At 45.1% G+C, this 144,179-nt stretch overlaps 2 protein-coding genes across 8 annotated transcripts in view; both read left to right on the top strand.

Annotated features, from left to right (window-relative positions):
- GPR20 (G protein-coupled receptor 20) overlaps positions 1 to 8,693 on the top strand; it is a 23,490-nt gene extending 14,797 nt beyond the window's left edge. For both annotated transcript variants that reach the window (XM_063178567.1, XM_063178558.1), the window contains exon 2: positions 7,343 to 8,693. In XM_063178567.1, coding sequence (XP_063034637.1) covers positions 7,363 to 8,424 — 1,062 coding nt within the window. In that variant the 5' untranslated portion in view covers positions 7,343 to 7,362 and the 3' untranslated portion in view covers positions 8,425 to 8,693. The remainder of the gene's footprint in view (positions 1 to 7,342) is intronic.
- Positions 8,694 to 51,527: 42,834 nt separating this feature from the next.
- SLC45A4 (solute carrier family 45 member 4) lies at positions 51,528 to 133,051 on the top strand. 6 transcript variants are annotated; one of them, XM_063174839.1, is made up of 9 exons: positions 51,535 to 51,672; positions 55,598 to 55,740; positions 100,013 to 100,631; positions 124,488 to 124,676; positions 127,051 to 127,230; positions 127,341 to 128,416; positions 128,514 to 128,613; positions 129,606 to 129,817; positions 130,660 to 133,051. In XM_063174839.1, the coding sequence occupies exons 3-9, from the start codon at positions 100,388 to 100,390 to the stop codon at positions 131,008 to 131,010; spliced, it is 2,352 nt and encodes a 783-aa protein (XP_063030909.1). In that variant the 5' UTR covers positions 51,535 to 51,672; positions 55,598 to 55,740; positions 100,013 to 100,387; the 3' UTR covers positions 131,011 to 133,051. The 6 variants fall into 6 exon arrangements, with proteins under 6 accessions (XP_063030884.1, XP_063030909.1, XP_063030901.1 ...); XM_063174831.1 differs by lacking the exon at positions 51,535 to 51,672 and adding an exon at positions 52,009 to 52,243; XM_063174814.1 differs by lacking the exon at positions 55,598 to 55,740 and having other exon boundaries at positions 51,528 to 51,672.
- The last annotated feature ends 11,128 nt before the right edge of the window (positions 133,052 to 144,179 follow it).

The following is a 144,179-nucleotide window of genomic DNA, read 5'->3' as shown; positions in this document are numbered from 1 at the left end:
TATTATTACCTTTCTTATAGGTGACCAGTACTAGCAAGCCTCATCAGAGATGTGTTGGGGGACCTCTAGGTGCCTTCCACTGCCGGGTGGATATTTGTAGGTCTGGAAGGGCAAAGTATGTACTATCCCACTTCTCCTTTTGCTTGCATGTGCACATCAGGGCTCGTTCTTTCAAAGATTGAGTCATTTCTGCTGCAAATGGCCATAGAGGAGGTATAAACTCATAAGAAACTCTGCCAGTATGTGAATTTCCTCCTCTGTGTATCTCTGGGAGCTTCATTTCACTGTTTTCATGCACACTCAGGACAAGGGCTGAGAGAAAACCATGCAGACCTTTCCAAGTTTTAAATGGATTGTCTCTGGGGTGCCCAGGACTGTGATCTGTCACCTGGTTTTCAGCAGCAGGTTCAAGCCTGGATGCAGAGAGTTGGTATTTGGTCCAAGCCAAGTGGCTTCAGTCCCATCTGGGTCACTTTGCTCTGTGGAGAAGAGGAATGCACTTTGGAGAGCTGTGCTCTCCCTCATCTAACTGGCAGTGATTCCTCATGGCCTAGGGTGACCTGCTGGACTAAATCATTGCTTGGGCACTCACAGACTATTTCTTGTCACAAAACGAGCTAGGGATGAGTGTGCCTCGCCTTCCAAGGATGTGATTTTGGGCTTGGGCCCATGGAGAGCACAGGATCCACCCATGTGTACACACAGCATTGAACTGGGTGTGGAGGGTGGAGCTCAGATCACAGCACAGGGCAATATCCATTGCCCATCCACACCAGGGCCTTGGAGATGGAGGAGCACACACAGGCAAACTGGGCATCTCAGGCAGGAGGCAAACAGCTCAACAGCACATCAGCAACCCAACAACCAGCACTGCATCAGCCTCCACACATCCTCAGTCTGTGATTGCTTACAGGCCTTGAAGGATTACCCCTATGCCTGAGACTGGAGATAGATGTTTTCCCCCTTGCCAGATGGGAAATCTGATTTTCATGGCCAACATTAGAGATTCAAAAGTCAATTTTTGGGGGTTAATCTCTCTTAGCCTTGAGAACAAGCTGTATGAGGAGCAGGTGAGCTGACTTGGTCTCTTCAGCCTGGAGGAGACTGAGGGGAGACCTCACTGAAGTTAAAACTTCTTTGTGAGAGGAGGGGCAGGCACTGCTCTTTTCTCTGTGGTGAGCAGTGACAGGACCTGAGGTAATGGCCTGAACTGGTGTCCAGGTAGGCTTATATTGGATGTTAGGAAAATGTTCTTCACCCAGAGGGTGGTTGGGCACTGCAACAGGCTCCCCAAGGAACTGGTCACAACACCAAGCCTGACAGAGCTCAAGGAGCTTTTGGACAACTCTCTTGGGCACATGGTGTGATTCTTGGTCCTGTGCAGGGGCAGGAGTTGGACTCTGTGATCTTTGTGGGTCCCCTCCAACTGGGGATATTGTGTGATTCCAGACAAAAGCTGTAATTCAGCACATGACCATTCAAACCACCAGACAAAGTAGGACTTGCTGGGGATCACACTCTTTATGACACATGGGCAAGCAGACCATGGCTGAATTGTGCCAACACCCAGCAATTAGCTATCATCTGTCCCAGTCAGGCCAGTTCTCCCATGCATTGGCATAAATCTGAAATTATTTCTCTTCAGGAAAACAACAAGAAGCAGGCAATACTCTGTTTCACAGAAACCATCCAGCCCTGTTTGCTGTGTTTCAATGCCAAAGCAATTGTGAATTTGCAGGGAATAAGACCTAAATGAAAGGATGTGTAGTGGAGAGTGTTAACAAATGACCTGCAGGTTCACATTAGAGGAAACAAGGATCACTCTCAGTGCCTGTTTGTGTGGTTGTCAGCTCCTATTTCCTCTGTCCTCCTAATGTTTTTCAATCTGCTGCCTAATTTCAACTAGAATCTGGCACGAGGGAAAGATCACCTCAATTTTCAGGAAATTAGGCAGCAAAGAAAGGAGAAAGTCAAACAAGTGTTGGAGCCAAGGGAAGAGCTGGAATGTGAGTGCTCATTAAGGCAGCCAAGTGTCCACATGGGAAAAAGTTATAATAAGCATCTCAAGCAGGGCAAAGCATTCCCCCAGCCCTGCAAGCCACTGTGAGACATGAGACTGCAAGAAATCAGGTGTCATTTAATCTGACACTCAGAAAACTATGTGTTTTGTGTCTCCAAAATCCCTTTTATGTCCATGGCATTGGAGGAAAAGGAATAATCCAGCTCTGCTCTGGATTTGGCAATTTCTAACTGCAATTCCTCAGAAGGTGGGTGTTTCACACACTTGCTCCAGCCACCCTCGGACCTGGAGGTTTAAAGGAGACCTCGGTGCCCAGGAATCAAGTGAGAGCAGAGATCTGATGCCCACGAAAATGGGATCTTACCTGCCCTTAGAACAGTCCCATTTCTGCTTTGGAGTAGAATCTGTCTCCCCCAGAATTATCTTTCTTCTCACAGCCCAAGGGTCAGATGGGCACCAGCTTTTTCCTTTCAGCAGCTGGATTCATTCCCTTTCTCTCCCTTTTTTCCTCTGTTCCCCCTGTCAGCAAACCCACCCTCCCCAGACTGAGCGCAAGACACATAGAGCAAACTCTACCACATATAGAGCAAGGCCGACATGCACAAAAACACCATATTTGGCCAGTGTGATCCAGAGTTGAGTGAGAGCTTGCCAGAAAGAGAATCATACAATTTAAATTGAAAGAGAGTGAGTTTAACCCTTCATTTATAAATATGATGATAAATCACCCAGGGAACTTTAAACACCGGAAGGCTGAAAAGCTAAACACACACTGCTGCCACCCCAGGCAGCAGAATATCACCAGCAGGCAGGACAGGGTGAGGGGAACAGGGAGGATGATAGAGGAGCCAGGTTGCCATATCAGATGTTCCAGTTCAGGACAGGGAGATGAGAAAAGCTGGAGCTGTTTATACTAAATTACACTCGTGCTTGTTAACGTCCTTTTCAACTTTCCGATCCCAGTGTGTGGCTCTGGTCTTCTCTGGGTCTGCACGCAGAGATCCTTTCTGCACACCAATAAATAATCCTTTTGGCATGCAGTTAGGGAAAAACTCAGTTGTCTGACCTGCCTTTTCTTCTGTATCATATTACTTGAATTGCTGAGCCAGATCCAAAAGTCCCCTGGGCTAAGGAAGTGAACCCCGTTAATTTCAGGAAGGTCAGGGTGAGCCTTAAGGCTGTCACCAGGCACAAGGTTGGGTGAAATGGAATATGGGATGGTCAAGGATCTCCTCCTGGAGCAGACACAGCACTGGGCTGCCCATGCTAAGTTAACAAGTGTGATGCCAAGCAGTGAGTGAGTGAGGGAAGAGGCTGCAGGACCTGTTTTCAGCACAGTGACCATCTGTTTCCTATTTGGCCCAAGAACGATGGAACTGGTTGTGTCACACAACAATGAGAAAGTATTTCAGAGCAAGTCCCCCTCTCCCAATGCTGAGCTGGGACCTTTATCAGAACGAGGGAAAGCAGGTCAACCTCCATTCTCTGTCCCTCCCTTTATCCCATTTCTACCCAGATTCCTGCTGTACTTTTAAGGAAATGCTACCCACAGTTTCCCAGACAGACAGACAAAATCCAGCCTGAGAGGTGTAATATAACAGCCCAGGCCAACCGGCACGGTCAGACAGCACTCAAAAGGATGCATGTTTACCCATCTTGGGCTTTGCAGACTGCCAGCTCCAAGAAACAGGGTTTGCATGGAAATCTGTGGGGCTGAGAGATCAGGAAGGTATGAAGTAGACTAAGCTCCAAGCTCTTTAAGGGTTTTAGGAAGGAGGTTAACCCAAAATCTATTTGCTCTGTAAATAAAGGTGGTTCTTGCAGCTCTGCATGAGTTCATGCCATAGTCACGAGTAATAAATAGTGCAAAACACAGCAAAATAAAGGTTTGCAGAGGCTGCAAAGTTTCTCATTAATTTAGCCTTGCCCCTCACTGACTTCCATATGCCACCACGTCATGGTGATGAGTAGCTGAAATGACTCACTTTAACACCTGTGTGAGTATGTCTGATGGTAGGGAAAGAGACTTGGTTGAGAGAGTATTTGGACTCCATGAGAGGAAGAATTCAAAATCTTTGGAAATGTTTAGCTTTGCTCAGACACAAGGTCAAGCTGCCTTTCTGTGTTGCAAATAGGGGCAATGTACCTTTCTCACAGGCTTGGAGTCCCACAATGGAAAAATCCTTAGCAGCTGTAAACTGGGGGTTTGGTCCAGCTCCATCTCATTAAAAACATTCAGAGGAATTCTGTTGCTTTGCTAGTGCAGTTCTCCATCCTTTCTGCTTATGAGCCATGAGATGAGAGCAGTCCCACAAAGAAAGGAAGAGGCCATTCACCCAAACATCCATCAGTAACAATTTGATTAGATGAAGATTTTTCCCACCACAGCCCAAGAGGCAGCTTTTCCACAGACTGTCAGGGAGGAAATCTTCAGGATTAATTAAATTTGCTGGGACTTCTTTCATGTAGTTGTTTGGATTTTGAGTTCAGATAGGGCAGCAATGGACTGGGAAAGCTCTAATGCAGCACTTCTTTGCATATTTAATTTGGCAAACACAATGTTACCTGTGGTTTTTCAGCAGTTTACAATATCTGGAGTTTATTTCCTTGCACATGGGGCTCAGTAGAAAAGGTGGCTATGTAAGCCAAGACATTGTATATGCTGATTATTTTAATTTTCTATTTGTCTGTAACACATCCTACATCCCTCAAAGGTATTGTGAGGATGAAGAACATTTGAATGTATTTGGAATTGCTGATTTCATTGAAAGAAAGGCAAAATAAGATGAATATCAGGTGTTTGTGATAAGGGATCTCAGACTGAACAAAAATCTCCCAGAGGAGGCAAGCTACTAACAAGAGGCAAAATCAGAGCAAACAGCCAGTGCCATGGAATTACAATGAGAAGACAAATGCATGTGCAATTCTATAGAGTTTAGTGCAAGCTCAGGGATGGGATGGGTGATTTTGTCTTCTCCCCTTGCTCAGGTATGTGTCTGAACACAGACATACACTCTCACAATGCACTCCAGGGGCACCAAAGTCTTTCTTTATTCCTTGGCTTCCACAATGCTCCTCTTGATAGCATCTGCAAAGAGAAAGCTGGGAGCAGATCCAGGCATCTGCTCATTTCAGTTTGTTTTCATAATTAACAAAGCGAAACAAACAAACAGAGGAGATGGTGAGAATTTTAGGAAATCAGTAGAAAATGAGCCAGGATTTTGCATCATCCCCATGCTTCTTTCTCAGGTGCCAGACTTTGCAACTCCACTACCTTCAGCCTACTTTGGGGCCAGTTTTTCCTGGTTTTCTCTGACAGTGTGCTTGGCACAAAATGTGAAGAGACAAGACTCTCTCTCAGGAGCCTGCAGGCTCAGTCAGACCCAGACAAAACGCCATGAACATGCGTGCCACTTTGGCTGCCACCAGAGCTCAGTGCAGGGGGAGGTAACCTGGCCACTCCCAAAACACATGATGTTCCAATGTCTGGTTTCTGCTGGGGATGGCCTGGAGGGAAAAGGAGACAGAAACTAGCATTGCTCCTCTCTGCCCAGTAGTTCTTTGGGGCATTACAGGTGGTCTGACCCCAGATTTCAGGATTTTGGTCCTGCAGTGTATTCTGGCACTAAGTCGGATCTCAGGAAGACTCTATGTTTCAGCATCAGCCATTCCAATGGTCAATTCAACTCCTTGGGCTTCAGTGTCTACCTAAATAAAATAAATTTACATTTGATTAGAAATATCCTTCTGAGCTCAAGGACATTAAAAACCAGCTTTTTCCTTCAAACCAGTTCCACAGACTGAGAGGCAAGAAGAAACTAGAGCAATCCCCAGATTCCAGGCCAACAAACCCAAGATCCATCATGATGGCAAAGTCACTTCTCCAAGAATTTTCACACCTGGTCTTCTAAATTCTCAGTCCTAATCTCTGCTTTTTCTCAACAAATGTTCTGCTTCACTCTCACCTGGCTTGAATGAACCAAGCAGAGTAATCACAACTAGGCTGTAGCATTCCATGAGGACTGTTGATCTTGAATGTTGCCAAACACTGGTGAGACACATCAGGAGTGTTGTATGCAGGAAATGCAGAGAGACATGAGGGGCAGGCAGAAGAAGGCTTTGGCACTCATGAGGCAGGCTCAGAGCTGCTGTGGTGTTCTCTGGACTCAGTTAGTACTGTCCCTGCAGAACATTTTCTTTTGGGCAGCAGGAACTCTCCTTAGGACCTACTTTTCACTTTTGTCCTAAGTAGCTTCCTCCTCCACTTTGTACACAGCCACCAACAGCTTGAAGCACCTCACAGGTGATACAGCACCTTTGGTCCATCCTCCTGATCCCCATAAGCACAAAAGGATTGAAGGAAGGGAAAAAAATCTGCCAGAGGATGGGGTATGCTTGGGGGAACTGGATGGACATCCTGACTCCCTCAGCAATTCCAGACTTCCACACTGAGACACCCAGCCCAGGCACACTGCAGTTCTGTGAGCACTCGGAGATGTGTTTGCAGCTCCTTGTCTCCCAGTCCTTCTGCATTTGGCTCATTAGCAGGGATTTCAAACCCTCATAAATCAACTCTTTCAGCATCATTCTCTGCTGATCCAAGCTGATTTTTTTAACCTCAAAGCCCTGCCCAGCCACTTTGAGATATTCCAGACATTTTTCAACCATTTATTTTTATTGAAACCAGCCAAGTCTCTGTATATATTGGGTCTTTTTTTTTATCTTTTAATATACAAATCAGTTTAAAATAGTGTATAAGTCAGGAATGATTTGCAAATTAAACTGTCAAACCCTGGCAGGACCAGTGGCTTAAAACCTTAGCTTGAAATCTTCTGGCTGCTGTTGCTGTGAACACAGATCTGTAGAAGATGCCACACAACCTTCTTCTGCTTTCTCAGATAATTCAGCCTTTCTTTGATTCCAGAGAAATCTTACAGCTCCTGAAAACACTGCTGCATGTAACTCTCTAATGGGATCACCTGCCCAAGGCAAGGGATATGATATTTTAGGAAACAAATGCTGGGGTTATGGTTATGCAAAGGTCTTCTGGCCTTAAAATCATTTTTGTACAAGTAAGAGGAAGAGAAACTTGAAGTGGGGTGTGTGTCTCTTCCCTAAAACATGCATCTGGAACCACTGCAAGGCACTAATTATAAGTCCAGGTATTTCCTTGCAATTATTGGTAATCCCATATTGGTAGATGGGGATCTACTACTCAGGATGTGCAAATATGTTGGTTAAAATGTTTTTAAGTGACAAGATTTTTGAGCCCTAAGGAATGCTGACATATTTATCACTATACCTCCATTTCTTTTCTTCCAGATTGCTGAAAGTCAGTGACCATGCCGACCTCCTCCACCCAAATGCCACCCCTTGACTCTATCAACTCCACCGAGGAACCTAACTCCAACATCAACTTGTTCTCCAAGTTCCTCAACTCAGACAAACAACTGTTCACAGATTTTTATAACCTGTGGATTGTCCTGATGGTAGTCAATGCCATAATTTTCCTGGTGGGTGTTGTGCTGAACAGCTTGGCGCTGTATGTCTTCTGCTTCCGTACCAAGACAAAAACCACCTCTGTTATTTACACCATCAACTTGATCGTAACTGATCTCCTGGTGGGCTTTTCCTTGCCTGTCCGGATCATCATGTTCTACAGTTCAGGGGATTGCAAGAATTGTTCCTTGGTTCACATCTTTGGTTACTTTGTCAACATGTACTGCAGCATCCTCTTCCTGACATGCATCTGCGTTGACCGCTACCTGGCAATAGTGCAGGTGGAAGCTTCACGTAAATGGAGGAACCCCACCTGTGCCAAGGGCATCTGCATCTTCATTTGGATCTTTGCCACCGTGGTGACTTTCTCCATCCTGACCATGGCGATACGGTTTGCTGAGTGCTGCCTCTCCAAGATCCTGGTCCTGATGGTCTGCGAGTACTTCTTCCCCCTCATCATAATCATCTTCTTCACCACCAGGATTATGTGTGCCCTGTCCAAGCCCAGCCTCATGCACCAGAGTAGGGAGAGGAGAATGAGGGCTGTGCAGCTCCTTATCACCGTCCTCATCATCTTCATGATCTGCTTCACTCCTTTCCACGTGCTACAGGTCGCAATCTCCATCAACCCAGACATGCCCCACAACGTCAGCCTCGTCGTTTACCACGTGACAGTGACTCTGAGTAGCCTCAATAGCTGCATGGACCCCATTGTCTATTGCTTTGTCACCAATAACTTCCAGTCAACCATGAAAAGCATCTTCAGGAAAGCCGAACCAGAGCATACTAATGCAGACATCCTGGGTATGAACAAGAACTCCAAGGGTTCCAACGCAAACATTGCCTTCTCAAACACAATAGGAAGCCCTCTGAGCTTGCCATCACCAAGCAGTGTTCAGATATAACCCACATGTGATGGGACATGTTGCAGTAAGCCAGTGCCATGGTGCTGGAATATTGATAGGATGCACAGTACTATAGTTTTTGAACTCTTTGTGTTTTAGGCTGAGGTTCAGACCAACAGTGGTGGAATTTATTCCTCAAGAACATTGTGGTCTGTTTGGAAATGGAACCTACAATGCTGTTAGTATCATACAAAAGAGAGTCCATAATTACTGTTCCCAGCAGGGAAGTTTTCTTTGTATTTTAATACAGACATTTTGCTAGCAACAAACTCTTTACTGTGGTTTTCTTTGTCTGTTTGTCATCATAATGCAACACTTCTAGGATGGCTTAGAAAGCAGGATAGCTGTGGTTTGTAATGAAAGATTTTGTGCCTATATACTTAAGAATAAAGGACAAGAAGGATGTTTCCAGAGCTATCCACAACAAAGATTTTAGATGCCAATGAAATGGGAAAGAAATATTCTAGCCCACATGTCACTAGCGACAACTCATTCATTCCTGAAAAAGTCTGAACCTTCTCAGGGAAGAGATTAAATCAAGCAGTGAAATCTCTTGGCTATAAGAAAAAATGCATGTCAATGTATATATTTTCATACACATTGTCTGTGTTGGGGAGAGGTTAAGGATATATTCCACCTGTATTTGGATCACTAAATCCCCTGAATTGCAGATGAGTACACAAAAATCTGTGAAAATGAACACGAATCCCAGCAAACTCTGCTGTTTTGCTCTGTCTCCCTGAGGAACAGCCAAGATGAAAACCAGAACCAGACTGTGATGCTATACTACTCTGGTTTGGTTTTTCTTCCTGGCATGTTGTAACATCAGGGCTTGATGTCCTAATTCCCCCAGCAGTCCATCCACTCAGTCACTCAAAAGTCAATACTTCCAAGCACAGAAAAAGAATGCATCTCAGGCATCTATGTTGAAATCATTCACCCCAGGACAAACTCACTAGGATGTTTTAAAGAGCCATGTTTAAAGTCTCCTAAAAGCCTAAAGAGGCTAAGGATGCTGCAAAATTCTAGCCCCCGTGGTGGGGAAATGTTTTTGATGACATTATATCAATGAAACAATGCAAATGCAAAAAAAAAAGAAAAATTATCCTAGGAAAACTGCAAAACCTGTGGCATGAACAGCAATAACTGCTGTTGTTGCTCTACATTTCCTCACTCATATCTATGGCCACTCCATCTGGAGGGCTATTATGAAATCATCAAGTCTAGTGATCAGCTTTTCCTAGCACTCACTGGTGTTACCTGTCAGAAGAGCAGGCATTGGTCCAAGCTAGAGCATCCTGGAGTAGTACTCTGCTTCCCTGACATCTGACTGTGGTACAGCCATCTCCATTTCACAGAAACACAATATAAACAATGCCTCAAACTGCCTCTTGCAACAGGGTTTGCAAGAGTTTGCTTCTTGCAACACATATATGTTTAAACTAACCCATTTCCCTGACCAACCCAATGGGTATAAAACTTGAACCATCAATATCACTACAATACAGGGAACTGGGTGTTCCAGTACCTGTTCCAGTGGAGTCTGTAATTCCCAAGCAATGCAGCTGAGTCAGCGCCCTTCTGCTGGGACCTCTATTCCTTTGAAGAGGATTTCTCCTCCAGGGGTGGTGATGAGAGCCACCAACACTTTGGCACAATCCCTTGGGAGGTAAAACTGTTGTTCTGGTCATGGTTTTACTTCCCAAGGCCCAACTGTACCATGGCTTCCTTCTGCCTCATATATTTCCTTATTTCTGTAAATCGTTGATACAGGCACCTCACAGCCAACATCTGTCAAATGATGCATCAGCACACATGGATCAGGCTCTGACTTCTCAGCCAGGCTGGCCACTTCACATTTCTGACACCATTTTCCACCAGTCCCTCTGCTGGAAAAAGCAATTTTTGGCCTCAGAGATCTGCACTTCCCTGCAAACTCCTGAAAACTCAAGCCTACCAACCCACCACACATGCTCAGATCTTTCCATGCCTCCCAAGATGCTTGTAATGAAAATGTGTGTTACATACACAGAGTTGTTAACAGCACTGTTTTGCCAAGTCTACTCAGAGAAACAGTAGAAAATGTGCAGGCCCTGTGCATAGCTTATTTTAGCTTCTTTGTTCCAACAACCCACAGATTCACACCTCCCATTCTCTTGCTACCAACAGTATTTTTGCCATATACAGAAATGTCTTAACATCTTTCTCAGTTCAGTTGTTCATTTGATGTCAGTATAAAATCTCTAAGATGATTTGCTTAGATTTTTTTAAAGTTCCTAAACAATGTCTCAGTCAAAGCTCTGTCTGTCTGCTGTAAACTTCACTTGTGGTAGTCTGAATTCTCCTTACTGTCAGTGTATTATTCACTTCCCATAAAAGCCTCCTGAGACTGGATAATTCTCTTTATTTTTAATGCCTATTGCCTTATCCAGAGCTTTCAGAAGTTCTTCTTCATTTTATAGCAGCTCCAAAAACAGGGTCTGGTTCCTTATCAAAAACACAGTCTCTGAAAATTGGAAAGATATCAATTTTTTAAAAAAATTAACCTATTTTTTTTGTGACCTTTTGAGCTTTCTATTTAATGTATAGTGCTTAACATTGTGCTTTTCCTCAGGATGCAGTACTTGCTAAACTTCTCCCCTATTTAAAGTCACCCATTTGTCCTCAGGGCACGAAGTTGAAAACCAGAACCAAAAACACAGCTATCATTATATTTCTATCATATTTCCTAAATATTTCCCCAAATGGCACAGTTTTGGGGGGCACCTTCCACCTGCCAGTTCCTATTGCTGCTGAAGCATCCCTCTGTGTTTCTGGAGACTGGGGCAAGGTCTCTCACTCCCTGATCTGCACTGTCCCTCTGCTCAGGGTATCTCCTTGGGTTGCCTCTTATTAATCACCAAAAGGGATTAGAATTGTCCTGTTCCTACTCCAGACTGCCCTTTCTCTAATGAGAACAGCCAGACATGACAAAATAGGGACACTTCCAAGGACAATGTGTGTGATTCCATGCATCACTGAATACATGCAGAGACTGCCAAGGTAAAGCACACACACACAAGTCAGCTTTTGCAGGGCAGCCCTTTATGCAGAATATTTAAAGACTGAGATGCCAAATTATCGATGATTTCAAATTCAATCCAGTACTTAGCAGTCTTTGAGGATCTGGATCATTCCCTAGAGGCTGAAATAGTAATCAGGATGGATGGGCATTGCATGTCAAACTACCACCACTGAGTCTGTGGTAGACAGAAATGCGTTCCCTAAAGAGCTTAACAGCAATAAAGAGCTCTGTAAAAAGCCCCAACCTTTCAGGGAATTACAGCATTCATTCCTCTTTGATGTGCTGTGCTTCTCTTGTGCATGTAAAATCCTATAAAGTGAATTAGAAATATCCTCTTCTACCAGCTGCCCAGGGGCCAGCAAAGAAAGATGGTGAAAAATCTCTCACGTATTTCTTGGGAATCTCAGTCATTCCTGGGACACAAAATCTCTGACCAAGAGCCTGAGTCACAGCACACAGATATCTGGAATATGTTGACTTGCTAGGGGAAGGGTATCCAGAAATTATTATCTTTCTCTCCCTGTTGTGTGTCTCACCTGCATTGTATCCAGCACTTGGATACAATACAGACTTCTGTCTTTGCAAGGTTTTTCCTGTTACAGCCCAGAAACCAGTAGCAAGGCAAAACTGTACAATAGCCAACCCTCAGTCATACTGCAAACATATCAGGGCCCAGCAAGGCTGAAGATCTCCAATTCTGCACCAGAAAATGAGCCCCTGAGCCCACACATTGGGTTATCTGCCAGCCCAGCTTCCTCCTGGGCTCTGAGCAAGCTCTGCCTTCCCTCCACAACCTCTTGGTAACTGCCAAGAGGAAACAACACAGCCACGTGTGAGGGCAATTTCTTCCTTCCTTGTCCCTCTGGGGTTTGGTCTCTCTGAGATGTGTGCACAAGAGTCTCATTAGTCAGGCTAATCAACATTATTAAGCACTGCTAGCAGGTGTGGGATCTGTGGACAGAAAGGCTGAGGAAAATGGAATTGCCATGTTAGGAATATGAGCCCAGGTCACTCTGCTCTTCTGTACCTGTCTGCCAGGTGTAAGGGCAGGAATGGCTCTGGGCAAGGATTTGGGAGAAGACAGGTCTGATCTCCACAGCTATTCTAGGACAGAGGAAAATGAGGAAGACACTGCAGAGGAACCCAAGCCACAAAGTAATAAAGGAGGAAGGAGAGGAGAGGGACCCAGCAGGTTAAACAAAAAGTTGAGTTCCATGAAGGGCAGGGCTAGTAAGAACAAGGATGAGGAAAGTAGAACAAGGGAAAACAGACAGGGAATGCAGGGACATGATACCCTCCAAAGGATGACATAAGAAAACAAATGTGAGCTGGCTTGCTTTTCCCCTTCTGGACACAATTAGTCCCAAAACAGGAGCTCTGGGGAGGGTGCCAGTGCTTGGATCAGAGCTGGAAGACTCCCGTTTTAGGAAGAAAAAGCTTTTAAAGCAGGGCACTTTATCGCCTTCCCATGGTGAGGCCCAGGAAAGGGACAAGTGTGATCTCCCCACATTTGTCTGAGCTTTTGTGGTTGTGCAGCGGAAAATAGGAAGGCCTCCAGTGTGCTGAGAAAGAGGAAGAGGGTCTTTATCCCTACACCCTTGAGAAGAGGGTGCTGGGGATGCAGGAGGGGATCTGGTGTGGTGTGGGTGCCCCTGGATTCGTATCAGCATCCATTGTAAATGCTGGCTACATGACGAGCAGGACTGTCACAGGAAGTTCTGAGTGAGGTTTATGACAGGTGGTGCCACCTGAAATGTCATCACATCACAGCACATGTCCCCTGCTCTGCAAGGCATCCCAGGCAGGGCAGACTGGGATTGCAGCATGTCCCCTAACACAAGAAATAATCAATCACTTCACTGTAGTATTTCAGTGCTTTGTGGTGGGCCCTGTTTGGCTATTGGAGCTTAATGGGGATGCCAGGGAGAATATCCACTGCAACCACAGAATTGCAGGATCACTTGGTTGGAAAGGATGTATAAGATCATCAAGTCCAACCCTTCTCTCAGCTATGTCAAGGCCACCACTATGTCCCTAAGTGTCACACCTACATACCTTTCAAATATATCATAGGATGATGACTAACACACTTCCCATCTTTCTGATTCCTTCTTCTTCAAATGCATCAAAAAGCACCCAAACTTCCCTGGCAGAGATGTGAGTTTCTCTAAGTGTTCTTCTAAGCAGCCAATGCTGGCAGGATATCAAGGTCTTAGTTCCTGAAACTGTCCTTCTTCATGATTCTTGTCAAGAGTGTCAGAGATCAGATTAATTTAGGTATGGGGGTATGGGTCTGAGTTCTAACACAAGGGATTTTGCTTTTCCTTCATGGCTGTATGCAGAGCTAACAGCCCAGCTCAGGACTGAAGTTCTTCTTTCCAGCTGCTATGCAACAAGAAAGAGCCTGTCAGATGAAATAAAGCTGAATTTAAATGCAGGAGAAAGTCCTGGTTCACCTCACAGCAATCTCAGCGAAAGCTCACAGAGAGGAGCTTCTGCCATCCCAGTATCCCAGTGAAAAGGTAATGGAATCATAAAATACCCTGAGTTGGAAGTCACCCACATGGATCACTGAACCCAACTCCTGGCCCGGCACAGGACCATCCCCAAGAGTCACACACCATGTGGAAAAGTCAAAGAGCAAGGACTAGTCTGAACTCTTGGGAATGTCTTCAAGGCCTTGCAGGATACCCCTAGGCTTCTCTTTGATCCCTCAGTATACCTTGATATGACCTCACTAACATGACCTTAAAGCAACCAAACAAATTTCCCTCTAGGGGGTTCAAGTACCCAGAAGCAAAATAGTGGTGAAGGTTTTGTTTAGAGCAGTTTTACTTCCGTCTCCTCCAAAAGAGGACTCTAAAAAAGGCCTAGAAGTGCTTGTTTGTCTCTACAGATGTAGAGAAATGGAAATTGCTGCAGATCAGTTAAACAGATTCCCCCAAGAGACTTGCCTAGGGGAAGTCCACATGGGAGTAGGGCATGGCATGAAAGCCTTGGGCCAGAGCCCAGCTGTTGGCTCATCCGTCCTTTGAACCCACAGTCAGCATCTCTCCAGAGAAGGATCCTTATAAATTCATTCCTGAAGTTCATTAGACAGGAGCTTAGACCAAAGCCCAGTATCCAACCCCTTGATGTTTTGGATAGCTTGGAGACTGCCCAAATCCTGTCTTCCCAAGGAAGGCCTCTCTTGATTGATAGTATTTAGAGCTGGAAATGCCACCCTGCCCACATTGCTTGGAAAACACGGTGCGCTCAAGACGCCGGTTCAGACGGACTCCTCTGTACAGCTGCCCATTTGCAGAGCATGTGGTGGGAATCTGTTGATAGGTTCTTGACAGAAGTTATGGCTTGTTTATCTGGTAGCTTTACTTTGTGCCTCCTACCCAACCCGGAAACCCTTCCTCTTCTAACCTCTTGGCCTGCTATTATACACAGAATTGTCTACACGATAATTTTGGTAACCATGATTCATCTTACGACAAACACTGCGTAAAGCAAGCAGATTTGTATTGTCATAATTAAAGCAAATGATTGGATGGTTTATCCATACAATCCCAACAGTTCTGCCACTGCTAGTATTGTACCTGACCCGCAGAGGTTTCAGTAAGTCACTGCAGGATGTATTAACCCATGGAATATTTAAACACAGTACAACCCTCCTGTTTCTCAAGGCTGGAAGGACTTGAAAGACAGCAGGACTTCTTTCTAAGGTTATTGATTGCCTAATGGAGGTGAGAAAGTCTCTCCCAGTCATCCCAGCATCCACCCATTTAAACTGGAGCCCCTTTTCCTGAAAGCCTCCAGTTCTGCTCTGATTTCTCTGGGGTTTAGAGAAGATACATCTCCTTCTTTGTCTTTGCAGTGTTACATTCCAAAGCCACAGATATTTGCTCTTTGTCTAACAGATAACTACACCCTGAGATGCCAGACCTTTTTTCCCCAGCAAAGGTATTTGTAAACAACCCTCTATTCCTGCATTCCAAAAAAATTAAATTACTCTGTCTCTTCCTAAGAGACGTGTTTGCAGGGTCAGTCTTTCTGGTGGTTATTTGCTGAGCTTCTTCAGATGTTTCAGCTGCCTTTTCCAGGTTAAGGCATGAGAGAACGATGGGAATGGGGAACAGAGGGGAGTTAATCCACCAGTTGATTTAAAATAGGTTAAACCCCTTCTTTACACTGGGGCAGAAGTGGAGTGATACAAATGAACCAAGGAACACAGTTGATGTTCCAAGACACAGGAGCACGGTGCTTCCATATCCACTACCCAGAGCTCCAGATCTGACAGCCTCAAAGACCATCCTAAACATTTTTTGCTTCCTTTCAGCCACCATGCTATCTGTCTAGACCTGCCCAGCAAAGCCCACATGCTCTGCACTTACACAGTCACATGTGAAGCCTTCCCAAGCCCAGATGGATTGGAGGAATGGGTGGGAGGGTGTTCTCTGTAGGTTTTCTCTACAGCTGCCGTGTCTAATACCAACAGCAGCAGCTGCCACTGCAAGGGACGTGGATGTGCCATTTGTAACTTAACTCTCACAAACAATAGCACAGCTGTTTGTGCTGCAAGATGCTGGGAGGCAAGAAAAATCAATTGGTTCTGCCATGAGCATCCTGGAGGGTTATTTGTCAGCAATGCTGAGCAAGGCAGCAGCAGAATCCCAAGGAAGGGATGCACAGAGGAGGGTAGGACACCTGCAGAGAACATAGCTGTGCAGGTAAGGGTGGCAAATATGGAGCGCGTGTTTGCAGTAGCACCTGTGTGATGGACAAACAGGGCAAGGAGCTGGCAGAGGCAGCTGCAGGCAGGGAAGTCCTCTGCTCTGTGGTAGGCAGCAGTAGCTTGCAGGTTGTTTAATATAATACCCTCAAATTCTGCTATGTGATGCAGATAAGACATCGCCCAGATCCCAACCCAGCACTCACTTGCAGTCATGGAGGATTTCAGAGGAGTGTCTGGTGTCTGTTCTGGTCTATTTCTGCAAGCCCTTCTCACCTGCACTTAAGTGGCATTGTGCAGTTGGGGACTTTGCAATATCTCCTGCCCAAGGACCCCAGCACGTGGCTGAACACTTGCAAATGGAAACACGTAAAAATCAGGGGGAAAATGTACTATAAATCCAAAGGAAAAAGTTTGTGCAACAACATGCTTGAGTGTGCCTGTGGTGAGAGAAAGAAATGCCTAGATGTGACTGGGGAGAGGATTTACAGATATGAATTAATTCACCATGAAGGCACAAAGAGACCAGAGAGATGAGAGGCAGGACACAGGTACAGTGAGGAGATGTGGGGTGAAGGCAAGAAGGAAATTGAAGCACAGTGTCTGCATTCAGGTTCTAGTAAAACATGTCAGGAGTTTATCTGCACCACATAAAGGGTGTCCCTAAGGGGTCTGGGAAGTTTCCTCTTTGCCAGGAATGTTTGTGGTGGGAGAGCAGACAGCAGCATGGGCACCAGCAGATGACATGAGCAGATCAAAACCACAAGATAACTTTTGTGGGGGAGGGAACTTTTTAACAACCTCAGTGGGGAAGGAGAGCCCTTCATTCTCCCTCCAGTTCCCCTCAATGACAAAATTTCTTTCCCATACATGGCAAGGTACAATTTTTTCCCTGCCATCAGCAAAAATCTTTCAGATTAAATATGTTCTAACAGCTGTCCAGGGCATCCTCTTTGTCCAGCTGTCAGTGCATAAAATCACAGGAAACAGCCTGTCTTGGGACTTTCCTCAGCAACTGGAGAAAAGATAAAGCTGCTGGGACACAGGTGTAAATATCCCATCAGTTCTTTTTAGACTTGGGCTTCATGCTGTGAGGTCTCATCCCTTTTGCCTGCAGCAGGACCAGAGGATGCTCAGCACCAGGCAGAATTGGTGTGACAACTGTCCTGGGTATTGTAGATGCTCCATTTGGCCCAGGTCCTTTCATCTTTCAATGTTTTCACAGCCCTTTCCATATGGAACCTACAGAATATATTGATTTTGATTAACATGTATAGTTAATTTTTCCTGAACAAGATTTTTACCTAGGTTTCACTTTTAAAAGCCCCATACCTGTGTGGGGAGGAGCACAGACCTATGGCAGGCACACAGAAGGATAACGGGCTCCAGGTGGGCAGGCAAATCATGGCAAAATGCTTGATTTAATTTTTGAACTTCACTTCCAGTGCTTCCAGTCTCCAATTCCTCACAAGCTCTGCTCTGCACTTATTCCCCTGTTACAGTCATTCTCCTTCTCTTCTCACCCATCCTCACTCACACCAGTGCATCCAGGAACCCAGCTCTTCCTGCACAGAGGTGGAATCCTAAACCTGGACTACTCCAGCAACCCCAAGGCTGTTCTGCAGCATCACGTTCAATGTCAGGTCAGCTGCCACCAGCCCTGGACACAGCAACTGGCCAGGAATCCCCAGCCTTGGCTTCCCTCCCACAGCAGCATCTGCCATGCCAGCATCCACAGGGAAACCATCACAGGAGTTGTCCCCCTTCCCTGGCTTTCTGGAGCACCTCCAGAAGAATTTTGCTGTTTTTAAGTAACTTTCCCAGGACAACTTAGGACACATTGCTTGGTCCAGGTGGCTGGAATCCCTGTGTTGAAGGAATCTCTCCTTTTTTCCACATCTCTTCCCTTCCCACGGGAACAGGATGCCCCAATGACAAGACACTGTATTGTATCCTTCACTCATATGAGCATTACTGGTTACAATTACTGTTTAGGGAAATTTTATAAACACATACAACAGGTTTAAGCTTTCTTTTTATTTATTTTCATTAAGTACTTGTGGATAACAAAATGCCAAACTTCTCAAAAAACAGCAGTAAATCTGAAGATCTAAACAAGGTCAAGGAATCATTATCTTTTTCCTTGGAAAGTCTATATTTGTAAACTCACACAGGATGGGAAGAGGGAAGTTTGCTGAATTTCCCCAAGAGACTTCAGTGACCCACCATTACCTCTGCATTACACTGATGCAAGGCAGGGAGGATTTGCTTGCACCATCCTTTTCTACGGCTTTTTGGTATATTCTGCAGCAGAATGATTTCAGCAAATAGCATGGCAGTGTTTTAAGAGGCCTGACACTGCCAGCCAAGCAGTGACCAAACCAACCACTGCCCTCTGCTGAACACAGCCCAGAATCCCCACGGAGCTCCCAGTGATCCAGAAAATTATGGTCAAAACCCTATTTTGCTGTCAGGATGGAAAAACTCAAACTATTCCCTTAGATCATGAGTCTTCCCTTCAGATCAGCTGCCAAAATCTTATATTTCATGGCTTCCATGTCGTATTCCTGCTGCAGTGATGCATCTTTGCAGCTCATTTAAGTATCTCCTTCAACCTCAGAATATTAATCACTCTGTTAACTAATGCAGTTTGGGTTCAGTTTCCCTCACTACAAGAGCTCAGGGAGCCCTGGGTGTTTCCTCATGCACACCTTGGTGTGCTGGACCCTGCAGAAATCCCTGGTAGGGTCCCCAGTTCACTGCTGACAACAGACAGCATTGTTTGTTCATGGACCTGGACAGTAAGCACTGGGGAGACTGTACCCCAAATTCTGTGCTCAGTTTTGTGCCCCTAATGACATGAAAGACATTTAGATGCTGGAGTAAGTCCAAAGAAGGGCAATGGAGCTGAGGAAGGAGCTGGAGCACAAGTCCTGTGAGGAGTGGCTATGGGAGCTGTGGGGCTCAGCCTGGAGAAAAGGAGATTCAGAGGGACCTTATCACTCACTACAACAAGAAGATTGTAGCCAGGTAGGGGTCAACATCTTCTCCCAAGTAACAAGAGACTGAACAAGAAGAAATGGACTCAAGTTGTGCCAGCATAGGTTTAGGTTGGCTATTCGGAAAAATGTCTTCATGAAAAGGATGGCAAAACTGCCCGGGAAAACGAAGGATTCACAAACTTGGAGGCACTTAAAAGACATGTAAATGTGGCACTTAGGTACATGGTTTAATGGGGGACTTGGCAGTGCTGGGTTAATGGCTGAACTTAATGATCTTAAAGGTCTTTTTCCACCTAAATGATTCTATGATTCTGTGGTTTCTTGTCCCACTCAGAGCTTGTCCCCAAGTACCCGAGGGTAAGTCACCACTACCCCAGGGCAGTCCCTGCTTCAGGACCTCTGGCATGGCTGGAAATGGTCGCCAGAGCTGCATTTAGGCAAAGACAGAGGGTGGGGAGGCCGTGGCATAGATTGCCCAGAGAATCTCTGGCTGCCCCATCCGTGGAAGTGTTCCAGGCCAGGCTGGACAGGGCTTGGGGCAGCCTGGTGTTGGACAAAGCATCCTTCGGGCACAGCAGTGGGACGGGGTTGATGCTCAGCCTCGTCACGGAGGGGGAGCTGCAGGGCACATCCCCCCTGGGGCCCCTCAACATGGGCTGGGCCGTGCCCGCTCCTCGCTCTCCCCCGCCCCAGCCCCGGCCGGAGCCCGGCGCTGGTTCCCGGGGCCCGGCCGGGCCGAGGGGAGCGGAGCGGGACCGGCCCCTCAGCAGGTTCCCCACAGGGGCAGGGCCGTGCCTGCTCCTCGTTCTCCTTAGCCCCAGCCCCAGCTCCAGCCCCAGCCGGAGCCCGGCGCTGGTTCCCGGGGCCCGGCCGGGCCGAGGGGAGCGGAGCGGGACGGGCAGCGTGGCCGCCGCGAGATGGCGCTGAGGGAGAGGCCGAGGCGGGAGGGCAGCGGCCCCTCAGGGACGGGACCGTGGCCCCTCCAGGGCGGGCTCAGACCTCGTCCTCCAGAGACAGCATCTCCTCTATCCTGTCCCCTCTCTAGCAAGACCCCCGGTGCCTTGATGTCGGGCACAGCGTCCCCTCAGTGACCGCATCCTCATTCCCTCAGTGGTGGGGCTCAGACCTCGTCCCCTCAGTGGTCGGACGCCCATCCCCTCAGTTCAGGACTCCCCTTCTTTGCAGCAGGGGCTCTGACTACTCTGAGTTCTGCCTCGTCTAAGGCAGAATTCTCACTCTGTCCCTTGGCTGGGGAGGACTCAGATCATGTCCCCTCAGAGACAGGATACCCCGGCCTTGCTGTGAGGCTCAAGGCACACATGAGGCAGGACCTCTGTGGTGGGGCTCAGTCCTTGACCCCTCAAAGCCAGAACCTGCAGACCCTCCATGGAGTGCTGTGTCCCCCAAGAGGCAGGAGCACCCTGCCCTGCACTGGAGCTCAGATCACATCTCCTCAGGGGCAGGACTTCTGCTCCATCCTTCAGTGGAATGCTCAGACTTCTTCCCCCAAAAGGCAGGGCCCCAACTCTGTCCCCTCGATGACCAGACCCAGGGTGTTGGAACTCTCTGGACACTCCTCCAGCCACCTGCAGTCAGAAGCAGGACCCAGACCAAATTTTGACAGTTGTGGCCAAGGCAAAAACCACTGTGACGATGGCCATAGTAAGAAGCACAGCTTCAGCAATAAAGGAAGCCCACAGATGCGCTGTGCAGCTCTGCTTCCCTCAGCCTGTGATGCAGAAAAGAGGGCATTCTCCTCTCTTTGCCCACCCCCACACATAACATAGCTGAGTTGTGGCCCCATTGCTCACCTGCTCTGGGCATTGAACAGCCTACGTGCTCCCAAAACCAGCAGCAGTCAGGCATGGGACATGGTCAGGGCTGGGAATTGTCTTTGGGCATGGTCACAGCTGGGAGTTGGCTTTGGGTGATGCTGCGTAGGGGTAGCTCCTCCAGCTACTGGAAGGGATGTCAGCCTGCTACAGGTCCTTCTCCTGTATGGCAACTGTACAAGAAGGGTTGCCCTGTTCTTACCTTCACACATGCTTGTGTAAATGCCATGGGATAGCCCTGGGGATAACCTTTCCCACTACAAATCCTTCCTCTGTATTTGATAAAGCCCTGGTTCAGTCTAAATGGCCCCTTCCATCCTGTAGCCACATGAGGAGGTCACTGTCTCTGTCTTGACTTGTTTGCTGAGCCATGTTCAGTGTCCCAGAAACACTTGGCCAGAGCTGCTGTCATGGTGTGGAACACATCCACTCCAGGACACCTGGTCCAAGCCCAGGCCTTCATGAGAACTGTGGTTATCCAGCATGAGTGCACTGCTGGATCCATGACTGAGAAATGCTCTGGGTCAGTCACATCACTGAAGCATGTATGGGAATATTTTTTCATCTCCAATACAAACCTGCACAGTTACACACTGCACTAGACTCTGACAGTTTCCTGTCTGAAACTGTTTCATTTGTCATATTCTTGAGTTGCTAGCAAATCAGAGGGGGAAAAAATGCTATGACTTATCTCTTCCACCCTGACATACAAAGTGGTCCTGGTTAGGTAATGCCTGCATTAGGAATTTCCTTTGCGTAACCAAGTCACTGCAGAAGGAAAAGGTTCTCATAAGTCACCACACACAGTCCTGGGAACTGCTTACCTTGGAGCACAGAGCTCCAAAACAGATCACCATGGTCACCTTATGCATTGTCACCAGGCAGTAACTGCATGTCTGAAAAAGCTTCCCAAAAGCTCTGTTCAGAGTCTTGCACAAATACAGCCCTTCATGGGCATCTCCAGCAGTTCACAGTGAAGAAAAGACTTGAAATGTAAAGAACTTTAAAGCCTCCAAGTACAATGTGCCATTGCAAAAAGGCAAGAGACAGCAAGTGTGTTGCCAAGGTCATGGATCCATGTCAAATGATGTCACCCACCCTCTGCATTATACAGAAGGAAGGACCCAGCCCAGTTCCTCTCTGACGTTAGGTCTGACTCTAGGACAATTTTTGGGTATGAAAATGAGCTGGGCACTTGAAACATTTCTTTCTTCTTCTAAAAGCATAAGTGGAGTACTCAACCTTGCCTCAAGCTAATTTTGATGTGGGTCCATCCAATGCTAACTGGTAAAGGGGAGAAAAAGATCCCAGGAACAAACTGAACTTGAGGCAAAGTTCTGCATTCCTCCTGGCAGAAACCCTGAAACATGGGAATAATTAAACCCAGTCAAAATGATATGTAACAAACTTAGAACAGCAATGATCATCTCCTTCCAGTACCTCCCTCATGGTATTGATGAATTCCACACCCTCACTCCCTGTGCAGTTCTTTCCTCAACTTTACCTCTTGTACACTGAAGGAGGCTTGATGCCTTTCTTCAGAAAGGTTTCCCAAAAAGTCTCAGAGGCTTAGAAACACTATTCTCCTTCTCAAGCTGAATCTGTCCGTGTCCAATTTATTCCCACTTGGTCCTCCACTGCTTCTACCTTTTAACAGAAATACTTCTTTTACCACAATATATTTAATATAAATACTTCTTTTTCACCCAGACTTCTTTTGCTTTGCTTACAAACAGCACCTTTCAGCTTTGGTTGACTAAGTGATTTGGATGCTTTTAACAAAAAATACATCTTGCTTTCTCTGATCCAAGCATAGTCTGAATTTCCTGAGGCTGTGCTGCACTCTGTGGACCTGTTTGTAACTCTGTGTGATTAATTCCTCCTTGATTTTCCTTAGGAGCAGAAACTTCTATGGTTCAAAATGCATCAAGGGAGGCAATATTTCCCTTCTCCCACTTCTATCTCTCATTGCACATAGCTCTGTCAGTGACACAGCCTTGCTGCAAAGCCACAAGGCATCCATATGCTGGGAACATTTTTTGACGTTCCTTTCCTAATCCATTTGAACCCCTTACAATTTGACAGGTCAGGCAGACCTAACAGGTTTTTCTCCCAGCTGGCAGAGCAGAACAGAAGAGCTCATCCCGCTTAAAGCAGGACCCAAACGACCACAGGTGGCCACAACAGCCTCCAGCCCTGTGAAATTAGTGATTCGGTGAGGTGCTCAGGGAGACAATTACCAGTAATCCCGGAGCCTTTCCGGCTAATTCACACTCACAAGGACAGGGCATGTAACCTGCCTGTGACTCATCTCGTTCTCAGGCAAAGTGCCACAAAGGAAGAACACTCAAAATGGTTCCAAGTAAAACAGGAGAAGGAGAGGCAGCTGCAGAGTTGTTTCCAAACAGATCTACAGTGAAATGGTGACACAGCAATTCACACAAGTCCAAAACAGAGGACAGATCTGACATAAGCAGCCTCTTTTACAACCCAGCCTAGGGAGGGGGGCAGCTCACCAGGCTGGGGATTTGATCTGTTTCTGAGTGACAAGTCGATGCAGAAAAAACGTGGTGATGCATCAGTCAGAAAGAATTGTGTGCAGCAGCCAGACAACTCCAAAAGCTGCCCCTTCCCCTCTTCTCTGCAGAGTTGTGTCCCATAGGTCAACATAGACTGTTGTTTCAGAGGCAGAGGAGTCTCCATCCTTGCAGATGAAATGTAGACTCCATGGACGAAGTGCAGTGAGTGGCTACATCTGGATAAATTTCCACGTGGAGAAATGTCATCATTACCTCCTCAGCACTGCTGTCCATCAGAGCTCTGGGGTTTCCTATATCCTCTCTCCTAAAACATTAACCTACCCTGGTAGATATTATGGTTTTCTCAGTATACTGACATCTTGCTTTGACCACATTAAGTTTTTATGTCTCCACTGTGAGAACTAAAGTAACTTTATTTCTAAGCAGTTTCATTCACTTTGTCCTGGTTTAACGCACAGTCTTTCAATTCACCCCTTGGGTAGTCAATTTAAAATGCAACTTCTCTGCAGAGATGAGCTCCCACCGAACTGCTCTGTGCCTTGGCACTCATCACAGCTTTCTTTCTCTGCACTTTAGTTTAGCCTGCTTCTAGAAGTGGAAGCTCTGGAAACTCCAGCAGGAAGGACTAACCTGGCTAGTATTTGTAGGGTGCTGTCTACATCCTAGCTGAGACAATTTCAACATAAATGTTGACTGTACTTATTCTCCATTGCATTTGCTCACACAAGACCCACCTAATCCTCTTCCCACTCACATCCATCTGGTGAGCTGAGCCCAACCCTTCAGATCTGAGTTGATACCAAAGCTGCAGTGTGAGAAGGCAGAGAGACATGGGGAGAAGGGCAAATACAGCTACAGCCATCCAGGGAGAGGAGCTGGCATAAGCCAGCAGGAGCAGAATGAATGGGGCAGGTGTCCCTCTGAGACTGTGGGGTTGCTGTCAAGTCTGGAGCCATGGTGGTTGAAGGGAAGAGGAGAGTTCTAACAGCTCAGAGAGCAAAAGATAGAGTGTTCTGGTCAGACTTACTCAAAACTCTGAATCCATCCTTTGCATATAGGGAAATTTGGTGGGAGAGGCTCCTCCTTCCATCCCTGAGGAGACAACCTCATCAGCAGAGGGTGGTCCCAGCCAAAGACAAGGAAGAAGAAAAAGCATTAGTGACTTTCATGAAGAGGCCCTGCTGCATCCCAAATAATCTTCCTTGCTGAGAGTACAGGAGCCAGCAAAGCTTAGAATCACAGAATCATAGAACACTTGAGTTGGCTTTGTGTAATTCCCTTGGGTGCTGTAACTGGTCACCAGAAGAAAGACACTGATGCTGCCCCTCTGCTTCCCCTTTTGAGAAAGCTGTAGTTTGTCATAAGGACTATCCTCAGTCTCCTTTTCTCCAAGCTGAATAAGCCAAGTGACTTCAACTAGTCCTAATATGACTTCCCCTACAGATGCTTCACCATCCTTTGGATGCTCTCTAACAGCTTAATATCTTTCTTGAATTGTGGTGCCCAAAAAAAGTGCACACAATAATCAACATGAGGCCACCCCACTGCAGAGCAGAGTAGAACAATCCTCTCCCTTGCCCAGCTGATGATGCTGTACCTGATGGCCCCAGGACAGGGTTGGCCCTCTTGGCTGCCAGGGTGCTGCTGACCCACATTCAGCTTTCCATCGACCAGGACCCACAGGTCCCTTTCTGCAGCACTGATCCCAGGCTGTCCACATACCCAAGGTCCTCCCATCCCATGTGCAGAACCCATCAGTTGCCATTGTTGAACTCCATATGGTTGGTGTTTGTCCAGCCCTCTATTTCATCAAAATCTCTCTGTCTTTGAGGGAATCAACAGCTCCTCCCAGTTTAGTTACCAGGGTCGTTCCTCTTGCCCTTCTAAAAAACTGAGACATTTGCCAGCTTCCAGCTGGCAAATATATGTAGATCCTACCAAGGCAGAGAACATGATGAATGTCTTCAGGAAGGCTATTAAGCATGCAGAGGGAAGCTCACTGAAATGAGGTACTGTATATGTAAAAGTGTAAATAATGCCTCTGCTTGTACATCATATTTCCCACAGATTGGAAACTGCATTCTCAGGAATGTCCTAGCTGATCTGTATCTCTGTAAAAGCTTAGTCTTCATTAATCCAAGGAAATGCATCATTTGAAGGAAGCCTTTGTGCACTCCAGACACAAACTTCTCCAAAATCACCCCCAGCTGAGGCAAACTGCTCCAAGACTTCACTCTTCTGCTGCAGTACAGACAGCCACAGTGTTTCAGCTGACATTCTGGTTCTGGGAGAAGGTTCAAGTCTGCCCAGGGTTATAACCAATAAGTGAAATTAGCAGTGGCTTCATCTCAGTTAGCCTCAAATTGCCTCTGTCTACACAGACGTGCCTTGAAGCAATTGAACTCAAGCTTTCCCTTGGCACTGGATCAAGCACCATGGATTTGCATTTGAGTTTTAGCTCATACTTCACATAACATTTATGCAGACAACAGGCATATATGAGCACTTGCCATCAGCTTCCCTTCCTTCTTCCTATTTCCACAGCAAATTGGCAAGGAGTGTTTCTGACAGGCTTTTACAGCCTAAATGGTCAAAATAAATAGGTATGGTATTTACAGTCTGAGGCTATAGGAATAAAAATAAGAGCTGTAAAGCTCAGATTCAGCCTACATTAAAGCATGACCTTTAGAGGTCCCTTCTGACCCAAACTATTCTATGATTTTATGCAAGCCCCTCCACACAGCACAAGATTTTACTGTGCATAGAGATTGTATTTACATGTGACACATGGTTACTACAGGTGAAGAATGTTTTAAAATTGTTCCCTTCAACCCACCATTCCCAGCATTCTATGGCACAGAGGTCACTGGGACTGCCTTCAGAGATGCAGTTTCATCCACTGAGTCCCACTGCCTTCCCCACTGAGAGACACAGGCAGTTGGAAAAGTCAGTGGTGCTCTGGAGAGCCTGGGAATTTGCTTCATTGCAGCCAGGATCAGGAGCTGGTGATGCAGTTTGTTTATAGCAATGCCAACAATTCTTCATTCTTGCAGAATAAGGTATGGGTGTATCATGGCCACACCTCTAAGGCTGCCCCAAAGCTGGCAGCAATACCTTGCTCAGGTGTGCAGATGTAAGAAAACAGAGAAAATTACTTGATGCAGACAAGGACAGAGTTGTGCCCTGTGCTTTCCCAGATCTCCAGGATGTTATTCAGCACAACACCCTGTGCTTCAGCACACCAAGATCTGCAGAACATCCTTGCTATCACCAGTGATGTGCTACAAAACTTCAGCTAGTGACAAGGTTCTTTGGGATCTGACTAAAGAAATTCAGACACAGGCCAAAAGTGGAAGGTGGCCCATGTGGAAAACAAGTTCTGCTGAGAGACACCAGCCTTCATTCTCCTCTTTTGGGGATAACACCCACTCACAAAATTTGAGCAGTCCATAAAAGTGAAGCAAACTGAATGATGGCTGGAGGAGGTGGCAGAAATCTGTCTCAGAGGTGAGCACAGGCTGAGCTACAGCAGATGTCTGCTTAGACACCAGTTAGACAAAATTCTCTTTTGCCTCTTTCCTTACAAAACCACAGTCAGATAAACATCAAGATCTTTTGATGTTCCTGAAATATTGTGGGGTCTTGGCAAAAGACACAGTGAGATGTCTGGGACTTGTTTACCTGGTGCATTCATGTGGTAGTTCAACAGCATTTCTCATATCAAAAGGAGAGGCTAGGCCTTTTATATTCCAAGTGCACAAAGTCTGAAACCCCCAGATCCCTTCATTTCTGTTTATTTAGCACTTCCTTTGTGCTGATTTTTCATTTCCATCTGAAAACCTTCACTTTTGGATTCAGGTGCTGTGATGCGAATCAGATGCTGTCAAGGAATAACAATCTGTCCTCTTAAAATGACAATGTATCCTTTGCTCTTAAAACAAGAATCGCTGGCATTGATATACTTCACAGTTACAATATTACTGCCTGCTGATCCCATTCCCCTTTAAACTGTCTCCTTTCCCACTGTCCTTCTGGACAAATGAACACTTGCAGAATATAATTCTGTTTTCCTGTCTTTTGATAAATTCTCCCAGAGTCAACCAGGTAGCCACATGTATCATTGCAAGGAATGTTTCCTACCTCTTCTTTCCTTTCACACCATTATGCCCTGGAAAAATATCTCCATCCATCACTGCTGTTAAATTTCAGACCATCTTTCTCAGTTCTCTCTAGAGACTGCAGGTTCCCACCAGCCCTTAGCCTGCCCTATGGCTCCACAGCCATAAGAGTGGCAGCTCCTGTTGTTTCAAAGATGCTTTTACAGCAGAGGCAAAACAGGAGGAAGGAAGATGCTCACAGAAACTTCCAGAGACTCCTTTCCCTAACAGCTTCCAAGCCCTTAGGATCAAGCAGAGGCATCTGGAAGACACCTGTGCCTCCAAGCCCTTCAGAAACCCTGTGGAATATCTTGGCTGAGCATTCTCACCACACCATGGGCACTGAGGGGCTGAATGGATGCACTGCTCCTCTAGCAGACATAAAGCACACATTGCACAGCTCCAGATCCTTTTGCCTTGGCCTGTTTATAAGAAAGGATGTCAGTGGCAGGCACTGCTCACTCAGCTGCGCTGTTCAGCACAGGGAAGGTGCTGGATCAGAGGCTGCTTGTTTTTCCCCTCCTAAACCCCTGGTACTACCCCTCATGGAAACTTCAGCCCAGACTCTGAGCTGTTACAAATGGCTATAGCACCATCAAAGGTGTTTAAGCTGCTGTAAATCAGGAAGGATCTGGATCCCTTGCCTCTGGTGCATCCCTGCATGTGTCGTGACTTTCTAAGCAATAACTAAGAATAACATTTAGCCTCCCAGCCTGAATGCTGTGCAGAATATCAAAGTAATTCACCAGGAGTGCAACAACACGACTTTCTTCTGTCCTTCACGATCATAAAAATGTCCTCGCCTCCCACATCCAGGGAAACAGTGAAGTCACTTATCCCCTAAATTATACAGAAATCAACAGAAGCAGCGGAGTCCTTGTTTTACCTGATGTTCCACTTGAGAAGGAGCAGCGTGAGAGGCTCTGTCATGGCAACTGCTCGTCCCTTGCAGACGAGCTGTCTCCAGGCCTCTCCGATTACATCTTTGCCGTTATAATTCACATCCTGCACTTATTAGTGATAAGGTCAATGGGAGCAATTACAATGGGAGCTGCTGAAAACTCTGTTGTTGCACATGCTCCCAATGACACTCACTGTGCTACAGAAACCAAAAATAACTTCCTGGTCTCCCAGAGCAGCATGGAAAATATTTCCCTGTATTTTCTAGGTTATGGATAACTTCCCTTCTTTAGGTTTGCAGTGGCTATTTCTCCAGGAGAGCCAAATACATATCTCCCTTGGGGCATGTACCATTTTCCTCTGCTTTCTCCCTGGAGATCTCCGTGTCCTCCTTATGAGGGCAAGAAGTCTCTCTCCCTCACTTGTCTGACTCCTATTTACATGTACACAGCTTTAGCTCAGTATTTTTCCCTTTTTCCCAGCATCCTCAGAGTTATCTCAGAGTTATCCTCTTACTTTAAGGCTTTTAATACTTGTATGAAGGTGTGAGCTCTCAGTGCACACCCATGGCAGAGAGCAGTGACATCATTTGTGCCCTCTGTTGTTCCTCTAAATGAAACACATGAAACCCCTGAAAGTCCCAGAGGCTCTTTTTTACTTCCCTTCTAAAGAGAAGGAAGTGTTCCAGGAGCTGCATTTCTTCCCTAAGAGAAAACACATCTGCACTGCCTAGACAGCATGACAGCAATGGACCAGGAAAATTACTTCTGCTCAAGAGATCTAAATTTTCTGCTTCTTCCTACCACTTTCCCATTTCTTCCCATGCTGTCTGTCACTGTCTTCACCTGGGTCTGTCTGTAAGTGGCAAATGCAGAGACTGCTTCTCTGCACTGGCTTAAAAGCTCATAAATTATTTCTGATAGTCTATAAATGTTATTTGTTTTTGAGAAACAGTTGTAAATTACAGAACCACAGTGGATATTAGAGGAGACAGGAATGGAATATGAGAATCCAGCTGTGTTGAGAGTGAGAAAGAGGTGTATCCAGGGACCTTTGTGAAGGTCAGGTCCTGCAGATAAGTCACCGTGCCATAAAAGCCATTAGCACAAATTGTTTTTCTAGGAAGAATCCGAGTCCCTTTTCCCCATGTGTTTGAAAATACAACTCACACACACATGGGGTGACCCTAGAACTGCCATTGCAGTGACACCTGGAAACCTTAGAGGCCAGCAAGGCCCTGCTGTACTGTCCTATGGAGATGAGGTGAATTCCTGATCAAAGTAGGATAAACTGGCAGGGCAGAGAGGGCAGAGCAGGCACAGGCAGTGCTGGGCAGGGGAAGAAGGGATTCAAAGCCTCTTCACTCTAAATTTATTATTGTACTAGTCACAGAGAAAGATTCCTTTGCTGGGGCTGACCTGTCTGGCTGTTCCAGTCTCCCAAAGAAGCACATGAACTTCTGCAGTTTGAAGTATGCTAAAGGCTGTGACTTTCCCCGATCCAGATGCAAAAACCAGCTTTCTTGACAGCTACAGCTGTGGTAAATGACTTGTTGTCAGAGCAAGCATCTGTGTCTCATCTAACACATGGGGCAGCACAAAAAGGGATCGAGTTATTCTATAAAGAAACTTTATGGTCAGGCCAAGACAAGGAAGGCTTTAAGCTGGTCTGCACTGTCTGCAGTCTCCAGAATATTATTAAATGTGTGAGGATGTGCAAGGCCTGGAACAGGGATCCCATGGCCTTTCCTGACCTCACATGCTGCATCCAGTTAAGATACCAAGCATCACCCTGTGTAAGCAGGCAGTTGCTCAGGAGGACAGCCTGGATTATGTAGGAAGGGTTGAATCCTGCAGGAGTAGGGTCTCTTCTGAGTGGTGAAATTCCCAGCAACCATTCAGATCCCCTCCAAGCCTATGGCCTCTCACCTTCTTCTTCTTGATCACCTGAAACCAAGATCCCAAAACTTGGACTCTACTCTCCACCTCTTTGACCCTGTTCTCCCTGATTCCTGGTCCTTTTCAAGAACAGACTTCCATCCATCCATCCATCCATCCATCCATCCATCCATCCATCCATCCATCCATCCATCCATCCATCCATCCATCCATCCATCCCATAAACCTCACCAGTCTTCTTCTTCTTCCATGCCTTCTACATATTCCAAGGCCCAAACCTTAGGTGTTTCAGAGCCAGCCAACATAGGGAACAATTTGGTTTGCTCCTGTGTCTTATGGGATCAGATGTGACAGCAGTGAACACAACAGAAAAGCTCTTCACTGGAGGAAATACAGGGAGACTGGAGTTCAGATCTGATGACTGGGAACCATTTCAAGTATTAATCATTCTTTGTTGTTCTTTATCCAAGTTGAAGCTAAATCTTAATCTCCTTAATCCCACTATTTCCATGTGAAAGGTCTGCAGGCAATGTGGGAGATAAACTCATTTATTTCTCTTAGAAATTATGTCAAGGATGGGAAGATCTGCATAGGCAGGAATTTTTAGGTACAGTCCCCCAGGGTGTGAGAGCAGTGTTCTTTTTTCAAACCTGATTAATTCTGCATCAGCTGGGCACATTATAGACACCATTTTCCTGAAGTCTACAGTGTATTCCCTGGGCCACAGCTGCTGCTTCTGCCACTACTTGCTATTTGTGGAGTGATTGCATCTGACAAATAGCAATGGGGAGACATTCAGCGATGACTCAGAGGCAAAGGCAATTTCACATCCAATTTTATATCCAAGGACAGCTCTTCACTGGTTACAGAAATATGAATGGATGAGGCTTACTCCCACTGCAGCACACTCTTGGTATCTGTCACATCCTAAGCCATGAGTATCCATCATCCTTCAGCACTTCTCTGCTCCAGGCACTGGGGGCAATGACTATCAAGCCCTCAGCACATTTCTTGGGTTTTTCCCAGGCTGGTGACAGTGTGCTGGGTTTGGATGTACCTATTTATTCCTGAAGGAGCTGCCAGTGATTGATCTCTCCAAGCTGAACTACCTTTGCAGGTTATCAGGATTCACTAACTGGCTTTTCTTTCCCAGTCTGGTGTCCTGAGACATTGCACATAGCTGTGCTGGGATCTTGCTGATTTGCTCATCTAGTGGCCATCTACACCTGCCATTTTTGCAGCCCTCTGCTGTTTGTCCCTTCTGGTGCTCCTACACCAATCTTCATCCAATTTCCATTCTTGCCAGTCCCAGCATTTCTATTATAATTCCCCAACACACACAAAATCCCTTCTCCTGCTGACAGCATAACAACACCTTCAAGATGGGACAAGATGCTGCCACACAGGAATCTGCCCACACAGACCTCATCATCTGAGACATTTCAAACACAGTCCCAAGTTCCTGTGGGAAATACTGCACAATCAACAAATTCAGGCTGCTGCTCTTCAAATCCCTCTGCTAGAAACAACTGTAAACTTTTAACCACTCTGGTGTAATCAGCCAAGAAACACCCTGAGCCAAGGGTTGCGTGCTCACACCGAGCTGTCCCTAGAGGAACATTTATCTTTGGTGGCAGAGATTGGTGTGACTTTATCCCAGAGAGGGCTAAGACAACAGCAACCTGCCTTCCTCCCTTTCAGCACCATTCCACAGAGCAGAAGCTCTCTCTGTCCCATCCTAGGGATGTCTGTAACATGCTCCATGTCCACCAGCTTCACAGCACATGGCACTGCTGGGCAATTTGTGGAGTAGGAGCCTGGTTAAGGGCATCCTTATGCTGTAGTGATGAATTATCCATAGGGAACAACCAGCCTGGCAGTACTGAGTGCTCAAGCTCCATCAGGGCAGTGAGAATTGAGGCTATTTCCCTTCACATCCAGTCCTTTCTGCAGCACTGTCAAAAGCCCATTCAGGAAACCAAGCAGCAAGCGGCAGATGTCAGTAGTGCAGCTTGCAAGCTGCAACATTGTTGAGCTTCAGATACAATCCCAGAGCTGGCATAATCCCCTAACAATTAAAAATTGATCTGCAGTTCTCAGTTTCCAAAGCACCCACGATATGATGACAGAACATCAGTCAGGGTGGGATATGGCCACAGAGGTGACTGTCCTGCACCTGCAGGACCCACCTGAGAGAAGCCCTGTCCTCCTCTGTAGGAAAAGCTGCCACTGTTTCCACATCCCTGCTACCCCTGCACAGAGAATCATCAAATCACAGAATCATTTGGGTTGAATATTACACCTAAGATCATTTACAGGCATTAACCCAGCACTGCCAAGCCCATCACTAAACCATGTCCCTAAATGCCACATCTACACATCTTTTAAATACTTCCAGGTATGATGACTTCATGACTTCCATGGGCAGCCTGTTCTGATGCCTGACCACCCTGGTCAAACCACACTGTTCAAAACCCCATCCAGCCTTGAACACTTCCAGGGATGGGGCAGCCACAGCTTCTCTGAATGACCTGTGCCAGGGCCTCACCATCCTCACAGTAAAAAATTCCTACCTAAGATATAATCTTTCATCTTAAAGACATTTCTTCTTGTCCTATCACTGCCTTTGACAAAAGTCCCTCTCCAGCTCCCTTGTAGCCCCTTTGGGTACTGGCAGGCTGCTGTATGGTCACCCTGGAGCCTTCTCCAGGCTGAAAAACCCCAATTCTCTCAGCCTGTCTTCATATGAGAGGTACTCCAGTCCTCTAAGCATCTTCATGGCCTCCTCTGGACTCACCACAACAGGTCCATACATTTCTAATGTTGGGGACACCAGGGATGGATGCAGCACTCCAGGTGGAATCTCACCAGAGCAGAGCACAGGACAGAATCCCCTCCCTCACCTGCTGCCCTCACTGCTTTTGTAGCTGCCTAGGACACAATTGGATTTCTGGGCTGCCAGTGCATATTGACAGCTCAAATCCAGCCTCTCATGCACCACCAAGGCTACCAAGGCTGCTCTCAATCCATCCTATGTCCGGTTTGTTTGGGAATGCCCCAATGGAAGTGCAGAACTGTGCACTTGGCCTTGTTGAACTTCATGAGTTCTCACAGTAATGGTAATTAACAGTAGACATTAACACCTCATTTTACTTCCATTGTTATTAATATTAATGATAGCAATTGTTGTTATTCCTCTGTCAATTAGAAGAATAGTAGAGTTATTGCAGATACATGCGGTTGTCATTGACCTCTAACCCTGAAGCACCTCAGAGTGCTCATCATGGGAGAGAACACCCTGTGCCAGGGTCCTCTGAGCCAGCCATGGTGGCCTGAGCCTCAAAGCACAAGAGGCTGCTTGGGGAGATGCTGGAGGGAGGTGAAGAAGTGGGGACATGAGACATGTCAGCACCCTGGCATGGTGAAAGGGTGCAAGTCGAGGAGTTGAGAGATCCAGAAGCATTCCCCATCTCCATCACAACCTTCCTGCCTGACCTCCAAGGAGGTATTTGGAAAGCCACCAGAGACAGGAGGCAGATGCAGCTTACAATGCTTAATTGCAGGTGTCTCCTTGTGTGTTAATGCCTGGTCTCACATTACAGCCACCAAGGAGCTCATCAGCACTGTCAGCACAGACTAATTAGCAATTTAACTGAGTGAATGTACAGCTAACCCATTTGCCTAAACATAAGCACCACATGTTATTTGAGATGCTGGAATATATCTCTGACTGAAACCTGCTGAATCTCTTCATGGTGCAGCTCCCCACCAGTTACACAGAGATATTACAGCTTGCTCCTCTACAGCTTGCTCCTCTACAGCTGAGTGTCCTGACATCCCACTCCTTGTGATAAGAGGAGCACAGAGCTCTGTTCTCAACTGAGAGACATCAGTTACATCAGTAACAACACAAGAGTTTTGCTTTGTGGCAATGCCACAAGGCTCAGCACCTGATTAACTCAGTTTTGGGCTTCTATATGAATCTCACATCTGCATGGAAATCTCAAGCCAAACACTACATCTATATTTTGAATATATTTACATATTTCACCCCATCCTGGAAGTTCATAACATCTGTGAATGAGAAGACAAGCCCAGCTGCCTATGCTGACCACATCATTAACAGGGATTCACTGTTCCAGTGAGGAACATTGCAGAAACCAGCATTGGTCCTGCTGGCCACCCTCTGCTCCCCAGGAGTGACACATGACAAATGAAATTCCTTGTCCTTCCCCCACGTGTGCCACAGCTTGTACCAGAGACCTTCCCCTGTCCATTCCAACCTGAATTATCCTGCAATCACAGGCTCTTGCAACAAAGCATGGATGCATGATGTGAATGTTGTGCCCACCAGTGTGGCCTCATGTCAGGAAGGGCTCTTTAAGGGGCAGGTTTTTGTTGATTCTGGAATAACATCACTTGTGCCATTTGTCCTTCTCTCATATTTCCTCTGTGCCAGGAGGCCTGGGGGGCTCTGCCTTGACAGCAGACCCCAGGTTACCCTGGACAGACCTGGCTGTGGAAAGCCTGCCAAGGCAGCGTGGCTGGGGCACCCCTCTGCCTCCATCCAGCTCTGAGCAGCAGCACAGCAGGGCCAGAGCATTGGTTTTGGCCCCCCTCCAGCAGGTCATTGACCTTCCTGCTTCTGAGCAGGGGTTTTGGCAACAAAACCCATGATCAGTATTTATTTGTGAGTCAGACAGATAAACAGCAGTTAAGCCATGTCCAGAGAAGGGCAACAGAACTGGGGAAGGGTGTGGAGCATAAGTCTGGTGAAGAAAAGCCGAGGGACCTGGTGGGGCGGGGCTCAGTCTGGAGAAAAGGAGCTTCAGGGATGATCTTCTAGGTCTCTACAACTCACTGAAAGGAGGATGTAGCCGGGTGGGAGTGGGTCTCTTGCCCCAAGTAACATGTGACAGGACAATAGGAAATGGCCTCAAGATGCCCCAGGGCAGATTTCAGTTGGATATTATGCAAAATTTCCCCATGGAAGCAGTAGTCAGGCATTGGAACAGGCCACTCAGGGAAGTGATGGAGTCACCTTTCCTGAAGGAATTCAAAGGAGGTGTAGATGTGGCACTTGGGGAGGTGATTTAGTGGTGGAGTTGGCAGTGCTGAGTGAATGGTTGGACTCAGTGATTTTAGAGGTATTTTCCTACATGACTCTATGGATTCTATTTCAGCTGCCTTTCCTTACGTCCTTCTTTATGCTGGTGACTTGGAGCCTTGGGCTATGGCTGCACAGCCAGCCTGGATCCCCATGCCAGGAATTAACACTGGTGAGGGTTGTTGGATGCAGTTTGTGATTTCCTCCTCCTGGCCCAGGGCCATGGGAAGGACTCTTTGTTACTCAGCACCCTGTTTAATCATTTACAGCAGGGCAAAGGTGGGGCAGGCACGGTGTCCCTGTGCTCTCAGGCCTCGGGAGGTGTCACACTGGAGAGCATCCCAGCCTGCCCATCCTGCTCCTGCAACCCCACACCACGCTGACCCAGGGACTCCTCCCCTGCTGTGGCACAGCTCTCTGGGAAGATGACTTATTTCAAAGGGGTTTCAAAACAGTGTTTACTCCACATCCAGTCACAGATCTCCCAGGTAATGCCATTCTTTTGCTTCACACTATGTGCCTACTTGACCCACACCCAGTTCTTTGCCCTCCCCACCCAAGAAGAAATTAACTCCTTCCCACCCACGGCAAGATTCCCTTTCACCCCTAGGGAACCCTGGCCATTCCTGGTGACACAATCTCTGTCCACAATGCTGACACTCTCTCTGAGCCCCAAAAAGTGCCAGTGGGCATCCCAGTACCTCCCTTGGGGTCAGGAGCACCTCTGCAGTTCCCCTCCCCACTGCCATGCTTTGGGGTGAGTGCCTTGCTCAAGGATCTCTGTGTGTGTCAATCCCTGAATCCTCCACTCACAGCCCCAGAGCCCCAGGTACTGAAAACAATGTGGGAACAAGAACATTGGTAAGACATAAACAAGCAGACTGTAAGAAGCCTGTGTGTCACTGATGGGAGGGCCCTGTTTCCAGAGAAACTGGGTGGATCTTTAAACCACTGGGAGTGGGATTGGGAAGGACATGAGGAGCTGACCTTGTCCTTCCCTCTGCCCCAAGGCAAGATCAAACGTGCCTGAGCCAGTCCTGAGAGCTCTCAGTTTAACCTGCCTTTGGAACATCCAGGCCCACAACATTTGTTGCCTCCAGCTCTCTCAGTTTCCCTACCTGTAAAAGGAGGAATGGGCAGAACTAGTGGACCCATTGCTGTGTTACTGGAGAGGAAAGAAGTGGGGAGGGAAACTTTTGGCTGGTGACTGATGATTCACAAGCATCTGGTAAAAAGCAGTAAATAAGCCTGGACTATTGTGTACCTATGGGCAGGAACTGTGACCAGATTTCCAGAGGATAACAGGTATCTCCTTTTAACTTGTAGCAAGCCTTGTTTTTTTTATTTTTTGGGTGTGGAGAAGTGTGGGAATCACAGAGCTGGACTTCCTAAGGTCAACATTTGCTAGATTAGGCCAGCCTGCAACTGCAGTCAGCAGAGTGGCAAAAGGAGGATAATTTGTGTCCAACAGTGCATGTACCTGACACTTGTGCGAGCAGATGATTCCAAGTACACCCAAAAGGGTGTTTTTAAAAGGGCAGCATTTTTATGGCACTTACAACCTCAAGATTTGAACTCTACTGCCCTGAAAGACATCTTGAGCTTCCAAAACTGGTTATTGTGGGTCCAGGTCTCTGGTCAAGAAGAGTCTGGATACAGGAGATGACAAAGGCTCCAACATAGGCTGTGGGTATCAAAGTAATTTGGGTGCTGGGGCTCATGCAGAGGCACAAACTTATTTCTACTGTCTGAAACCATGGATGGGCTGCACCTCTGCTGGAAAACATTAACACAAGGAGGCTGAACACCAGGCTTTTAACCCCAGATGCTTTCCTGCACTATAAGCCCATATAATGCATTGTAACAGCATTACAACATACATCCCAGAAACCTCCAATATGACAAAGGAGCAGGAAGAAAAAAATTAAACCAAAAAGGATTTTTTTCTCAAATTTGAACAATAGTTTTGGCACATGCCAGAGAAAACAGCTGAAGTTGATTTGGTGTCCTATATCTTATTATGTTCCTAATTTAGCTCTCAAGTCACTGCTTCAGCCAGTGACTTGATACACTAAACCTGTGTCATTAAATCATCTCACAGCTCTCTGGGGAGCAGATAAGATTCAGGATGGCCTCTCAGCATTACTGTGCAATTTAGGCCTCTGTAATTCCCTTTAGCCAAGAAATATTATGAAAATGTATCTAGGAGACCAGTAATCAGCCATACAGCTTCTATTCTTGACAGATGCACAAGCCCAGCTTTCCACTGATAGTAATTGCTGAGATCCAGGACTTCATGATTTATCCAAGGCTCTTAAGAGCTTGATATCTGCTGTTCTACCAGCAAGGAAATGCAAAGTTTAAATATAAAACCTGCCTTGAAAAGTGCAATCCAATCAGCCAGTATATTTCTTGCAGATGATAGCACACTGATCCTGGCGTAATCCAATGTTTCATAAATGTTTTAGAAGATTAAGGCGTCATTTTCTGCCCAAATGACAGAGGAGATTCACATGTCTGCAGAGTAAACACTGGCAACACTCTTGCATAAGAGCCAGCAATATTGTTAAAATTCTCCTTTGTGCTTCCTTACAAGGGCAATTACATAACCAGAAGCCTTCCATCTATCAAAATAAATCCTTTTCATTAAACAAGATGCTGTAGTGTAAGTGCACAAACACACATCCATGGGAAGGAAGGGAAGGTGGCTGCATTGAATTGCATGACTGACCTGGAAAGAGGATTTTAACCCTGCAGTGACTCACCCCTGCTGGCTATTCTCTTTGGTTGATTTCTAGCTCTGACTCATGAATCACAGACCCCAACACTGTGCTTACAATCACACGTCCCATTATTTTTAACAGACAAGGGTTGTGGCTGCAAAGGGGAATGGGTCTGGCTGAAAGACCTGCAGGTGCAGAACTGCCAAAGAAACCTCACCAGCTGCTTGCCAAAAAGGATCCTGCTCAGCCAAGCTCCCTTAGGGACTTATAGTTCTGCTGCTCCCTCTGCCAGAGGCTCTCTTAGTTCCCAGTTTATCCTAAACTGCTGCAAGATCTGCAAGTTACCACAATTCCTGTCTGAATCCTAAGGTGACAGCAGACAGGAGCAGGTGTCAGCACGTGGCCTTTCATCCAGATTCCACAGCATCCATGAGGAGAGACATTCCCAGGATGAGATGTCCTAGTCAAGCCTGTTTCCCTCTGACTATGGAGGGTGAATCTGTCACAATCTGCAGCACCTCTGCATCAGTTCTACAAACAGATACAGCAATGGGCAGCTTTGTCCCCACCTCCTCTGGTACTACATGTAGCAGCTGGCCCAGGAAAAATCACATCAAGGGCCATATATGTGTCGTGACTAACCATGTCCAGTTATAGAACCAGCAAATGTGCCAACTAACCTGGAATGAAAGATCCCTGCTGTCTGCTCCCCAGCAAGAGATCCTGGGCTTGCTCCCTCACAGGAAAACTGTGGGATCTCTTGCCCTCAGTGGAGCTTCACCTTGAGCTGGCTGCTCAGATTAGGACATATATATTCTCCTCAAGGGACAGAAGGCCAGGTTGTGCAGGGCCTCTGAGGATGCCCCTCAGGAATTGAGATGAGCCTCATGTCTCTTCTTCTTATTGCCATCCATGGTGCAGCTACAAGGGGAAAATTAGGAACAGAAAGGACTGGATTTAATACACAGTATCTGCTCTGAGTCAGCTGAGGAGGGATGTAATTCACTGAAGTGCCTTTCCTCAGAGGCAGAAACTTGCCCGACTACTGATAATGAAATAGCAGGAAACTGTATTTTCCTGCTCAGACCTGACAAGCACACAGCACAGAGGGAAGATTTTTGACAGAGGTCCTCTCAGAGAGCAGATAGTAACATGATAATTGGATGAAGGCAAATGGGAAGCAAGGAGAAGGAGGCCATGATGGCAAGGTCAAAGTCTGCAAGACAGGAGTCTTCCTTGCCTGGAAAGGAAGGGAAACAAGCACAAGGAAAAAGAGATTAAACAAGGAATTAACTGGGACAGGGAGCTAGGGGCAGGACATGGGTGTCCCCAGAGAGTCCCCACCAGCAGCAGACACACAACAGACATAGAGCATAGCTGTGACCTGCTGGTGTGTCTGGGCCTCCTAAAGGCTTTTCCCTACAGAGCAAAAACAGGAAACCAGACGAGTTTATTTCTGAAAAGATCCCACCTCATATTTAGGCTCATCCACTTGTGATCTAAAAGTCCCACATTATCTTTCACTGCCATTTCTCTGGCTTCAATTCAGGCCCCTTGGGTTTCAAGGCTAAAACAATGAAGTGCCATAAACTACAGAATGGTTCAGTTGAAAAGGAAAATGAATCTCTGCTTTTGAGGCTGCAGGTGGATCTCATGAGTGGCAAAAGGAGTTGATTTAATGAGCACAGTGATCAAGGCTGGAGGATACTTCTGCGGTTCTCCCTTCCATCACCAGCATGACCCAGACGACAAAGCCACCCTCCTGCAGTGGCACTTTTTGTGGTCTCTCAGCTCAAGTCCAGGTCCCAAACTGGGAAACTACAAAGGCAACAAGGTAAGGGAGACAACTTGACAAACCTCTGCTAATAATTCGCTGCAATGAACAAGCTGTCCTTGGAGAAGTGGACCAATGAAACTTGCTTTGAAGAGACTGGAATGTTTTTTAGAGAGATTTTGGAGATTTTTAGAAACTTCTGCTCTGGGGTAATATGTAGTGTCCTCATAGCATTATATTTCCATTAGTGAAAGCACTGAAAGAGACTTTTCCTTTATCCAGCGATTAATATTTGCAAAAGTGATGGGAATTTTGATATCTACCATCATTGGCACTTCACCAGACTTGGCTGAAAAGGGAAAGGATTCAAAGGTATGGAAGATGAAGCAGGAAAGGCACATCAAGAGAAAGCAAGGCAGTATTAGCTTCCTATCTCCAGTATATCAGAAATCAACATCCTTAGCTACTTATTGCAGGAACTAGCCCCTGAAAGGTATGAAAAGATGGCTCAGTAATTTCAGAGGTTCAGGATGATTTTGCCACTTCCCATTAGCATTTTCAGGAAAAGCTGGGCAGCCAGTGGGAGGAGGAGAGCAAACACAAGGCGATTGTCTGAGTAACTTTCACATACGTTCACGCAGGCGGCTGTGCACTGAATGCTCCCATTGAAAGCGTTTCAAAGCCAGGCACGAGATTGGTCGTAGGAAAAAAAGTTTTTGTTGGAAAGTATTAGCACTGGAACTAAATACCTGTTGTGCTCTGCTCATGGCAAGGTTGCAGCTTATCTCCCCAGCAGCAAGAAAGCAACACAAGCCCTCCAGCAAAACAGCAAGACAGCAAACAGCAGCAGGATTAATTAATAACACCCAAAAAGGAGAAAGTGCAGCAACAAGCCATTACTACTGCACTCAGAGGCCAGACCTGCTCTAGGAAGCCACTTTCAACCATTTGAGGATGAGACAAAAAAAGGCTTATAAGATCAATTATTCTTTGCAAAAGACCCCCTGTGATGGAGTTTCCGTGGGTCCAGGCAAGGTCACACATAGGTTGTGGTGAGAACCAGGGCCACCATTCAACCTCTGAGTCCCAGCAAGGTAAACACAATGCTTGGGACAGTAGAAATGTCAGAGCCTGCACCAGGCAGAAGAAAAAAATACAAGGAAAATTGCTGATACTGCAGCTGAGGGGATTGAAAAGCTGAACTGACTTAGAGCAGGTCACTTCCACAGTGCTTGGAACTGCCTTCAAATTATCCAGTCAAATGAGTGTTAGATAAGCAGAGTCCTTCTGGGCCTGCAGGGGAATTCAGACAAGAGGGTTATTCAGCAGCTGGGTGATGACTAAAACTTTCTGAGGCAGGTGGGGGATAAATCCCTTCTGTGACCAGAGACTCAGCTGGTGCTGGAGGGCAGGCTGAGAGGGTGCCCAAGGGAACCCGGGTGGCTGAGCTGGGGCAAGGTCAGGGCCCTTGTCTGTGTCTGTCCTGCCCAGTTACCACATCCCTGAGCTCTTTGAGGAACCTTATCTCAAGAAGGGAGTTTTTTTCCTCAGATTTGTATTTCTGTCAGGTTTCCTGAGTTGCCAGGAAATCCCCTTATGCAATTGCTGTGCATGACTGTAACTCTGCTCCTGACCAACAGTTGTTTACCTCACCAATGCAGGGCTCTCAGAAGTCCAAAGAAAGGTTTTTTCAACACATGATGTGAAAATGGTGAATGAGGAGAGCAAGGTGTTTGGGATCAAAGGGTTTAAGCAAAGCATGGGATCACAGTCTCTCTGTCCCCTCCATAACACCAGAGGTGAGGACAAATCCCTGTAGAAAAGCCAGAGGATGCCCACCCTCAGACACACCTCAGGTTGTAGAGATGGACAGGAGATGGAGAGTGTTCCCATCTGGTGGGGATCATCTCTGCCTGCCTGCAGCCAGGGCTGGGCCTGCTCTGGGACCCTGGTGAGCACACTTTGTGCAGAGGAGGGACCTGGAGAGAACCATATCTGCAGTCTGGCACAGGGATATCCTTGGAGATAGCCTGGCTGGAGAAGGAGAGGGCTGAGATTGGAGTCTGGCTGCTGCCAGTGTGTCACTGCAGAGCTGGGCAAGCTGCCTGTTCCCTAATGCCTCCACTCCTGGCAGAAACTGGGATACAGCTCTGTCCCCACACTGGGCTCTGAAATCAGCTGAAGGAGGCAGGGGTTGTTCATTAGCCATCCCAGGCCTGTCCCTGTGAGCCTTGGGAAGGGAAAGGGCACAGTTTCTCTGCAGCCAGCAGGGTCACATACACAGCTGATGATTCAAAGTGTATCAGTAAGGTCAGTGAAGGGCACTGAAGTTATTGCTCCCCCTTCTCTTTCCTCTCCTGTTGTCTAAACAAAGATCTTCTCTTTTGTATGCTATCTGATGAGAATGGAATAATTTTGGTCAGAAAGGTCCTCTGGGTGTCTCCAGTCCAATCTCCTGCTCTGAGAAGAATCATCTCCAAACTTTGGTCAGGATCTTACCCAGGTGACTTGTGGTTATTTCCAGGTGTGGAGATAGCACAGTGTCCTGTGTACCTGTCCCCTCTCCAAGTGAAAAAGATTTCCTTTGCCATGCAGGGCTCCATAACAGAAATGTTCAGCCTGGAGGGAAGGTGGATGCTCTGTGTGGGTGCACCAGAAAGAACAAATGGCAGGGAAGGGCTGCACAAGCAGCACATTCTGGTGGCACCTGGCCGAACAGGCCAGCAAGATCCCAGCACATCTCCATACACCACCTCAGGACACTCAGGATAGGACACAAAGGCCAGTGAGTAGATCCTGGTGACTTTCAGACATGGGACAGGATGGAGAGGTTCAGCTGGTGACATCCCTTGTCCTCCATGGTTTGTAGAGAACCCTGGACAGATGACTTAGCCTTGAGTGTTTTGCTGCCAGACTGGTGGGTACACACAGCTGCTGTGGGCATGAAAGTCTGGATGCTGTAAGTGAAAACTTTTGTTTTGATTTGGGTTTAAAATGTAATCAACTCCCAACAAATTCCTCCTGTTATTTGTCAAATATCTGCATGAGCAGCAAGAAAAAGCTCCTGCACCTTTGGCAGCAAATCTTTAAGTATTTGCTGATAACTAACTTTCTCCACTCCATTTCATGTGTCTCCTCTGCTCTGCCTGATAAATTGGCTCCCACATCTCCATCTCTGCTGAGCAAAAACTGATTAGGAGCAAACATAAGAGAAACAAAAAATAGAAGGTTCCTGCCAGTTTGGAGATGAAAGGGTGCCTTTAAATCATTAAGAAAATAATTGAGGGGAGTTTTCTTCCTCCAAAGCAGGAGCCTAGATCAGCTTTTAATTATTTCCTCACCCCTACAGCCCCCTTGGGAAGTTATTTCTCCAGCTGGTTGAGCTCATTGAGGCCCAGAAGCAAGAGCAGGAGCTGCAAGACAGGATGTCTGGGCTCCCCTCTGGTTCTGTCCCTGACCTGCTGTGGGAATCACAGCTCAGCCCTGCTCCTGATGGGCTGAGCCTGCCTGAGGGGTGGGTTTGTGCAGCATTTGTCATTTGCCACTGCAGCTGTGGTTTCACTGCCTGACCACTATGGTGCTCTAGTGCTTCCCTGTCTTCTGCGAGTGTCAGGAAGATCAGCTGGTGTTTGCTCAGCACTGGACAGATGCAAGGGGAGGGGGAAGTTTCTCTGCCAGCTCTTCCTTCTCACTGAGCAGATGCAATTCTCTCTCTTGTTTTCAAGGCCTGCCAGGATCCCTGTGCTTGCCTTTGCCTCCTCCTCTCCTGTGGCCCTTGCAGACCAAGGTCCCAGAGCAGAGCCTCTCCACCCAGCATGACAGGAGCCTTGCATGGGAAAAATCAAGGCTCTTAAAAGGCTTTTATTCTCTTTCACATCTTATTTTTGTGTCATCATAGAATGGTTTAGGTTGGAAGAGACCTTCAACATCATCTTGCCCTAAACCTCCTGCCATAGGCAGTGATACCTTCCACTAGACCAGGCTGCTCAGGGCTCCATCCAGCCTGGCCTTGAACACCTCCAGGGATGGGGAAGTCACAGCTTCTCTGGGAAACCTCTGCAAGTGCCTCACCATCCCCACAGTAAAGAATTTTTTTCCTAACATCTAATCTAAATCTGCCCTCTATCAGTTTGAAGCCATTTCCCCTTGTCCTATCACTTGAGGGCCCTTGTCAGAACTCCCTCTGCAGCTCTCCTGTAGCCCTTTTAGGTCCTGGTAGGGGCTCTAAGGTTTCCTCAGAGCCCCAGTTTGTCTTCTCCAGGTGGAACAACCCCAGCACTGACAGCCTCCCTCCATAGCAGAGGTTCTCCATCCCTCAGAGTATGGCTCAAGCTCCACTCTGGACAAGCTGAGAAACATCTACAAAGCTGACTTGGCCATCAGCTCTGGGGTATATAAAGTTCCCCTGCCAGTTCTTCCCTCTGTGCCTTCCTCAGCTCTCCATGCTAATGCACAATTCGCTTTGTCTGAGGGAATAGCAGCACAATTCCCTTTGTCTGAGACACTTTCAGGAGGAACTGAAAGTGGTGTCACAGCCCCACAGGTGACACACACCCCAGTGCCACCACACCAGGGTGCAGAGCAGCCTGGCTGCCTGGCTCTGAGCACACTCTGCAATGCAGGTGCCTTTCTCCCAAGGCTGACCAGCCAAGAGCTGCACCAGCTCAACAGCACAAAGCCAAGGCACGACCTGCCTCTGGCAGGGACATCCCATTTGTCTCATCTGTGGTCCTGCTGGCTTGTCATCCCCATGCTGAGCACTGCCTGCAGTCATTGGGCATCTCCTGATGCCTGCAGGTCTGCTCTGAGCTGGCAGAGAGGGTGCACCAGGGCTGCTGTGTCCCACAGATCCCTTCTGCTGTGTGGGCACAGGTCAGGGTGTAGGAAGGACAGACAGACCATGTGCAGCCAGGCTGGTCAATCCCACAGCCCCTGGGGTATGTCAGGAGCTCTGGTTTTGGGGCCATGGCCCATTCTTGGCAGACCTTCCCCTCCCAGCACCTCCTGATCTTCCCAGCTGATGGCCTTCCATGTTTTCTTTGCTCCACCCTTTCTCCAGCCCCAGAACTGATGTAAGCTCATGTGCTCTGCTCTGCTCCACTCTGCAGAGAGCTGTGGCCATTTCTCCAAGCCATGGGGACAAACCCTGTGCTTTTAATGAGCCCCATGGGGAATAACCACAGAGAGTGCAGGAAAACAGCAGCCAAGCAGCACCACAGCCCTGCACAACTGAACTACTGTTTGAGGAATGAAAAAATCCCATTTTCTGTGACCCTGCATTTGCCCTGCTCCACTCCCTCTTTGCTGCCTGAAGCTTAGACACTGCCATGATTCATCCCCAGGAATAAGAGGCAGGTTAGCTCTGAGTTCCTTCCGATCCCTCACACAGCCTGGTGCCTGCAAAATCCCACATTGCCACCAGCTGAACCAGCTGCTGCTGAGTGCTGAGCCAGGCTCTGAGGCTCCTCTGTGTTGCAGATCAGCAGGGATACAAAACCAGCAGCATTGCTTCAGAAGAGCAACAGATATCTGGCTGCAGTGGGGAAAGGGGGATGAATAACTGGACTTGCTTCCAGCTAAAGGCTGACTTCACTGAAGAGCATTTGATTTTATGCCAACCCCAGAGCCAGTGGATCTTGAGGGGGAAAGAAAGAAATCCAACAAAAAAAGTTCAAAGTGAAGCATTCCTGTACTTGGAGGGAGGTTTCATGAGGCCTTGACTCACAGGATTTTTTTAAACCTTATCTTTACCATAACCAAAAGGAGGGCAGGAATCTCAGCAGCTGAGGGGACCTTCCTGTGGCCAAGCAATTCTGAAAGCTTTCTGTCAAGGAGGATTCTCAGGTGACCCAGCCATGAGCAATCTCTTCCCACGCTGGAGCCTCTGCTGGGGCAAGGCTCTGGCTGCTGCCAAACTTCCCAACTTCAACAGAGGACAGCAGTCTGAGGCATCAAGGAGAATTTATGCATCCATCTCCTTGCCCTCCACTTTCTGGTCATGCTTCTGATTAAGCATTGTCTCCTTAAAGCCCAGGTTTTCCTCACCAAGCACCTCTCTGGTGCTCCACTCTGCATGTGCACATCCCAGTGCCAAGGGAGCATCTTGGGAAGGAGGGCAGCAAACACGGGGGTGGGCAGGAGCCCTGCATGCATTTCTTACAGGGACACAGGTGTGTTGCAGGCAGAGACATTGCACATCCACATGTTTCACTCATTTCAGGCACCTCTTTCACTGTGTGAGGTCAGTGCAAAGACAAGGCATGAGGATGGCTCCCTCAAAGTCAAAGTCTCCCCAAATTTGTGTGCACAGGAAGCAGAGATTTTGTAAGCAATGCTGCAGAGCACCTCCTGGCCATGTAACACTCACAAAGCTTCTCATGACTCTGGTTAAGAGGGACCAGTGACCAGCATCTGGTTCAGAGTCACAGGGTTTAAGGCACATGGAATGAACAGTGCTCAGCAATCTGCCCTCTTGCAAAACCAGCACTGACCACTTCTGCCAAGCCCACAATTTCCTTTTGAGCAATCATTTTTCTGTGTTGATTTGGAGATTTCCAGCAATAGAGAACCTACTGAGCACCAGCTACCACAGGTGGCTGTTCACAGTGGTCTGCAGCCCCCACCAGTCGAAGCCAGCAGGGGATCAGACTGGCTGAACACATCTGGCCCCTGCTCCACATCATTGGATGTGGTTTGGTTTTCCCAGTGGGGCTGAAGTGTTGTTCACCCCTTGGAAAGTCTTTGCATCCACCTCATCCAGGTCAGCTCCTTCTTTTCTGAACTTCGTTGCTGCTTGGGGCACAGCTGTGTCTCATCATCCACAGTGGCCAAGGACAGCTGTGCTCTGTTCCCTGCTCTGATTCCCCTGATTCCCCTCAGGGCCACGTTACATGAGATCTTCTCGGATGTTTAAAAACCAAGAGCCACATCAGGGCAAGGAAAGGCCAAATCAACATCTGCTGAACAAATTTCTCTCAAAGAAATAACAGAGAGGGTGCAGGACAGACACACAGGATCTGTGGATGTTATTGTCTGGTTGTACTTTTATTAAGACTCCATATCATGTGCTCTCATAGTCTCCACTGACCCCCAGCACATTTTTGGTGATCCTGGCAGTGCCAGCAGCCTGGGATCTCAGTTCCAGTTATTCTGCCTTCCTGCAGGCCCATGGGTAGAGGCAGGTAATCTGTCCCCAGATCATCCTTTCAGCCAGAGGCTGCTTTAAGCCTGGGGACAGCCACTTTTATGGCATTTGTGTCCAGTGTGCAACTCGTTCTCCTTGTTCTCCCCGGGAGCATCAGATCCCTGGAGACACTCTGGGCAAGGGAGGTGCCCCATGGTGGAGATGTAGGGGGTGTGGAAAGCCAGGATATGCCTTGTCCTCAAGTCAAACCCCAGACAAGCAGGTTACTGAATCCCTGTGGAAACCCACCACAAGCACCGAGAAACCCAAACCCCTTGTATGATCTCAATGACCAACAAACTGCTGAGCTCACCCCCATCCCCATCTCGGACATCCTGTGCCCACTCCATCTCTGCTCTGGTTTTCTGACTGAAGTAAAACCTCCTCCCCAGCATTCTGTGCCAGCAGAGAAGTCATTCTGTGCCTTTCAGCAGCTGATTTCACAGGAATCTTTGATTTGCCAGCACCTGCAGGTGGGACACGGCAGGATCCCCGAGCAGCGCAGGAGCCGCAGGGATGATCCGCGCGACGCCTGAGCTGCAGCCGGATCTGGAGGGAGAGTGCTCGCCTGTGAGATCTGACACGCTCACAACAATCCCAGCTGGCTGGCACACACACCGAGCCCAAAACACCCCAGGCCACCCCCCTCCCACCCTTCTGATACCATCACACCCCTCAGCAGTTAATTAAAAAAGGATTAAAGCGAGGCGGTAAGGATGTGGGCGATGCTGAGGTCAAGGGGTGCCTTGCAAAGCTACGCCAAGCCCCGCAGCTGGTGCTGGGACAGGGGCTGCCTGCTGGTGACTTCAGCTTCTCCAAGAATAAGGCAGGTCTAATCCAAGACCCAGGCAACCTATCTGGGCTGCTTGCCTGTGGCAGTGCTGCTCTGTGCAGAGAGCTGCAGGGCAAGGATTGGGATCAGGGATGTGGGAGCCTGCAGGGTAAGACAGCAAGCAGTTATGGCTTGTTTGCCAATGCTTCCACACTGTCCTGCTGGCCCTTCCAGAGCTCATACCTTTATCCCACATGAGCCACGTGTACCCATCCCAACCCTGGCAGTGAGGTTCATCTCGTGCAAGCAGCTCTGTCACAACAGTACAGGCTGTTCCTACCTGCTCCCTGTTTCCGAAAATATTAATGTTTCACCAGGGCAGCGCTCAGAGGCTTTTTCCAGCCACGGTGATGCCAGGTACATAGGTCCTTCCCACATCCAGCCTCACTGAAAGCCCTGGGAATATGTGTGTGGATGAGGCACAGTGCCAAAGAGTCCCTCAGCTTACCTGGCTGAGATGCCATGATCATGGATGGCTGGAAGTCACCTCTGCACGGGGATTAACCCTGGGGTTAAAGCTTCAGTATCAGTGAGTTACACCTTCAAGGGGGGACCTTTTTTTCATAAGGAGGTGGAAAACAGGCTGGCTGACTCTGAGGACACTCCTACCCTGTTCAAAGGTCTTTGGGAGCAGACTCCATGACATACCTGGGAAGCTCCCACATGGAGAGAAGCAGAGGGCAAAGCTCAGCAAGGTAGGGGCAAATAGAGAGACTGTGGAAAATGCTATTTGCTGGCACAGAAACAAGACAACAGATCCAGGTCTGAAACTCAGCCCTGAGTGACAGGACATGCTGTATGGTGGCAGCAGAAGAGATGTCTCAGGCTGGTGATGGACTGCACCAACATTGCTGATTGGAACCCTCTCAGCTTGTAATCCCTGCATGGAGAACTGTCCCTGCAGGACACAAGTTGGCTCCTCAGCAGCAGATCCATGTCCTAACCAAGCCTATAACATGGGGCCAGTCCCTGCAGGGAGGTCAGGTGAGTCCATGGCACATTTAGTGCTCCCCATTTCACCCAAACCACTCTCACATCCCCCAATGCATTTTGGTTCAGCCTCAAACCCACCTCTTTCAGAGTGAGTTGGCCAAAACAAGCCTGAAGAGCTCAATAAATTTCTTCATAGTCTTTTTACCTCTTTCTTCTATGAAATCATTGCCTTTCCCTCCATCACCTAAGGGACTCCTGCTCCTTAGAACCAGCTGCTCCATGCAGAACCTGACCTTTTTTTTACATCCTAAGTGCTCCCAGTCATAGAATCACAGAATGGTTTGGGTTGGAAGGGACCTTCAAGATTGTCTCACTCCAACCCCCTGCCATGGGCAGGGGCACCTTCCACCAGACCAGGTCGCTCATGGCTCCACCAGTCAGGCCTGGAACACTTCCAGGGCTGGGGCAGCAGCCACAGCTTCTCTGGACAACCTGTGTGAGTCCCAGTGACCTCAGCAATTGCTGCTGTCCCCTAACCAACCCATCCTACTGTCACCCAGCCTTGAAAATTTCCTCCCTCATTACCTTGCACTTGCCAGAGAAGGCTGATTCATCCACTCTCTGCCTCAGGCATCCCACTCAGCCACTGATGATTGAGTTACTTAACAATTAAGCAGAGCCTTAAATCTTTGCAGCACTTAACATGTATTGACTAATTAATCCAAGCCTTATCTGAGGTAGGTTAGTTCAGTCTTGTGTGTAGTTTCCAAACATGCCCACGGCCGCCTCACTGGTCAAAGGCAGAAGCTGCTCTGCAGAGATGATGGGAGGTCCATCATCCCCACTGCCCACCCTGCAAAGAGGGACCCATGTAGCACTGCCCTTCTGTGCTGTGACTTCAGAGATCACTGGGCCCAGGGGACCGGGTCTCCAGGACTCCTGCCAAGCTTGTCCTCAAATGTCCTTTTCTCCTGCACCTTCTCTGGCCCTCCATGATTGCTTCATTGCCTGCTCTCCTACCCAGTGGGCCCTGAGCACATCCACCAGCTGAAGCCAGCTTGCTTGGACAAGCACCAATTTGCCTGAGGCTCTGCCAGACCTGGAGTGCAGGTGGGACAAACCTTCCTCTGGGGTCTGGCTGGCAGTCATCCATGAGTTCTGCTGATGCAGGAGAACAAACCTGGCCTTGGGAGGTGACAGGTGAGCACAGCACACTGCCCTGCTGCCTGAAGGGACCCCAGGGCAGCCAGGCTTCCCCTCAGCCTGTTCACAGGGACTGCCTCAGGCACATCAAACCCCACATGCCAGCCCTAGGCCAGGTGTGGGAGGCAGGGAACCCATTCCCTGCATGGATGAGCTGCACAGGAACTTTGTGCAGATGAGTGGGATGGGAGGTGCAGGGACACACCCAGGGTTATGCAGAGAGTCCGTGGCACAGGTCAGTGCCTCAGTGGCTCCTGGCCCTGGACTTTGGGAGAGGGAAGGGGATGGGGGTTGGCAATAGCTAAAGCCAGGGAGTTGGGGACCTGAGCTGAGTTCCCAGCCACACAAGCCTTGGGGCCTGATCCTGACTAAATCATCTCATTTTCTTCCACTGCAGTCACTCTAGTTCCAAGATTAAAGGAAAATGCCATGTTCCTTGTGCGCCACAGAATCCCAAACATTAGCTAAGACCAAGGCAGGCATCAAAACTCTTGCCATGCCACAAGCCTCTTGCACTGGAGCACAGGATCCCCCCAGCACAAGTCAACAGAGACCCAGAGATACAAGATTGTCTTTGACATAACACTGACACCAAAATGTTTCAGCCCACCTGAGTCCTCTGAGCACCTCTTGCCCTTTCCCTGCCTCCCTGTCACCCCAGGATTTCAGCTCAGTGATATCCACAGCCTGACAGGCAGGTGATGAGCCTTGAGAGATGCTTGATGTGAAGGACATGGCAGAAGAAAGGGACTTTGTCAACCTGGGGAGTCATGGAGCAGCCAGGTGGAAGAGATTTTAATCCAAACAACCTCACTCAGGAAAGCCAGGACCAGCAGAGTCTGGATCTGCACAGCTCATGTGGAGCTGTAGCAGCAAGGTGCTGGTTTGAGTCAAAAGGCATCAGCCTTGCAGGTTATAAAGGCATCTCTGCTGCTTGTAAGGGTGCCCTTCACATGCCCTCCACCTCCTGTGGCTAAGAATGGGTCCTTGCCTACCCCATGGATATCACCACCATTTGCTTGCTTTTTAACACATCTAACACCAAATGCAGAGGAGAAACTCCTCTTCCTATGAAATTCACCCCAGAAAATCCTGAGTAGTAAAGCAGAGCAACTTGTGGACCAACACTTTTCCTCTGGGTCTTAAACCATCACATATATTTATTTTTTTTTTCCTTGACTGAATATGTGCTGATCTCATTCATCCTGGGAAAAGCACGGGGTGTTCTCATCCCGGCTATACCTGGCAAGCTGCACACACTGTGACAGAGGGAGAGAACTTCTGATCAGGCTCTGCAGTGGCTGCTGCCCAGCTTCTTGTGTCTCTTTCCTGGAGCGAGAGGCCGGCTTCTTCACCTGGCATTCCTGGGAGAGATGAAGGGTAAGTCAGCAAATCAGCTTCATGCACTGCAGACATCCTCAGCTTTCAGCCATAGCAGAATTAGCTCAGGTCGGGATTTGCTGGTAACTGGGCAGAAAAACATCAACAGGGCTTTTTCCCCCTCTCCCCACCTCCTTTGGAGGGAAAAGGCAAGAAAATATTTTTAACGTGCTGGGTACAGGCAGATTGCAGGAGCCGTTGTCCCCGGCATAGCTCAGCAAGCCCTGCCGGGGAAATCAACAGGGAACGTTGCTGATGCTATTTTAGACACCGGCAGAAAACGCCAGATAGCAACACCGAGTTCGACGGGGCTGCGCGAACCCGGAGCGGCGGCGGCGGCGGCGGCACGGAGCGCAGGGACCCGCTCCGCCGCCGTGGGGGCTGCCAGCCGGTTCGGTGATGAGCTCGCTAACCACGACGCTGCTTTGACATGTCAGCTGGCGAGCCGGGATGCCTCGGTGTCATGCAGGCAGCTCGGTGTGAGCCCTGCGGAGAGCAGCTCGGATCCGCCGGCCGGGGTTAGCAATGAGCCGCAGTTAAGCTGCTGCAAGGGATCCGCGCTGCCGCCAACGTGAGTGCTCCGCGCCCGCCCGCGCAGGTGGAAGATGCATGCCGGGCTCCAAGGGGGGATGCAGCTCGGGCCGGGGCACTGCCGGCTCCATCGGGAGCCTCCTGGCTTGCTTGCCTGGGAGACGATGGAAAGAGGGCATCTTAAGGGATTGCTGCAGCCAGAGGTGCTGCTGAAGGCAGAGTGTGAGATTAACGGCGGTATCTGAGCATAAAGATACCACAACCTGATTTAGGAATAATGAATATAGCAAGGCTGGTTATGTCCCCTTTGTAAATCGGGCTGTTTGGAGCAGAAAAGAGCAATTATGTGGATTCTGCTGCAGCTCATTGTGGTTGGGTAATTTGGGAAAAGGATGCTTGCTGGCAGCCTGGCAGAGGGGTTAAAATGCACAATTATCAGACCATAAATGGTACAATAATCCCAAGGCAGGGGAACATCGTTTGGTATGATTTATCTTCTGAGATAGTCAGGAGCAGGAAGACCTTAGCTTAGTGGGCTACTCTTAATAACATTTTTTAAAAAATATTTTCAAAGACTGACCCTGTTTTGCGAAGCCCTGACACCACAATGACAGGCACTGCTGATACCAGCTGTCCTGCCTGACATCTGAATGCCAGGCCTTCCCAGAAATGCTGCTTGTGAAAGATCCATCACAGGGAAGTTTTTACCACTCTGGTTTTGTGTGTGGGTGTGAAAGCACATCTGTGTTTGGGGAGATGCTCCCTGTGCCCCAAACCTGGCTGTGCAGCCAAGGAATTTCTGTAGCTCTGATGATGAGTGTTAGGCAGGGCTGTGCTTTTAAAAGGACGGCCTGGCTGGGTTTAACATGGGGATCCCTCCTGGAGCTTTCAGCACTCATGGTCTTGGGCATCTCATGGATAAAACTGGTGCCTGTTCCTCAAAAGCTGGTGTCAAATGCCTGGTGCTCCCATAGGATCTCCTGCATGGACACAGCAAGGACACAAGGTCCAAGCTGATTCACAGCTCCAGCTGGGGTGGCATAGTGAAAATGCCATGGAGGGCAACTTGGCAGGGTTGATTTGGACAGGATGGGGATTGGAAAGGCAGGCAAATAGCAGTGAATCTTCCCGGGGAGAAGGTGACCAGGGATCAAAAGAGAGAGGTGGCATTGGTGTGTGCTGGGACAGGTCTGGGATGTGAAGGGGACAAGGGTTTGTGATGTCAGGGAGTGCTCTCTGTACTAACCCATCACTGTCTGCACTTGTCAGCAAAGCACAAAGCCACAATTGAGAGATATTGTGTGTTTGCAAGAAAAGGGGAATTTGCTCCTTCCTCATTTCTCTACTAAACTTTGCATTGCAAACTGTGCCTCAGCTCTCCTTCCAGAGGGAAAAGAGCAGTTGCTGTGAAGGCTTGTTTTTTTAAAAGCAGTAGCACAAGGAACCTAAAGCACAACCTTCCTCTGACACAACCTTACTCTAATCTCATTCCCAGTGGCTGCTTCAGGACTGACCAGAAGCAAATCATTCAGCAGTGTGGGAGCACATCCTCTGCAGAAGCAACAGCCTACCCTCAAGGGCTACTTAATTTTCATTCATTAAATTTACTATTTGTATTATTTCGTTTAATGCTGTTGAGGGAAAAGGACCCTCTCTACTGAGCAATCCTATTAAAACATGCCTGTTAAACCTCACCCCATGAAATCACAGGGGCTAGAGGCAGTCCTGCTGATTCTTCTAGTCCTGAAGGGTACAGGAACCAAGCACAGACCAGCGCTGCTGTTGTCAAAGGCCAGGAGTCTGCTGGTATGAGAGCAAGAACAATGAGGGAAGGAGGGCTTACAGCTCTCTAGCTGGCAGGAGACCTTCCAGATGTCTTCTTCTTTCCCCTTCCATCTAAGGTGAAAAAGGAGATGGAGTGAAGGCTGCCCCTTTGTGCCTTGTTGACAGCTTGCTAGGCAGAGGTTGGGAGGAACCAGTTAACACCTGGGCATTCCTGTAATTTAGTTTTTCCAGCAACTAATGCTGGTTCATGATCTGTGTTTTCAGAAACTTCTCCATCCACTTCTGAAGCACAGTCACTGTTTTGCTCAGCAGGGATCAGAATCCTGGCTATCACTTGCTATTGGCATGAGCATAGCATTTTATCCTTCACACCTTCCCACCATGAAAAATGAAGCCCCACCAGCAAACTGATCCAGACTGCTCTGTTCTATGGGGTGATATCCACAGGCAGCCTTTCTCTGCCATGGAGCCCTGTGCCAGTGCAAGCTGCTCTGAGAAAGGACCCAGACCCAAAACTGGGTGAGGGCAAGGGCCTCCAACACCCCAGAGCAAAGGGAATTGTATCACATGCACAGCAAACACCTTGCCAGAGGCTGCACCATATACTGAAGCAACCCCACAGCCTGGAGCCCTGATACAAAACCACTGACCTGAACAGCAGCCAGATCATTTTTCTTATGAGGATGCACCATTCTTGAGCAATTTTTCCAGCACATCCCACGCAAACAGGTTTTCTGTGAACACTGCATGGCAGCATTTACCATCTCATGCCAGCTCTTGTTTTTCCCTAATGGCAGGCAGGGGTTGGGAGGGCTCTCACGTAGCACCAGTGTGTCTGTGCTGGTGGGCACGGAGTCTGAGGGGTATTCTCATGGAAAATTGAGCATTAAACCATTTCAAGTCACCAGTTCTGCTGAAGACAGAATTACAGGATGGTTTCTGTTGGAAGGGATCTTAAAGATTACCTATTTCCAAACTTAAGTTAGACAAGGTCACACCTTTCTGCAGAAATCTGAGATCCTGGACCTTGCATATACATACTAGTCTAATAACACATCCTTCATCTTCTTGTCACTGCAACAGCTTTCCCATGAAGGGCACATTGACTCTGCCCAGCTGGCATGCAGGGGGTTGCAGGAGCAGTGTTGATCCTTCAACACTGACACTAACTCCTATTGTTTGGGATGTTATGCTAAATTAGCTGAATTCTTGGTGGTAAAAAGCAAACATGGAGGGAAATGGATAATGTCTATAGAGTCTCATTTATGGCCCAGTGTATTTTGAGGTCACTCTGACCTGGAGTTTAAGCTACTGTGGAAGCAAGGAGATTTTAAAGCATTTTTTTGGCCCAATTTATCAACTTCCATTGCACAACAGCACCTCAGGGCAGCCAGGGTGTATCACCAGATACATTAACTGGGCTTCTTAGTGGTGAGTGATGGCCATGTGCTATTTGCTCATAACTTGGAAAAAGAAATGGCCAAAATCCCTCTCTTCCCACATAGCAGAGATGGAGGGATGTTTCCACAGGAGCAGCTCTGCTCCTTGGCAGCCACTAGTTTTTGATCCAAGCTTGCAATCTTCTCATGTCCCTCATTTCTGTATGCAGGAGGGAGGAGGAAGCAAAAGCAGCTGTGCTTCTCCTACTTGTCTGGCCCTGGTACTCCATACACTGATCTGATGGGAAGAGCAGGACAAAAAGGGTATTTATTCAAGATGATCTAATGAACATTTCCCATGTTGTCTCATTTGGTAAGACTGATACTCTATTTCTCCCTTGATTGCCCTGAAAAGTCCATTAATTTTAACCTGCCAAAAAAGGATTGGGGGATATAAAATTTGACCCTCAAGCAAACAAAAAAAGAGCAGAAATTGAGTGTTTTCCTTTATTTGTAATGCAATGCACTAAATAATGTTAAGAAGCAGAAAATGCCCAGGGAAAAGCATTTCATCATATAATTTTACAAGGGAGAGAAGAAGCAAACCCAATAGTCATGGATTCAGTGGAGAGTGGACTGAGCCCTGTCCCTGTGCAGTACTGGAGTCAGTCTGATCAACCTCCCATGCCTCCTGCACTTGTCCTGTCAGACCTATCTGAGGGTATTTGAGGTAATTCTTACCTAATTGTCAGGCACAGAACCAACTTCTGTCTGGAATCACGACTGTGCCGTGAGCTGGGAACTTCTGGGTTTGGTTCCTGTGTTCACAAACTTCAAGCAAATGCCTGTTGGGAAGGGAGAGAATGAGCTGGGTGGTAAGCCAGGTCTTCTTGCCATGGTCAGAGGATTCATTATGCTTCGGAAGAGAGGCAAGAGACTTTAGGAAAACAATTCTCATATACACAAGTCTACAGAGAAAGCAATGATCAGCATATAAAGAAAAACACAGCTTAACTTTAACAACCTACAAAATTCACAGCAGTGGTGCTGCACAGGTTGGGCTTGGCATGATATGTGAAAAAGTTAAGTGGCCCCAAAAGTGAAAAGACAAGGACAGCTGCCAATATATTATGCAGTCCTCATCAGAGCATCCGAATTCCCCCTCAGTGAGCTGTGCTAGGCTGCAGAGCAGTCTGTAATCAGGAAGGTTGGCAGTGATGACAGAGATGTTCCTGGCATCCATTTTGACCAGTCTGTTGTGCAGCCGGGTCTGCAGAGCCTCTCTGGGTACCAGAGAGAACAGAGGCCTCTCCTACAATTGGGCAAGAGCTGTGGCTCTCCACACTTTGGACAGGATCCACCTCAGCCTCCGGCACAAAGCCCTGGGACCAATGGAGCCGGGGCCACGTTGCCTCTTTGTACCGAGTCTGGGCAGACACATCCAGGTCACTCACTCCAGACAGCATTCATGACCTGTGTCTTTGCTGTTTTTCAGTCACCCAGAGGGGAGCTCAGAGCCTTGGCAGCAGCCCTGTCACAGTCCCCAGAGTCCCTGGGCTGTCCTGCCTGCTGAAGCACGGCGGCGGAGCGTGTGGCAGCTCAGGAACTTGGGAAGAGGCCACCACGTCCAGCTTGGATGTGATGTGCCTCACCCCATGGTGCCTTTTGGGTTCATTTAGGCACTCAGCTCATTCTTCAATGGCTGAAGGGAGATCCAAGAACAGGATTTAGCTGTGGCTCACCCTCCCTTTCTCCTCCTCAATCCTCTAGAAAGAATAACTGCTAAAGAGAGTGAAGGTCATCCACGGCCAAGGCAAGTCCATGCTAATCCCTCGCTGGAGTCTTGGCCTTTAAGTCCTGGGAAGTATTAGGAAATGGATAATAGAACAGGAAATGCCAGATTTTGGTAGCTGTGAAAAGGAGAGACACACATTAGCCATGACATAGAGATAAAGGGGAGGGTTTCCCTCTCCTCTCAGGCTAAGGACGCTAGAACTGAATGAACACGGCGTCCAGACTGGGTGAAAAAAGACTGTGGCACTCTTCTTGTGGGGCTTACAGGGAGGGCCACACTGGGAAAAGCCAATGGCTTGAGGATGACTTTCATACTTGCTGCCTAACCCCTCCTGTACTTGCCCCCATGGAATTTTTAGTAGGCACCCTTGCATGTATTTCAGAGGGAAATAAAACCTGTCTGACAGCCCATTGCTCTAGCAGATCTTCCCTTTCATTTCTGAGCCCAGCTCAAAAAGGACTTTTCTCTGCCATCCTGGAGAAAGAAGTGAAAGTGCATGATCAGCTGAAAAAGGAAGCTCAAGCAGCTGCAAGCAAACCTGATACCTTCTGCAACATCCAAGAGATCAGAAACTTTATTTGCTTTGTTTCTACACAACTGATCAATTGAAACCAATCGATGAAACACTGGGGACCGGCACATTCCTGCCTCCACCCCGTGGGCTCTGCCTGATCCCAACAGAGCCCAGAGCTGGCTCCCATGCTAATGCAGGCTCAAGCACAGATCCTCCAGTGACATCTGACCCTCCAGGATATCTCATGGGTGTCTAATTATTATCTAAAGCCCAGCCTGGGTAAAACAGAGTTTTTGATATCCCTTTTCTGCCAAACCTTCTCCCTAAATCTTCTCAAAACACAGTGGGCAACATGATGGTTTATCTGCCACGGAGGCAACTGCTCTTGATGCCACTTCATACCTCTCCTTTAAAGCCCATTAATTTAGGCTGCAGTTTAACCTTGCAGAAGTTTTCAAGCTCAGCTTCTTCAGCCCTGCAGGTAAATCTCCTGCGTATCTCTTCCTTCATCTGTTACTGAAGCACTTCTCGTGGGCCCTGATCACACTTCACTCTTACCATTCACAATACCACCATGGAGATTTTTCTCCTAACCCTTCTCTTTTGTCCTCTTTCTCAGGCTGCATCCCTTCACTGGTTCATCCCATCCCATAACACCAAATTCAGGTCTTTGCTCTCAACACCCTGTGACTTTTCTGTCCATAGCCCTTCCCACCAACAACCAACCCACAATGGTGGCCAACCTCCTTTCTATCATGTCTTTGGAAATGCTCCTCAAAAAACCTCCAAAAATCAGTCTCTGGTAGAAACCCATCTTTGCTCCCAGTATCTGCATACTGGTCATGTTGCCACACAACACACTGGCAAATATCACTTTGCTTGTCCATGTTCCCATTTGTCTGAGCCACCCATTTTCCTACGTCTTAATCTTGGAATGAGCGTGAGGATTTGTTGCATAGCACAGCTCAGCCCAGCTGCAGCTTCTTGTCCTATGGCAACAGGAACCAGGAATAATAACAGCAAGGTGGTGACTCATTAAAACCAATAACCTCAATAATTAGACTTACTTAACTTTTCCAATTGTATAAACAGTTGATAAAAAAAAATTAGAATCTTATACTTTTCCAATATTTTTCCCTCTTCCAGTTTCTCACACAGAAATTGTCAGTATTGGGCACTTGTCACAGTCAAATTTCCTCTCTCTCCACACAACAGTAAATTCATGGAGTGAACTGAAATGTTTGCTTTGTCCATATTCTGTGAGTGCTGAAGACTCTCCAGCATCTCTTTGCTCTGAGCAAGGAGGGGAACAGCTGCAGCTCTGCCTTGGTGCCAACATTGTTCCAGCTGCTGTTGCTATAGGAAAAAGGCAGAACTGTCCAAGTTTCAAGTTCCTGAAAAAATCTGTTTAAGTCAGCAGGGATAGAATCTGGATGCAAATTTCTCTCCACATCTGATGATCAGTGGGTGCCATCCACCACTTCATTCAGCTGCTGCTGGTTGAAGCTGCATCCTGGTACAGCCTCTTTGCTCCCCATCTGACCTGCCCCTCCTAACACTTCCCTGCCCACTGCCTCTGTCAGAGGCAGAGAAAGAGGCTTGGACCAAGGAAAAAGCTGCCCATGGGATTAACAGAGGGTGTCTGTGGGACAAGGAGCCATCACAAGTAGGACAGAACTCAGTGCTGGAGGGAAAGGTAGCCTGGGGGCAAAACACTGGGACAAGCTAGCTGGTGAGATAAGGAGCAATCAGGCTGGCAGGGGGTGGGAGAGAGGAGGCAAGGAACCAGGGAGGTTCCTGAAAGGACTGAGATGAAAAGGCAATGAAGTGACCAAACTGGTAAGAGAGATTGGTGTCATCCCTGAGCAGTCCACTCCTCTTTCTCAGTCCTTATCCTTGCATTTTGGGCACACCAGGACCTCGTGTTTAACTTTGTCCTTCTTTAATTTCAAAGGATCTCAGTCCCCTGTAGTTGATGTGGCTGCAGAACCAGCACTGCCCTGGAAATGGCTGCTCTGACCCCAGCAGGGCAACTTTCCTGCTGCCAGCGTTGAGGGAACCTTAGTATGGATCAGACCTCAGGAACCTGACTGCCAAACCTGCCCCACAGACCTCGCCCCCTCCCAAAAGAAGCACACCAGTGAGTACAATAATATGGAGTTAAAAATGGAAAGTGCTTTTGGAGAGAGATCAGCTGCTTTGTGAGGCAGCTGTATGTTCTGGAGCTCCTTTTGATGTAAATGTGTGAAATTACACATTTATTGCAGGATTCAAATGTAGCCATGGCAACATGATTATCAAACAGTTTCATATGGAAGTGTAAATCCATACAGGTTTCTGGCTGGTGAGATTAAACTGCCCAGAGACAGAGCTCAGTATATTCCAAGCCCAGACCCTCTGTGCCCAAAAGGATTCATCTCTGGCTTCTGTGCCTGGGAAAAAATTCCATTTCTTTGCAAGCAAATTGGCTCCATTCAAGTGGGCCAGCCACCAAACAGATGGAGAAGAGCACTAAACAAGCAGTACCCTCAGCAGAGAGAACTCACTGCTGCACAGGGTGACCCTGTCCTGAAGGCTGGTTTGGACAAACTCCTCTGCTCAGCCTTGCCAGGGTCAGGGACAGTTCAGGCAGGAGCTGTGTCTGCAGAGCAGGTTTCAGTTACACCTCGAGCATCATCAGGCTAAATTCATAGAGTCCCTGGGCATGAAAACAGGCTGGGCAGCCAAAGTCACCCCCTCACCCACGATGTCCTCATGTGACAGCGATCTGGTGACATGGTGACATCTGAAGAGGGGACAGCAAAGCTGGCATGTGTACTGGCTGCAAGTGGGAAAGGGCTGTGCCCTTATAGCCTCAAAACAGTGACCTTGACGGTCATTCCTTGGAAACAGGGCCCATCCATTAATTTTCCACAGCTGTCAGTTCCAGGCTGAGCCACAGTGTCACAGCCAAGGAAAGTCAGGCACAGTCTCCTTCCCTGGATATGCAGCAGGCTCTGACACCTCATGTAACAGTGTCTGCACACAGACTGGGCTCAGCTCAGGGACTTCGAGTGTCTGGAGTGATGAGTATCATCAGGTGGACTGTGAAACAACAAGGGGAAAAAAAGGAGGAAAAAGAAAAAGAAAAAGAAAAAGAAAAAGAAAAAGAAAAAGAAAAAGAAAAAGAAAAAGAAAAAGAAAAAGAAAAAGAAAAAGAAAAAGAAAAAGAAAAAGAAAAAGAAAAAGAAAAAGAAAAAGAAAAAGAAAAAGAAAGAAAAAAGGAACATGCACCCCAGTACGGAAACAGACTGGTGGGAAGGAAATAGAGGTTTAAAATAGGCACTAAAAGATTGGCAGAATTTGGCTGTAAATGAAAACAGAGTAGTGGAAGGGCAGAACTTTGTCCTTGTTCTGCTTTTTTTTTTTTTTTTTTTTTTCCCAGAGCCTTGATGAGGCTCTTTCACTGAGAAACACAAAAGTAGGGCACAGTCCTGCAGCAGGCACCCGGGGTATCCACAGTCCTGAGGTTTGGGGATCTGCAGAAGGAGCCCTGGCATCCATCTGGAACCAGGGGAAAAGCAGGTTATCTCCACAAACACGTGGGGAGCAGCTTCCTGGGACACCTGAAGCATCTGACGGCAATGCCCCCGAGCCACCACCTAGGAATTCACAGGATGGCTTCTCAGTAGGATGTTCCTATAGTTAATTAACCTCTGGTCCTGATTTTCAGCAGGAACATCTCTTGTTTTCATCTCCAACAAATGGCTCTAATAGATTTGACACCTGCTTTCAACTGGCACCCTCTTCTACTGCAGGTTTTTCTGGGCAAAATCCCTTCTCACCTTCCCTGCTGCAGTGTAAACATCCTGGAGCTCCACCACACTCCTGTTTCCAAACCTGTGAAGTCCCAGATGGTCCATCAACCATCCACCTCAGTTTCTTTCTCTGCATCGTGAGACTTTCTAGCAGAACCTCTTTACCTTTTCTCAGGGACTTTTTTAATAGTGCTGTTTCACAGAGAATTTTTGGGTTGGGAAAAATATTGGCTCTTGGCACTAAACAGAGACCCTTCTAGGTAAACATGAGGCCCTTGATTTTGTAAGTGACAAACTTTGCTTCTTAATTTAAAAAAGATTATTTTTCCCAAGCCTATTTAGAAAATAAAGAAAAACTATTGCTGTGCTAATTGCTATTACCAAATGATTTTCACATCATCTCCCACCTGTGGCCACACAAACACAAGTCGTAAAAATGGTCTTGGCATTCCAGGCTGCAGCAGATCAAATATCAGGTTTCTGGTTAACCATGAATTATCACTAAAAACTAAAGGCACTCCAGCCCTGTCATTAATGCTGCCTGAGTACCATGACTTGGGAGTGCTGCTGTGCTGTGCTGCCACGGCATCCGCTCCCCAAATTTGGCCTCTGCTCCTTGAGAGAATGAACCAAACCTCCCTAGCAGGGGAGGTGAAGCTGTTACCCACATCTCCTCATTCCCCTCGCTGCAGTCCTTTCATCTCTATGCTATATTAGCATTCTGGAGAGCACTAATGGGTGTGAAGTGGCTTAAAGCCATTTTCTTTATTGCTGGATTAGTGCTGGAAGGGTATGAAACTGCGGCGCTCGGCTCGAGCACGTTGAGAGCTTTCTGCTCCAAGCAGACACGAGAGCTCATAGCCCCAGCCCAGCTCACTGCTTTTATGAATGGAGTTAGAAACAACACACGCCGTGAAGCTGCTGCTTAGAAGCTTTTTATTTCTTTCCTGATGTCCTGACTGGTCTGGCCAATACAAGCCCCAGTGCTCCGGAGCAGCTCACGGCCATGAAAACAAGGAAGTGGGCAGAAAAAGCAAAGCACAGGTTCCCTATCTGTTCCCTGCCTGCCTTTAGTTGAGCAATTATACAACTGCAGATCTGTGATTATTCCTGGCAAGGTTTGTTCATCTCATGGGAGACTTTTGGAACAACACGGTGCTTTTGTAGGGAGTGTCAACCACCAGGCGAACGTGTCTTCCAGATCAGATTTTTTTTTTTTTTAATATGTAAGTAATTGTTTCTTTACAGATTGGTCTTTGCCTTTTAATGACTCACATTTCTACCTTGTCAGCTTTCAGCACGGGCCCTGCCCTCCCTCCCAGTGCTACAATCCTCCCAGATCTCACCCACAGTGCCAGGTCACACCAGGTGAAATCCTGAAGGATGAGAATCCATTTTGTCGGCGCCCTGTCCAGACGTTCTGCTTACAGGGGCTGCTTTTTGGGGGGCTGCAGAAACTACAGGCACAGCAGTCAGAAGGCATAAAAATGAGGTACAAACCTGCCTCTAAAACACTGAAATTGGGGTTTGTCTGTGGTTTATTTTTTGGACAAACCCAGATACATTTTTATGGCAATGGTGACAGATTCTTATCCCCAGCACTGCTGCTGTGCCAAGAGTCTCATTCCCACTCTGGCCTCCTGAGGTGCAAACATGCTCTTGAAAATAAAGAGGGAGAATGCTTAAACACCCCTAAAACTAATTTAAGAGGGTTGGGATTTTTTTTTTCTGAAGCTTTTCCCCCTTCACTGCTCTCTGAAAATCTATTCAACGTGAGGCAGGGAGCAATTATGGAAAATTTCAGGCTGGATGGTTAAAGCATGGCCAACTTGTAAAGTAATTGGAAATGCAGAAAGAAAATGTTTGGCAACAGGGGATAAAAGGTGCTGTGTAAGTGGAGAATTTTTTCTTATTGCAAACTGTCCTCTCTGATATGTTAATTGTGTTTGGCCTGATCCCTTGACAGTCCATTAATTTTTTGTCCAATTGCAGGCTGCTGAGGGCAGATAAATTTCAGGCTATTATGGGAACACCCTAGAAGTCTGTATAGAAAGGAAACTCTCTGTTTCCTGTATCATCCTTCTGGGGATCTTGAAAGAGTTCACAAAAGCCACTTAAGCAAACTTTCCTTGCTGGATAACGGAAGGAAAGGAAGCTGTGAACAAGCAAACAACACTCAATTCCATGAGACAAGAGATACTCATAGGTCATTTGAGAGAAAGTAAAGTCTGTGAATGAAACACACACACATGCAGAAGATACTTTGTACTCTGAAAATAATGGGTATTTCTGCACCTCTGCACTCTTTCTGATTACAATGTAAATCCTGCAAGCCACCAGTGAGAGAGGTGGTGGAACATCCATCCCTGCAAGGCGTGAATTGTGTGGAGGGTTTTTGTGGTTCAAATAATACATCTCAGGATGAGTTGGAGATGGTCATGGATCAGCTGAACATCCTTCCTTCCTTCCTTCCTTCCTTCCTTCCTTCCTTCCTTCCTTCCTTCCTTCCTTCCTTCCTTCCGACACTTCCGACACTTCCGACACTTCCGACACTTCCGACACTTCCGACACTTCCTTCCTTCCGACACTTCCTTCCTTCCGACACTTCCTTCCTTCCTTCCGACACTTCCTTCCGACACTTCCTTCCGACACTTCCTTCCTTCCTTCCGACACTTCCTTCCTTCCTTCCTTCCTTCCTTCCTTCCTTCCGACACTTCCTTCCACAATGCAGCTGCCACAATTCTGCTACAACCAGCTCTGTGTTTTTTGTCACCCACAGACAAAAAGCAAAGGCGTGAAGATCTCTAAGTTTCCCCAGGGCTGGCTTCAAGCCCAAAATTCAGACAGAGCATTCAAGCATACAAAACTCAGTCTTCAAGCCCTGGAAATATTGGGGAGTTCCAATTTATAGGGTCGTCCCTGACCCTGAATTTTACACCAGTAATCTAAGGAGGTGAGGTTGGTCAAACAGTGTGTCCCTTTTCCTGAGAAGTTTTAAATGTACTGGCTTCAGCTGCATTTTAGAGGGAGATCAAAACCGCAGAGAGGATGCAATGGTGCAAGTTTGTTAAAATAAGCTCTTAGAGGAGGAGATTTGTAGCTCATCTGAAATAGGGGGTTTGTGGTATTTGATGTGAGTAAATCCATGTGGTAGAGAGACCTTATATCTATTCAAACCACAGGAAAACAGGTTCAAGTTTGCAGTCAACAACAAGGCCTGGTCCTTTAAGAAGAAATGGTTTGGGAGAATACTTGGTTAGGAGAAAACTACCTAGGCACTGACTGAAAATTTCTTTAAGGCGTTTAGGAAATCAATTCATCAATTGTGAAAACATCTTTTTCTAGCAGATTCCGCAACATATGCCTATGGTCTGACCACAACTATTAATGGTGGGGCGGGCTGGGGGGTGGGGGGGCAGAGAGACAAAGAGCAAGGAAAAGATATTAAATATTGAATATATGAAATATTTGCCAGCTGAAAAAAGAAAAAGGTTTTGGTTTCAAATTTGGGGGAATCCATTCAGGCCAATTCTTGTTTAATTGGGACTGGGGAAAGCCTTTTCTGAGAGAAATATAGCTGATTACCTGACAGGAAAAATCTAAATCTAAATTCATCAAAAACATTTCTCCTGGTCTCTTCTCAAAGTTATCCACAGGAACAGTGCTTCCCTGGGGAGCTTGTTAAACCTCCCAAATAACCTCATTGCTAGGAACTTTCAGTTTTACAAGCTTCTTTATCTTCAGCTGTAACTTCTTGAATCTGCTCTCCAGGTTGCAAATGACCTCCATTCAAATCATCTGTTGTCCTTCTGTGCTCTGGCCTAGATGAGGGCCAGCACATCCCTGTGGAGAGCATCCATCTGCCCAGTGTAACTGCATCACCAGTCCAAAGAAATGGGCTGGAACCCATTCAAGGAGAAAATGACATTATTCTGACAGTAATACAAAACTTTTGGGCCTACCAAAGCAGCCTTGAGTCTTTGAGGTGCTTAAGTTTGGAGCTTAGTTGCCAGGCTCCTGATATAAATAAGGAAAGAAGCTGCTGAACCAATAGGATTGTCTAAGGAAGGAGAGCAGCAGGAAAGCACAATTCCATCCTAATCTTCTTGGTCTCTGCTCTTGGCACAGTGTTCATGCACACAGGACACCTTCAGGTCCCCTTCAGCAGGTTGTGTTCTAGCCCTGGGAAGTGTTTGAGGGAAAATGATGAAATTGCTTGAGGAGAAACTGGAAAATGAAACTGTTTTTATAGGAGTCAGAAGTGAGAACTGGAGGCTGATTTGTTCTGTGAAAGGGCCTGACCATGATCTGCCAGCCTTGGCAGGCTCACACAAGGTGTAGGACCATGGCATGAGTCAAAGTGTGTGGTTTCTTCAACAGAAAATTTTATATATATATATATATATATATATATATATATATATATATATATATATATATATATATTTTTTTTTTTTTTTTTTTTTTTTTTTTTTTTTTAGGGTTTCCTACCAAATCAACTAGATGAACTGATTCATCCCAAGACTAAACTTTTACAATTCCTTAGGCAGAGTTCTGGGGTTCCACAGTGTATTGCCATCTATTTATCCCCACAAAAATGTCTTCAAATTGCATTACCTATCCCACATTCCAAAAGGCTTCTATCTAGTGCAGTCATTTAAGGAGATCCCTATATTTGTGGGGTTCTTCATAAGGGACCTTACAGAGTTCAAGAAGTGCCTGGACAATGTCATAAGATTTAGTTTTAGGTTCTGCAAGGAACATTGAGCTGGAGTAAAAGACCCTTATGGGTCCTTTCCAAATTGAGATATTCTATGATTCTATAGAGCATGAGGAGATGAAAAGGAAAGGAAAAGTTACTCCTTTTGGGAGTAATTGGTTTTAAAATCATTTAGGTTTAAAAGCGAAACTAGAGCCCAAGAACAGTGGTGTGAAGTATCTACGTTTTACTTCAGGTAGAGAGACTTTCACAAGTCCAACACTGCATGAAAATCAATGACTGGAGTGACATTCAGGTCCAGGAAAAAGGGAAAACTGTTAAACACAAGTAACTCAAAACAATTGTTTTAAGTTAATTCCAAAAACTGTGAATGTTTCAGTTTATACTCAGCTGTTAGGAGCAGCAGGTTGGGGGTGGGGGGAATGATTAAAAGAATCCTAAAAAATCCCAGTATTTTGTAGGGATTTCCACTCCAATCAACGCTGGCATTTCATTTTTTCCTCAAAGTTTAAAATTACTTTCATAACAAACACTTTAGGGTCTGCAGCTGCTTGGTTCTCTGGTTGTGTTTGGAAATTCAAGCAATTAGAATAAAAAGTATTCACCCAATTTAGTTTCTCAGTCACAAGTAAAACAGCCTGCTTGGGGTTATTCTTGAAACTTGGGTTGCTTAAGTAATTTAAATAGATTTCTATTTCAGAAACAACACAAGAGCCAACAATTTCACAACTAAAAGCTCGAGGGCTACAAAACTTGGCTTCACCTAAGACTCTTAACATTGTTTTTCATTATCTTAATCACTAGGTTCTTTACATACTAATTTTCCATCCCATTGCCAACCAGTGCCAATCCAACTCGCTTTTCCATCACCCAGGTGAGCGTTACTCATGTTTTCATGGAAATGTGAAAACACACTGAATACAGTCAGCACAACAGTGTCCATTTCTGTGACTGCTCGCTGGCTTCTGCCAACACTGAGTCATATTTGTAACACAGGTGTAGCTTCTGAGTTCTTTCCTAGGATTTTCCAAATATATGGAGAATGCTGATGGTTGTCCAGATGCAGTTTTGATGACACAGGGCTAAACAATTTGTTTATGCTGGGACCCAAAATATTGCAAACACCAATTAGGTATGTGACTGATTAAGCAAGGGGAGAGATGAGATAAATCACAGCACGTGGTTCTAACAGGCCTTAGCAGAGCAGAGAATAAAGTGAATCCTCCAAGAAGGCTACAGAGGATTCAGGTCCCACCTGGTGATCAAACAGTAACACCTGCACAGTGTGAATCCAGCTGGAGCCACAAGGCTGCAAAACAAGCAGGCAGTGTGAACAGGGATAAATGCTCAGTTAACTAAAGGTCATCACTCAGTGTCTAGAGCTACAAACTAAGCATTTGTGTGGTGATCAGGAAAGAAATGGGATTTTCTTCTCTCTGAGTTAGCTCAACTGCCTATCATCTATTAATTAATCCATGAAAAATTATGTTATTATGACAAAGCATTAAGTAACCAAGAACTATAGAATGTTTGTGTTGGAAGGGACCTCGAGGCCCATCCCATTCCAATCCCCCTGCCACAGGCAGGGACACCTTCCAATATCCCAGTTTTCTCCAATCCCTATCCAACCTGGTCTTGAACACTTCCAGGGATGGGGCATCCACAGCTTCTCTGGGTTATTCATGCCACTGCTTCACTACCCTCTCAGTAAAGAATTTCTTCTAAATATCTAATCTTAACTCTCCCCTCTTTTAGTTTAAAACTGTTCCCCCTTGTTTTAACACCTTCTGGCTGTATAAAAAGTCCCCTCTCCATCTTTTTTTACAAGCTTCCATTAAGTGTGAAAGGCCACAAGATCTCTGAGATGAAACTTCAGAAAATTTGGCTTTATGGGAGGCAGCAGGAGTCTGTGCAAGCAGAAGACTAACTGCTCTTTTTTTAGACATTCACCAGTGTAAACTGAAAATATTACCAGTCAGCTTTCACCAGGGTAAAGCTAACGTGAATCAAGTCACTTGAAAATCATCTCAGACTTTAACAGTCTCCTGTACTTGAGGTTTGGGTTCAGGATTTTGGTTCTCTGCACACACAATATGATGAAAATATATCTGTTTTTCAATAAAAATAGAGCAACCAAAATACAAATATCCCTGTGCAGCAATGGAAACCTCATAAACATCACAGTCATGGTTTCATAAGAGGCAGCTCAGAAGGAAAACTGACTAATCTCAGCTCATTGCCCAAGTGCGGAGAAACAGAAAAGTTTCAGAAAAGTAAACAGAATTAAAGAAAAATTAAAAAGAGAGGTTCTGATGTCTCCAAGACAAGGGAAGCAGTGACTGAACTGAACAAGCCCTGCAGTTCTTAAGTGCTGTCTGGCAGCACCTTAACTGCTCTTGGCACTTGAGGACTGAAAGCCACAGTTCTTGAAGGACTGTCACGTCACCCCTTGACACCTATAAACTATTCTGAAGCTTAATTCCTCACAGTTTTATTGTGAAGATAATTATAGACCACATAAACTCAAGAGGCAGGATAATTTCTGCAGCCATTAATATCAGGTTTCAGCTGTGCAAACCAGGAAAATAATGACAGGGAACTCTCATTCTTCAAGGCATGAACTCATGATGAGACCTCACAAGTGGCAGAAGCAGCAAACCCAATCTTAAGCCTGTATGAGCACCTTGTAACAGAACTGCCATCATGAGCTGTTTATTTTCTGTATGAGGGTGATGTGAGAGAAGTTATAGCTACTGCTTTTAGAGTCATACAATCATTTCATTGGAAAAGATCTTTAGGAACATAAAATCCAACCATCAACCCAGCACTGCCAAGACAACCACTGAACTATCCCCCCAAGAGTGACAGAGATCGCCTCTATCATCTCTCTTGTAGACAGTGATAAGGTCACCTCTCAGCCTCCAGGCTGAACACCCCCTGTACCCTCAGCCACTCATCATCCAGACCCTTCCCTAGCTCCACTGTCCTTCTTTGGACACACTCCAGGACCTCAGTGTCCTTATTGTTAGGGGTCCAAAAGTGAACAAAGGATTGGAGGTGTGACCTCACCAATGCCCAGCACAGGGGGATTCCAGGTTTCAGGGCAAGACGAGGGCAAAGGGAACCAACACCTCCACCACCCTGTTTGCTCAGGACTGTTGACATTGCTCTGGGGTGGCATGAACCAACTGGCCCCACATGGGTGGACTTGGGGCTGGTGACAGGGCAAAGGGCTGAGTCACACTCTACACCTTGAGTTCTCTTGGAAGCCCTTTGGCTCTCAGAATTAAAAGTCAATTTTGGCTAACATGGGCAACGTGAATGGACCTAAAAATCTGCCTGTCTGGGTGCCAGTCACAAATTCAAACAATCTCCTGCTCTTCTTCGTAAAACCTTCTTAAGACTTGTCTGCGTCCAGATAAAATATCTTTGGTTGACTAGCCACAAGTTCACATCTGAAAAAAACAGAAGCATCCCAATGCTTTTAGGGAAAAAAAAATGCATCAAGGGACGTGGGCCATTTTGTACAGCCATTAAAGTTCCATTGTAATGACAGCATGTGTTGGGGGAGGGTGGGAAGAAGGACAAACAGCAGTTTAAAGTCCAAAGCCTGGGTCTCCCACCAGATATATCACCCTGGGGCTGAGTTACAGGCCAAATGTGTAAAAGTTGAGACTCATTTTTCATGTCCTGTTTATAAATCTCCTGGCTGGGAGACCTCACCTGGGTTTCTGGGTGCTCAGATTTGCCTCAAGCACAGCCTCAGGCTTCCCAAACCCACGGCCACTCCCAATCAGGAGACACCTCAGAGAGCTGGCTGTGTCAAATATCATTAAGTCTGAAAGCAAGTCAAAACAATCCCAAGGGCTTCTGTCCATCCACAGGGAGAATTACCTTTTTTTTTTCCTAAACTGCAGCTTTGAAAGGATTTAGGAGCAGCAGCGTTCTCGGGAGGTCTGTATAAATCTAGGAATCCCCTTGTTTCATATAAAGCAATTCACACTAGATCTGAACACTGGCAAACAGTCAGCTAAATCCATTATCGCATGATAATGCTCAAACGTTTCATTAATTCCTAACCAGCTGTCCTCTGCTCCCTTACCCCTTTCATCATGCAACCATTTCTTTAACTGTCTAAGGGAGGGGAGAAGGGAGGATCAGCCGCAGCCTCGTAAAATTCCTTCACCCGCTTGGCCTGCGGCAAGTTATTTCTTTTGACACGCGTGTAAAATAATATTGGGGGTGGTGTTTGTTTGGCTTGGCTGGATGGTGAGTTTTCATAACAATTCGGTAAGCCAAGTACCTGTGAAATGGAGTACAGAGAACTCATGGCAGCTTGTTGATGAGCCTGCCGTCTGGTTGATTAACATCTCATTAAATAGGGAAGACCCCTCGCTCCAGCAACTATGCCAAGACAGAAGGCAAGGTGTTTGGAGCAGGATGCTGCTCTCCAGTGGTTTGAGGTCCTGTAGGTTATTTCTCTTTTAAAGTCCTCGGGCACTCCATGCCAAACAAACCAGAGGAAGCGAGGGTAAGCAAGGGATCATTACCTTGGGGGCTTCTCCAGCTACGTGACTCACTGAAATGGATACATGCAGCCAAGAGCCAGAGAGAGATTTTAAGGTGACTTCTGGATGCTTTCTTTACAAAAAGCTTTCCCTGAAGTGCCTCAATTCCTCCACGTTGCTTAGGGACTCTCCAAATAACAGGATTCGCCACCCTGCTGAGAAGAGACCTGAGGGGAGGGCTCAGGGGGTGTCTCCAATCCCGCTCAGCCTCCATCCAGGGGATTTTCTCCCAGTCCCTTTCCCAGGCAAAGGCAGCACACGTCTGGACAGCACATCAGGCTCCTGACTGACACTCGTTCCTCCCCTGCCAAGGCATGAGAGTGCGTTTATTTATTATGGGTTAAATATTTGGAGTTGAGTAAGAACCTCAGAGGGAAAAGGTGGGTCTGTTTCCTTGGATTTTTTTCTACCCCCTCACTCAGTATGAAAAATCACATTTTTTTTTAAACTAAAATGTTTGGTTTATGGAAAAATTCCCCTTTATGACTTTAGGCTCAGCTAAAAGCTGAGAACTAACTGCTCCTGAGTGAAAATAACATGAGGAAATGCAGTGGAGAAATATCTGGACACGTCTGGACATGTCTGGACATTGCCAGAACGGGTCTAAAATGTCAGACTGAGGTAAGGATCACACTTCACCGCAACAGCAGGCAACAAAAGGACTGAAAAAGAAGTATTTTTAAATTTTTTTCAGTTATTTTAAAATGAGTGTCAAAACATGAGGTAGCTGAGGCTGTCACAAATCCATGGGTAACAAGAAGCAAATCTTAGAAGCTGTAATGATATCTTGAGATCCTTTCTTGGTGTTTTTAGGTATGTTAGGGTCTCAGAATTTCCACTAAAGTCTTTCAAGACTTTTTTCTTACCACAGAACCATTAGACATTTCTATAAGTATAGGTATATTTTGTTTCTTCTGTGGAAAAACCTTTAATGTTTTATTGATGTGTATTGCAGTTTTGATACAATGGATGTTGTTTTGCTGTCAAGAGTAGGTGTTACACTGGGCTGTTATGGGTGTGTATCCTTTATCTTCACCATTTGGCTACTTAAGATAATTATTTGGCCACTTTTTGTGTTTATAAACATCTGTAGTATGTCTAAAAACCCAACACTCTTTGAATGGACTTTGGACATCCTCACCAGAGGATGTTTAATTTAGTGAGCTGTGCATGACTGGTCATGCATGCTTTTCAGTCCTCAGTCTGAATTAGCCTAAAACCAAAAACATATTGATAACAGCATCATAGAACAAAATATTGCTCACTTTTTTTTTCTTTAGGATAAGTAATAAAGTCCCTCTGTTAGACTCAAGATTTATCTTGCTTTTTAATAGATGTGTACAGTTCTTCCATTTTGCCTTCTGTGGCTTTCCTTTTCTGAAGTCTGGTATGCTTTGTGGTTTATTTATTCATGAGTTGTAGAAAAAGAAGTTCACCATTAAAAAAACTTGTTTTGGAATATCTACTTAATGGTGTGTCAAGAAACAGAAAACAATTACACTTACGCAACGTAATGTGCATTTTTGCATGCCACTTGCAGGCTGCTTTATGTATCCCCAGTTTATGTAAGTAATGAAAATTAAATATCATGCTAGCCTGCACAATGCAGTCAGCACAATTAAAGCTAGAAGACCTTAATTGGGAATAAAAAAAACACACACCAGCACTAAAAACAACAGTCTTTTATGGCAAGTTTGCAGAGCGTTCTTCCAATTTGGCAGGGCTATGGCTGCCATGGGGAATGAAGTGTTTTCATGTCCTGAGAGTCACTAGGCACTGTGTGTTGAGGGCTGTGCTCTGCAGATGTGACAAATACATAATAAATGCCACATGTCACCCTCTCCATGGTGGCCTGGCACATACCCTGTCATAGGGCTGGACATGAGGAGAGGCAGCTCATGGCCTCTGGTGAGCAGAGCAGCAGGGGAAGGTGGGGAGGCAGGATGACACTTTGACTGCAGCCAAACATGAGGAAAAGGTATTATTCTCCTTCATGATGAAGGACAATTTCAGCAGCATGTTTGCAGTATCTCAGGCAGAGAACAGCACCCACTCCTGCACTTTCCAAGTCGTTGGCTTGCAGCTCTACTTGGCACAACTTTGCCTGAGAGAGGCAAGGGGGTCTGTGCTCTGTTTCTGTGCAAATGCCCACTGCCTTGGCAGCGACAGTGCAGGCAGAGCCTCCATCAGCCCTCAGGTTGCCACTTGTGCTCCCTTTCCAACCAAGAGCCCCTCTTCAACCCAGGAGCAGTGACAACAGGCTCATCGTTCAACCCTGGGCAGAGGGAAAAACTCTTGCTACTCAAATGGGGGAAGGAGACGCTGGAAAGAGCATTTCAGAAAGGGATCTGAGGGTCCTGATTGATGGCAAGATGAATGTAAGTCAACAGTGTCCTGGCAACCCTGTCCTGGAGCCATCAGGCACAACATCACCAGCTGAGCAAAGGAGGGCATTGCTCTGCTCTGCGGTGGCCTCACCTTGAATATTCTGTGTGGGTTTGGGTACCACAATATAAAATAGAAAGCTATCAGAGAGCAACCAAAGGAGGGTAATGAAGATGCTGAAGGGCTTTGAGGAGACAAGGAATAGGAGAAATGGCTGAGGACACTTGGTCTGTTCATCCTGGAGGAGACTGAGGGGAGACCTTATTGCAGGGGGGAAGAGGAGGGGCAGACACTGATCTCTGCTCTGTGGTGACCAGTGACAAGGCTCAAGGGAATGCCCTGATATGGTGTACGGGAGGTTTAGGCTGGATATTAGAAAAAGGATCTTCACTCAGAGGGTAGTTGGGCACTGCAACAATTTCCCAGGCAAGTGGTCACAGCTCCAAGCGTAGCAGAGCTCAGGGTGTGTTTGGACAGCTCTCGCAGGCACGAGAGTTTGTTTGGATTGTTGGGGATTGTTGGTGCTGTCCTGTGCAGGGCCAGGAGTTGGACTCGACTGGTGAGTATTCTGTGTCACTCTGTGACGCTGCCAGCCGCCAACACCGGCCCCGCCATCGCCCGCCTCGGCTCCCCTCACGTGGGCACCCCTGCGGCGCACGCCTGGGCGCCCCCGTAGCCCGCCCGCCGCCCCCCCAGCAACGCCCCCCGCCCCCCAGCAACGCCCCCCGCCCGTCCCCACCCTGCCCGAGGCCACGCCCCTCGTTGCATATTCATGACACACGCCCTCAGCCCGAGGGACGCCGCGCCTCTTGATACATATTCATAACCCACACCTCACGTACCCCCGGGAGGCCACGCCTCTCTCGCTGCATATTCATGACCCCGGGGGCGGGAGGGGGCGGAAGCGGAAGCGGAAGCGGGTGCCGGTTCCCGAGGACCCGGTATAAAGCGGCCGCCGCTGCCCGGTGCCGCCGCGCTCGCGCCGCCGTCAGTGACCTCGTCCCTTCCCTCCTTCCCTCCCTCATCCCCCCCCGCCCTCCCCGGCGCCGCCGCCTCCCCCCTCCGCCGCACGGAGCAGGTCCCGGGTGCTGGGGGAGACCCGGGGGCAGGTAAGGGGGGCGGCGGGAGCTTGGGCTGTGAGGGGTGTCTGGAGCGAGTGGCGGCTGAGGAGCTGTGGGGTGGCGGGGCTGAGGGGCTGGAAGGCGAGGAAGGGTTTCGGGTGAGGGGTATGAGGGGCTGGTGAAGGTGAGGGAGGGCTTGGGGCGAGGTCGTGAGAGTGAGGGAGGTGAAGGCTGGTGAAGGTGAGGAGAGGTTTGGGATGAGGGGCTGGGGAAGGTGAGGAAGGGTTGGAGGTGAGGAGCTGGTGAAGGTGAGGGAGGGCTTGGGGCGAGAAGGTCGTGAGAGTGAGGGAGGTGAAGGCTGGTGAAGGTGAGGAGAGGTTTGGGATGAGGGGCTGGTGAAGGTGAGGAAGGGTTTGAGGTGAGGGGCTGGTGAAGGTGAGGAAGGGTTTGGGGTGAGGAATATGAAGGGCTGGTGAAGGTGAAGAAAGTTTTGAGGTAAGGGGCTGGTGAAGTTGAGGAAGGGTTTAGGGTGAGGGCAGTGAGGAAAGGATTGAGGTGGGGGAGATAAGGGGCTGGTGAAAATGAGAAAGATTTGGGGTTAGGGGCTGAAAAAGTTTTTGGGTGAAGGAGATATGGGATTGGAAAGATGAGAGGGTTGAGGAGCTTTGGGGTATGAGTATGTGAAGTCATGAAGATGGGAAGACAATGAGGATCTTGGGGGTGAGGGAGATGTTAGGCTGCAGAGATGGAAATCAGAAATACCATGTGCTGTGGTGAGAAATCGGGCAAAGGAGATGTTGGGCTGCAGAGTTTGGGAAGGGATGAGGAATGAATGGAGGAATGAGTAAGGTGATGTTGGAGAGACCTGTTTGGGGTGTCTGAGCCACCTCTTTTTAACAGAACTTGTTAAGTGCCCCTTTAGGATTGTGTTGGGTGGAGACTGTGCTGGAAGAGGACTTGACAAAGGGACCAAAGATGGAAATTAGTGTGCCTTTTCAGACTATTAAACTTCAGTAGTCTGCCATTTGAATAATTCCACACTTAATCTGTCACCTGATCTCAAAGCTTTATCACAAAACAATTGAGTCTCTCCTTGCCTGATATGATGGTGGGAGGGTACTGGGGAAAGAAATTACTTCCAACTTTGCTCTTAAAACTCCATGAATGCAGCAGTTTTCCTTAGGTTCATGTTATTCGTGATCTACAACTCGTAATTTGCCTCAATTTAGCGCCTTTAGCAGGTGCAGAAACTCTGCTTGACCTTGCAAAATACTCTCTCCATGGGGCAGTTTTCTGTTGGAGTGCTTTGCCTTCAGTATTCTCTAGGTATAGAGGGGAAAAAGGAGGGGAGGCAAAGATTCTGCCGAGGTTCTGACTTGGCACCGGGTGTGGTGAGTGAATCAATGTTTCTGCAGCCTGGCTAATTCAGGGATTTACAAATGGAAAAGCATAGGAGAGATACTGCAGGATATTGAATGTTAGACAGAGGAGATCTTTTCTCCTTCAGGAAAAGAGATGTTACAAGAATTGGATCTACAAGGAGAGGCAGCACTGGGTACAGATACAGCCAAATAACTGCATCGTGTTGAGGATCCGTGGGAAGGAATTGCACTGTTACAGCATGTGTCCTCTGTGCTCTGCAAAAACTGCTCCAGTGTGAGCTGTGTCATGTTCCACTGTGTGATCAGAGAGTGCTACTGAAATATTTAATGAAATATGGCTTGAGCAGGTGCTTGAGCTCAAAGAGTGAGCTGGTGAATGCTTTTTGCTTCCCTCCCCAGGTCAGGCTTTTTTGTAAATATCTGGAAGAGTGGAGGGTTGCTGATGTGGTTGCACTGCTTGTGTGGCTTGTGTGACTTCTTCCCTCCTACCAGTACTGTGAAAGATAAGGTTTTCCTTGCTTGGTTTGTTTAGTGATTATACTGGACTGATGAAATGTTCAACATGCCTAATTTTTCCCTTCCTAAATAAGGAAAGAGGTTTCAGACAAGAGATTAAACTGTTTACTTGACACTTTGGCTATAAATGCTTACAGAAGTGCTTTTTACTGTAAATTTGAAAAGCTGACACTACCTTAAACTCCTAAAGATGCATCCAGTAGTCTCTGATGCATCCAAAACCATCTGTGAGTTCCTGTTTATGTCAAAGGTAGTGGCAGCTGCTGTCTTGGAAGTGAGAGCTTCATTCCTCTATTAATGAGATTAAATTGGATACTTAAGGGAGTTTTCATGACAAAATAACAATTTCCATGATCTAATGGGTGGGATCAGTGGAACAACTTCTATTTTAGTTTGCTATTTGGAGTGTCAGAGGCTGCTTTACATGGCTTGGCTTGTGCCTCTCCAGCAAGTAAATGATAGCAGTTCTTGTGTTCAATTATGTATGACTGAGGCATCTCCAGCAAAAGGAAAACGTGTGGTTCTACAGATAAACCCTCCTGTGTGGCTGTGGGTTAACTCCTGCAGGAGCTGCTGCTCCCTGGGAGTGTTGCTGGGAAAGGAACGAGCAGGATCTGCTGATGTGATCTTGCTTGGATGCCGTGGGACTGCCTGCAACGAGGGCAATGCTCTCCCTCCAAGCTGAAATGTGCCTAAAGAAATCAGTCTGTTTTAATACAGTTGTATTGTGCTGCCTTGGGAGGTTGTTTTCTGCTGGAGGTGTCCTTATTAGTCATGTAAAGGTGGCAGGAACACTGACAGCTGGCGAACCTGCTGCTCCTTCTGTGTTGTGTTGCAGCAAAACTCAAAAAGTCCAACTTTGTTCATTTGCCTTTTCAGTGGGGAGGCACAAGGGGAATATTTTTGTGGCTTCCAGTGAAGCATGGTGTAACTGTGACTGAAACAATGCACATGCTTGTATGTCTGAGTGCATGTGACCTGGAGTTTTCACACTGAAGCAAGTGTTGAGCCTGTTTGAGGAGCTTTCTGAAGTAACTGCCTTGATTCCTGCAGGTGGAAATCCAGGTTCTGAGAGCAGGCTGAAGCTGGACCTGTCTCACAGGGCTGTGACCTCCAAGGTTAATTACCTTTAAACTCACTCCACTCCTGGATTCTCTGGCAGATAGAAAGTTAAGAGTTGGTAATATAATGTTGCTCTGCTTGTGTGCTGAGGCAGGAATGCATGGACTCTGCCTCTATCCCTGTATAAACTTAAATGGATCATTTATAAAGACAAGGAGAAAATTACTATTGGATGGTACCTGCAGAGTAATTCACCAGTGAACCTGCATCTAACATTTGAAAAACATTTCATGCAGTCAAAATATGTTGCCAGCTTAGAAAAGAAGTTGAAGCTTTAGGGGTCATGAATCCCTGGGTGGGAAGATGAGGCTGGCATGACCTGCCAGGTGTGATGCCTGCAGTTGTGAACACAGCTGCAGGTAACACTTCAGGACTTTCAGCAGACACTGATTTAAGCTGTAAACAGTTCCTTTACACAGGAGCATTTGATCTTTTCTTGTCTGTAAACTCTGCTTGTGATGCACTTCTTATTTGAGCACCTTATGGCTTCCAGCAGCAATTCCTAGAGTAGAAAGCCAGTTCCACTGGCAGGATGTGGGCACTGCTGCTTGCATGTTGGGCAAAACCAGTGAAATCCTTCACACTGCCCATCACAAGAAGCTGGAGCTGGCAGCTGCTTTTGAGCTTTATTTGTGGTCTGTAACTTCTCTGCCCCTCTAACAACATAAGCCACCCTAAAATAATTTCATCAAATGATCAAGCAGTGTCTGTTGAGCAACAGTGTGTGTGTGTGCTGGTGTCATGTTTGACATAAAAACAAGCTTCACTTGCCCTTCAAAGCGACTGCAGTGCTATAGGCTACTTTAAATAGTGTGAAAGCATGCTGAACAGAGGCAAAGCCAGTGGAGTTGGAGTGGAGCTTTCCAGCTGATCTGCCAGGAGAGCCCTGTGCAAGTGACAAGGCTGTCGTGAGGGAGGAGGAAGCTTTAGCAGCTTGCAGAGGAATGAGTAATATGAAGAACTGTTTGTGCTGTGTTTTAGTTTTGCAAGGGTCACTCCCATGACCTTTATATCTGTAATACTTGTAAGATCCCAGGCTATTCCAGCTATAGGCGTAAGATTCGCCAGAAATGCCAACAGAACAGCCTTGTGTGCAGTTGTTTCCTTTAGAGATGGATTACCTGATCTGATACCTGTTCTGCTGGAGCTCATGGTGCTTCAGCTTAGTGTCAGCCTCACTGAGCACTTTGATTCAGCAGTAGTCCCTTGACTTGGGGATTACAGAGTGCAGAGAGCATTGCTTAGCTTAATATACCAGCATTAAACGTGACATGAGTGAAACAATACTTTCCTAAGCAGAGCATTACACCTGCCCTGTATTTATTGGCTGTATCAAGTCCAATAAACTTTCTGGGTGTTGTGTGTTTTATGCTCCATGCAAAACCAGAAAACAATCCAGTTGTCAGAGTTGGAGCAGAATGTTGCCAGGATGAGTGTAGCCTGACAGCTGATGTTTCAACCTGAGGGTCACCTTTCAGACAGGAGATCTGGGCAGCCCAGAAACCCAGCATGGCAGCAGACACATTAAGCTGTGGGGTGTTGTGAGCCAGGGGCTGTGTGCTCTCAGTGAGCTGCTGCTGTCAGGTGACTTTTACAGTCAGCAGCTTATCAGTTACCCACACATCTTGCAGTTGGGTCACAGCCCTGCCCAGAGAAACAACCCAAAGCTTCCACTGGTAAACAGATATCATATCCTACTTCTGGGACTGTGAGGGGCTCTTGTATCCAAGCACTGAGTAATTACTGCTCTTCTAAATAAAATCATTACTCTTTAGTGTGGTAAAGAAGTATAACATTCCTCCAAGTGAAACAAGGTACTCAGCATGCAAAAGAGCTGATTTCCTGCTATAAAATCTAGACCTCCAATAGAGTTGCCCAAGAGTGAATTTGCCTTGGGTTAAAAGCTGGGCTTTGGACACTCAGTGATGGGTTCAGAGCCCTGCAGTGTCTGAGCCATGGAGTGGTTTGTGCTGTGACCTAACTGGCACACGGTGGTTATTAACTAAAGCCCCTTCTTGCTGGTGCTTCCAACAAGTGCTGTGCACTCATTTGGACTGCAGCTGGCATGCAGCTTTGTAACAACTCGGGACAAGCAGCCAGGTTTCCTCATCAAACTTGCTCTTGGCAAGTGACTCTGGCAAGCATCAGGACACAAGGCTTTTGTTGGGTAATGATTGGGTTTGGCTTAAGAGCTGCTCCTGACCTTGGTTTGGCTCTTGCTGGCATGTGTTCTGCTCAAAAGATGAATCTCAATCTATAGATGGTGGGAAGTTGGTCTCTACAATGTGGACCACTACCAAAACCTAAGACCCAGTTAAAGATGGGGAAGACTTGATTTCCAGGACTCCCATTTATGGGGGATAAAGGCTATTAAACTTTAGCTTTAGGAGACCTGGCTGGCCTGACACTTCAGGCTTGACTCAGTCTCTTTTGCAGTGTTACATGAAGGCTGACTAATCTGGTGGCCTGAGCTGTTCTGGGAGGGGACTGAGACATACTTTCCTTGCACGACTGAAATTGTCAGTCAATAGCTGCTGCTCATGTAGCAAGGCACAAAAGGGTAGAAGATAAGGTTTGGTCTTAAGAGTAAGCCAAAGATACTTTAAAGAAAATTCTAGTGTGTAAATGGCAGTAGAAAGGTGTTACCCTGAATTGTTTGGCTAAACTCTGTTTGAAGTGGATTTTGTCAGTATTCTGGGGAGAGAAGGTTCGTTCTCTCAGCAGAGTGGAGAGAGGACCTAGTTTCCTCATCTTGTTTTAAATGAGGGCTCTAATGTTTTTGTAACTGAAATTGAAACCAGTGTTATGCTGACCCTGCATATTTTCTATCCTCTGCTGGCTGGCCTGGACTACTTCTGCATGCAGTGGAGTTCATTTATTTTGGAGACTTGAAAACAAGCCATTATCACCCTTCAGTGCCAGATAAATAAATGATCTAACTGGGGGCCGAACCCAGTGTTCTTTTACAAAAGCACAACGGCATGTCACTCTTATCTTCTGCATTCTGCCCTTGAATATATGATCAATCTTTCTGGACCACATCCAGAAACCAGGGGCTTAACCCAGCAAGTGATGACTGCAGAGCAGTCAGATTTCTGTGCCACTTAATTTCCTATCATCACTTACACACAGCAAACAGTGAGCACTGTTTAACCTACAACTTTCTTATCAACCACATGGAGGTACAAATAACAGAAACAGGAGTCAACTCTTAAATAGTCCTGATGCTGGATCTGGGCCTCCAGGTAACTTGAGGGAGTGTTGATTTTTTTGGTTGATTTTTTTTGGGGGGGCAGGGGGAGGTGGGGGCAGGGTAAAAAAATCCTCCTCCCATTTCATGAGGGGAATATCTGAGCAAGTACACTGGCCTGAGCTGTCTGGCTCTGGGTACTCCCAGAGGAGTGATCTGACAGTCTGAACTATTGCTCCTTAGAGTAGTGTGGCTGGCCAGCTAACTCCCAAGAGTTCAAAAAATAACCCAAAACAAATGCACAGCTTGCTTTAACACCAGCCCTTCTAGTGCACGTCCTGTTTGCTGTCTGATTCATAGCTGGAGGAATCAGCTTGTGATGTAGGCTTGTTCTTGGCTCTTGTTCTGCTTCTAACTTTGGTGTAGAGGGAAAAGGCTCCCACATCTCAATGCACAGGTACCCTAATTGTTTCCAACATCATAGCACTTCCACCTTCCTAAAAGTCAAATTCCCTTCAATGAACTGAAAAAAGAGTGAATGGGCAGTTACCTGTTCCCTTCATGTTCTTACAGCTGGAGCTTTTTCTGCTGCTTTGTTTTCAAATCACCTCTCCAATTTGTCATCTTCCAGGTACAGTCTGTTCAAAACGCTCATTATGCAGCTGCATAGCAGATATTTCAGCCTACTGAAGAATTGGAATTGAATCAGATGAGGTGTGTCCCCTTCCAGGCAATTGTTCTGGGATAGTTTGCGTGACAGTTCAGGGTGCCAGTTGAAAATAAGCCTCTGACCCTATAGCACTGGTGGGATCTCTAATCTACTTTGTATGCATATGACCTGGACACTGCCATGGCTGTTCAATTGTGTAGTAGCCCCCAGTTAAGCTGTATATAAAAGGGTTTGGGTTCCCATACAGTGAGTTTTGTGCTAACATCAGATGCCTGTGTGTCTGGTGAGTTTGGTCTTGCACTGTTAGCAAGACTTTTACTGGTTAGAACAGCAGGATATATTTGTGGCCAAGTAATAGCCTTGGTGTGATGACTTAAGATAAAGCCTCATTATTGTGTCCCAGGGTATTCTTAGCCTGGTCATGGCTAGATGTCTGTAGCATCACTTTAATGTCAATGTAAAACCTAATGAGTCTCAGGGATGTACAGTATAAACTTGACTCTGCTCCATGAACAATTTCACTGCATCACCCTGACTGTTTGTGGTAAAGATACACTAAAACCAAAAAACCCCAGTGCTCAATTACTGCAAAGTATGAAACATGCACATTTATCAGACTTCCAGCTCATCCAGCAGCCCAACACTGCATGGCATTTCCCTCAACTGCACTTAGCAGTTTTCTCTTCCTCATTAACTATGCTCCTAAATTAACACGTTCTAGGAGATCAGTTCCAGTTCTTTGTTAGGGCTGGCTACTGAATAACTGGTTGTAATTAATGCCTGAATTTATCACTGCTACAATACTGGCTACACTGTTCCCTGTGCTTCAGCCTCTTTAAGAAGCTCTTTGTCAACAGACTCCCTGTCTGGGTGGCTCTGTGAGAGTCTGTGTACTGCTGAGTATCTCACTTGCCGGGTCCTTCAATGAACCTGCTGAGCTGCCCTGATTGTGGATCACAGCCTCATTCTGTCTGTTGGGAACTTTGTAACTGATGTGTCCCTGATGGCCTTTTGTGACCTTTGAAGTTTTAGGGGCTCCCCAGTGACAAAGCCATGCTCTAAGTGGCCCATGGTCAAACATCACTGACAGAGAAAGCTTTAAATCCTTATGTGAAATTATTGTATTGACTGGATATATATATATACACATATACATATATATATATGCACACACACACCATAGCTTGCAAAAGACAAATTCTTTAAGTAGGGAATAAGATTTCAGCTTTACATGCAGAAATTGCTGCTGTCCAAATGATTTGGAGATCTTGCCCTAGAAGATGGGATAAGAAAGTTGCTGCAGTTCTGTGCTTCAGGCATTCACAGTAAAATTGCTTTCTCTGTGAAAAAATAGTTTGAAATAAAGAGGTGTTGGTAGTGGTTCTCCAAGGTTTAATGCCAAAGGTGTATTTTCTAATAAGAGCATGTGAATACTTCAGCTCTGTATTTCTAACACCTTCACTATGCACTGTCCTCTCATTGCATCTAAATGAATGTGGTCAGGGTGAAAGTACTGTGCAAATGAAAGCAACACTTGGTTTATCTCCAGTAGCAGCATTCAGTTCATTAATACTGCATTTCCCTGTGACTTAGTGGAAGCCTGCCTGTGTCAAAATATTAAATAAAAATGGGTTCCTTATTTTTGCATTAGTGACTGTCCAGCATAATTTTTAATTCTCACCTGATGCAGTTGTGCTAATGCCATTATAATACTTCATTTTCTTACTCACTGTTGATGTAGGGTTTAAATAACTTCCTTTCTCATTGTCTGGGTAGTAGTCATATCTTTTCAAAGAATGAGAAAAACAAGAACACTGGCCAATTCTTGGCTTTCACCAGAGAAATTTTTAAAATATTGGACTGGACTGAGAGGAAAGCAGGAAGCCAAGGCTGGAAACTTCTCTACTCCATCCTATCTGATAAAGCAAGCAAGAGCCCAGAATTTTCCTTCATTAATTTGTTGGCCTCACAGGACAAACTGGAGCTTTAAGTTGCTTGATGTGAGCAGCTAAGACTAAAGCCACACAAGTCTGTCTTTTTGCATCTGAAAGGGCTTAGGATGGTAATAATGCTGTGACCCTTCCAGCCTTGCAGGGAATAATGAAAATACAGCAGGCTTACATGAGCAGTGAATACATCCTGCATTGTTTATATCTGGGCCTGTAATTTCATGTTAGATCTTCACTCCCTTCTAAGACTAATAGTTTAGGTGCAGAATTAAACTGTGGATCATGCAGCAAAAGCCTGAAAGTCTGGGAAGCTTTTTTCATCATAGGTGGGGGGTTTCACTCCCAGCCTATGTGGGGAGGATGTATCCAAAGGGACAGACAGATGTCACTGCTCTCAGACCGCTGGGATTCAGCTGTGGCTGCAACATTGAACTGCCAGTGCTTCTGAAATAGTTTAATCTCAGCACATGCTTGTCCAGCCTGCCCCTCATGGTAGGGAGTATTTAATAAAAAGCATATGAGAAGGCACATACATGTGTGCAGTTTGTTTGCTGTTCAGCAGAGAAATCTGGGATCAAGCCTCTGAAGATCCTACCCAGATGGCTGATTTAGCCCATGTGTCCTAAAGTAAACTGGAGTCTGTTTTGATTACTCTCTTCTTCAGAAGGAGTTCACATTTCATACCTGGGAAATTTCTCTATGTAAATTTCAGTTCCACGTTTTGAAGGCTGAGTTTTGCTCTCCTTGCCCAGTGAAGGTTTAAGCCTGGTTGATGCTCATTGTAACATGACAAGTATTCTTTCATTGGGTAAAATACAGAATTCAGTTGCACATTTTATATTCATTGTGTTTTTCCAGACTTCATGTATGAGTGGTGAGCAAAGGCACACAAAGTCCTCAGAGGAAGATGAAAAAGCTTTCATAGCAAAAAACTTGTTTGAGTTATGCACACTGCTGTTCACGTTACTACAGATAAGTAGGAAGAATTTTACAGGCACCATGTGAACTCTTTTCCTGCAGGTTTTATTTTTTCCTGATAAACTAAGACATTTTTATCCCCTAACTCTCTACCCCATAAACTGACTGCAGCTTGACTGAAAACCAGAATACAAGTTAAGGATAATAATGTGTCACATCATGGCTGTTTTAATATGGAATTGAAATTTAAATTTAAATATCTTTGGGCTTAAAAGGAAAGGTTTAAAACAAAATGGAAGTGACCTTTTGAATTAGGCCTGTTTTACTATATGATCATATGTACTTCTCCAAAGAAGTCTATGGGTCAAAAGTCTGCCCACGTGTTTTGCAAAAGTCTTTATATAGAGGCAATACATTGAACTTTGAAATTTCTTACTGGAAGAATAATAACTTAACAGGAAGATAAATGGATTTCACTTAAATGAGATAACAAGGATGTGGTGTCCCTGTTTTATCTGTTAAATCTTGACTGCTGTATAAAGCAACATTAAATTATTTCAAATCTATTTAGGCTCTTAAAACCTAAAACAGTTAAGGATATATTATGGTTAAGTGCTGATTGCTTTAATCAAATCTTATTCCTCTTGAAAATCTGTCAGGTGATTACTCAAATGATAAAAACAATAGTTTATTGCATGTGCTGGTCCTGTAATTGAAAAAGTAAAATGACTAAGCACAATGCTCTCAGTAAAGCTGCCAAAATAAAATACAGCCCAGAAGGGCAAGCCATGCACTTCATTAAAATAAGGTTCAGTAAGCATGAAATTTATCACCCTAAGGGCTTCCTCACTCTGACAAGTGACTAAAGTGTAAAATGTCAAATACCTCTGAACTGACCAGTAACTTGCATTAAGATTTTGTTAGTCAAATACTGGATGTACTTTCCTGTTCACAAGCTACAAGAAATGAATAGTTTTCTTCCTCAGCTTCCTGTGTTACTGCTGAAGGCTCACACCTACACACAGCACATGCAAATGTCTGTGCCTTTGTGGGCTCTGGGAGATGGGAAACTCTGTGTGCTCACAAGGAGGATGAAGGAATGGCAGGGAGCAACCTCAGCTTGCAGAGCCGTGAGAAATTGATCCGTGGATGGGACAAGGAAGGAGTGAACCTGCTGTTGTCCTCCCTGTGATGGATAATAGCACTTCTGTTACCCATTGCATCCAGAAAATATTCTCTAATTCTCTAACTTGGCCTAATCATTACCTTCCTCATGGAGAGCTCACATTATGCTGCTCCTTCAACAGCTTCTCAGCTTCTGCATTTGAAAAACTCAGTCAAGACTTTGTTTAGAAATAATCCCATGCCCATCAGACTTTGTAGTCATGTCTTCTGGTTCCTGTCCTTTTGATTATTTCCTCTCTCAGTTTTTTCTGCTTGGCTCAGTTTGATGTACAGCATGCTTTGGTCATGAAGTGTTTGGCTTGAATGTTGTTGTGCTTGATGAGGAATCATTTGTCATATGAGGTGATCCTCACCTCTAAAAGGGACATTAGGAAAAAGGTGAGAATATCTCCTTTCCACAGGATGTACTGATTGGGTTGTGCTTCTCTGCTGGAATCCACAGGTCTTCCTAAAAAATGTGCAATCCTTTCTCTAAACCACTATCAGGAAGCAGTGTTTGAATAAATATTTGTTAGGGTTTTGGTTTTATTTCACACTATGCTTTTGAATCCTTACAAAGAGATCCCTGTTCAGTAAACCTCCTCTCAGGGCATGGGCTGATAATATTTCTGGACCAACACCAGAAAGCTCCTGAAACCTTTCTTGGGAATACTGTTATGGAATACTCCAGCTACTTGGGAGTACTCCAGCTACTCTTCACAGCAAAATTTGTGGGAGCTGTTGTAATGTCCTTTAAGTCTGAGTGTCCCACCCACTTCAGTGATGGTTTCATCAAAGTTTGACAGAGCCTGAATATATTCAGGAATGCATGGCACATCCTACTGCTTATTAAGACTTGTGAAATTCTATGTGATTGCTAATTTATTAAAGCCTTCAAGTGTTTCAGAGTAGGATTTCCTTGGAAGACTTCTTGAGTGACCCAATTCAGGCAATTCTACTTGTCTAGAATCAATTCTAAAATCTCTTCCTTGAACCAGAGGCCTATAACAACCTATCCAATATGCCAAAGTGCTTACACAAGGCTTTCAGAAATTCCAGGCAAAGTTAATGTCACCAGGATAACTGCCAGTTCCTCAAAGCCTCATTCACTTTATATTTTTGGTTTGCCTGCTCTTAACAGCTGTATACTTCAAGCAGGTGTAGCACTTCAAATACTTCAAATCAAATACAGAGTGATACATATATCACTCTGTGAAGGTAACAACTTTTTGTCTGCTGTTCAAGGACTTGGGGTGGTAAAGCTGAATGACAAGTCTGTGCTTATAAATGCCATGCAGACAATGAGACAGCAAAATAATTCAGGAATGAATGTTGTACCCCTTATCAATTCCACATGTGATAAATGGATTTAGCTGTTTGTGATGTTAGAGAAAGGAATCTGTAAGTGTTAACTATCTTCATGGGAACTGGGGTGGGAGCCAAGCCACTATCTTGTACCAGAATAAACTGATAAGAGAAAGTGTTCAGTTAAAAGTAGAGCAGTTGTTTAAAGAAATAGTCTGAAGATGTAAAACTCTTTGAAATTTTGAGATTAGGTAATATGTGCAGTATTCATTCAAGTACCTGACTTCAGTTTTGTAACTTTACCTCACCCCCTTGTAGATATGACAGCTGTCCTCCTGGTCTCCCCCATTTCTTCCCATAGATGCAAGCCTTTGATTTCTTCTGTAGCACAGAAAGAGAACATCCCTTTGAAATTTATCTAGTCAGGAACACCAAGCAGCTTCAGCCAGGTGTGTGTGTGCTCCCATCATCCTTTGTCTGACCTCTGCCATTAGTGATACTCCTTGCTTGGGATGCTGCTGTGGGCAATTGCCATCTCCTCAAAGATAAACATCAAGACAATTTTAAAAACTGAGAAATTTAATATGTTATTGCAAGTAGAATCTTGGAATAATAAGTTGCAAGGAGTTGACAGATCTGGAAATGTGACATCTGGAATACTGCAGGGTCAGGCTCAGCTTTCCAGAGGAGCAGTGAGAAGACTCTGCATCCATTATACTTTTAGGATCAGAGAACAGAAAGCTCTGAGAGCTTACAGAGCTGAGTCCCTGTCTTGGTGTGCCTGTTCCCAACAGCTGCTGCCAAACCATGAAGATGATTAAACCACAGAAAAGAGTAGAGACTAAAACTCTTGCCCTGGTATTTCTTTTGCCATCTGAGCAGAACAGCAGAGAGGAATCCAGACTGAATGTGAGTGGAACAAGATGAGGAAAAGTCAGTGATGGAAGCACAGACTTTAGGCACAATAGTAAAGGTGTGTGGATGACAGATTATGAATGAGAGCTATTTAGCTGAACTGTCTTCATGAAACCCACACTCTTGCTAGATGCTGTTACTCAGGTTTAGAGAATGCTCCTGTCAGTTTGGTGAGATGCACAAGCAGGTGGCCCCAGAGCACTGAAGGCAGCATTCACTGATCAGCTCAGTTTGGTGAGTTCTTCCTCTGTTCTGTGAATAGCCCTACAGTCCCTGAGCTCAGGCCCTTTAGTGTTAGGTGCCTGTTAGACTAATTCTAAAGATTTATCTGAGCAAGATGTTGCTGTTCCTGTTTATCCTTCAAATCAGCCCCCACTCTCCAGGCTGTAGCTGGTGTGCCTTTTAGAATTATTAGGAGACACTCAGTCCTGAATTGAAGCTGTGGCTGTTATTTACACTCAGTCTATGGAGTCCCTTTTACATTCCTCCCTCTGAAGATAGCTTACACTAACTGCACGTGTATTTTGGTGTCTCTTTAAACAATAAAGGCACAAAGCCAAATTTATCTTGTTGGCAGTTCAGGTTTCTACTTCTTTCTCTGGATTTCCCCCTTGGCTTGAGCTTTCAGGATCTATCCAGGGTAATAGAATGAGCAAAAGAGATTGTTTGTTCTCTGAGTGCACTTTGCAAAGAGGATCCCATCCCTTTCTGAGGATATTAGATGTCTAGTAGGATAACCTGCCAGCTCAGCTGTTACACTTCAGTATCAAACTACTTTGTGCACTTCAGTTCTGGTGTTTCCTTCATTGTTTTGCACTTCACATATATTGCTTTCAGTGCCTGTACACATTAAAGCAGCTCTGCCTACTTAGAGAAATACCTGTGATATTATCTGACCACAAATTCATTCTGCCTCTGAGAATGATCTGGAAAGGCACTCCAGCTGGTATGCAATTAGCCTTGCATAAAGAAACAACCACTAGATTAGCTTTGTTTTCTAAACAATCAATCGTGCTTGTATAGGCTGAACCTCTCACTGCCCTGTGCTTTGTGTCAGCAGCCCTGGATCTGCAGAGTGACTCAAGTGCAATCACTTTGAATCTTACAGCTAAATTAACATTGGCTATGACTTGTTGATTTGAAATACCTTTTTAATGCAGAGAAATCTCCCCTTCCTAGAAGAAGCCTGCCTAGTCCTGTAGACACTCTTGCAACAATGTTTTGTTCTTATGGATATTCAAGAAAAGCAGCTTTAGCATGAGAAAGATTAATTCACTGAGGATGTTTTAGGTAATCCATCTGTGTTATCTGATAGTAACCTCCAATAAAATGCTTTTGGGAGGTTAGATGCCTTTCAAACAGCATTTGCTTGTTGTTTTGGGTGGGTTGGTTTTGGTTTTGTTTGGCAGGAGTTGGGAATAATATCTCACAAGGGCAACCAATGTTCAAGGTATTTAAATGTACATTAGCATCTCTACTGCCTTTACAACCTGCTTGTGGTAGTCCCAGCTGCATTGTAACAAATATAGAGCAGCTGCTGAAACCATTGATTCCTCTTAACCACTCTGCCTTGGAAACTTGTCTCTGTGGGGACTTAGAGAGGTGCAGGACCCATGATCTGGATGAAATGAGGATGCTTAGAGTCCCATGGATGAGATCTGCCTCCATCTCACAGAGCAGCTCTGTCCCTTGGGTTCTATGTTGAGTTTCCCTTGGAGCATGGCAGCTGTCTGCTTTGCAGGAAGAATGCAGGAAAAGTTGTTGGGGCTGACAGAGCATGACTGAATTGTCAGACTGTGACAGGGCTAAGCCTACACTGGCTGTTGGGTTTGCTTTCAAATATTTCCACCTGCAGGAACCTCTACAGTGATGGCACTGATGTGACAGCAGGGTACAAACACTTCTGTGGTGCAGGAGTGCTGCAGGTCTCACCCCAGAGTGTCCAGATGTCTGTCTGCTGTTGAAGTGGCATGGAGGCTGGAGCTTGTGCATCCTCTAAGAGGAGAACAGCTGACAGTCATTCCCAAATTAGGTAAAAATGCCAAATTCTGGCAAGCCTTTGCCAAGTATTTCATAGTTCTCCAGAGTCACAAATGGAAGAGGTTTGTGTCCTCTAAATATTGCCCTGCTAGCTGGTCTTCATGTATCAAGACCAACTGCCAAGCACTTGTAACCTCTTATTATTTTAGTGTACATGTCAGTAAATATCTTATCCTGACAGTTCTAACAGGGTTAGAGCTTGGCAAAACACATTCTAAAATAGCATTTGTTCATGGTCCAACATCAAAATGTCCTGATCAAGCTGCTCTTAAATGTGACCATCAGCTTTCTCTGGGGCTGCTTATAAACCAGCTATCTAAAGCATTTTATTTGCACTAAAATGGATGGGTTGTAACTTGGCCTAAATACAGTCTGTTTATTACCTGTATTTCTGTCTCCTGCAGTGTAACTCTTGTGGTGTGGGTTCCCTTCTTTGTTAAAAGTACTGGTTGTGGAAGTTCTTACTGTATTGATCCTAAATGCTGTAAATAAGGTCTGAAATCAGTGTGGTGATGCAACCCTTTAAAGTGCTGATTTTTCCATATTATTGACCAAACAGTAATTCTCTGATTTTAAGGTTTAATAATTATTTGGGTTAAGAGGAAATTATTAATTTTGTCTGTCTTGTTTTGTAATCTTACACCTTACTTAAAATATACAGGCTGTGCATCACTGCTAGGTCAGTTCAAATGTTTATTTAAATAATTGAGAAACGAAATCAAATAGCTCCACTTCATGGCAGTGTACATAAACACGTCTGTCACACTGGTATTTGGGACAGCCTCAAAAACTGGAGCAGGGATCTGCTCAAGTGCTCCAGCAATCCTTTTTATGGAGTGTGCTTTCTCCACGTTTGTTTGTAATTATTTGTGCTGCTAAAGGGAGGCGCTGGAGATGTTTACCGAAGGTGCTGCACCCTGAACCTGCAGTTTCCTCTGTTAGCACCACCTCGTGCATTGCAGATGTGGGGCCAGAGGGGTGGAAAGCAGCTCTTTACCACACCCTTTGCAGCAGATTTAGGAGGAGGTGGAATTCTTTCGGTGCCAGGAAGTAAGAAAGAAATAAATGTTATCTCTAAACACCTTTTATTCCTTTCTTTCAGTACTGAAGTGATGAGTTCCATTTAATACTTCATCAGGGGGCGTTGGAGTATTTTCCTTGGCTCAGATGGAGGGAATCTCGGCAAAGCTTGCGTGGGGAAGAGAAGGAATCTCTCTCCCTTGTGCTGACAGGAGACAATTTGCAGCAATCGAGATGAGTCGGTGTGGGCTCAGACTGCAGGTTAGGCTGTAAATGCTGGCTTCTTTACCAAGCAATCACGGTGATGAGGTTCCCCTTTGATCTGTGAGTCCACTCAAACACGGCAAAATGAGAGCACTTAGTGCAAGATGATATAACCAGTTATATGTACTTGTTTACAAACCCTTTGGAGAATCTGAAATGTGAGAAACCCTCTTCTGAGTTGTTTTGATTTTTCTCTGAGGGAGTAAATATTTCCTCAGAGTTACTAAAATCCGGTCAAAACCTGACTTCTCCCTCTTTGTTGGAGGGTGAACAAAATTCTGGGGATGTTTTCAAAAGCTTCCTTTAACAGAGTTTTCTGAGATTGAATGATGGTAATGCGTTTAGGGACTGGTAATTGAAGATAATTCCAATGAATTAGACTTTGCAGACATTAATGATATGCTAGAGGAAGTCGGCTTATGAAGATCTACACTGTGCTCTTTTTTTGTCTTGATCTATTGAATAGCTTCTGTAATTGTCTAATACATATTCTGTCAGTATTTGGGTTTCTGAAGTATTTGCAGCCTGAAGAAACCAGCCTGTGAATTTTCAGGCAGTGAATGTGATTAGTTTAAATGTGCTTTTCACAGTAGCATCTGCAAGGGATGTCTAACTTTGCAGATACAGTCTAAGTAATCAGTCCTGGCTTGACTTTTTTAATGGATGAATATTCATACTAAACTCTAGTCTCAACCTATTATAGAAAGTATTTCTTATTCTGGAAAATCAGCAAAGGTTGCTCTGGTGAATTCCATTTTTCCCACTGCAATTGTGAGGACAGCCTTGGTTGAAAGAACTTGCAAAAAAATGCTACTGGGAACAATGTCCCAGTAGGATTATTCTGGCACCACCAGCCCTGCTGGGTTAGACATTGCCCTTCCTTCTGCAGGAAGGTGGGATTGGTGCAGTTAATCCACTTGGTTATGTATTAAGATGTTTGCTGATGATAGCCTTAATTTTGTTTTCTTCTGTTGTTCTACTTCACAGAGGGAACAAATCTGTTTAATTCTGATGGGAGATAACATTTGGGGTCAACATGGTTTAAAAACTTGAAGATCTTTTAATAGGACATTCCAAGCTGGACCATAGCTTTAGCTCAGGCCAGAGTGAAGTTTGTGCTTATCTGACCAAATCAGTGAATTTTCTTATTGCCTTGCAGCAGTGTCAGCCCGTAACACCATGTTTGCACACTGGCCTGAGTGATCTCTGTCCCCATGAGGTTTTGAGTTCTGTGCTTTTGTGGTGACTTGGTTGCTGGCTTTTGGTTTTGAAAGCTCTTAGTGCTTGCTGTCTTGCCCTTTACCTAATTTTGGGTGTAGAACCTGCTAGCTGGAGATGCAGCCATCACAAATCAGGCATGCCTATGTGTTTGCTGTGCTGTGAAACTGCTTCTTAGTGCTTGTTTTCTTCCCAGCAGCCCTGGTCTCAGCTGTTAGGTTTTCCATTAGCTCTGAAGGCTTCTCACTGCTATTTATGCACATTCTCCCTTAGCTGTTTACTTGTTTCATGTGTCTGTATTAATAAACATGAAGATAATGTGAGTATATATGACTTTTTTACATATCAGTAAATCAAAATACAAGTTAAATCAGATAATGACACCTCTCCAGTTTAACAAAATGAACTATTTCCTACTAAAAACAGCAGCAGCCGTGATTTAACAATGTAATCTGATCTAATATTAGTAACAGGCTGTGCCTTTAGGGAGCAGTATAATATCCAATCCACTGAATAAAGTCTGTCTCACATTAAATTCTGGATCTCTCTTTAAAAGATGGCTTCCCAGAAATGTTGCAGTAATTGCATAAAGACCCATGATTTCCTACTTATTTTTCCCAGTAATGAACGGAGAAATTATCTTGGCCCCAAAATACAAATAATGATGAAATAGAGCTGTCTTACAAAGCTGTTCTCCCTAATGTCACAAGCACCTTCACTTCTCCACCTTAGCTCTTGAGCTTTCTATTCCTCCTCACGTGTCCAGGCAGGAAAATTCCCACCTGGGGAGTTTGTCCTGCCCAGATTGCCATCTGTGACTGCAGCACCACCTCTTCCAGCAGGAGCCAGAATCTTCCTCTTGGTCATTTGCTGAGAAGTGTGAGGGGTGGTAAGAGGGTCCCAAGAAAGCCAAGGGGGTTCTAGTCAAGGCCATGCTTTGTGGAAAGAAGGGAGCAGGAAACCCTATGGAAGATTTAACTTAGGCAGGGCTGGAGTTTGTAAGCCTGTCAGGCTTTAATAATTTCTGGAATTTTGTATACATACTGAGGAAAGGGTGCAACAAGTCTTCATTAACCCTTCCAAAATCAAGCTGTTCACACCCTTCCTTTTATGTTTTGAGTTGTGGTTTGGATATTTATTTGTTGGAGGAGTAGAGGATGTCAGATGTTCAGTGTTAAAGAGTAGAAAAGCTGCCAGCATCATCTGCTTCTCTCAGATGAATTTGTATTAGAAACATCATGTTTTGGCTTAAACAGCAAGGTTTTAAGAGACATCAACTGACTTAGAGTGTGAGGAGTCCTGAAGGCAGACAAAAGTTTGTGTTGGAAGAAGTGGGAAAAATGCTGTTTCTCTGTGTGAGGTAGATTGCTGCATATTGTTTTAATTCACAACGTGCTGCAGAATGACTTACCCCTGCCCAGACCTTGCTTCTGTGGCCTAAATTGTGTGGTAGCTTCAAAAGTAGGTCATGATGCAAAAGCACTGTGCTGGTTTCCAGTGGCTCTTTTCTCTTTCTTTTTTTTTTTCTTTTTTTTTTCTTTTTTTCAAATCTCAGGTTTCAAGATGAACTTGCTAAGAATCTGACCTGCAGTCAGTATTAGTCATGGGATTGTTTGGGCAAGATGTCCTTGTGGAAGAAGCTGGTTTATGCTGTTGTGTTTCAATGCCTTTGATTACCTAAATGATGAATTAGATGTTAGGACATGTCAAATGTGGTTCTTTATTGCACCCAGTTAGCCTTAACCTTTTTCCTTTGGCAGGGTTTTGTGATTCACAACAGGCCAGTCCAGGGTAATGTAAGACTGTTTTAAAGTGAGAGATTGGCTTTCAGAATCTGGAGGTAACACAGCTCATATATGGAAATGTAGTTAAGTAATACATAATATAATTGATTTTTTAAAAAAATATTCCTGAACAAGTGTAGTCTTCCCCCTCTGACAGGGTTAATACAGTTCTGTTTTTAGAAAGTAGTAGCTACAAAGCTTTCAATGTTTACATTTAGCTGACAGAAGTCTTAAAGAGAATTGAAACAACTCCCTGCCTATAATTGCTGCCCTTTTGAACCAAAGGCCTTATGACTCACCTATATAGAAAGTCACAGAGTTTGTCTACACTTTTATGCTGGAACAACTTCATCAGATCACAGAAGGATAAAATCCTTCCTCTGAACTTCGAGTAGGGCAGCTGAGCACATTTATGCAGCTGGGCCAAAACTTCCAGGTATGTGTTCTAAATGTTTTTCTTCCTAGTGCAGTGACTGAACACTTCAGTATTGACATGGGCCAAAAAAACATCCCTTGTCACCAGTTCTGTAACTATAAACAGCAGCTAATTATTAGCAACAGAGCCACAGAACTGCCAGGGAGAAAATAGCTGCCTGCTGGCCAAGCCAGTGCTGTTCTGCCTTGCATCTGGCCAGTACAAGGGGAATACAAGAGAGGTCTGCCAGCATGTCTGAGGATCCTCCTGCTCAGCAGGTGTCTGGAGCTGGGCAGATGAGTTTGCTTTTTGACCTTGTAGCCTCAGGGACCCACCAACAGCTCCTTTCCTCTGTGAGCTGCAATTTCACCCTGGCTTTGGGTATTGCTGCCTAAAGGGACACTTCCCTCCCTGTTACTGTGGTGTGGATCCCTGCAGCCAACAGCATTTCAGAAAGGATTTCTTTAGCTGCTTGGACATGTTTTTGTCAGCTTTGTTTTCAGCCTGGATCAGTTACAGTGTCTGGTTCACTGCCGTGCTGCTGTGTGGCTGCACAGGAAGCAGTGGGAGTGAGGAACAAGGGGCAAAGAAAAGGAAGAGCAGAATGGTGCTCCTAGAGAAAGCACTTGTTTGTACCAGCTCAAAGTGAAGGAGAAACCTAGAGTGTAAGCAGGTGATGTATTTTATGTCATATTTCTTTACAAAATCAGTTGTCTGATCTTACAGAGTAGTTTTTAATGTATTTTGAGAATGGACAAGGCTTTGTAAAGTGGTGCAGCCATGCTTGCAGAGGGATTGAAGGTTAGTCTTGCCTTTAAGAACTGCTCTTTTACAGCAGCATTCTCTTTGTCTGTTGGTGTGGTGGAGCACAGAGCATTTGAACTCAAAACACCAGCAATTGTATTTGGACAAAATCTATTTTACTCTTGCAAAGGCACAAGCCCAAATGATTTGTCCTTTCACAAGCCAGTCAGATGCCAAAGCAGAACCCATTGTGCACTTCACATTGAATTGTGGAAGGAATAATAAGTGAAGTTTGTCTGCTACATGGTGGTGGAAGTGCTCAGCCAAACACTTATGCAGCCTAAAGAAAAGACAGATAAACTCAGAATACCTTTCTTTCTAATGCCAATATTAAAGCTAAACTTAAATCAATCTAGATAACTCTTCAAGATATGGCCAGATTACTTGAAAACCTGAACATAAACCAACTTGGCAGAAAAGTATTTGACAAATAAATGGAATGACTGGGCACTTACAGGCTTGTCAATCTGATATGATTCACAGGTGAGATAGTGTGGATGTCTGTGGGATGCACTCATTGAAGCATTGGAGGAGGGTGAGTTGTAAGGCTCTGGGGAGGAATGCTCTCCTATTAGACTGGCAGCTTCTGCAGTCTTACTCTTTTTTTCCAAGTAAATATTTGAAAATTTCATGAAGTACAGCTACTTGGGGTTTTTTGTTGTTTGGGGCTTTTTGATGTGTTGAGCAGAATGAATCACTGACATGTCTTAATGTGATGATGACAACTGTGACCAGAATTATTAAAACCTATTTAAATTCTGTAATAACTGATTAATTGATTCTTAGCTATTTTCCCTTGGGAAGGTAGTGATAAACAATGAAAAGTCATTGTATGCAGTGATGGCTCAAGGTGTCTCTTCATCCTTCCTCTCCTCATCAAGAAGATAAAATTAATTTAAACTGTAGAATCTTTGAATTAGTGTATTTCCAACATCATTAGAAAATAATTCCTGTGAGCAAAACTGAATGCAGCTCTTCATGATTTGAGACAGCTTTGGTCGGTCTGTACCCTTGCATGTAAAAGAAACTCATGATAATGGAAGGGGCAGATCTTGAAGGCAGGAGATAACTACATGAATGACTGGAAGTTAATGCAATAAACTTCAAAGAAGAGGATGAGATAAGGGGTATTTTATCTCTGTTCAGTCCTCTCCTTCTTTCCTTAGATATTCAATAGTGCTTGGGCAGAAGTGTTTCCATCGTTTTCAGTTTGCTCATTCCAGTTTTTCATAGGCTGTGCTTATTTTTGTCATTGTCTTTGGTTTTTATAATCAGTGCACACCATCTCTTCTGAGATTGTTTCTTACACCAATAAATGCCTGAGGAAATGCCCAATGGCTTTATAGGAAGAAAACCACCTGAAAGATTTGAAATCTTCTCCTGGAATCCAGTTGGGCCCATTTCACTGTTTTCTACTTGCCAGCTTTATTACAGCTCAGAAAAATACATTTGTGATTACCTGAAACGTGCTGTGTACTCCACAGCTCACAGTCATATGCTTTGGCACTGGTTCAGAAATTCTAGTTACTTGTCAAACAGTGCATTCCAATTCCTTGTTAGCAAGAGAGATCTGGAAACATGCATTAAAAATAGTTCAATCTTAAACAGTTTGGGCAGGATCACTGTTAACCTCATTTTATTTTGGTATTGATGGGTGTGCTACCAGACCTCCAGATGGTGGCATCACAAATGCAGGAACACTGCTTGTCAAACCCCCAAGTCCTGAACTGAAAAACACATTGAGATGTGTGATAGAAGTCATTTGCCCGAGGCATCATGTTGGATAATTATGTAGCATGAGCTCTTTGTGCATCCTAAGCATCACAGTGCTCCCTAGGGAAAAGAAAACCATGAAATTTTGTGGGCTACAGATATGACCTATATAACACTTGCTCTTCTGTGGCAAACCCTGAGGAAAGGCAGTGATTTTCCTTTGGTTCTTTGATGGTTTACAGGCTCTGTCTGTGAAGAGTTCCTGTTTGAGGATTACTCATTTGTCAAGCCTGTAACATGTTTTGTGTTTGACACAGTTGTATTATGCCTCAGTGGAAGGTAGGTAGTAAAAGTATAACAAAGATAAGATTGGAAGCAATTTGGGAAGCTTTATAAAATTTTGCTTACAGATTAGGTTTTGGACTATATTACTTACCTGTTTTGTTGGAATATTAACTATTGCTTTATATGTTTTTGTCATTGCTAAAACATGGCCAAAGGTCAGAGTAAAATATGTGCAATTTAGCTGACAAAGAGCCAGTGTCATCAGTCCCCTCTTCCCATAAACTGCAAGATCAGAAATATTTCTGTATCTAAAGTTCTCTTCACATCCAACCTGTGTACAATGCCCAACAGGAATCTTTTCCCATGGATGAGATTCTTCCTTTTTCTGCTTTATTTGTTGTTAGTTATGAAAATACCCTTGAAAACTAGCCATGAAAAACAATTAGTGCTGGATGCAGACATCAGAGAATTCTGCACTGGTATTTTAATCCAGCTTCTCTTCAGGTGCCATTTACTTTGGAGTTCTTTGCTGCATAAAAGCCTCTGTTATATTTACTTCCATCAGGTAAATGAATTTCTCTCCCTCATTGAGAAGAAAGAATGCCAGTATTCAATCTTGCCAAATTCAAAATGAACTTGGAAAAAAAGAAGCAGAATATATATCAGTCTAAAATGAACATGAACACAACTGAGCAGGGCTTAGGAAAGAACTGAAGACCTTTCTGAGAGGCTCTTGTTATTCTCTGGCTCTTGTATTAGACGTGCACTTGGAGTCAGATGAAAGTGCTGCAGGAAGTCTAGCGTTGTGCTTACCACAAAATTGACATAATGGAACAGTAATTCTCTGTTCTTTTAGATAAAACCTGTCCATTGTGCCTCCTCCTATTGCACTTGAACACTGTAACTGCTTTTTCTGGCATGTTTAAAATGTGCTGTTCTTATCTGTGTCAATTACAGCTTCAAAGTCTACCTCCATCTACCACCCATTATTCCTGGCTCTTAAATTATCTGATCACTCCCCATCATCTTCCACTTCAGAAATAACTTTTTCAGTCATCCCTAAAGAGCCTTGCTCAAATGGGCTAAATCTCAGATATCTGCTTTTGTCCTGCCTCTTTATCCTTTCCCAGAACAAATGCTCCTGGCTTGGTGTCATCCTCCTTGCCATGTGCAGGCTGCCCCAGTGCAGCACAGAACATTCTGGAATGATGAGCTGCCTTCCTCAGTGCCTCACCCTGGAACTGCATATGGAAGGAGGTGTTTAGGCAAAGGGAATTAAATCCTTCACAGGAGGGGAAATCAGGAGTGAGAAAACAGAAGAGACTGTTTAAAACTTTAAACCAGACTGTGCAGGAGAGTAATCCATGACCCTTAGACTGTAATGCAACATAGATGTTCTGCTGAGGTTTGGATAATAAGGGCTCACATGTATCCTTTCAAATTCTACTGAATGTCGTGATGCCTGAGTCTGCCAGCAGTTAAACATTTCATGACTAGTCTGTAATTAAAATAATTGCTCCTACTCCAGAACATGTATTTTGTAGGCTTTACTGTCTCAGAATTCGTGTTATGTAAGGTGGATGTGGTTTTTTTAATACACAGACTACTTTACATTTATGATAAACTACTTACATCTTAATTTCTGTTAATTCTGAGTGGGTAGAGAAATGCTTTCCAAGTCCTTTTTGTTCTGAGCTATTTAATGATTATAGATAAAACCTTGAACTTAAAACTTGATTTATACTCTAGTTCAGTAAGTTATTTTAACTTTCTCATGTAATTTTAAGGTTTGTCCAGCTCAAAATAAAATTTTAGCATTAGTTTGTTGTTGAGGTGGTCAAATGTGAGAGTTCCAGTAATCTTGGGGAGCCTGGAAGAAGACATGTACCAAAAAAGATGCTTTTGAATGGAAGAATAAAATAAACAACTCTCAGGAGGGTGTCAGCAGGAGGGAGTGCTCGAGGTGGTGTTCTCATGATGCACTTTTAGTAGAACAGTGTCTCAGTTCCACTGAAACAGAGCAGCTCTTGTGATGAAACACCAACCATGGCCTCTGTTTCCTAAGGCTCATGTTTAGGCTCACCACTTAATGATCTGGTGTGTGCTCAGGCCCACAAAGAGTTTTTGTGGCCACAACTGAAGAGATGGAGAATTGCAGAGTGGGGACTTCTGCTGAGGCCAGCTTTGCTGCCAGAGCCAGCACTCATGGAACCATCCCTGAGGGGTTTTGTGCTGGGGTCACAGCTCAGTCACCCTGTGTGCAGAGATGTAAACATGCATCCTTCTAATACAAACTTTATGTTATCTTACTTTTTATAAGAAGCTTTGTTTTCTTCTCCTGAGTGTTTAAACACATTTTGATTGGCTTGGTGCAGTATTTGTACATCTGCTTAGATTTTGTCTGTGCCACAAAGGAGGGGAAGGTACAGAAGAAAGTTGTCTTACCTGTTTAGAATATATTTTAATAATTTTAGTGTGGAAGATACTGTACCATTGTGCTTTCACAAATTTCAGCAGCCTCACAGGATGTGGGAGTAAGATGGTCTGGTCTTATGTACAGAAAGAAGATGAATTCATATGCTGTGTCTATCTTCATTAAAGTTTAAATATTTAAATATCAATACATCATGGCTTATTTTGCTCATACTTCCTTGAGAAATATCTTCAGTATAAAATGGTGTGATAATTATTGCAAAGTAACTTGTAAGTTCCAAAAATCTAAATGGAGATGTGTGTGTGTGACCATGGTAATTGATGAATCATCTTCCTGGCATAGAACTGGAATATCCTATACTGTTTCTGAAATGCAACCTGCTTTAAATTTCCCAGAATTTTAGTCTTGTGCTCTTGTGTTCTGAGGATCTTGGACAAGTACCCTGACATTCTTCTGTGGCTTTGTGTAGGACCACAAACCAGAGGAACTGGAGTACAGTAAAGCATCATTTAAATACAAGGCACAACTGCTTTTCAATGGAAAGTGCAGAGGTAGGAGGGAACGTGGAATAAAGGACCCTACTCTAGGCAAGGACAATGGAAAGCATGAAGCAGGAAATAGGTTATATGGTTAAGGGGGGGACACAATATCCTGAAAAAGCCTATTGAAATTTTTAAATGCTTGCTTTTTGTTGCAGATTAATCAGCCACTCGATGGGGATTAACAGTGGAGCACCTCTTTGTGTCGCCTTTCCACCTCTGTGTAGCACGAATAACAACTTCAGCACTTCTTCAATAATAATTATGAAACTGGTATTAACTGAATGGCAATTATGGATTTTTAACTCTAACTCACAGTAAACCAGCAAGCCATATGTTGAAATTCTTACCAAATAGCTTTTCATTCTTAATGTCTCGTATCTCTACAAGAAGTTGCAAGATACCTGTTTGTACAAGAGGAATATAAGCATTACTTGCCTGAGGAACAGAAGCTGAAAGAGAAGACACCCTAACTTGTTTGTGGAGTTATGGTAGTATTATTTATATAGATATAACAAAGATATATATTTTTTATGGTAATGAAAATGGCTCCTCAGAATGCTGACTCGGAATCTATGCAAGTTCAAGATCTACCTGTGGCACAGCTTCAGAAAGCAGAAACCAAGGAGAATGAGAGTAGGGAGGAGACCATTAGTGAAGGATCCATAGACCGGATACCGATACGCCTGTGGGTGATGCATGGTGCAGTAATGTTTGGCAGGGAATTTTGTTATGCCATGGAGACAGCTTTGGTAACACCTGTATTGTTACAAATTGGTAAGTAATTCTCATTTCTGTGAGTCAAAGCTTTCTATGTTTATTTGCGTTGATTGAAGCCCGGCAAAGAGGGAAGATGCATCTGCCAGCTAAAGGTACACAAGGTAAAAAGGATTTTGGTTTTTTCCTTAGTGCCTGTAGCAGAGATTCAGCTGTGTGATTATGTTAAAGTGGGAAGGATTTCTACATTCATTCATCTTCTGTCTAATATTGTTTCCCTCTGTAAAAAATGTAACCTGATTTAATTCTAAAATTCTCTACTACAAGGTAAGTGTCCTAGAAACTAGAAACAATGTTAGGCTATAAAGGATTGCAGTGAAGCATTTTTTTAATTTATGGAGAAATGCTTCAGGTTACAGTACTTTACAATATCTAAACAGTTAGATAAATTGTTTTTTCCAGTGAACTGCTGCATTTATTTCTAACCACTAGAGAGTCTTATTTTGTGTGATTAATCTGCAGTTTACAGCATGTGAATACACATGAATAAACTCTGATACCAATAGCCTTAGATGATAATGGGGTGAATGGTGTCGTTTAGAATAGGGGTAGTCAGTGTTAAATTTCATGGTGAGTATTTTCAGTAGGTTTCAAATAAACTGTTTACATTATTAAGAGTATCTGATACTGCCTTTATCAAATACAGAAAGTGGTCAATCATATATCAGAAAATATTACATGACACAGAATGGAAATGCCAAATGAGTGGGGAGTAAACCAACCATGTGTGTGCACTGTACAATTGTTATATATTTGTATATTTTATGTTTGCTTTGGCTTACCTGTGCAGGTGTGCCTTGCAGCTTGCTCAGCTGTGGCCAAACAGAAACACTCAACCAACTAAATAATAATGTTCAATGAATACCATTTACAACATTGTTTAAAAATTTCGAGGTTAGCATCTTGAGTTAATCACATGGGGGGTTTTGTTTGTTTGACATGAGAAAAAGGCATTTTAGATTCATCTTGTGAGCATGTGATGTACAAGTCCTTTCATGCAGTCTCACTGCAGTTAAAAATGTGTTTTCATATTAAATTGCTAGCTGGTTTGAGTGAATAATCAGTACAGCTAGTGCCATGGGAGATGCTGAAGAGTGAAGCCTCTATGTTTTCCTGAAAATGTTAATTTTCAGAGCTCATCAGATGGTCTTCATGGATCTGTTGTTTGCATAGTTAAAACAGATTCTAAAAGCTCCAAAAAAGAGCTTTTCTGATCAACATGACTTGCTAAATTAAACACATGCAGCTTCATCTAGGAATGTTTGTAATGTTCATAAATTGTTCTGAGGTTTTACCTTCTGGGTAGATTGAGATTTAGAGACTTCAGTCCCTTTTACTGGCAGCATTGATTCGATAACTGTCTACCATAAACTCAAAAACTTGCATCCTGCTTTGCATGGGGAAGATCCCTGGTTTTGTAAGTGACCTGTACATTTTTGTTTGCTTTGTTTGTGCTGGCATTTGGATGATTAAAACGTATGGCTGGCTAAGCTGATTTTACCTTACCATAGGGTAAGGTCAGACAGTGTAAATAAACCATCCTCCTAATTACTGACCTGTCTTCCAGTTTACATTTCTTTTGTGAGCTTTTCTAGCTGTTTCCTCCAGATAATTGAAAAATATCTCTTCCCTTCCTTCCCTAACTCCAGTGATCAAAATGACATTGGGATTTGGGGGAAGGGAAGAAGAGGGCTCCCATTTCTAGAAAAGCTGCAAATCGACAAAGCTGCACATTGTCAAAGTCTGTGGGGATGCAGCAGTGATGTTCCAAGCCACAGAGATCAGAAATGGAGGTAGCAGTTACAAATGTCAGTGCTTTGGGAGCTAATTGAAATCTTTCTGCTTGGATTCTGTGCCCTCAGCAGGGCTAAAAACAATGTTGGATTCACTGAAGGGTTAAGTTATTCATGGGTGACTTGTCTGGCCTCTTTGTTAATTACCTCTTACATGGCTCTGTTTACCTTTATCAACCTCAACATCTGTCTGCCTCAGCAGGAACTATATTTATTCCTCACTGGAGGGGGTTGCAATATAGCTGTTGAACTGATGTAATATTCCTTTGCTTCTTGTTTTGGTAAAAGCAAAGATCAGTTTCTGTGAGATTAAATTGGCTTGAGAAACTATATTTGAGAATTGGCACTTGGGGAAGTGCAGTGACCCAACCAATTTTGCTTATAATACACTGAAGAACAAGAAGCCTCTTGGGTATCCAAAAAAAGATGACTCTTTGCAGAATGTGTTGAATATTAACAATTAAACTTTTCACTGTGTGCTTGTGCTTTTCTGTACCTGGGAAAACTTTGATCACTGAAATAATCTGAAATTCTTATCAGATATCACCATGAAAACCTTAGCCACATTAATATGGTGTTACACACTTTCTGCTTGCAAGTATTTGACTTTCTTTGCAGTTTGAGTACCCTGGATCAGAGGTGTAGTTATGATTTGGCAGATGCCCAACCTGTCCTACTTGTTCTGTAACCCACAAGATGTTATCAGCTGAAGGAGATGGTCACTTGGATGGTCCCTTTCCAGTTCAGTGGTGGTTGAACTCATTGTGTTTAAGTTTCCTGAAGTTCTGAAATTTCAACAAGAGAACTTGAAAGCATCAAGTGAAAACTGCTTGACTCAATGCATACTGTGAATTGGAAAGGTGCTGAAGCAGCCAAATTACTGCACCCCACTGAAAGAAACTCTAATTTCTGACCTTAATCACTGTCTTTATTGCTATAATTGATATGACATTGCTGTGTCAGAAATGCAGCTCCAAATCTCTGACAGCCTTGTAGTCATAGCTGGGCTTTAGTAGCCTAGCAACAAGTACAAGCCAAGTATATATTACATGTTTTTTTTTAATTACAGCTTGCTCTTTGGTGTCTTAGTATTTGCAGCTTAAGAATTCAAAGTGAAGCAGTGAACTTGTTGAGAATTCAAACAATGTAAAAAAATGCCAAATACGAGAATTCTAGTCAGAGTCCAGATGAAATTATATTAGTTGACACTTGCAGAAGTTATAACCTCAAAAAATCTACATTAACTCTTTTGGGACCTGTTCAATAAGCAGTTTCTACCAGCCAGTGTTAAATTTTACTAGAAAATAAGCTTTCAGCACCTTCAGAACTTAAGTTTTACTTGTTCATGAGTCCAAGGATTTTGAGAAACTGAGTGACTCATGTTATTCTTGACTATTAACACTGCTGTTTGCTTCCCCTGCACAGAAACTACAAATTCCATAGGAGCAGGATGAGGCCTTTGTCTTCTGAAACATCTGGTACTTAATGCTGCTTATCTGTGAGAGGGAATTAAAATCCCTGCTATTGTTATAAATGGTAGTGTATTTTCTTCCATCATTAAACTTGGCTTCTAAGGATTAAGTCTCTAAAATCATCCCAGTTCATAAGTTCATGGAAGATTTGGATACGTGATAAATTTATTTTGCATGGGATTTTGCAGGAATAAAAGTAAAAGGAGGAGAAACCAAAGACTGGTGTGATGTAAACTTGGAGAAACTGCTTTTTGAAGAGACTTACTCAGTGAAATCACAATACATTTTTCTGTTAAAAACACTCCAAACCATTAATAAATACATAACTTGGCAATTTCAGATTATTTCTACTTTAATTCAAATAAAATTTTGGTTTTAATACAAGATGTAAATACATTTTAGTTCTTCTGAAAGGTAAGATCTCTGTACCTTTTTCATTAGAACTATGGAAGAAAAAAAAATTTAAAATCTGTATTTTGTGACTTGGGGTGGCTGCTGCTTTCAGCATGAAAAACTCACTGTCTGAGTAATGAGTAGTGGTGGCTGTAAACATGAATTCACATTTTATATTTAATATGATAAAAGCTTTGTCAAGCCTTTACTGTTGCTTCAAAGGCTCTTTCAATGCTATTGAGTTTTTTATGAATAGTTAATAGACCCAGAAGTGACTGTCAGCAGCAGAGCTGTTCCTCATTTCCCTGCATCAATTAAATATATTACACTGGTGCTCTTTAAAAGTATCTATGTACATTTACATAGTTTCAGAAGGAAACATAAGGAAAATGAGTTTACATGTGCTACTTACCTTTATAATGTCACTTAAATTTAGGGATGTTTGTCTGGTATGCTGCAGGAATAGCTGGGTGTTTTTATGCATTTCATATCTGAGTGCCTCTCTGTGATGGCATCACTTTGTTTTACTGTGAGAGTTAATGGGTTCCTGTAGTAAACATTGGCTAGTCTACTATTAAATATTGAAGTTGGTCATTTTTAGCTTAACCCTGATCATCAGCGTTGTTTTTAGGCCACTGAAAAATAGAATTTCTGGAAATTGTATATGTCACTGCTAATTATTAGATTTTATTAAAAAGAAAGGCTGAGCTACACAGAGCAGAATATTATAGATTATTTTTGTTTGGAAATGATTTCTCTCATTAGTTTATTTCAAATGAGCAAAATGCTGTAGTTGCTCTAGTTTCATATACATTGGAAAGCTGTTCAGGAGTTTGGGCTGTTATTTTACAGCTAAAGCAGTTATATATAATATCTCATTAAAAAAGAAATTGTCTAACATTCAAAATTCATCCAGCCTAAAGCTTAGCAGACTGTGCATAAAGGGTCCTGAAATCTAGTTCATGTGAAATTGCCAGTATGGAAAAAGTGTGCTAAGCAATAATTCAAACTGCTGATTTTGAGAAATCTCTGTGGTAGCTGAGAACTCATTATGCAGAAGAGATTCAATAGTCCAGAGTGAATTATTTTAGTTTGCTGTAGTGACTCTCCATTGAAATGTATGTTGATACCTGCCTGAGAAGAATGCTTGTAGGTAAAGGGAGATTATGGAGATGTATTTAGAAACCAAGCATGAAATGTTACAGATGAATTGGCTTCCAGGTCTGTTTCTTCAAAGGAATTAAGGTATCAGTTGCTGACTCAATTCCTGTGGAAGAGGAGAGCCTTCCTAAGGCTAAGCCTGAGATCAAAGGGATTCTAAAAACCTGAAAGATTTCTTGGGGAAGAAGGGAGCAAAGGGTTGCCTGGGCTGTTAGAGGCTGCCTGTAATTGCAATGAAAAAGAGCTGAGTGGCTGGAAAGCCTCTTGCAGATGGAGGAAGCTCTTCAGCACAAAGCAGCACTGAGTCTATTTCAGCTCAGCTCCAGGAGTTGAGTTTATTCCTCATCTCTGCCAGAGGTTACATTAAGGTTATGTATTTTTAACTGCCTTTCTGCAAAGCTTCATCTTCCATTTCAGCTGTGTCCTACCTTACCTTGTCTTACCAGGAAGAAACTGAGTTGCTCTAACCTGGCCTTTTACTCCCAGAGTTAAATTCCTGTTCAATCCAGCTGCATCCCTGCTCCCAGGCATGGCTGCATTTGATGCTGAGAGTGAACTGCAGGATCTCAGTTTCTCTTTGGAAGAATTAATGGCTTAAGAGCTGACCTGTCCCAAGAGAGGGCTGTAACACACCTAACCTGAGGGCAAGAACTGAACATACAGTGGATCCAGAAAACCTGGAATAAGAGACAATTCAATCCTTTTTCCAGCCTTGTTAGCTTCAGTTAGTCTGTAAGATCCTGTAAAGTTTGTATTCACATCTCCTGTGGTGGAATGTATGTGACTGCAAATACTGTGCCTGAGGCACATGTTAATTGCTCTATAAAACTTCCCCACCCATCTTTTCTTACTTATTGACTAATTTTATGCCCACTAAGGGGTTGTGTAAGACTAATTTTACTGTACTTTTTTTAAACTAACAAGCAAACAGGCTTTCATATCATGTATCACTCTTACATAAAATATCTTTTGACCTCGAAGCAATAGCAGCCCAGATTTTGTACACAGATAGCCTTAGTGGAAGGTTGGGCTGAAGATATTTTTAAGCCCTTTTAAAAGAAAGAGGCTGTGGAACTGTTAAGATTTTTAATCCTGGGGGCAGTTAGGAGCATGTGCTTTATTTCCATATGAAGGCAAATGCCATGCAGTTTGGCAGTTGTGCAAGAGCTGTTCTTTACAGCATTTTTTATATCAATGTTCTGTTTTTCTTTAAGTAACACTGAATCTGGCATTCAGAGGCGCCACTGATAACACATGGCAGATTTTCAGCTGGGTAATGTGAGGATTCCTGCTGGCTCTAGGGTCCTACAGACTGTGAGTTTGGATGAAAAGCCTTTCTAGGAGAGAGAAGTTAAGTGCAAATACCTTCACAGGCTTCTCCCATAGCATGAAATATGTTTCCTATTGCTACTTACCAGTAGATAACTTTTTGTTCCCTTTTTTTTTTGGCTTAATAAGGCTCACTGGAGAAGCTACTTCTAAAATAAGCTTCACAATTCCTTGAGCTTTTAATTGTGTGCTGAGGGAATGTTAATGTGGTTTGGGTTTTCCCCCCCTAGCATAAAGTGTTCACAGTAAAATCTGTTGTGTGAACACTCTTTGAATCCTCAGAAGTTTTCACTTTTAGAGTTTGTGTGGTCTGAGGATAGAGCAAGTGACCAGTATATGGTACAAGAAATATGAACAGAAAACTGTGGGCTGATAGAAGCAGCACAGTGCAGGTAAAGCAAACTGTGTGAAAATGCATGCTGTCAGCAAGGGATGGAGGTTTAAAAGCAATTTTTTAATTCATTGTCACCTCTGTTCTTCAAATCCTCTCTTTTCCTTCAGCAATAGACATTTTGGTATGTGATTTGTCAGAAGAGCTTGAATCCTCCAAAAATAATCACTCTCGAAGAAGGAAATGTATGTCTCTATCCTTAGGTAGCTGCTTCTTCCTACCTGTAGATATTTCCAGCATGCTTCCTGCCTTTTATCTGGAGTAGCCAAGGGTTAGGAGAGGCTGAACTGTTTGTCTTGACTTTTGTGTACTTTGAGATCTCTGTTCCCTCTCTTTTCCAAATTCTTTTTCTCCTGCTCAAAGATCTAGTACAGCACAAAAATAAAAACTGTTCACTTACTAACTAACTAACTAACTGGAAGTTTAGTGCTGAACTGAGTATGGGACCTTATTAAATTAAAGAACTGTTTAACAAAATTTTCATATCAGCTAATAGCATTAAATTCTTTTTTCAGTCTATTGTAAACAGGGTTTTATGTTTCTCTTATCACTGGGTCACCAAGCTGACTTGAAATTCTTTCCTCTCACACATTCCAGCCCCACCTTGTTGTGAGACTCAAGACAAGCCTTTCTGCTGCTTTCATGAGCAGTTCTAGAGTAGAAATGGGCACAGATGGGAATAAAGGAACTGCAGGATCCCTGGATTTTCACTAAGATTTCCTGTGAGTAGTGAGACAAAGACGAGAGAAGTAGGGACAGACTTTGACCTCCTGGAAATGCACTAAAATTGAGTGGTTTTAAACACACATTTATGCAACATCTTTCTCGGCCTAAACCCTTTCTCTTAATCTGCTTTTCACTACATGCCCAACATCTCTTTGTACTTCAGTCTAAACATCCTCATCTGGAACAAAAACTCAGGAGAAGCCTTGCATGTACCTGCATGAATTTTTCTGCTCAGAATTTGAGTTTGACCCTCAGCTCTGACCAAGAGGTAACTTTGCCATAGCAATAACAGGTGAAACATGATAGTGCTTCCATGCTCCTTTATTACAAAGTAATTGCCACCAGGGCAGTTTTCCAGCAGGCAATTGCCTGTTCTTTACTGTAAAAAGAAACCTTTTAGCTCTTGGATTGGGTTCTGGTGGCAGAGACTTGCAGATGCACAACTGAGATTTGGATTCCCAGCATTGGAACTGGCAATCCCAGCTTACTTCAGTGGGTTTCTGTTCAATGTGGACTGAGAGGTTATAAAAAGGGAATAGCTGGGAACTTGTTAGTGAACAGGAGTCTTACTTTTCAAGGAAATAGGATTAAAGCCACTTTTGCAATGAAAAGACTGTTAGCAGGCCAACTCTTGTAATGTTTTAATATGGGATTGTGAGAGCTGCAGCCCCCTGAGCTCAGTTCCCCTCAGTCTCCTGTGTGCTTGTTGCAAGATCTTGCAAGAGTCTTTCTGTTGTGATGGCCCTCTGGGACCCCATTTAATCATCCTCTTTTCACCAAACAACAGCTGAAGAGCTTTCAGATACACTTCCTGCAGGCTGTTTTGCAAGAAATTATTGGAAATGTTTTGTGCTACTGATTCAGTTTGATAATGTTTAATACAAGTCCATTTAACTAAATAGGGAAAATCCATGTTATGGATTTGTCTGCATTGGTTTGGATAAATCTCCTGTAGCTCATGTAACTCCATAGACATCTTCCTCTCCCTGAAGTCTTGAGTAGCCAGCTGCAGAGCAGCACAGATGCAGATTTATCCAGAAACAGATGAACACAACTCTGTTAACATTTGGTGCTCTTCAGTTGGAGCCTCTAGGTGAATTTTTTTCCAGGGTAGTAGATACAGAGCATGTAAACTGCAGAATTTGAATCTAGCTTCTATTATTTTTAAGGGAATGGTGACTGCTGGGCTACAGTTTTCTACAGCAAAGTTAGATGCCATCTTTCCAGACTTTTTGGAGTGCTCCATGTGAGGAGAGAGCTTCCACACTTGGCTCAAAAATGTCTTAACACACTTCCAGAGCAAGAATGCTTTTCCCCATGGATGTACTGGTACAGGGAAGGGTGAACAGAAAGGCTCAGTGCCTGCAGTGGCCTGGTTCTGTCCTTGGTATAAGCTTTGTGTCTGGCAGGTGTCACATCATGAGGCTGTGCAATTGCTTTTATTATGCCCATAAATTTTGTACAACTTCTGCTCAGATTATCTTCACCTTGAATTTCTATTCTCCCCTGAATCCCAGTGTCCTTTCTGGCTTAAGTGATAAACAGATCTTGATCATTTTCTATGTGTTCTCTGTATTAGCTGTATAAAAACATGAATTTCCTGCTTTTATCAGTTGTGCTGCTCTGTAAACAATAGTCTTTCAATAATTTAGTCTATCAGAATTGAGCTTTCCCACCCCCCAGGATAATCTGCAAATTCCAAAAATATCCTGCTTTAAATGAGCTCTTGATCTGGAAGTGTTTTAATACCTCTTACAAAAGTTATATCTGGACACTTCTGGAAAGTAAAGTATTTCTTTGGAGAGTAAAGATCAAGTTCATGCCTTTAAGAGTTCATGTAGGTGGCAGGAAAATAAATATTAAATTACATATTCTAAAATTAGTATTAAACTTGGGCACTCAGGGAAGAATCTTCATGAATTTAAACCAAAGTGTCTCGGGTATTCAGATAAATGATTGTTTACTGGGGTTAATTAGTTGTAGTGGAGACAGTTGTGGTATTCATTATGTTTTCTTTGCCTGAGATGGAAAGTCAGAGTCAGTGTCCTACCAAGCCAGACATTTTCTGGCAAGGAAGAGTCATTGCAGGCATACCTGCTGTCTTACATGGACTGCATCAGGTGACTTCAAACTGATTGTTTATCATACTCAGCTGCAATTTAAACAATTTGTGCAGCGATTGGATGTCACTGAAATATCTGATCTGCTGTTTTCTTCCAAGCTGCAGCAGAAAAGAAGAGCAGAGGCACTTTGCTGTGCTCTTTTTTCCTCCCCTTAAGTCATTATTCTGCAAAACTTTAAAGGAATAAATTTCTGGTTGCTAGACTTTGGTGTCAGTTTATCACCTTAGTAGTGGTTTTGCACTACATGTGCTGCTTTAGAAAAAAGGGTTTGGGTATTCCTTGTATTAATGCCTTTGTAAAATAGAATCATAGAATGGCTTGGGCTGCAAGGAACCTTCAAAACCATCCAGTTCCATCCCCCTGCCATGGGCAGAGAACCTTCCACTATAAACCAGGGTGCTCAGAGCTCTGTCCAACCTGGCCTTGGACATTTTCAGGGATGGGGCAGCCACAGTTTCTCTGGGCAACCTGTGCCAGGGCCTCACAGGTAGAATTTTTTCCTGATATCCAATCTAAACCTACCCTCCAACACAAAGCAAGTAAAGCTTACTTAATACTGACCTTAAATAAGAGCAGAACGAAACTTTGTCATCTGTATGAAATTAAAAGAGAAATTATTTCCTTTTCTTGCTGTTGAAAGCAACAGAGTTATGCCAGAAACAGAGTTTTCAAGCCCAAACTGGCTGACGCCTCAGAGCTCATGGCTGGGCCTGTGGTGAGCAGCAGGGTTGACTTCCCTTCCTCAAAGACTTCCTGGGTCCCCCCAGTATGGTCTCACTGTGTAACTTTGGGGAAGCTCAGGAAGTGCACGGGGGAGCCTTCACAATATCTGAGGTTGGCATGAGAAAATAAAATTATGTAATCAGATAAAAGGCTGAGGGTGGTTCTTTCTCTGTAATTTAATTAAGCAATAGTGCACCAAGTGCTCCCCCTTCTCTGAGGTACTCAAAGTCATGCATCAAATTTTGTGCCAGGGACTCCATCGGTCTGGAGAGAGTCAGCGTGTGCCAGGGGTTATTTTTCTGCACTGTGTATTCCTACCCTATTGATGTGGCAAATGTGTTTAAAATAAGTTTTCAAATGTTTTTAAGCTGTAACATTCAGAAGAAGAGTTTGGTACAACTTTGTCAGGTATGAAAGGATTGCCAAATCTTGCAAATCTTGCAAATTATTTAGGTTTGAATCTTAAAAATTATTCAAGGTCTTTGTTGGATGGCTGAATAATGCTGTGTTGCTATACCTGTAACTTATGTAGAACTTGTATATATGTATAAATAACATATATATATAACATATATAATCATATATAATATATATAATATATCTATAACTTGTTCCATTCTTTTGTAAGATTAAATGGCAAGAAAATATAACATGCAGAGTGATATAAAAGAAAACTGGTTTTCATAATATATAAAGACACTTGTCTAATTGTTGGAATAGAGTTCTGTTTTGCATCCTCCCCAGCAAGGTCTAACTCTCATAATTTGCACATTTGGAAAGGAAGAGTTTGATGTCATTTGTGCTGGTGTGCTCTGCTTGTTTAACTTCAGGTTTTATTGGTAAATTTATCTTTCCACGTGTAGCTTCACTGATTGGGCAACATAATACGTGTGAGTAAAGATCACATTTAAGGGTCTGCAGTAAGAAGTCATATTCATCTTGTGTTATTACATTTTATTCCAGACTATCAATTCCTGTTATTTGGTGCAAAGGGACTCCATGGATCTCATTATCCTTCATGTATAAATGCAGTTGTATAATTTTTAAAGAGCTGAGTGAGAGTGGGGAGCCACTTCTCTGGGACACAGTGAGTGAGTTATTTGGAGTGATGCCTGAGACTCTGCTCTAGTTACTAAAATTTCCTATGAGAGCAAGCCTGTAGTGTGACCCTGCAAGCCCAAAATTCTAAGATCAAGGGGTTTATTAACTAGAATTTAGCAGACTTCAATTTGAAAGCAGCTCTGCATTTAAATCTCCCCTGTACATGTATAGAACGTGTTTCACGTAAGTTAATGTTCAAGCCAAAACATGCAGGTTAGGAAAGTTTGAAAGTTTGAGGCAGGTTCCATAAACACCAACAGTGTCTTTAATCAGCCCCAGAATTTCATCTGAGGATGGGTTTCTGTAATGCTTTACCACAAGGCAGGTGGTTGGTGGCATGAATAGCTACAGAGAAAACCCACATTTTTTGGCAGGGAAAATCCTCAGTTGATTAAAACTCTCTGTCTGATAGTCCTCATGCTTATATCTAGAGATTGTTCAGCCTGTGGTGAAGTGCACTGTTTTTCCTGGAGTAGTGTACATGGAAAACTGTGCCTGCAAACTCCAACACGCTGTTCATTTGTTGCAGCAAACGGGGAAAGCACTAATAGGATTTCTGTTCCGCTTGATGTAGCCACATGAGGAATTAACCTCAATAAAGGCAACTGCATAGAGGAATGCAGTTTCTCTTTAGGGGATTAGGATAGGTTATTTGCAAAATTTGCCTGTTTGGGTTTGGGTTTTTTTAAAGCAAACAATGAATAATGAGTTAGAAGAATCAGCGTGTTTCTTTATGTATTCATTCGTATAATTCAGCAACACTTTTAAAATAGCAAATAATTTAAAAGCAGATGCTGTGTTACCACTCTCTGCTGACTTTCTGGTAGAGCTTCCCAGTAGCACAGTTTTGACCAACATGATCCCAGACAGAGTGTTTATTCCTGTTATAAACAAACCTGTGGTCCAAAAGCTTTTAGAAAGTCCAGAAGGTTGATTTTTCAGCATGGTAACAATTAACAATGCACTTTTTGTAAGCCTGTCATGAGAATGGTGCTTTTTTGTGAGGCTTTGAGTATTGAAAAGGGAAGTAAAGCACTTTGAGACTGCATGATGTCAGTGGGCTAAGGAGTGTAGGTAGGATCAATTCAGCTTTTTTCTTTTCTGGCAATTTGAGGGGGAAAATGGCTTTTGGAATATGAAGTGTATATTGGGTAGCTATAACATTTATTAGGTATTACATTTTTTTCTGTTGGGTCAACCAGGGTAATTGTAGAAGGAGCTGCCTGCACCACCTTCTGACCCTTAAAAGGGCTATGAAAATGTGATCCCAGCTGAAATGTAAAGATCAACTGTCTGGTCACTAATCCCCAGGAAGAAAAAGGTTCTCAGATGGTGTTGGCAGGGCTACACAGGTCAAAAAACACCTCCTTAAATGAATGTTTTCATGTGACTTCCAAGCATGTAGTCAAGTCTAAAAACTGGGGAAGGAAAGAATGATTTTTATCAATATGCAGTGACAGGCTCCTTGCATTTTACTCTTGAGGCTGGAAATGAACTGTTTTCTTTGCTGCTTGCAATTCAAGGGCAGAAATATTGTGCTGACCGGACTCTGGCTGCCCGCTCAACAACAAAAATACTTTTTTGGCTACCCTCAAGTCTGCTTGCCTTCCTTTTTCAAGTTCTGTTCCTGGATACACTGAGCAGATGCCATGCTGGACTATGTATATGCCAGTCATTTGTTTGGCAGGGTGAGCCAGATCCTTTATGATTCCCTAGGGCTTGGGAGTTGGTGGAGTGGAATAGACACATCAGGGGAAAGTTCTGCTGCAGTGGATAGGAATTAATATCTTGTTGATGCCTTCTAGCCCAGTGTTTGCTACAATGGTGGTTTAAAAGTCTTGGCCAGAGCAAGTCCCAGCCCTGCTGTTCATCTTGTCCTTGCTTAGTTATGTCAATCAGGCTTTCAGCTACCCTTGAGGTCGGGGTGGAGCAGTGTGGAATGGCACTCAAGGCTTCCTTTGGGCACAAACTCCTTGCCCTGTGGAGCAGAACAGCACCAGAGCAAGGAGGGCACAGACTGCACCTACTGCTGCCTCATGGTGCTGCTGGGCAGCCCCATATCGAATAGGTCTCCCTTAAGCCAGTATGATTTTAATTAAAAACTTGTTCTTAAGGTGAAAAGTTGTTTGTTGACCAGATTTTTTTAGGAGGTGGGAGGGCTGCTTCAGTTTGGGTTAAAGACCCAGAGTTAACAGTTGAGGTTTGACTCTCCTTGGAGTTACAGCTAGGGGTTAACATGAGTTTTTGGTTGGGATTTGACTCAGCCATGTAAGTAGATGGTCATATTCTAGGGTATTAATGTGTTAATCACTGCAACAAAAGCTCCACTGTTGATTACCAGAACAGGTTGCTGAAGGATTTTCTGTGTGTGTCTAGGAACCTCTCGGGTTTGGGAATTGTTGAGGAATTCAAGCCAAAGTCCTGTGTTTATAAATTTATCAATATTCTAGAAACAGTGACGAAAACCCCTATTGAGCTTTGGATAAACTGGGATGCTGCATCTCTTCAGGCAACACATGTCACAGTAATTGATGTGTAATCTTGCAGCCAGAGGAGCGGGAAGTGCTGCAGCGTTACGTAATGCCCGAGCCCAAGTGGGGCAGCACGGCCACTGCTGCCTTTCAATTACATCCCATGAGGGCAAGGGAAGGATCAGTGTGCTGAAACAGCTTATTGACTGCTGCACTCATCCGTGGGCCTGCATACATTTAGACACTTTGTAGTGAAGGGAAATGGATGCTGATGTTGTGTGTGTGACCTTCGAGTCCTGTGTCTGCAGCTTGCTTAACCAGGCTGGGGATAAATACCCTGACATTGTGAAGTCAGCCTTGGGTGATTCTGTGATACAGAACACCACCTGTGTTTTTCTGGAATACTGAAGAAAGTTTTGACTTTTTTATTTGATGTAAACACCTCTGATGTGCCCTTAAAACTGCTCAACAGTGTTGGTTAAAAAAAAATTTTTTTATTAGTGCTGGTTCAGCACACTGGAAGTTGCATCAGATTTAATCTATATTCCATTTCAGCTTGTTAAATGCTGTGATGCAAATTTCTTATTAGTGTCAAAGTGATATATTTCCAAATATTGGTTAATAAGTGAGAGAGCAAGAAAAGTTATAAAAACAAGTTTCCCAAGAGCCAAAAAGGACAGCACAGATAATCTGGCAAAGTTGAGTGAATCAGCCTCAGAAGTAGGTGGGAGCCCCTGGCAATGTTGTGTTTCTTTGGTCTCTCTGCAGCTTATTTTCCTGCTGCAGCATGGGGAAAGCTTGTTTGGCATTCTCAGCATTTGAGCATAAAAGGTTTCAGCTTCTGTCTTAAGTAAAGCTGTCACTTTACACTGTACCCTGGCAAAAATAAATACTGTGGGTTTGATAAGGATATAATTCAGTGGAACCTGTAGGAATTGCTCATTAGCTACAGTAAAAAAAAAAAATCTACAACAGCAGTTGATTCTGTGGCCTTTCCTTGAGCAGGGCAGGTCATATGCATTGCTTTTGATTCCTCCTCCTCTGCAGCAGCAGGAGTACCAAATAAATCAAGTAATAGACATATGTGTGTCAATATTGGATAAGGAAGTAGGAAACTGGATTGTTATAAAGGCAGTAAGCCAGAAACAGCCTTCTACCTGAATTACCATAGGTTACCCCTGTGGAAGTAGGTTAGTAGGAGGATTAGAAACTTTAAAATAAATAATGGAAGCTTTAAAAGCTATGCTTGACAGCGTTTGTGATTATGCTAAAAAGAAAATCACATTTGCCTGCCTGCAGATCAGCCCATGTGTTCTCTCTCTGATTCCTCAAACCTCAGCTATTCCCAGGCTTTTGCTTCCCCTCTCCCCCTTCCACACATAACTTTGGCTCACTTCTCTTACCATACGCTTCTCTTTCCTGACACAGCACCATAAAACTGGGTTATAAACCAGAAATTGTCAGGAAAGCCACATAAACCTTTCTACAACTTTGGCAGAGCAGCCGTGCAGCAGCAGAGCTTAATGAAACACTGACGACTCCCACAGCTGCCAAATATGAGAAGGGGAGGACAGTTGTAGGAGGGTGAGAAGCAATAATTGAGCAGAGACAGAAAATGGGAGAGCTGGATGATGAAATCCTTTAAGAGGCCTGTCACTTATTTCCTTAATTCCATTTTCCAGAAGTGTTATTTAACCCACCGAGGTTGCTGCTGGCAAGCTATTGCATAGGGAGTTTCAAAAGGCAGAACAGCCTTGCCAGAAGGAGATATTATTCTTCTGCAGCTTAAAAACACCTCCAGAACTTTCTGTGTGAAACACCACACTAATATTTCTGTACTGAAGCTGTTGAAGGGCAAGGGCTTTCTTTTATTACCAGTTTAGCTGGTCTTTCAAAATGGATGGCACTAGTCTAGGTGCAGACATGGCATGAAATAGTTTCCAAATTTTTGGGAGTTAATTCTGCTGTAACAGTGTTGATTTATTTGCATCCAACTCCTAAGGAAATCAGAAATTTGAAATACAAGTTTTAAAAAATTGTCAGTTTTCCTGCATCTCTAACTTAATATCATCATTTTTATTTTCCTATTAATCATTTGTTCCTATGTCTCTAGTGTAGATGCAGATTTTGTCTTGAATCCTGTCCTTATGATGACAGAAGAAAGCAGAAGTGACTAAAGCAGAAATGTGGGTGCATTTTAAAGGTCTGAAGTTGCTGTAGAAGGTTTGAATATCACAGCAATGCAGGAAGCAGGTTCCTGTCCTAGAAGACAGACAGTGCCCAAGCCCCATCCCCTGCAAAGTGTCTCTTTGGTCCTCTGGGTTTTTCCTGACTGTTCCAGAGTGGCTGCAGCTGACTTCTGCTGGTAGTTTTGGAAAGAATTTTCTGCTTTTTGCCCTTGGATGTCAGGTTTTTGCAGTGCCACGTTTTTTATGTCTCTGCAATATTCCTATTAATTATTTGTTCTCTTGATTATCACTCTCCTCAGTGCCCATAATGGAGAAATTGTGTTTTATCCCTCCGGTCTTGTGTCCCACAAAAAAATTCCTTGCTTGCACAGAGGAGGCAGCCCTGTACATCCTCCAGAGCAGTAACAGAGCAGCTGAGTGAGCTCAGAGCTCAGCTCCCCAGCCCTTGTGCAGCCATCCCTGCTGACAGGACCTTGCAGGAGGGGGATGAGGGACAGGAGAGACTCCTTGCAAGGGGCTGATATTTGTGTTCCCGCAGTGTTTGGCTTGCAGGGCACACGTGCTCCTGCCTGGGAGATGGGATAATGTGCTGACAGCTCCTGAATGATGCAGGCTAAGCACAAGAGCTCTGATTCCACAGGCACAAGAGGAATTTCAGGATGTGAATTTTACCAGTGGGAAGATTGAAGGCACAGCTTTGAGGTGCTGTTTATGCAGTAGGTTGTTCCTGAGACACTGAGTGAATCAAGATGCCTGACAGCTTGCTGGGCAATCATTTTAATGCAGGAAGCTAAGCAGCAGTGAAAAACCTCACAGTTTTGTTCTGAGTTCTTCCACCTGCTCTCCTGCAACTGAACTGAGCCCCGTGATCACAACTATTGGTCAGTTTTTCACCAGTGTTGTGCTGTTTGCTGCTTCTTCCAAGCAGATTCTGAACAAGCGCTTGGCTTGAGCCAGTGCCTTATGCAGGCTGGGCAGGAGTCATTGAATGAAAAGCAAAATTTTAGTCTAAAAATGAAGTCCTGTATAAGCTTCATTTCTCCTCACCCCAGCAGCTGTAAGATATGTAAGATACTGTCACATTAGGGCAAATTAGAGGCTGTCTCATCTCATGTGCTGCCAGACTCTGATTTCAAGAAGAACTTTAAATTATTTCCTTCTTAAAAGCTTGTACTCTGGCTGCTCAGATCATGGTAATGGGCACCAGGACCAATTACTGGGCTTTCTGTACTTTTTTTTAGCCCTTCCCTGTTGGTCAGAGTTCCTGTTTCAATCCAGAAGTTAGAATGTGGTTTCTCATGGGTGCAAAAAACTCTGTGTACAAGGGCTGACTGTACCTCAGTAGTGCTCAGACCACCAGTCAGGCCTATTCCAGTGCATTGGTTCAACATATGTTGGCTCAGGTGTGGTTTCTCTGGCAGCTCAGGGTCACACTCCATTAAAAATCCTATTATCTGAGGGGAGGTAGCAAGAATCAAAGAATATATGGTCAGTTTCATGTTGTCAGAACAGGCATTGCAGCTTGTTTGCAGTTTCTCTGGGAGACATAAATGTGTGGCAAGTCTGTATTTTCATTTTAAATATAAGAGAATGCATATTTGGCTCAATTTATGAAATTTTTCTGAAACTCCTACTCCTTATATAGATCCTCCAAAGCTAAACTGCTTCAGTTTGCAGTGGTTCCTATAATTTTATGTATAAGATGAAAAACAGTTACCAGAGTTTGAACTCTTCCACAGCTTTTTGACAAGGATTGGTTCTGCTTGGTGCACTCCTTAAAAATAGTCTAAACAAAGCAGATTGTATAAGCAGTGTAGTTTTAAACAGATCAATGTGAAATATTTTTAGCAGCATGCAGTATTTTATACAAGGATGAAATTGTGGAATAGAAAGCATTTGCAGGGCACAACAGCTTCTTGTGTTCATTGAGAAATTTGTATGGTGTTTATTTAAAGTGTATAAACAAGTCTCTAGGTGATGATTTCTAACAAATGAAAATAGGACCATAGCATCCTATTCCCATATCAGATCTTATTGTTAAGCTTATAAAGAACTATTTTTCCCCCAACAGAACTTATCAAAAAGAGATTTTGAATAGAAACTGGTGCATGGGACTTAATCTTTCTTCCACGTAGCTCGTGACCTCACGCAGCCCTTAGACTGATGGTGACACAGTGAGCATTTCCTGTGAACCGTGAGCAGTGCTGGTCCCACTATTGTTGGGCACTTTTTTTGTCTGGGAAAAAACAAACCCTTATTTACTAGAAGCCAGTGTCCTGTTTGTTTGTAGCTGGCTGGGAAATGCCATATTACAAGGGTCTCAGTGGCAGTCGTCGCTCCTAACAGAAGCTGTTGTTGTGTTTTGCTTTTTCTCACTGATTTGTATGAGACTTTTGAGTCTGCCTTGTGACCTGCTCCACATTCAGTTCACATTCAGCCACAAATACTAACCTTGTTTACCCAATATGTTTTTTCCCTCCTTGGTGTTTCCTCAGATTAGCTGTCAGTAAAAGGCTAAATAATAATCCTCCAGTTATTATTCCTCCCCCGTGAGGCCACCAGGCTGCTTTTCCAAGTTGGTGGATGGCAGTTTGCTCTGAGAGCTGCTACCTGGCAAGGCAAGTGTAGAGGTGGAAAATTACAGACAAAATAAAGGAACAGCATTAAATTGGTAATGGGATGCAGCTGCTTTGGCCTTTGAGTCTGCATGTGTCTCAGCAGCCTTTGGTAGAGGCATGTGCTGCATGAAACCACTCCTGGCCATACAAAATCCGTCCCAGCTGAGCTGTGGCCCGTTCTAGGGGGACACAGCAGCTCTCAGCAGTTGGGACATTTCACTTCTGGCTGCAAGAGGTTGTGGACAGGCTGTCAAATGGATGACAATCCCATGGCTGTGCTGCCTTGAAATCCAGTCCAAGCCAGCATCTGTGCGTCCGTGGTGCACATCAGAGCCTGGATGCTGCAGGGCTGCTGGCCCAGCACGTAACCATAGCCAAGTTTATTTAAAATACACCCCCCAGCTGAGTCCTTGCCACTGAATGGGGGCGTCACAAGGAACTTCTTGGTGTCAAAACATTCCCTCTGCCTCTACATTTCTGCTTATTGTTGTCTTTCCTGCCTCAGCTGCCTTCTGAACTGTCTTCCCATTTTAAAATATTGCATAAAATTGTGACATTCTGTAGGTTTGGCAGCATACATATACAGAAAAAGGAACCATTAGGATATGCAATTGCCTTCCTCAACTTTCTAACGCCCTTGCAGACAGAACTTTTATAAAGTTTCATATTTGGAGCTCATTCTTTTGTGGCAGAAACTTCTGGAAGACTTAGGGGGGTTTCTGTTGTTTTATCACAGACACACACACGCATATACACACACAGTTTCTTTAAGTATTTCAATTTTCAGCCTTTTTTTTTTTCTTCTCTTGCCAAATCACACAAGCCAACCTAAATATGCATATCATGTATGCAGACATTCAAGATACTAAAACCAGAACAGACTCTTTTAAGGCTAGAATAGTATTTTGGGGTTGGAGTTCTCCTTGTCTGTCTGGAATGTTCTCATTTATATAAAAATGTCTAGCACTAAAGCAAGCTACCGTTGAAATGATGAAGGTCCTGCAGACTCTGCCAGCATGAAGGGTGAATTTTAGGAAAAGCATCTGCAAGGTACCTTTTGAAGTCTCACTTCATGGGGCAGTGGAGGTCGTGCTCAGTGCCTCAGAAAGCTCTTTCCTGGAAAACTCCTGCTAGAACATGGCTGTGAGCTTTACAAAAGTCTGATTTCCCAGCAACAATGCTGAGCACAGACATCAGAGGTGACACCTAAATCTGTACAGAGAAAGAAGACACTTCTGGGCACTAGAGCTCTTCAGAGTTTTGGTTCACTGGGCAGACTGAGTTTATCAATTACACATCTCAACTTTCACATCTAGAAAGCAAACACAAAGGGAAACTCTGGATAATTCACTTTCCTGCCCATTGCTACAATGATTGCTCTGTCTGCCTGTGCATTGCTCAGGTTGAGGAGGGAATTCTCCCAACAGCAGATTAATTTTTTCCTGTACTGCTTTTAGTTTCCTTGTGTGCCTGCTTCCCACCAGGAGTCTTCTCTAACCCCACTCAGTTGTTTTCCACTCGAGTAACCAAAGACATTCTGATGTGACAAACTCACAGTTTACATACTTACAGTAAAGCCATACACATCACTTAATAAATGGCAACAGTTTGGAATTCTGTATAACTGTATGTAAAGCACACATGGTGGCTTTATAAACTGCTGGCTTACTCTTGGAATGCAATTTATCAGGGCCCTGCCATTTAGCTCATGCAAGCAGTCCCATGGCATGGCTTCTCCAGCAAGAGAGAAAGCAGGTTGTGCTCATGTCAGTGATTCCTGCCATCACCCAGTCTATGGGAATGGCTCGTGTTTCACTTGAAAGTTATCCCTTTCCTGTTTACTTGGGGGAGCACTCAAAGCTTTTTAGAAATTCTTCCATTTTTCTTGGCATTGGGCTATTAATTCTTGTATAGATTTTTATCGTGGCCTCTTTTTCTAAAGATAGAGATTTTGGCTGCTAATGAGTAGTTCAATAAAAAAAAAAAAATCAAAGTGATTTTTCTAAAAAAGAATCTTGAAACATAATGTTCTTGGTGTTTCAAGTGTCCTTTTTACCCTTCCATAAAAGCTACATCCATGGCTCTGTTCTGAAATCATTGAGATTCATGTCTTCTGCAAAGTAAGCCATTTTCACTGTAAATATTTAGATTTAGGCTTTTATTTATAATACTTAGATGTTAGGAAGATCACCCTTTGCAATAAATAAAAATAAATTCTTCCCAAGAAAGCATTTCAGTCTTTCTCCTCTGACTCACACATGGAAAGATAAAACTCATTAATTTTTGTCATGCATCAAAGGTTAGGTAAAAAACCTTTTCTCCTTCCTTTTTACTGACCTGTAAAATCAAACCAGACCTTAATCTGATTTTGAGTTATTACATGCAAAGTTGATCTTGAAAGTACTTGAAGTCAAGTACTGATTGTTTTTGTAATAATTTTAGGACATTTTTATGACAGTTAGCTGTGGCTTTAAAGCATAAAAAATACCTATCTGTCCAGTTTGGAAATGTGCAGGTTTTACAGTTGAAGGAGAAATATTTGTAAACAGTTTTTAGTTCTATGCAGAAGTAATTTCAAATCATCATTTCAAATGGTTTGTGAGTCTTCCAGAACTGTTTTTTTTTTTTTGTTAACACACCACAGAGAAGTGTCATTGCAGACTGGAGACAAAGTGGTGGCCTCAAGGACAGAGGGACAGTGAGCTGTGCCTGATTTGCACTTCTGTTGATTCTCTGATCTACCAGTGTTTCCTTGTTGTTTCTGCTCACAGCCTCCATTGAAACAAATTGTTTGTCTCAATGGATGTTGGATTATTAAAAGAGAATCTTTTTGTCCATTTTACTTAAATGTGTCTATTTGATTGTTTATTCACATAAGATGTGATGAGGCTTGTTAGGCTGATGACAGAGCTCTTGCCAGCCTTCACCCCTGTGTTTATTTAAAGTCTCTGTGTGATTTACTGCAAACCATCCCAGCATCTCACAAGTGTTTACTGATGGATGAGCTCCATTGACACGTCCCAGCTCATAACTCACAAGTCACAACATAATTCAGAAAAGAAATGTCTGCTTTCAGCACACAGCCCTCGTGCAGTGAAACGCCATCAAGTTATCCCAGATGTTGGTGCTCACTGCAATAAAGATCCATGACATTGGTTAAGCTGCAGCTTCTCACTGTGTTTGAAACAGACTCTGCAGGGACTTTGGCTCACACAGTAGCAGCCTTGGGTGCTGAACCACTGCTCCCAGGATGGCTCTGCAGGCTAAATGGGATGAGTGTTTACATGTTGCCATTTCTTCTGTGTCCTGCAGAAAAATCATTCACCCTAAATGAATCATGCCCAGCCTTTAGTTTTACCTGCCTTGAACTAAAAGTTTCCTCTTCCCCATCGTTAAACCAGCGCAGGCACTGATAAGTGTCAGCATCTTGGAGCAGGTGAGGTGCCAGTTAAACATGAGGTGCCTGAACCTGCTTGTGTACTTGGAAGCTGTTGAACCTGGTGAAGTTAAAGGGAGTGTTAAAACCACAGGGGGATGGAAGTTTTCCTTGCACTTCTGCTTGAATTGCTGGCTTCCTGACTTGCATCTTTGACGAGGATATGGTGCAAATAAATGCTGCAGTCTGGAGGCACTGTGGCTTCTTGAACAAGAGCTTTAGGTCTAATATGCAAACACACAGAGAGTTATGTCTCAGCTAATACTTCCATGTCAGCCAAGACATCACCAAACAGCAGGAAAAGCCAAGCAGGAGATAATGACTTGAATCATGATGTGAATATGGTGCCACCTGTACAAACACAGCCTTTTCCTAAAGATCTGAATTCTTTTGCAAACATGGTAAGTACTGATGTGGAGGCCTCAGTGCAGGCCTGCAGCTGCCTGTGACAAGGAAAGGTGGCTGAAGCACGATGCCATTCCCTGGGGCACAAGGTTCATGGCAAACACAGGCTGGGAACTTTCAGCAGGGGCAGGTCCCTTCCAATAACTCTGGGCTCATCAGGGCAGCTGTCACTGTTAGCTTGTTCACTAGCCAAAGTTGAGTCAAATCACACAGACCTTGGCCTCAGACCTGGATTTTGAATCCTGGTGATGAAATTGATTATTTATGCCAAAAATTTGCTTGTTTTCCATGATATAATCTCTGTATCACCACAGAGTGTACAACACTCTTGGGAAAATCTGATCTCTCTCGTGGAAGAAGCCACTGTTGCTAGTCAAGATTTGGTGCTACTTTTAAACAGCAGCAGATTAGACTTCCAAATTTGCATCAGAGGTTATTTTGGGCAGGGATTGGTATAATCCTGCTTGGTAATGGATGCCTCAATGTGCTGAACAGGGAGCACAAGGTACAGGTTGATCTCGCCAGCAAAGGTCAAATGCTGCTCACACTCACCAAATATGGGTTTGGATAATAAATGGTTTTCCTTCCTGGGATAAAGACACTGAGTTTTTCTGTCTTGGCATCAATTGGACTGCAAGAAATAGATTGTTTTGTTTTTAACGTTATTCTAAGAACTGTGCTGGAGTGTTACCTGCCCTGTGCTGATAAACGAGCGGGAGGCAGGTCCCAGAGGAGCCAGCCTGGCTGCTGCTGTGGCCAGTCTGCCATCTGCAGGCCACTGCTCCCTGCTGGGGTGTGCAGAGCCGGGCTTGGGAGCTGTTCTCTAGAAATTATTATTTCTAGCAAGTTGTTGCTTTCTTGTAAGTGCTATGTAGTAAATTGTAGCTTGTTCCCATCTGATCCTATGAATAATCATCTCTGTTCTTAAAGAAAGCAAAGACAGTAGGGACAAGGTAACATTGGATTTATCTAAGTTGCTGAATAATTGCTAGTTATTGTTCTTATTGTCTGTAGTTCATTTTTGTAAGTAAACATTTTTGTGCTTAGAAATGGGACATTTCATAAGACATTCAAATTCTGTCCTTCATTCTCAGTCCATTAAATCTTTAATAACTCTTTTGTGGGGGCGGTCTTAGATGAAAGCAGCACCACTATAATGTTCAATTTTGAATCTTAAAAGTTTGTTGAGCAGGGATTCAATTCTTTCTGTGTATATGACAGCCAAGCAGCTTCCAAGCACCCCAAAATCTTTGGTTTTATGTTCCACAAATCAATAGAGGACTCAGTAGCAGAAATACTCCAATTGTTACCTTCTTATTGCCCAGGTATTTGAGAGGCAAACAGTCTTGCTTTCCTTAGCTATTGTTTAACCATTGCTAAAGAATCTTAAGTTAGTTTTTAAGTTGGGAGAGAATTCACTGTAAATCAATTTACCCTTTTCAGTGCTGTAACAAAACTCCATATATAGAGTGAGATGTTTGGTGTGTACCACATAACCTTTTCATCATTTTTGTCTTCCTTTTAGGTCTTCCTGAACAATACTACAGCCTCACCTGGTTCCTCAGCCCTATCCTGGGCTTGATCTTCACTCCGCTCATAGGTTCGGCCAGTGACCGCTGCACGCTGAGCTGGGGCCGCCGGCGGCCTTTCATCCTTGCTCTCTGCATTGGTGTCCTCTTTGGAGTTGCACTTTTCCTTAATGGCTCTGTGATAGGTAAATAACAGGGAAATGCCCTCCATGCATCCCCTGCTAATGTACCTGCTTTGAGATTTTAGTGCAGGAAGTAATGTTCTGCAGTTGGTTTACCTCATATTTGATGGTAAAATCATGAGAAATCTCCACAACCCTGCACTTGAGCTCTGTCCATCTTGCCTGTTAGTATTTGAATTCAGAGTTACAGCACTGTGCTGAGCATTGTGCAATCCTAGCTGTAACTGGTATTAATAACAATGTTATTAATACAATGGTTGCCAGAATAATGTTTGCAGTCGCTGAGACGAATTTGGTCGATCCTTGACATGGGAAAATTGTAGCAACCTGTTCACAGGGAAATGTTTCCTGTTGTGATCCATTTTCCCTTTAATGCATATCTGGCAACACATCCTGTTTCCAGCATTATTTCAAAAATTATCTTTTCACTTTTTCTTGTGCTTTTCTTAGACCCAGTATTGAAAAAGTCCAGAACACAGTTAATATTTGTTTATCAAAAACTATGTGGGAAAATAATTTTTCCTGAGCCCCCATCAAAGCTGGTAAAAATAGTTTCCCTTGAACATAGTTTACTACGAATTTAATCTACAATCTCTTTGTAAATTTATTGTAGGAGAGGTGACAGCAAGTATGTTTAGGAAAATGTTTACAAAATGATTGGACTGATGCAAACAAAAGGAACTTAGCACCTAATAGCATCCTCTTGGCTCTCTTTTTTGGGGTTAGATGCAGCTCTATTGTGAAACAGGTCTACTAATTGAGGGAAATGAGTGGAATGTTACCTTGGCTCAGCCTGTTAAAGCCAGACTGGAATACCATATGATTGGCTTCAATTCTCTGCAAACTGCAGTGGATAAACTATTCAAATAGATGACATTTAGTTTATGCTTTTTTAATTTATCCAAACAATAAATATTATTTATTTGAATTGTTATCATATGGCATGGTCCTGCGGTGACTGTATGGTTTGATATCAATTGTATTTAGTTGTCATCAATTGTATTGAGTTGTTGTGTCTCCAAGACTTACTCCTCTTCCTCCAGATGTTTGCAGGATGTTAGGCTGGAACCCCCTTACAAGATTTTAAGTGATAAGAAGCTCTCAGTTCCACACAGTAGTTTAGATCAGGAGCTATTGATACTGGCAAGCAAACCTCAGGCTCTGTTTATAGGCTTATTTTGAAGCCTTTTAATAAATCAGCACAAAATATTGTAGATTTTTCTGCTTTGCTTGTCTATCCTCAATCTCCAGTTACTTGCAATTTGGGACAACAGGAGATGCTGCAAAAACTGTATCAGACCCTGTTTCATAATGTGGCCTCTGGCAGTAGGACTCACAGGGAGAGGAACCAAAAGCACAGAGGTTAGCTAATCCCAGTTGTGATACAGCCCAGGAGAACACCTTACCCAGCTCCTGTTCTCTCCTGCCCTGTTCAGGTTTCCAGCAGATCTGCAGCAGTGTTGGTGTTTTCTGCTGTAGGGTTCAGCTGAATGTGGAACATTTATAAATTTCTTTAGCCTTCAAAGAGCTTGGTATAAATGAGGATTCAATATGCAGGAATCAGCGCTTGAGATTTAGATGATTTTTGGTGCCTTAGCCAGTTCATCTCCTTCCACAGACATTTTAATCAGTTGCACTAATGGTTTTATCAGCCTCACATGTGTAACTTCTAAATCTCTGTGATTCGAGTAATTCATGCTTTTGTCACTGGTTCATCTCATGACAAATTATCCAGTTCTGCACTAATGCTGCCTTTCTACTCAGTAGACAAAAAGCATTTCATCTTATGCTGTCAACACAAGCTGACTGATGCTTTTTGCAATGCAAAATACATCCATCTTGCTTCATCCTTAAAATTTTTGCTTATAAAAAGTAATATAGAAAATAGGAATGTTTAAGAAAAGCAAAGAGAGTGATGAAGGGGTTAAATTTCACTTTATCCTGGTGTACTGTGACATTAAATATTGTGTGAGGAGTGCTGCCAGCAGTGCAGTTACCTGTGGATGTGTCTGACAGATGAAATATGTCATTTTGGATGCTCCCTCTCCCACCATGGCTGTCTTTTATAAAAATAGCCTTCAGCATCTGAAGGAAAATACAAGGGATGAATATGAAATAATACCCAGTGCTCCCAGAGGTTTAAGAGATGCTTTATAAAATAACATTTTGATAAATTTCAGTCTTAAGAACATAAATCTGTCTGTGTCCCAGGCCTTCCATGATGCTGTGCCAAAGAGCTGAAATTGCCATTTTGCTCCCTAAAGAAGTTTTTGCAGTGAACATATTGGGTCACCTCTCTCTGAAGATGATAAGCTTGTTCTTAGGAGTTTGCCCTTTTTAAGTGAGATGCTCAGACAGCTGTCCCATTTCTCCCCAGGTCTGGCTATTGGTGATGTCCCGGACAAGCAGCCCATTGGAATTGTTCTCACGGTGCTTGGGGTGGTGGTGTTGGACTTCTGCGCCGATGCCACCGAAGGGCCAATTCGGGCCTACCTGTTGGATGTGGTGGACAGTGAAGAACAAGACATGGCCCTGAACATCCATGCATTTTCAGCTGGTATGGAGTTAGCTGAGATGTTTTTGGCAGCTGTTCAGTCTTTCTGAAGACCAGGTCGTGGCTGAATTGATTATTCTTGAGCTCACTTCTTGCTTTTTTCTGTTCCACAGGTCTTGGAGGAGCAATTGGTTATATGTTAGGAGGGTTGGACTGGACACAGACCTTCTTGGGTAGCATTTTTAAATCTCAAGAGCAAGTCCTTTTTTTCTTTGCAGCCATTATTTTCTCTGTCTCCGTTGCTCTCCACCTTTTCAGCATTGAAGAAGAGCAATATAACCCTCAGCAGGACAGGATTGATGATGAAGGAGACACACTTTCCAGTGCCAAATTCAGTGGCAGTCTCCCCCCGCTGAATCGGCTGAATGTAATTAGTGAGGAAGAGCCCTATGGAGCTTCCATGTTCCATGATGAGGTTCAGTCGGAGCATGACCTCAATATGGAGTTCCTTGAGGTGAACATTGTGAGAAGCAAGAGCGACTCAGTTCTGCACATGCCTGATGCCACATTGGAAATTGAATCGGAGCTGCTTTTCCTGCATGACATAGAACCCTCCATTTTTCAGGATGCTTCATATCCAAACACTCCCCACAACACGAGCCAGGAGATCATGAAGTCCAAGCTCAACCACCTGTCTGCTTTCCTCAGGGAGAACGAGAAGGAGGAGGAAATGTTGCTTGATAATCGTTTAAATGAAGATAAAGTCCCAAACATCAACGGCTCCCTACCAAAGGAGTTCCTCAACGGCCACGCCAGAATAGGCATGAAGCAATCCAGCACTTCCAACTCGATGCGGCGGCGCCGGCACATGTTCTACCGGCAGCCCTCCTACACCTTCTCGTACTACGGCAAGATCGGCTCCCACCGGTACCGCTTCCGCCGCGCCAACGCCATCGTGCTCATCAAGTCCTCGCGCAGCATGAACGACATCTACGACATGCAGAAACGGCAGCGGCAGCGCTGCCGGCACCGCAACCAGAGCGGCACCACCAACTCCAGCGGCGACACGGAGAGCGAGGAGGGCGAGACCGAGACCACCGTCAGGCTCTTGTGGCTCTCCATGCTGAAGATGCCCAAGGAGCTGCTGAGGCTGTGCGTCTGCCACCTCCTGACCTGGTTTTCGATCATTGCCGAAGCTGTGTTCTATACGGATTTCATGGGACAGGTCATCTTCCAGGGTGACCCCAAGGTAGGAGCCGTTCCCATGGGCAGACCTGCTCAGAGTCCCTCATTTCTGAGATGTGCTCAGTACAACAAAGTGGTGTTGGTGTCTGCGTTTGTTGCAGGCCCCTTCAAACTCGACTGAGCTGCACGCCTACAATGCTGGGGTTCAGATGGGATGCTGGGGGCTGGTGATTTATGCTGCTACTGCTGCTGTTTGTTCAGGTAAGAGACTGTGCAGTCACACAGTGGAATGCACCTCATGCATATATTTTTAAGGTAAAAGTGAATCATGGAATATTCTGAGTTAAAAGAGACCCACAAAGATCATGCAACTCCTTGCCCTCCTGAAATAGTGTTGCTTCAGTTGGTATCCACCTCCTTGTTTAAGGTAAAGGATATTTTGGAAAAGCATGTCTTGTGGTCATAAGGGGAAGGGCTTCTTTAAGAATCAATATTAAAAAGTTCCTCCAAATGTAGAGGTGGAAATATGAACAGATGGTTAAGTGGCATAAAGCACAAAATGAAATCAAAGGATATTCAGTGGCATTTAACAAGCCTTCAGGAAACTAAACTCAGGCTTGGTAGATTTAGGCATATGCAAGAGGGTTCTTGCAAAGACTGTTTTTAAATCAAAATTATAAATATGTATTTCTGAAAGTCATTCTGCAGATAATTTGCACTTCCAATAGACTCTGAAATTGAGAGTTTTTGCCAAAGTTAAATTCTGCCTTTTGCAGCACACAGCAGGCCATGTCTGCTCCGCTCAGTACTGTGGGGACTGGCTCTTTCTGAAGCAGGAACACATCCTGTTCCCAATGAGACGTGGGCTGTGCCGGTCAGACAGCCCAAATACGAGCATCCACCTCCTAAACAGGATATAGGGCTGCCATGGCCACAGCAATCCCCTAAAATTTTAGTGAGTAAACTGATATTTAAGGGGAAATGGCTTCAAACTGAAAGAAAGTAGGTTTAGATTGGATACTGGGAAAAAATTCTTCCCTGTGAGGGTGGTGAGGCTCTGGCACAGGTTGCCCAGAAAGCTGTGGCTGCCCCATCCCTGAAAGTGTTCAGGGCCTGGTTGGATGGGGCTCGGAGCTACTTGGGATAGTGGAAGGTATCCCTGCCCACGGCAGGAGTGGTTGCAACTGGATGGTCTTTAAGGCCCCTTCCAACTCAAACCATTCCATGATTCCTGATTTATTCTATCTCTGCAGCCTTGTTGCAGAAATACTTGGACAACTATGACCTTAGCATAAAAGTGATCTACATCCTGGGCACGCTGGGCTTTTCCCTTGGCACTGCAGTGATGGCCATGTTCCCCAACGTGTACGTCACCATGATAATGATCAGCACGATGGGAATTGTCTCCATGAGCATCTCCTACTGCCCCTACGCACTTCTGGGACAATACCATGAGATAAAACAGGTATGTGGAATATTTGGAGTATGTATGTGAATCAAGGGGAGAACATTCATGTTTCTCTTAGGATCATGGTGGCAAAATAGATTTGTTAAGTCCCATTATTGAAGATACCTGCTTGGCTGGGATGTGTGCCAAAGAATAGCAGGAGCTGGTGCTGAAATCAGATAGTCTTGGCATTGAGTTGGCTCAGAGGGGGTCACAATTGCTTTTTCCAATGCTGAGGTACAAAACAATCTGGGTGCATATGGCAGATGAAGACAAATTAACTTATTATTGGAGTGAATATTTGCTATATATCTAGTTGTTACTCCTGTCTTGATGTGGTATGGTAGTGTTACTCAGGTTTTTCACAGTCTTAGATTTTGAAGTGAGTCTGGAAATACAGCTGTAATTTTGGGGATGCATAAAGCAAAACAATTCTGCTGGAAACAAGGATGGTTTTACTTCCCAACAGTGTCATTCCACTGTTCCATTTGGATTACAAACTACAAGAGGAACTTTTATTAGGAGTTCCTGAATTGCGCTTGGGAGGAGGATTCCTTGTTATAATCATAGAATTAATGTTTCATGTAACAACAAATGTTTCATGGAAAGTTGTTTTTACAAAACCTAATCTTGGAGCTGATGTGAGCTAGCAGTGACCCTGTCAATACCTGCCTCGTGCTGCAGGGTCCTGAGGAGGCTGTTGATGAGCAGATAAGGAGGCTCTGGAGTTGTGTCATGGTGCTGCACAAAGATGATGTGAAATCGAGCATGGGGCTGAGAAATTCGAGGAAAGTTCTGGTGTTTAAGTATTGCTTTCATCCATTGTTTTACCTTCTACTACCTTTCTTATCTTCTTGCAGTACATTCACCACAGCCCTGGGAACTCCAAGCGAGGGTTTGGCATCGACTGCGCCATCCTGTCGTGTCAGGTTTACATCTCCCAGATCCTGGTGGCCTCCGCGCTCGGCGGCGTGGTGGACATGGTCGGCACGGTCAGAGTCATCCCCATGGTGGCTTCCGTGGGATCCTTCCTGGGGTTTTTGACAGCGACTTTCTTGGTGATTTACCCCGAAGTCAACGAAGAGCCAAAGGAAGAGCCCAAGGGCCTGGGTCCTGCCGAGGCGGCCGAGGGCGCGGAGAAGCCGACGGTGCTGAAGCTGACGCGCAAAGGAGCCGCGGCGGCGGAGCCGGAGGGCGAGTCAGCCGTGTGAGGCCGCCGACGCTTGCTCACCCACATTCCAAGGAGTGCAGGTGCAGGATCAAGAACTTTTGTTGTGGGTTTTTTTTTTTTTCCAGGAAAGCAAATTAGGACCTTCACTACTTGTAGCTAAAATTTGCAGAAGAAAAGGCAGTTTCATGCAAAATTGTAAATGAAATTCTGTAGTCCTTCCTCTAGGTTTGAGCAGGTCGCTCTGATGCTAATTGCTTTCTCTACAACTTAGAAATGTCATTTCTGAACACTTTTTTATTAAGAATACATTTAGATTTCAAATAAGTTTTATTAATCTGCATGAGACTCACAGTGTATACAATTAGCAGTTAGAAAAATTAAGTTTTCAGCTGTTTTTAAACTAACAGAAAATGGAAGCTATCTCGACCTATAGTCTCTTGCCATTTTTTTGTCTGAACATTTCAGATTTCACTATGCTTAGACATCAATCGATTTTTTTTCACGAGCATGATATTACTGGTCTGACAGCTACGTTAATTTTAGACTTCATGTTTTTCTTAGTGCAATTACTGCAGACTCCTTTTATTTGCAATTATTTTCAAGGAAAAAAAAAAGCAATTACTGCAGTTTCTAAGAAACTGCCGTGAATTCTTTTAGTCATACTATTCACAACCACTCCCAAATCTGCTGCTTGTCAGGAGAGGGTGACACTGGGTGCTGGATGTCAGCTGTAGGTGGAAGGAGCAGCAGCTGGGAGAGGTGACCAGCACTCACAGGTTTCTTTATCACAAGTGCTGCATTTAATGAATGTCGTTGGAATACGCTGTGACAATTTTTAGCTGAGAGTTTCACATGCTGGTGAACTCGGGGGTTTTCTCAGCATTTAAACCTGATCATCTCTGGATGAAGCTGCCATGGAGAAAGGGCATCTCTGAGGGCAGCTTTGTGGAAGGGGGCGTGCGGATTCTCTTCCATAGGGAAAGGAAGTCATTGATTAATTGCACTTTCTACAATCCTTTAACCTCCTGGCTGGGAATGCAGCAGCCAAGGTAAAGGCACGGGGTCAGTACAACAAGGAGAACCCAAGGCCTACCTCTGTCACTTTATGGCATAGTCTGGGTGTATAAAAATCTGTGTCAGAAACAGTTTTTAGGCCTTAAAATTCAAATGTTGCTGTTCCAGTCCCTGTGTTGGAGGAATTGTAGGCCAGAGCTCTTCTGAGCTGCCGTACCAATGTTGTCAGCACATCCTCCATGTCCCCTTCTGTGAGTCAGGACACAGCTGCAGTGCAAAGATACTTTTCTGGAAAGAGGTTCAAAGAGTTATGCTAACTTGGTTTAAAATAGGTTTGGATCATTATCCAGCAGCCATTTAAAGGAACTTTCAAAACTTGTGATTCACAAACTTCCGATTGTCATTTGTAAGACACGTTTGTGATGCTGTTGATTCATTTTGGCCTGGGCCCCCCAGGCTGCCTCAAACCGTGTGCTGGACAGGCAAACACAGCACGGTGTGAGATTCCTGCTGCCTCAAACTCCTCCTCCTCCAAGACTTGCAAATGCCTGTGTCAATCATGCTGCAATCCAGGCATTCAGACAAAGAAGCTATATTTCAATATGAAAAGCAGTTTTTAATGAATTACTTGAATTGTCAATGTTTTTGAGAAATGGATGTTTGGGTGTATTTGTAGGTGGCATCTGTGGGTTTCTCTGAAGGCTTCCAGTCAATGCCTATGGCCTCTGCTGTCAAGGGTGATGATGTTTTTAGGCTGGTGACATCACAGAGCACTGAAGTACATGTAATCACACAGGACTTGAGGTTGTGTTTGTTTTTCCAAGTGTCTTGAGGAAGTCTTTCTTCTTCTATGGTGAATATATATTTTATGTAGAACATGTACTGTGAACTGTGTTCAGCTAGGGGAGCAATACTACTGAAGAGTGTGAGACCTTACTGAAGAAAGCAGTTGTGAGAAATTCTGCCATGAATTTGATCATCTCAGTTACATTTAATATATTCTGGTGGTGTTCATGTGTGAGAGACAAGTGTTGTGTTTCACCCTAGAACTGGCATTCATGTAAGTTACATGAATGTGGCTTTAATATTTCAGTTTTGAAGCTCCTTGAAGATTCTGCTTTTGGTTAAATAACCGCTGTCCAGTATTCCTTATTTTAATCCCTACTGCTGGAAAGGTTCTTCAACAATTTAAAATCCTGAATCTTCTGACTGGTGCCAGCCTTACCTTTTCCCAAGGGTTCCATGGACCAGCATGGATCAAATCTCCATTAGTCCACATTGCACTTTGTAAGCCAAGATCTCTTTCACTGCACCGTCACACTGACCAAGTAGCTGCAGAGAGGGTGGAGAGGCTGAAGCTCCCTCTGACTTCAGATCCCACAGAGGGAACATGAAACCATTTTAGGAGTGAGCTCACCCATGTTTATGGAGCCTTCTCAGCCAGGGAATGGCAAGGACAGAGGAAGGACCTTTCATTTGGAACCCAGAGGCTTCAAGCAAAGGCAGGGCAGGGCCAGTTTTGTCACAGACAGCATTTGGCATGGCTTCATTTCTAAGAACTGGATGTTAAAATCTGTGTTTGGGAGTTGTTTATGGGGCTCATAGCACAGGAATATGCACATTGCCACAGCAGGAAGCTGATTTCACTCCCTGGTAAAGGCAAAGGAAATAATTATTCATTGTAAATGTGCTGAAGTTTTTTGTAGTGTTGCCAGAAGAATTAATGTGGGGAGCCCCAGCCAAAGCATCTCCTCCTGTCCTTGGGTCAGCCTGGCAAACCCCATGCTGGCTTCACCCAGTGAGGTGTCCCAGGGGCTTTTCCTTGGATGTGAAAGTCATCTTTTAGCCCCAGCACTGCTCAGTGTGGAGTGGGCAATGATTTATTTTGTCATCTGTCCCTGACCTTATCTTTTCATACAGAAATGATGTTTTCTTTTGGCCATAATTAAAGTAGTACAGTTTCATGTGTTTGTTGCAGAGCTTGTGGAAAGAGAAGTTTTAGGTGGCTTTTTTCATTATTCCTGGTGACAACTAACATCCTTTGTTTTGTTTGTATTCCTGTCTAGTTGAAGGACCATCAGTGTAGTAGGACTAAGGTTTAGGAGTTCACTTCTGTGTTGTTCAATACTATAAACAATCTTAACATGTTCTGCTGTATGCAGAGGCACTGCTGGGGTTGATCAGCTGCACATTTCAAGATGTTTCATGTGAGACCAGAGGAGCTTTAACTTTCACCCCTCAGAAAGGTGCAGTGTGGGTTTGGCCCTGTTGGGTTATTCCAGTCCAGTGAGATCTGTGCTGTTTGTGGACAGCAATTTCAGACTCCAGAAGCAATAATTTCTAAGTTTCTCTTAATTTCTCTTCCTGCTGGTTGGTTGACTTTCATAGAGATTTATTGCCTAAATAGGCTTTTAATAACACAAATATGGTGTTTTGCTGGTGCTGGCTGTGAGTAGCTGTGGAAAGATGGGGGTTGTTCATCATCAGGAGGGAGGAGGCCAGTAAATCCAGTGGAGGTTTGTGCTCTTGAAACACACAGTGTCCTTTCCCCTTTCATTTGGAGCCTTTTTCTAGGCTCTGAAATATTCCCAGCACATCAATGCCAATGCTGGCACTCAGACCCCAGGATGGAACAGGCTGCATGAGGTTTTCCTCATAGGCAAGGACTGAGTCCTTCTTATCCCTCTCCCACCTCATCTGAACCCCCAGCACTTGGACTGACAGCAGAACCACAGTGCTTTTTGCCAGGTACCTCATTAAAACCTGGTTTCCATCATTAAGAACATGGTCCAGGATCAGCTTGGCTTCCTCCAGCATCCACCATGAAAAGCAGGATTTTCCTGGCTGCCAGATCTCACAGCCATGCAGGCTGAGGTCACATCTATGAGTAAAGGCAGAGAGGGTCACACTGTTCTGGGAGAGCTGGGACATCTGGGCAGGAGGGAAGCACAGGAGCAGGTGCTGAGATTTGGGGGTTTTAGGGATGTGTGTGTGTGTCTGTACCTCTGTGTTTGGACATTTCCAGACTGCTCGGGCCAAAATACCTTTGAGGGTTGTGTGTTGCTGTCACTGTTCTCCACAATGTTTTCAAATGAGTTCTTCCAGGTTTCCCTCATCCTAGTCTGATGCAAGACAAGCTCAGCTATAACTATGTATCCTAGTGAAATGAACAAATGAACTCCTGCATGATATTCCAAGCACATGTAGCAGCTTCAGCATCTGAAGTGTCTGTGGTGAAAGAGAAGTTGGTTTTCTTTGCAGCTGTTTTGTCCTCGTTTCCTTTGAATAGGCCAAATAAATGTAATGGACACCAAATATTGCACAGAAATGTTATGGATGACTGTGTGAAAGAAATACCAAATTTTATTTTTCTTTGCAGAAACTTTATGGTTCCAGAGAGTTCTTTAGCTGTTTTCCTTCCTTAAATGACAAAGCTGAACGTTTGTAAAGCACGTCACAAAATGGTCATTTGGAAAAATGGAGCTACCCAAAGCTTTTTCTCTTTGTCATGTTGCATCCAAAGGAGCTGCAGCAGCTCAAACACCAACTGGGGTTTGAATTTGAGGCTCAGCAGTTCAGAAACTGCCTTAGAAAACAAAAAAAGGCTCAATTCCTTTTCCTGGCATGGCACTCACACCCAGTGATCTGCTCATTAAGGTGTTCCAGGTTTTCCTGTCTTTAAATTAAAAACACCTCCTGGAAAACCAGTTTGGTTTGGTTCTTCAGCCCAAGCAGCTTCACCTGAATTTCCACCTCAGCTTCCCTCACCCCTGGGAGTACCAGGGGTGCCCAGGAGGGACAAACACATCCCTCACCAAAAGAGAGAATCTGCTGCAATTAAAGGGCTTTTGATGCCCTTGCAACCTGCTAAAATTTTAAGGAAAATGCAGAGCATGGTTCAATTTGACCTGTTCTAGCACTTTTATTCTTGAATTTGGAAGTTTGGGGTGAAGCTCTGGGAGCATTTAATCAAACTTAGTGTCACCTTATTTACTGTGTACCTACTCAGTCCTTAGCAACAGCCAAATTGTAATAAATTACCCCAAAATCCAGACTTTTCTCTCAACAAATTGGCAGTTCCCAATGTGAATTTGTTTTGCCTGATGTAACATGAACACTAAGCCCTTGAAGTAGCCAAATGACCAGCTTATTTTAAATGCCTCGTTTTACTAGAAAGCTGCATATAGGCATCTCATAGCGGGGAAAAAATTTAAAAAAAGAAAAAAAAAAGAAAAAAGAGAATATTTAGTTCCTTTGTGAACTGGCCATATGACAACTACTTTTTTATCAACTTATTAAGTTGGGGCACTATAATAGCTCTTGCTGAGTTTAGCAATGTTTATAAGCATGTGTTAAACACATAATGTTGTTTTATGAGGAAAAAGGGATAAAGAAAAGTGATGTCACAGATGAATGTTTGAGTGCGTAGATGGCATAATGTATGTATGATTTTTATTTCTACACTGTTGAGCTTATTTTCTGTTTAAAGGTTAAAAAAATTGTTGCATGAGAACTGTTTTATTGTGTTCTGCACTTTCTGTTCTTTTTTGTATAATCTTGATTTTTTTTTCATTTATGCATAGAAAAGAAAAAAATCAGTTTAGAAATATTCTACTCCATGAGACATTGTGTTCCAATCTGTTGTTCCGAAGTTCGATCTTAATAAACATTTCAGTAAGAGTTGGTGGCTCGTGTCCCTGTGGTGTTTGTAGGGAAGGTGAGCAGAGGGACACCTGGTCCTGAGCTGTGCAAGGCAAATAACACTCACCTGCACCCCAGAGCTTCAGAGTATTTCCCAAAATGCTACAGCCAAACATTGCCTGGCCAGAGTGCAGGTGTTGCAATTCAGAGATGGTTCTGAACTCACCTTGCCAGGGTTCAGGTGTAACCCAGGAGAGACAGCACAGGTGGAGCAAAATGGGGATCCCTGGGGCAGGTGTGTGTCCCCAGCTCCAGGCTCTGCTCTGACAAAGGGTGGTGGCTGTCACACAGAATCCATCACCACTCCTGCCATCATTGAAGAGCTGAGGGTCTCCCCAGTCACCTCTGAGTCTATGATTTAATAGCCACAAGCAGCTCCCAAATAATCAGTTCATATCCAAACTCATCAACCTCTGGGACTACTGACAACAAGAGGGGAAAGCTGGAGCCAGATCACAAACAGCAGCTGATAGGTAAACTTGCAGTGAAGAGCTCACTTGTCCCATTTGGTTTCTAGTTCCCTTGACAGATTTCATCTGTGATTCTTCCTAAAGGAAATTCCTCAGAACAAATATCAGCGGGCCTTGGTTTATTTTTCATAGAATCATCACAGAATTGATTACACTGGAAAATACCTTCAAGATTGAGTCCAGCCTATGACCAATCACCACCTTTGTTAAGTAGACCAGAGTGCTGAGTGTCACATCCAGTTTTTCCTTAAACAACTTGAGGAAAAGTGACTCCACCATCTCCCTGGGCACCCCTCTTAGTGCTTGGCAACCCTTTCCATGAAGAAATTCTTCCTAATATTCAAACTAAACTTCCCCTGGTGCTAATTGAGGCTATTTCAGCTTGTCTTGTTCATAGGATGGACTTGATGACATCCAAGGTCTTTTCCAACATAGGTGATTCTGTGATTGTATGCTTGTGCCTCAGGAGGAGGCCAACACCCACCGGGCTACAACCTCCTGTCAGGGAGTTGTGACAGAGTCTTGCCTGAGCCTCCTTTCCTCCAGACTGAGAGCCCACAATCCCTCAGCTCCTCCTCACCAGGCTCGTGCTCCAGAGCTTTCCCAGTGCCATTTCCTGTCCCCAGACACGCTTCAGCAGTGCAATGTCTGTCTCGACATAAGGGGCAAACAATAGAAACAACACTCAAGGTGTGGCCTCCCCAGTGCCCAGCACAGAGGGACAGTCACCCCCTGGTCCTGCTGGCCACACCAGTGCTGACACAGAAGCCCAGGATGCCACCCTCCCCCTTGCCCACTTGGCCCACCCCAGCTCAGGTTTGGCCACTGTCAGCCAGCATCTCCAGGGCCTTTCCTGCTGGGCAGATTTGCAGCCACTCTGCCCCAGCCTGGGCCACTGCAGGGGCTTCTTGGGACACACGGGCAGAACCCTTGCTCTGCTTGTACCTCACCCCACTGGTCTCACAGCACCCAGCCTGCAGAGCCTTGCAACTCTCCAGCACATCAACGCTCCCACCCACCTTGTTGTCATCACAATTTTACTGCTGAGGGTTCCCTCTATGACCTTGTCCACATCCAAAGGACAGACACGGAACAGGAGTGGGCCCAGGGGACACCACTGTGACCAGACTGTTGTATTGCACTAAATAGGTTATTTAGCTGGTGTTTTGCACTGGGTTTGGTATTTTGCACTGAATAGCACGTTTGTTTCACATGGTTTGTTCCGTTTCTCCCCCAAAGCCCCTGTGGTGGTGGTCTCTCCCCAGGTTACTCCTCCCCTCACCACTCCCACCACTCACTTGTATCCCATTGGCGGTGGCTCCTTTCCTCCACCCCCCTTCCCTGGGTTTAAAATCTCCCACCATCACACAATCGATCCCTTTTCTCTCTCCTGGACTTCTTGGAGTGGTTCTGTAATAAACGTAGGACGTTCCTTCCAAGGAGAAAGAGCCCCTCCCATCTTTTACCTTTGTCCTTGTGAGATTCAGAGGGGCCAGGGGTCCAGAGCTAGCTGAATCAGACCCTCGAAGGCCCCGAGATCAATCTGACACCAGACAACACTGCATGTGACACCATTCCCTACCACTCTCTGTTCCCCGGCCAACCTGACAGTTTTAACTCAGCCAAGAGTGCCCCTGCCCAAGCCCTGGGCTGATGGCTTTTCCAGGACTCTGCTGTGGGAGATGGAGTCAAAGGCTTTGCTCAAATCCAGGGAGACTCCATGCCTCACTTTTCCCTCAGGCCTGATGCGGGTCATCATGGCCCAAGGGACATCAGGCCGCTCAGGCAGCACCTGCCTTTCCTAAACCCAAACTTCCCTAGGCCTGATCCCTCTGCTGCCCTCTCTGGGCCCTGTGATCCCCCTCACCGTGATCTGCTCCAGAACCTTGCTGGGCCTCGAGGTCAGGCTGACAGGCCTGCAGTTCCCCACAGCCTCCCTGTGGCCCTTCTTGGGCATGGATGTCACACTGCCTCCAGGCATCTGGGACCTCCCCAGCTGGCAGGGAATGATGACAATGAAGAATGGGAGAGAGGCTCTTCCATGGGCTCCCTCAGCAACCCTGAGGGACTCTGGGCCAGGCCCCCACACTTGGCAGTGTCTAAGTGGCTGCACAGGTCACTGATGACTTCCTCTGGGATTGCAGGGGGTCTGCTCTGCTCCCTGTCCCTGTGTGCCAGCTCAGGGGACTGCTTGTCCTCAGGGTAACCCATCTGACTGTTGAAGGCTGAGGCAAAGAAAGCATTCCATGCCTGAGGAATTCCTTGTCCCTTGTGACCATATTCCCCTCATCCCCAGATCGATTAAAGAAGGGTGATTTTCCTTGGTGCTCCTATGTTCCTAATCTTCTTTAACAAAGACCTTTTGTTCTCTTTGAAGGTAATGGCCAGATGAAATTCAAACAGGTTTTTGCTGTTGTGATGACCTTTCTACCTGGGATCAGAGCAGGGACACGTGGGGGGCTGGGTGGGAATGGCACTTTGGCACAGCACGGGGCTTCTTTGGGGATGTTTAGGGGAAGAACACACAAGGTGGGACAAGAGAGAGCTGCAGGTTTATGAGGGAAGAACAAGTGTCAGCAAATTGAGGGGCAATGGCCTAAACAAGGCCTTTGTGACCAGGGACATCAGCATGGAAACCACCAGGCCTCTGGGGCCACGGGTGGCCATGACGACCTGGCCTTTGTGACCTGCGGTGACATCGTGCCCAGAGACCATTGTGACACGGGTCCATGTCATGGCCCTTGGGGCTATAAATACCCTGCAGTGGCCACTCCCAGGACAGCAGCTTCTCTGGAGGCAGCAGCTCCTCAGGACACAGCAGCTCACCTTGGTGATCCTGGCCAGTGTCTGGCACAAAACCCTGAAGATGTGGAAGCAGCAGGAGGAGAATGCCCATGGCCAGCCCCAGCAGGAGCAGCCCCTGCTCTACAAACGGCTTGGGCCAGCAGCAAGGCTGCCACCAGTGCAAGCCACGCTTGGTGTGCCACTCTGCACTGTGGCCCAGCTGGCTTGGAAGCACCTGGGGCACTCTGGGACAGGGCATTGGGGCAACATCTACAGAGATCTGTTCACAGGCCTGGGCCCGTATATGCAGGGGAACAGGTCCACCCTGAGAGCCTCCAAGAGGGTAAATGCCCACCAGGAGGCACAGGGGATTTGGTGGCCTGCCAAGCAAACAGCGTGGCACAAGCAGCTGTGCCCAAAGGATGAGGCGGCTTTGGTGAATCGTTTGCATAAAAAGAGGGAGGAACTGGGCAGGTTGGAAGACAAAGTTAATGCAGAGATGTTGAGAGCTACCTTCTCCCTGTACAACAAAAAAAGTCCCATGACATCCAGGAGCATCCTCAGGGATCCACCAAGCCCCATCCTGGAGCCAGCTGCAGGCCATTCAGAAAGGCACAGAACATCCTGTGTGACCAGAGATGTCACAGGAGGGACACCAAAGTACTCAGAGTTTGTGTCTCTTGACCAGCTGTTGGCCGAGCTGTGCCCTGTCTCTGATGACTCTCTGACCTGTGATACTCCTGTCAAGGAGCTCCTCAAAAACTGGGAGCAAAAAGAGTTCCTGGTGAGAGAAGCAGCAGGACAGCGGGACAGAGAGTCAGAGCGTGCCTTGTTTCTCCCACGGCATAACAAAGAAGGATGTGTCCTCAGGGACACATCAAGTGTCACCCTGGGACTTGCTGCTGGCTCCCAGGGGCTGCACAGCATTTCAGGAGTGACCAAAGACTCAGCAGAGACAGAAAACAGCCCAGAGATGACACCTCCTGACCAGGTGGCACATGGGCACTCTGACCCTGGCAATGAGCCATCCTGTGATGCTCTTCTACAGGAGCTCCTGACAAAGCGGGAGGCAGGAAAGCTCCATGGCAGAGCCTGGGCAGGAGAGGGGGACAGCGAGGCAGAGAGCTCATTGTCTTTCACACCAGAAGAAGACGAAGAGCCAGAAACTTCTTCTCCAGACAGCGATCCCTATGGCAGGGGGCACAGCGAGCCTTTCCCCAGGCCAGAGGGGTTTGTGGGTTGCCCCTCGCCTGCCAATGCCACAGACAAGGCCAGGGCAGCAGGCATGGAGGCTGGGCGTGCCCAGGCCGCCCCTCCCCAGGAAAAGTCCCGTGGATGTTGTGGTGTGATGTAACAGCCCGGCTCAGTACCCCGGTTCTTTCCCCAGGTGTGCCAATAACCCCTCCCTTCCCCTCCCTTGCTCCCTGCTTAGTGCTGCCCGTCAATCTCGGCATTCCAGCAAGGGTGTTGTGTGATTGGGGAAGTTCAGAAGTCCTGGGGACATTGGGCCATCCAGGTGTCATTTGTCCCCTGAGACTTCCCCCCCTTTACCTGGTTGGTGGGATCCCTACCCCTTCCTCTACCTCCCCCTGGGGTTAAAAGACCCAGCAACCACGGGGTTCTTCCATCCTGTTGGAGCTGCTGCTGCATTCAGAGGCTGTGTGCCAGGAATAAAGTTCTGGATCAAAACCCTCCAGCAGAATCGACTCCTTTTCCTTCACCTCGCCTTGAAGCCTCTCCACCAGAGGTAAACCTGAGCTCCTGCATGCCTAGACTTGTCCCAAGTGCCCAGCTGCAGCATCCAGCTAAGCCAAAGGTGTCTCTGAGGTGAAACCACCACAGCTGCCACCTTTGGTCAAGCGGCAAGGGCCAGATGAGCCCAGGCACAATCCATCCGGCACTATTGGTATTTAATTCCAAATGTGGGGATGAGCTTCTGGCAGGAGCTTGCCCGGTGCCTGCCCAGCCCCTGGCACGCAGCGTTCCTGCTTGCCCCGCTGGCAGCGCAGCCGTCCCGCAGCCCCCGGCCCCACGGCCATGGCGCTCCATGGCCAAGACGGCCGGGCGGGCTCTGCGCCGCCTTTTCTCCTTCAGCTGCCTCAGGGGGCAGCCGGAGGAGTGAGTGGCCAAAGATGCCATGGCTCACCCTGGGGACACCCAGCTCCCAGGGGCAGTGGCAGGTCCCAGAGGGAATGGCTCCAGGGAGATGAAAAGGCAGGATGGATGGATGGATGGATGGATGGATGGATGGATGGATGGATGGATGGGTGGATGGGTGGATGGATGGTGGCCAAGGCAACCATTTGCCAAAGGTAGGTCCTGCTGCCGGCTCCAGCCCCTCAGCCCATGGCACCAGCAAGGCAGCCTGGTCAGGGAGAGCCGGCTGAGGAAGGATGACAGCACTGCATTGTAGAATCCCTGAGGAGCTGAATGTAGGCCCGGGCTGCATTTTCAGGGGGCATCCCTGCCCTGCCCCAGCCTGGATTTGGAGCTGAGAAATGCTCCTTGGGCCTCAGCATTGGAGGTAAGTAAAGGCAAACACATTCTCTCTTCACATGACAAATGCCTCCCTGCATACCTGCCGCAAGGACTGGAGAGAGGTGTTAACCCTGAAAGAAAGACCCAGCATCCTCACCTCTAGAGGCACCATCGGGACTCCAGTGCAGAGAACACAGGGTGAGGGAAGACCAAGGGGATGCTACTGCAGCCCAGCCTCTCTGACTGCTGTCTGTTTAATCTCTTCTTCACCTCACCCCAGCCCTACTCTTCCCCATGCCTCAACACCCCAAATTTTCCCCATTCCACCCCAGATCTCCCCAGTCCAACCCTCTATTCTCCACCCCAATCACCCTAAACTTCCCCCTTGTCCCGTTCCTCGGCTGTTGAAATGGCCTGGAAAGGCTCGGGATGGCCTTGGGGCAGCCCGCGCTCCAAAGGACGAAAGGAGTCTTCAGGTTTTTCGGTCTTCAGTGTTGTTTATTAATTCTTATCTACAATATTTTCTCCCGGCCCGACAGAGGTCTGCACAGCAAGCCAGCCATGAGCACACTGACTGCCCTCGGGGCGGTCACTTATCTTTATACCAAAAACTACATAAAAGATATTTACCTTTTCCCCCCAACACCTTTCACCCTTATTGACAAGTGCACATTCAGTAAGAACCAATCTCAAAGTGCCACCATGCCCTAATTCCTCCATCTTGTACCTTAAAAACCCCCCCAGTACCGAAATTCCAAAACCTGTGTTTCACACTATAATTAATCTATCTCTTCACCATCTATCCCCGTGTGATCCTCCCATCCTCATACAGGTGTTGTGTCCTGTGCAGGATCAAAGTCTAACCACCAAACACTTCTGGCAACACTCCAGGACCTCCGAGCCCCCCCAAGGGTTGTCTTGGTGACTCTGCACATCAGGAATGTTGTGCTGAGTTCCCACACCCCCTCTTTCATGGCCCTTTCTATCTCTGTACCCCACATTTACAGTGAAATAAATCTCTGTTGTTCACTTTGATAGATGGTCTTGTTGGCACTTAATTTGGGCAGAGTCATCTCTCACTAATCCCATCTCAACAGGGCCACACATCTGCTCACAGCACTTGAGCTGTGGCCTCCCCAGTGCCCAGCACAGAGGGACAGTCACTACCATGTCCTGCTGGCCACACTGGTGCTGACACAGAAGGCCAGGAGACCACAGCATCCCTGCCCAGCTGGGCACACACCGGCTCAGGTTTGGCCACTCTCCGGCAGCACCCCAAGTCCTTTCCTGCTGGGCAGATTTCCAGCCACTCTGCCCCCTGGAGCACTGCAGGGGCTTCTTGGGACACCAGGGCAGAACCCAGGCCTTGCTCTTCTTGAACCTCACCCTGCTGGCCTTGCACCATCCATCCAGCCTGTCCACATCACCTTCCTACCCTTCAGCACAGTGGCACCCTAACCCAACCTGGTGTTTTCACCCTTGGCATTAAAAACACTGGGGAATGCAGCCACCAATGCACCTCTCATATGCTAAGTGAGCACTGGCAACTGCACTAATTCCCCTTTTGGCCAAACAAAGCTCATCCATACACTTTACCCTGGAATGAGTTTAAGGAAGATGTGAAAACTTTAAACAAAACAGACTGTACATCAGGTACAGCCTATGCAGTTGCTTTTTCACCAGTACAGAGAGGAGAATGGGGACCTTCCTCACTGGTGCAGGAGCCTCTCCAGACACCTGCAGGGCAGCCAGAGAGGGGCTG

The sequence above is a fragment of the Melospiza melodia genome, chromosome 1 (assembly GCF_035770615.1).
Source record: "Melospiza melodia melodia isolate bMelMel2 chromosome 1, bMelMel2.pri, whole genome shotgun sequence".
NCBI classification, from domain to species: Eukaryota; Metazoa; Chordata; class Aves; order Passeriformes; family Passerellidae; genus Melospiza; species Melospiza melodia.
Note: the sequence above shows the minus strand (reverse complement) of the source record. Positions and strands in the feature narration are given on the sequence as shown.

Coding starts and splice junctions, on each gene's coding strand:
- SLC45A4 (XM_063174814.1), top strand. CDS start 100,388: ATGGTAATGAAAATGGCTCCTCAGAATGCTGACTCGGAATCTATGCAA. Junction 127,231..127,340: donor CATCCATGCATTTTCAGCTG/GTATGGAGTTAG, acceptor TCTGTTCCACAG/GTCTTGGAGGAGCAATTGGT. Junction 128,614..129,605: donor TACTGCTGCTGTTTGTTCAG/GTAAGAGACTGT, acceptor CTATCTCTGCAG/CCTTGTTGCAGAAATACTTG.